Here is a 123,603-nt window from a genome sequence, read left to right on the forward strand (position 1 = left end):
ATTTGTAAATTGATATTAGGGAGAACTCTGACCATCTCCCAATTGGATTGGCTATAGGCTAGACCATGGCAATTTTAAGTTGGGTGGACTTCAAGTCCCAGCATGCTGGCTGAGGAATTTTGGAAGTTGAAGTCCACACACAGCTTAAGTTTGCTAAGTTTGGGAAACCCTGGACCAAACTGAACAGCAGGTTCATAAGACTGCTGAGAAATTGTAGAGATGCAGTCATCTGAAGTTCAGGTAGTCTTGAGGACCTCTTGACTTTAAGCTGTCTTGGATTTTATGATAGCTGAATCAAATAAAAACCCTTTTAGATATTCCCACCACAATTTTCAAACAGAAATGAACCTCTATGCTCTTTCCTTATTATCTATAACATCCACAAAAAGAAAAGAATGCTAACATCAGGCATATGTTACTTCTGTCCCAAGGTCTTTGGAGAAACCAAGACAGGATGACCTGCCATCAACTAGGACAATGTTCAAAATAACTATTTGATAGACAGCTGTACTGCATTAAATCAGAGAGTGCTGTAGTGGTGAGTGTGCAACTGGAACTTCAAGAGATCATAGATCTTGCTTCCATAATGGGTCCACTGATCTCTTATTTTGAAAGTCAACACCCTCCTTCTCACCACCTTCATTTGACACTCATCTTTTTTAGGGAGCTCTGCCCTCTCCCACTATCTTCATGCCAAATTCAACATTGTTAATATCTGAAATACACACCAACCAACATTTTCATCTCAAATACAGCAATAACTAGGATGGCCAACTGACCAAGAAAAAGGTAACCTAGCTTATTCTACTACTTGAAAACAGAGTGATGTGTAGAAACGATCAAGAAATGCTTACAATGCTTTGGAGAGAAACATAGGGTAGTTAAGATAGCTGGCAAACCACATCAACTTATTTTTTAATGGCTCATGTTTAGGGAAGAGAAAAAAAGAACCAGATATGTCCTACTCAGATTGGAAGAAACATCAACACAAATTTGTTTAATCAAAGCTATTTGCTTCATCAACAGATATTCACAGTAATTGCTAGATTTCAGCAATACAGGGAGTTCAGAAATTCCAGATTCAATGCTTTGTAGGTTAGGTCACAGTTCAAACAGGCTTGGGGGAAGTAAAATAACCCCATCAGATTATGTATTGCTGCATTTTTCATGCTCTCTGTGACTGAACCGTTTCTCTGGCAATGCTCCTCTTCAAACCTTTCTTCTTCTGAGCTCCTTAAGCATGGGCAGGGAGCTCAGTAAATCCCATCTCACATCAGTTCTCTCAAAAGTTGGGCATATGCCTCAGCACGTATCCCCTTCCCAAATCCTGTTTTACTGGAAAACTTAGATTTACAACTGTAGAGTTGATTTCTTTTCCTTTTTAAAAATTCAGATTGTGATGGGGGGAAAAAGAGAAATTCAATCCACATATCAAAATAAGTGCAGAGTTTGAAGTTAGCTTTCACCTGGATTCAGGCTGATGCCCTAGGAGACTTTCTTTCCTGCAAGATAGGCTCTTCATCCGGGTGGGATGACTGATCAGGTTTCATATTAAGAAGTTCTCCAATTTGAAAGGAAATTTCTTCCAGTGCATTTGAATTTAAGCATGGGGCAATTAAGACAATAAATAGGGAGTGGGTCTGACCCTCCAGAATGTGGAATGGAGCAGCCCTGGAGAAATGAGCCTCAGGAGCTACTCTGGAGAAGTGCTCAGGATTCTGGAGAAGAGGATAGGCACCTTTGCAGGATCGATCCTATTGTCAGATATGAAAGCAGTTCTGACATTCCATCCAAGTTCAGCTCACATGGTTCCTTTCTCTACTTCAACATCTTTTCTTTTTAATTTGGGGGAGGAAAAAAAAAAAACCTCATCGACACAAAAGCACCAATATGCATCGTGACATCATCACCATGACATCAAGGTGACATCATCAACATAACGACATTTTTCTCTTTTAGGCTCTCAGGACTGCAATGCTCTCTGTCTCATCTATTCCAAAGGATAACCCCCCACAAGAAGATGCTGTGATCGATCAACTTCTGGGTTTATTGTCATCATCATCATCACTGTTACTATGATTTTCTTTTCCTTTTTTTTTTTTGGTGGGGGGTGGGGGTTAAATAAAGCAAGCCTTCCTTTGTGATTCTCTTCTTCTTAGAACCAAAGCCAGCTGACCAGGAGCTAGTGAACAGTTTGGATTCTTCTTGGTAAGCTGAAGCAGAAAGTCAAACAAAAAAGAAAGGAGAACTATTTGGAGGGGGGGTCACCACTCCTGTCCCAGTGAGTTGAGTCATGCAGTGCTGTGGTCCCCTGGAAGCACCGCACAGAGCAAAAGAAACGTCCAGTCTAGCTCCTGCTCCAAAAGCTTCCATTCACCTCAGAAATAAATTAAGGGATTCTCAAGAGTGGAAAGAAGAGATGTGATCAGTGATGTCTCCTCTAGGGCAGTGGGACAGGTCATTCCTGCTTCCCTTCCCCCCGTTAACAATGACAATGTCGCTCATTGCCTGCCCGTCTGGCCACAAGAGAGTCCAAGGTGTGACAGAGTTGTTGGTCTGGTGTTCAGTCCTGCCACAAAAAGAACGGGCCTGTGCTATTCGAGAGGCTAGCGGCTACTGTTCTTTATAGCTTCTTTTGCAGCAATAATCAAGGGGGTCAGGCTGGACAGCGGCTTGGCCAGTTTTAAAAACGGGTGCTGGAAGGAAAAAGAAAAGAATGTATCCATTTACGAACTGTGACAGTGAGACAAGTAGGTAAATTATTTATTTATGTAGTATATGGCATTGTTACATTAGCCAAAAGATTACAACGCTAATGCAGAATACAGGTAGTCCTTGACTTACGACCACAATTGAGCCCAAAATTTCTCTTGTTAAGTGAGACATTTGTTAACTGAGTTTTGTACCATTTTACGACCTTTCTCGACACAGTGGTTAACTGAATCACTGCAACTGATAAATTAGTAACCTAGTTGTTAAGTGAATCTGGCTTCCCCACAGACTTCACTTGTCAGAGGGTTGCAAAAGTGGATCACATGCCCTTGGGACAGGGGTGAAATGCTCCTGGTTTGGACCGGATCGCCCGATCCGGTAGCGATGGCGGCGGGTGGTTCGGAGAACCGGTAGCAAAAATCCCTGCCCCACCCCTCATGCCCAACTGAGCAGCATGATCATCAGAGGCTTTTTTTTTTTTTTACTTTTAAAAGCATTTTTTCTACAACTTCTTCTGCCGAAAAAATGCTTTTAAAAAATGCTTTAAAAAAAAAAAAGCCTCTGATGATCAAGCGGCTCAGCTGGGATCGTCAGAGCCTTTTCTTTCTTTTTTTTTTATAAAGTTTTTTATTATAAACGTAAGTTAAAAAGACATAGACATACAACATATACAAAAATCTTAGTTTCTTTTTCAGCTACTTAACAGTGATCCATTTCTTACTATATATTAATATTTACAGATATTATAATATTAACTATTTCATTTCTACTAATCTGTTAATTGATCTATCACATTTTTCTCTTTCCCTTTTTCATTCCCTTAATTTATTTTCTTATTTTTCAACCATTCATACCAATTATTCCACACTTTATATAATATTTGGTTTCCTCTTTCCCCTGAATTTCTTTAGTTAGTTTATCCAGTTCTGTGCATTCTAAAATCTTTTTAATTATATCCTTATCTGGTGGTAATTCTTCTTCCTTCCAGTATTGCGCATATATAATACGCACTGCTGTCAATATATGTAGTACGAGATACTGTGTTTCTTTAGTATAGTTTTCTATTGACATCCCTAATAGAAACTGTTCAGGTTTTCCCTCTATTGAATTCTGGATTATTTCTTCAATCCAATTTTTAATTTTCTTCCAGAATTTTTTCGCCACCGGGCATGTCCACCATTGATGATAGAATGTTCCGTAACTGATATTACACTTCCAGCATTTCGGAGAATTGCTGGGGAACATTTTTGCTATTCTCACTGGTGGGAGATGCCATCTGTGAAACATTTTCATCTGGTTTTCCTTGTATGCAGTTGAGATTGTTCATTTCATATTGGTTTTCCACATCTTTTCCCACTTCTCCAACTCTATCGGGTAATTAAAATTTTGGGTCCATTTGATCATTGTTTCTTTCACAGTTTCCTCTTCCATTTTATACCGTAATAGAAATTTGTATATTTTACTAATTAGTTTTTGTTCATTCTTTAACAAAATTTTATCAAGGTCGGTGTATTCTACTCTGATTTGATCCATTTTCTTTTCCTCCATATATTTTGATCTTATTTGTAGGTATGACCACCATTGTATTTCCCTACATAAATACTGTTCCAGTTCGTATTTTGCTTTTAGGGTTCCCCCCTCATTAACGATATCTCTATATCTAATAATTTTGGACCAATCTAGTAAATTTGGGTGTGTTAACGTTTCTTCTGGGGAGATCCAGGATGGTACTCCTATATAGTGATATTTCTTAATTTTATTCCAAATTTTTAAGAGTGAGTTCCTAATTACATGTCTTTTGAAATATTCAAAGCATTTTTTAACCACCTCTTCCCTGGAAGAGGTTGCAGAAAAAAATGCTTTAAAAGTCTCTCTGACGATCCCAGCTGAGTTGCCTGATCGTCAGAGAAACTTTTCAAAGCATTTTTTTCTGCAACCAGTTCAGTGGAAGAGGTGGTTAAAAAAATGCTTTGAAAAGACTCTGACGATCCCAGCGGTATTCCTGATCGGCAGAGGCTTTTCAAAGCATTTTTTTGCATTTGCAGAAAAAATGCTTTGAAAAGTTAAAAAAAAAAAAAAAGTTGGCCACGCCTACCCAGTCACATTACCCCCCCAAGCCACGCCCACAGAACTGGTAGTAACAAATTTTACATTTCACCCCTGCCTTGGGACACAGCAAATCAAATCAAATCAAATCAAACCTTTATTGTCAATGCACAACATGTGTACAATGAAATTGAATGAGGCTCCCTTGGTGCAGCCCCCGCCAAAACAAAACATACATCTCAATTAACTCAATAAATGAAAGAAATAGAACGGAAACATGAACCCATTGCCAAGCATCTGAATTTTGATCACATGACCATGGGGATGCTGCAAAGTCATAACTGTGAAACGCTATCGTAAGTCACATTTTTAAGTGCCGTTGTAAGTTTGAATGGCCACTAAACAAACTATTGCCAGTCAAGGACTATTTGTAGTAGTTTGGCTGCCAATTTACTAGCTCTGTTTTTGTACAAGCTAGTGCACTTCCCAACAAACAAAGACTCTTTCTCACTATGAAGTGGTATCTAAATCTATTGGTATTGCTAACAGTTGGGAAACCAACCAAGAAAAATGAATCTAAGCCAGTGGTGGGATTCAAAAATGTTTACTATCAGTTGTGTGGGCATGGCTTGGTGGGTGTGGCAGGGGAAGGATACTGTAAAATCTCCACTCCCTCCCCACTCCAGGGGAAGGTTACTGCAAAAGCCCCATTTCCTCCCGATCAGCTGGGACTCAGGAGGCAGATGATAGATGGGGGCAGGGCCACTCAGAGGTGGTATTTACTGGTTCTCCAAACTACTCAAAATTTCTGCTACTGGTTCTCCAGAACTGGTCAGAACCTGCTGAATTCAGGTTCTTGGCGCATTCAGTTTTATGCTTCTTCTCAAGAGTAATTTTGGAGGAAACTGGTCATCTGATGCTGTGCAGGAAGCAAATCTAACCCAGATTGGAAATCAGAGAAGGCAGCAGGAAGCTAGGATTCGATGGGGGGAGAAACTTTGGAGATTGTGAAAGGTAGGAGGCAGCTAGGGTTTGATGGGGGAGAAACTGCAAAGATCAGAGAAGGCAGGGAAGCCAGGAGGCAGCTAGGACTCGGTGAGGGAGAAACTGTACAGATCGCGTCCTAGCTTTCTCCTACCTTCCTGCCTTCTCCAATCTTTGCAGTTTCTCCCCCCATCAAATTCTAGCTGCCTCCTGCCTTCTCCAATCTCCAAAGTTTCTCCCCCATCGAATCCTAGCTTCCTCCTGCCTTTCCCCCATCAAATCCTAGCTTCCTTCTGCCTTCTCCGATCTCCAGTTTCTCTCCCATCGAATCCTAGCTTCCTCCTACCTTCTCTGATCTCCACAGTTTCTCCCCCATTGAATCCTAGCTTCCTCCTACCTTCTCTGATCTCCAAAGTTTCTCCCCCATTGAATCCTAGCTGCCTCCTGCCTTCTCTGATCTCCAAAGTTTCTCCCCCATTGAATCCTAGCTTCCTCCTACCTTCTCTGATCTCCACAGTTTCTCCCCCATTGAATCCTAGCTTCCTCCTGCCTTCTCTGATCTCCAAAGTTTCTCCCCCATTGAATCTTAGCTTCCTCCTGCCTTCTCTGATCTCCAAAGTTTCTCCCCCATTGAATCCTAGCTTCCTCCTACCTTCTCTGATCTCCACAGTTTCTCCCCCATTGAATCCTAGCTTCCTCCTACCTTCTCTGATCTCCAAAGTTTCTCCCCCATTGAATCCTAGCTTCCTCCTACCTTCTCTGATCTCCACAGTTTCTCCCCCATTGAATCCTAGCTTCCTCCTACCTTCTCTGATCTCCAAAGTTTCTCCCCCATTGAATCCTAGCTGCCTCCTGCCTTCTCTGATCTCCAAAGTTTCTCCCCCATTGAATCCTAGCTTCCTCCTACCTTCTCTGATCTCCACAGTTTCTCCCCCATTGAATCCTAGCTTCCTCCTACCTTCTCTGATCTCCACAGTTTCTCCCCCATTGAATCCTAGCTTCCTCCTGCCTTCTCTGATCTCCAGTTTCTCCCCCATTGAATCCTAGCTTCCTCCTGCCTTCTCTGATCTCCACTCTATTTTGAGCTGAAAAGCCTCCTGCACCAACCTGGAAGCCAAAATGGGGGCGCATGCACAGCGCACGTGCATGCATGCGCAGGGCGCATGCGTGGGGGGCACTCACATTGCATTTTGTGGGGTGGTGGCACATGCACGTGCATTCATGCGTGTGCGTGTGTGCTTTGGGCACTCGGCACCAAAAAGGTTAACCATCACTGCCCTAATGTATGAAATATGAGTAACCATACAAAGGGGCAAAATTTATAAGCAGCTTAACCTGTCAGGCTGCCCTGTCAGAGAGAATCTCCGTAAGAGCTATACTTCGTCAAAAGATTAAGCTTTTCCTTCATTTACCTGCAAGAGTTCTTTCGCAGACCCTCGCCTGTCAACATCCATCTCAAGGCAGCGGTTCAAAAAGTCCCGGAAAACCACGGAAAGTCTTTCAGGATTCTGGAGTTCTGGTGTCCCGTTGGTAGCTATCAAATATAAGGCCTGAGAGATAAAATAACAAATTGAATCAATCCCGTTATTTAGGTAGATGGTCAGATATGCCTCGTCACACCCATATTCCTCTCGGCTGGACTATTGCAACGCTCTCTACATGGGGCTCCCCTTGAGATGCACTCGGAGGCTCCAACTGGCGCAGAGTGTGGCCGCGCGGGTGGTTATGGGAGCGACGTGGAGTTCCCATGTAACACCTCTCCTGCGCGAGCTGCACTGGCTCCCGGTGGTCTTCCGGGTGCGCTTCAAGGTTCTAGTTATCACCTTTAAAGTGCTCCATGGCTTAAGACCTGGTTATTTACGGGACCGCCTGCTACCACCAATAGCCTCCCACCGGCCAGTATGCTCCCATAGAGAGGGGCTCCTCCAGGTGCCGTCGGCCAAACAATGTCGGCTGTCGGCCCCCCAGGGGGAGAGCCTTCTCTGTGGGGACACCTACGATCTGGAACGAGCTCCCCCCAGAGATACGGAGGATCCCGGATCTGCGCACCTTCCGCCGTGCGCTTAAGACTTTTCTATTTCATCAAGCCGGCTTGGCCTAAATCTTCCCCCTTTTAAATGTGGAAATTTTAAATTTGTTTTAATAATAGGTTATGGGTAAGACGTTTTAAATTGGGGAGCCATTTTGGATTTAATTTTTTAAAATGTATTTTAATGTTTATATTATATGTTTTTTAATCTTGGCTGTTCACCGCCCCGAGTTCTTCGGGAGAGGAGGCGGTATAAAAATTTAATAAATAAATAAATAAATAAATATTCTTCTCTTATAAACACATAAAAGCAAAATGCGACTTACGGCCACAATTGGGACCAGAATTTCTGTGGCTAAGCAAGGAGTGAGTTGCACCTGATTTTATTACCTTCTTTGGCACCGTTGTTAAGTGAACCCCTGCAGCTGTTAAGTCAATTATGTGCTTGTTAAGCAAATCTGGCTTTACCCATTGACTTTGTTTGTTGGAAGCCAGCTGGTCGGGTCACAAATGGTGATCACGTGACCCTGGGATGCTGCAACTATTGTAAACACAGACCAGTTGCCAAGCACCAACTTCTGATCATGGAACTGTGAGGATGCTGCAATGGTTTTTAATGCAAGGACTGGTCATAAGTCACCTTTTTCAACACTGTTGTAACTTTGAATGGGTATTAAACAAATGGTTGTAAGCTGAGGACTACCTGTACAGTCAGTGTAATTTTGAGAAGGGCTCAAACGGGTGAGCTTTACTTATCAGAGCAAACCAAGTTTTTCTGTGCAGAGCTTCAAAAGGGGGAAGGGGTTGTTTTGTCAGAGTTTTGACCAAAATATCTCTGTTTTGATCAATTGATCAAAGGACTTCTATCTTCTGCAACAATAAAGGAGAGTTCCAGTGGTCTTGTAGAGGCAATTTCATGACATGGCTTATCTGAAAGAGTTGACATCAATTTTGAAAGTCTAACAGAGTTCTCTCTCCCTGCGCCCTTTGTAGCCAAGAGAATCAAGGTGGGACAATCCTGAGTTACTTTCTCACCAACTTCTCTCTTTCTGAGCTAAGCTGGTATTTACTATAACCCTGAAGAAGGAATGCATGGGCTGTTATCTCAGTACCCTTCTACAGTAGGGAAAAGCTGCAGGAGAATTTTTTTTCCCCACTGCCTTTTCTAGGATAGACAGCTAGAAATGTCTGTCCTACTTAGTCCATGAGTTGGCTGTGGTGGACTGGTCTCCATCCAAATGTACACTCCAGTGAATTCCACTACACACTCAAGCTTTGGAAGGACTCAAACATAACAGTGTAGAATGTTGATCTTACCCTGAGAGGATTCTCATTGAGATACGGAGGTTCTCCTTCTACCATTTCTATTGCCATGATTCCTAAAGACCAAATGTCCACTTTGGGGCCATATGCTTTCCTTGTGACCACTTCAGGAGCCATCCAGTAAGGTGTCCCCACCATTGTACTCCGCTTGCTCTGTTCAGGAGTTATCTGAGCACAGAAGCCAAAATCAGCTGCAGGTAACAGAAAATAAAAATTATTACTGTAGAAACCATACTGATAATAGAACATAAAATAACCGAGTTAGAAGGGACCTTGGAGGTCTTCTAGTCCAACCCTCTGCTCAAGCAGGAGACTTTATACCATTTCTGCAATTGAACAGAACAGCTCATCTTATTGTCTATGGAGATTTTCAATCATCCAGGTCATTATTGTCCCCAAAATGCTTTTTTCAAAAGGCAACTGGACTTCCTTGGTTTATTTGCTTTGAAAAAGCTTCTTGGAATGAGAACAAAATGTTTTTAAAGAAAATAAACCAAGAAAATCCAGCTGGCTTTTGGAAAAAGCACCTTCAGCCTATTGGTTCAGCCCTCCACAAAAGTCCATTTCTCATATGGCCCCTTGGGAAAATTAATTGCCCAACCCTGCCTTAAGGTGTTGCCTGATGCCTAGAAGAGCTGACGGTACCAAAGTCTTTGATTTTATAATTTCTTATCCATTTAATTCCTTTAAGTATGCATGGTTGTTTTATTTTTTAATGCTTCATAAATGAACAACTGAAAGTATTGTAAGTGTGGCTGTATTACATTTAGTAAAATAAATAAGTATCCTTTTGGCACTAATCCCTATCGATACAGATACACTCATGTATGTATCATTTTACATATTGCCCAGCCTTTATAATGGAGTTTAACTGCACCCTTTGTTGTCTTAAATTTCTTGGGTTGATTCCAGTATTCCAACTGTTCATTTCTGCCATGTTTATTGATCCATTAAGCCTTGGAAATCAGTGCCAACAGGCCTTAATTAATTCTTTTATAGCTATATGATCTAGTGTAATCATTGATGGATAAAATAGTGCAAAACAATGATTAAACTAAATAAGGGATACAACAGCAAACATCAAGCAATATTAAATCAAGCTACTCAATGAAATCCAAATGATTGAGTGAATCATCAGGTCTTCAAATCTATAGTAATAATATCCAGATGACTGAAAGCAGGAAATGCCACCCCATAATTCAGAGTGCCAGGCTATAATGGGCAGAAGGAATAACCTTGAGGAGAGGAAAAAGAGCCACAAGCTCTGAGTCCAGAACAGAAACATAATTTGAAAAAGCATCTCAGATACAATCACCCTTAGTTCTCTTGAAGATAAAGTGTGTATCAGGCACAAGCAACCAGAACAGCTCTGAGAATGGGTCAAATAGGTTTCTTCATTGTTCGGCCATTTACAAGAATCTTGCCAAACTCTCTGAATTCCCATGGGAATGGCAGATCTAGACCTAAGGGTTTGACTTCAAATGTTTCCTCCTCTGAATTGACTCTTAGCTTCTTTTGACCTTCTCTACTAGGGCCTCCTCTACTTCAGTCAGTGGTTCCACCACAGGGGAGGGAGGAAGCATATTCAAACTTGCAAGACTCATGTCAGCCCTTCAAGGTAGACCAGACCATGAACACTAAAAATATTTTTATTATATGGTTATAATGAACGAGCCTTTCAAGCCTGAGTGCTTCCAGCCTCTCTCTCTCTTTATCTTCACGAGAACTAATGAGGATCTTGTCTGAGACACTTTCTCAGGTTACTACTCTGTCCCAGACTCCAATTTCTTTCATCTGACAATTGAAACTCTTCCTCTTCTTCCTCAAGATTTTTCCTTTTGCTCATTACATAGAGTCACAATATACACAGTGATAGACAATCTCTTAAGCGATTGATGATATTCCTACAAAGATGACGAAACAAATCCAACCAAATTTCTGTTTCATGCTGTAATTTAATCTTAGAAGAAAAAATTATTTGTGGAAGGAGATTTTTACCTTCTTCTCAGAGAAAGCAATAGCTGTCAAGGTAGGACAGATAGGACAACAAGCAGAGAGGGTACTTACTGAGTTTCACAGATCCGTCCATCCCAAGAAGTATGTTGTCACTCTTGATGTCTCTATGGATCACTTGGTTTGAATGTAAGAAGTCTAATGCTTGCAGGCACTAACAACAGCAATAGTAACACAAGAACATATTTTAAAGAGAGAAATGTAGAAATAAAGAGCAATCTTCTGACACAGGAGAGGCAGGAAGGGCCACTATTTTCAAAATAATGGTGATTTGTGGATTACAAGGAAGAGTGAACAGCTTCTTCCTAAGAATATACTTCTTAGTATATTAGGACCATTAACTTTCTTTTTCCTACCAGATGGAAAGTTACCGTATTTTTCGGAGTATAAGACGCACCTTTTTCCCCTTTAAAAGGGGGTGAAAATTTAGGTGCGTCTTATACACCTACAATCTGGAACGAGCTCCCCCCCAAGATACGGAGGATTCCGGATCTGCGTACCTTCCGCCGCACGCTTAAGACATTCCTATTCCATCAAGCTGGCCTGACCTAAACTTTTCCTCTTTTTAAATGGGAATTTTAAATTTGGTTTTAAATTGGGGTTTTAAAATGGTTCAGCCAAATTTATTTAATTTGTTTTATCTCTATTTTAAATTTTGTATTTATATGTTTTATTTTATGGCTGTTCACCGCCCTGAGTCCTTCGGGAGTAGGGCGGTATACAAATTTAATAAAATGAAAAATGAAAAAAAAAATACACCCAATGTAGCCCTGCCCACCCACTGGCCCCCACCCTTTGGCCTGTGCCTCGCAGCAGTTACCTCCTTGCAAGCAAACAGCAAGAAAAAACAGCTGCTTTCAGCTTCAGCACAAGTTGATTAGATCAGCCTCCCGACTCTGATTTGCTCTCAGCTGTTTTGCGCAGGGCTCTTCTGCTTGCTGCAAAGAGTGCTGGAGCAGATTTTTTTTTCCCTCGTGCTAATCAAGCTATGCTGAAAATGAAACTGAAAATAAAGCAGGCTGTTTGCTGTTTGCTACAATGAGGCAAAATTAGGCAGAGACAGAAGGAGATTTCTTTTTCTTCTTTTTCCTCACCAAAAAAGGTGGGTGCAAACAATGGGAAATTTAGGGCAAAAGAGAAGAGTTCAAAATTTTAAACACAAAAGAAAAAAAGGAGAAAGAAAAAGGCAAAAATAAAAATGGAAAGGGAGAAAAAGAAATGAAAGAGAAAAATGTTATACATATTTAGAATTGAAATATGAATAGTAGTAAGAAATAAATGGGAAATCATGATTGTAAAAATGAAATGAATAATAATTGGAATATTTGTCTTTGTATTTTTGAAATCTAGACAATGATAAGTTTTTATTTTTTTATTTTTTTTAGAAATATGAATAAGTAAACTGTAACAATTGAAATACCTTTAATGGTATATGGTGATGAAAGTAAAAAGGATTAAGTTGTAGCTTGGATAATAGCTAGAACATTTTTAAATTTAATTAGGGAAATTGTAATGATTGAAATATTTTTAATTATATATTGTGATGAAAGTAGAAATGATTAAGTTGTGATTTGGAGGATTATATGGGCAAAACTATGTGGGTTATTGGGAGAATTTAAGATGTGAAAATGAGTAACATAAGAGAGGGAAATTATTTGGTTTATTATTATTGGTAAATATAATTAATTGATTTGTAAGAAATTGGATTGCATGGAAATAATTGGAATATTCATGTTCATATTGATTAATATACAAAAAAGATAGTTATATAACTAATTGATTTATATTAAAATGTTGAATTTGTATTAAACAATTGTAATATTACATAATTAACCAATGTGAGGATGGATATAAAAATAGATGACAATGGGAAGGGGTATAATATAGAATACAAAGGGAAAAATTGAATTTGATTAAGATTAGAGATGAGGATGAAGGGTAATATTGGTTTTTTAAAAAAAATAGATGAGGAATAAATATGGCAAAAAGAAAATATAGAAATTGTAAATTTAATTGAAATGACTAAACACTGTTTAAATTTGTGAACCAGCCAAATACTCTGTTCAAAGAAAATACATTGTATGTTTGTATGTGTATTTGTCAAAAAAAAAAAACTTTTTTAAAAAAAACAACCAAAAAAGATAGGTGCGTCTTATACTCCAGTGCGTCTTATATTCTGAAAAATACGGTACTTTCAAAATTCTGGTCAACCACCACACAATTCCTCAATTTTATCCAATCATAAGTCCAAGCAGTTGCTAGAAGTCAACATGGGCTTGAAAACATAAATAAAAGGGAGAAAGCCATGTATTCATTAATTACATAGTTTCCTTGCCATAAAGTAGTCTTAATGAGTATCTAGACTGGATACAATCACATATCAAAAAAAATGCATGTCAAGACTGATTAAAACTTGCACGTCAAGACTGATTAAAACTTTCACCTATATTCCACTTTGCTCAAACCTTGACAAAAGAAGGGGGTGGGTTGATTGGAATGTAAGGGTGGGGCATCCAAGCATCATTGATTCCAGTGAGACATAACTCCCCTCCTCAAGGACACCCATAGCAAAAGGCCACAGCAGTGGTCAGCGGGTTCTCAAAACAAAATGAACAGAAGTGATTGGTAGGTGTAATGGAGCGTGGGGTAGCCCGTGGGGAAAGGGGGAATGAACTATGCGTGCTTTTGTGTGGGAAGCCCAGAGCCGGTTTTGCTTCTTCTGTGCTAATGTGGATTTATTCAGTAAAGTTTGTACTCTTGGTAAAATAATGTCCCAGGAGTTTCTTTTTCTGGATTCCCAACTGGACAGTTGACAGTACAACTGTGAGAAACTATGATTATAAATTGACCAGATTAATTGCAATGCCTTGACAGTGATAGCACACTGGAACAGAAACAGTTTCAGCAGAATACTACTTTAGTAAGTCGTGGAATTATTATTTAAAAAGGGAAGATTTACTTTATCATAAAGATATCAACTATTATATTTTCTCAGCACAGTATTTCTTACCTCCCTGCAGACAGCAGCAATTTGTCCTTCATCCATGCACGTTTCTGTAACCACATCTGTCAAGGAACCCCCAGCCAAATACTCCATTACAACCCAGAGTTCATCTCCAACAAGGTAACTGGAAAAAAAAATATATAGGATGCATTCACACAGTTACAGGTCAGTATTTTGCAGCAAACCATTCCAAAATTAAAACATTTCAGGATAAGATTCTCTTGAAAGAGATTTACAATAATGTTGCAATAAAGATGCTTCCATGTCAACAAGCATCTCACTGAAAGCTAGTGTAAACTTTCTGACAATAAACCTTAGAAGGAATCGGGTACGACTTTTCCTGATTAACGCATTTTAGGGAAAAGGGTGAGTTTTGAAGTCATGAAAGTTTATGTCTTTTCGTAGAATTTGTTAAAATTTCCTTGGAATGTTTGCTATTACAGACCAACACCGCCCTCTTTCTATAGTATTTCTAACAATAACAGAAATCAGTAAAAAGTGATGAAAGAAAGCAATGCTTGGGGTTACTTACCTATCTAAATAGTTCACAATGTTGGAATTCTTATTTTCCCTCATGACCAGAATTTCATTGATGATTAATTCCTTTTTGGGTTGTTGCTGCAGATTCATCTGCTTTATTGCCACCTGGAATCATATTATCCCCAAAACAAGAGGGAGGGGGACAAGAAAAATCATACAATTATTGTGTAATAAACCCTCCATAGTAAGGGCTGGCAGATTAAGGCAATGGCAACATTAAAAATTTTACTTAAGCAACTTTGCATACAATATCTATCTGTCAAGTAACTGGGGGCTCCTCTCTCTTCTTCTCTGATTGTTTTCTCGGTACCTCCTTTCCCCAAATTTCTCACATTCCATCACAGACATTGAAATTAATGTATGAGAGAATAATTCTCACATACAGAAGTTAATCTATAACACCCTTTCTTTTCAACTTGGGTCATTCTGACCCAATTGTGAGAAGAGCACAAATACAGATAGTCCTTGACTTACAGCAGTTCATTTAGTGAGCATTCAAAGTTACAACAGTACTGAAAAAAGTGAATTATGACCATTTTTTAAAAAATTACGACCTTTGCAGCATCCCCATGATCATGTGATCAAAATTCAGATGCTTGGCAACTGGTTCATATTTATGACCATTGCAGTGTCCCAGGGCCATGTGATCACTTTTTGCGACCTTCTGACAAGCAAAGTCAATGATGTAGCTAGATTCACTTAACAAGCAGGTTAGTAACTTATTAACTGCAGTGATTCACTTAACAACTGTAGCAAGAAAGGTCATAAAATGGGGCAAAATTCACTTAACAAATGTCTCATTTAACAACAAAAATTTGGGCCTCAATTGTGGTTGTAAGTCAAGGACTCCTGTATTGAGATGATAACTCAATCTAAACCAAACTAGAGATACTTCAAAGTCATTTTCTGCTTTGATCAATCAATGTGGATTGCCCTTCAGTCAATATAAATAATGGCACATCATCTCAAACACATTACATGTCATTGGGAAGCTTTAAAATAATCTTTGACCCACCATTGATTTTTTTCTTTGTTCTAATTAATAGGGTATTTACATAGAAAATCTTAGGTCTTTACAGAGATCTTTCTTTAATTGGCATCTACAGACATCTTTGGAAATCAAAGGTTTTATCCAACTGTTAAGAATTAATGATAGGACCCTTAAGTAGGAAATGTTTCAGCAAGGCATCCCAATACCTGGTTAGAAAGTTGAGTGTTTTATTAATTAATAAAGCAGCTAGATTTTAACACCTGCTTCTCCAGCCATTTAATGTAGAAGCTGGACTGTATCACCCACTGAAAGTACATGAGATCACACACTAAATTATAGAAGCCACACAATGCAGCAAAATTGCCTCCCCTGTGCTTTTTGATACAACTAACCCACAATATTCAACAAATCTTTATGTAGTTCTTTTGGCTTTTTAACTTTTTCTTAAGTCTACCAGAATGAGTTCAAGAGTTGCTGGAACTTGGCTCTGGGCACTTAATGTATATGTATGTAGCAGATAATATTTTATTCTCTTCTCTTTCCAGTTCTTCTTCTCCTGTGACTTGATATATTTTTTTTCATTAAAGAGAATGCTGTTTTTTAAAGGTTGCACTAAATAAAGTATGATATTCCTTCTCATCCTTGAAGTTGCAAGACAGAACTATAGGTATTCCTAACCTGAATTGGCTTGGATGGATTTTAACAATCTACCAGGTGTTTATATACTTATATAGATTGGCATGGCACCTGAGGAAGGAAGGGAAGGAGAGAGGGAAGGATTTATTCTTTGTCCCCATAAGACTTCATTTCATTTAGGACATAAGCAGAACCATATGCAAGCCATGAACTGCATCATCAGGTTAGTGCATTAAACAGTGAGAATCTTTGGGTGGTCAGATTTCCACCCAGAAAAGAAACGAGTCCTCAATGTTTAAAAGCAAAATAACCCTGAAACAAATGACATCACACTCACCTCCTGCCCTGTAGCAATGTCTATTGCTGTATAAACAGTACCCGAAGCCCTGGGGAAAAATAAAAAGGGGAATCAAGATGTGACACATCAGCAAGAGAACAAAAATAACTTAATAATAACATGAGAAAGATCAACAAGCTTCCCATCCTAATGTGATTATGAGGGTCACATCTATCCTAGCATCTCTACATTGAATGGAGATGTTTGAAGAATCTGAATCCTCTCCTGTGGGGTCCTTAGTGATTTCCGAGTGTGATGATTTTCTTGCAGATGTTTCATTGGCAAACTAGGTAATGAGGCTAGAAGCTCTGAATTCTCTTCCCTTCAGCCTGTTCTCTCCCAGTTAAATTTTTTAGCCTCCAAGTATCAAGATAGGAAAATGTTTCCCAAGCTTTTGCTGGATAGAGAATTCTGGGAGTTGAAGTCCCCACACTTTAAAATTGCCAAGGTTGAGAAACACTGAGATAGGATGTCAACCACTTCTTCTCTACAGGCTGGGATGGCTGTGTAAAGTTGGAAATTAACAGCAGACTGATAATTTCCAAACAGTCTGACCAAACAGTCACATGACCTTCCCCAGGGATTTCATGGAGTTGTTGAGTACAGGAAAGAGAGAAATGACCCGTGGCGTACCGCATGTTAGAAGTCTCTAAACCACCACAGACTCAAAGCATCCACTGAAGAAGGAATGGAGCCATTCCTTGGAGGCATTGGAGGCATTGTGGAGGCCCACAATGCCTCCAATCCCCAAGCCTTGTAGATGATCCAGTAAGATAACATGATTTGGGGTATCAAAGAGCTTCTACAGGATCAGGAGGAGGCACTATCTGCCAGAAGCCAGCTGGGAAGCTTGCAAATAGCAATCACAAGACCCCAGAATGCTGCATTGTAAATACATGCTGGTTGCCAAGAGCCTGAATTTGGATCACGTGACTGGGAATGCTATGATGGTTATAGCAACAGCAATAGCACTTAGACTTATATACCACTTCATAGTGCTTTACTAAGTGCCCTCTCTAAGCGGTTTACAGAATCAGCATATTGTCCCCAAAAGTCTGGGTCCTCATTTTACCAACCTTGGAAGGATGGATGCTGAGTCAACCTTGGGACGGTGAGAATCGAACTGCCAAACTGTTGGCAGCGAAACTGGTCATACGTCAGTTTTTTCAGTGCCATTGTAACTTGGAATGGTCGCCGAATGAATGGTTATTAATTGAGCACTATATTCTCTCTCTCTGTGTGTGTGTGTGTGTGAACCTCCTATATATAAAGAATGTATTACAAAACAGTAATAAACTATACATCTTAGGGTGATTAAAATAAACAACACACACAGAAAGAAAGAAAAATATGAAAATACTCTGAGCCTGAGGAAAAAAATGTAAGCACTTTTTAATACCAATACAATATAAATACAATATGACCCCAATGTAATATCTGTATGTACATATGTACCAGGGGTGAAATGCTCCCGGTTCGGACCAGCTCGGGCAAGTAGGTAGCGATGGCGGCGGGCAGTTCGGAGAACCGGTAGCAAAAATCCCTTCCCCCCCAGCCTCCAGCTTGCTTACCTTCGCACGCTTGCCTTGCTTCACTTGCTGTAACCCCTGCAATCCATTGCATCAGCAAGCAACTGAATCTCCCTGCCTGCAATCAAGCTCATCGGTGAGCAGCTCTATCTGCCTGCCTGCCTGCCTTTTTCCCTTCAATTGGGTAAGTTTTTTTCCCCTTTGGGAGCTTTAAAAAAAATAGTTAATTGGGGTTTTTTTTAGTTGTTCTTTTTTTAGATCTAACCATTTAAAGTTTAGGAAGTTTTAAATTTAGCTGCTTTTATATAAAAATAAAAATAAAATAAAATAAAATAATATTTGTGCAGCTTTCTGAGATTTTGTGTGTTTCTGCAGTGTTTCACTCTAACTACACAAACACACAAAATCTCACAAAGCTGTACATGGAATTTTGTGTGTATAAAGTGTGAAAGTTGTTTTTTTGGGCTTTTTGTGACTGTGTGAGGTTCCTGCTTGTTGCAGGGGCCATTTTGCCCCTGCTTTTACATTGTGGGTGAGCCAGTTCTGTTGTGTTGTGTTGTGTGTGTGTGTAAAGTGTGAAAGTTGGTTTTTTGGGCTTTTTGTGGCCATGTGAGGTTCCTGCTTGTTTCAAGGGCCATTTTGGGTCTAGCACAGCTGCTTTTACATTGTGGGTGAGCCAGTTGTGTTGTGTTGTATTTTTTAGGTTAAAAAAGGGCAAAGAAGTGATGTCAACTTGGCCACGCCCACCTGATCACCAAGCCCTGCCCACCCAGTCACCTGACCACCAAGCCCTGCCCACTAATTAAGCCACACCCACAGAACCGGTAGCAAAAATTGTTAGATTTCAACCCTGATATGTACGTTATTGCCTTTTTTTTTCTTGTTTAATTAAGGAAATAAAGCCTCTGAGATGGAGCCCATTGCAAATTTCACCCATCAACAGCGAGAAGGAAGACATATGGTGAATGTATTTATTTTTTTATTTTATTTTATTTAATTTATATACCGCCCTTCTCCCGAAGGACTCAGGGCAGTGAACAGCCATAATAAAAACAATGTACAAAATAGAATTTAAAAGCAGATTAAAATAATTAAATCATAGGCCAAATTTAAAACTCTCATTTTAAAACCAATTTTAAAACCCCATTAAAACCAAATTAAAATCATTTATCCCATCAGAGCGGCTTGCTGGAATAACAGGGTCTTCACTGCATGACAGAAGGCATGGAGGTCGGGGATCCTTCGTATGTCCGGGGGTAATTCATTCCAGAGGGCAGGGGCCCCCACAGAGAAGGCTCTCCCCCTGGGGGTCGCCAGTCTACATTGTTTGGCTGACGGCACCCTGAGGAGGCCCTCTCTGTGTGAGTGTACCGGTCGGTGGGAGGCAATCGGTGGCAGACGGCGGTCTTGGAGCCATGGAGCGCTTTAAAGATGGTAACCAACACCTTGAAGCGCACCCGGAAGACCACCGGGAGGCAGTGCAGCTCGCGCAAGAGGGGTGTTACATGGGAGCGACAGGTTGCCCCCATTATTACTCGCGCGGCCGCATTCTGGACCACTTGGAGCCTCCAGGTGCACCTCAAGGGGAGGCCCATGTAGAGAGTGTTACAATAGTCCAGACGGGAAGTGACGAGGGCATGAGTGACTGTGCGCAAGGCGTCCAGATCCAGAAAGGGGCTCAACTGGGAAATCAGGCGAACCTGATAAAAAGCCCCCCTGGCCACGGCCGTCATATGATCATCCAAAGACAGCCGTGAGTCCAGGAGGATGCCCAAGTTGCGAGCCCTCTCTGAGCGGGGTAAGATCTCATCCCCAATAGTCAGCGATGGTGTGAGCTGGCTATATCAGGACGCCGGAAACCATAGCCACTCAGTCTTGGAGGGGTTGAGTCTGAGCCTGTTCCTCCCCATCCAGATCCGCACGGCCTCCAGGCAATGGGACATCACATCAAGGGCATCATTGGGGTGGCCTGGGGTTGAAATGTACAACTGTGTGTCATCGGCATACAGTTGACACTTCACCCCAAAGCCATGGATAATTTCGCCCAGCAGCTTCACATAAATGTTAAACAGGAGGGGCGAGAGAACCGATCCCTGCGGCACCCCACAAATGAGGAACCTCGAGGTCAACCTCTGCCCTCCCATCAACACAGACTGCGTACGGTCAGAGAGGAAGGAGGAGAACCACTGTAAACGGTGCCCCCCACTCCCAACCCCTCTAGCCGATGTATACATTTCTAGTCTTCTGATTTGTATTATTCATGTTAACAAATCCCACTGAGGGGCAATTTCAGATTAGGGTTGTGCTCCAGTATTTATTTAAAGAACCATATGCTGCTTCAGAAATCCCAAAGCTGTTTTCCAAGGAAATTCTGTGCAATCCATGGGTGATCTTATCCCCAATTCTTTTGCCTGATCTCATTCCATAGAAGTAAAAGTACAATAGTAGTAGTAGTGGCTTCCATTGCATTTTAATCATTCTGCACTGAACTCAGTCTTTCGGTCAAATACAATGTTTTCACTGGTAGGGAATGTTTCATTTTAATATAAATGCAAATGGAAATGGGATTTTTGGTGACTAATAGGGGTGTTTAATCCAATTTGTTTACATAAAAAAAATAATTCAGTGTATTCAAGGCTGTCAGGGCAGAACGATGGCTCCTGAGCTTAGAGGAGTCTGATTTGTATATTTTATTTAGAAAAGCCTGTTTACATCCAAGCTGAGCCTCTTGGGGGACTAGGGAAAAAAAAGATTTACTGGCAAAAAAAAGTGCCTTTCAAGATTGATTCGCACCTGCTCCCCCAGTTAGAATTTATTGCAACGCAGTCCATGGGAAAAGCTAAAGCAAGAAATTCTCTATGCATATTTTCAAGGGCACGCAAGCTAAACACATTTATATTTTTATCCCATAAAGAAGGTGATGTCTTGCAGACACGTTCTAGGATCAATGGAGTGTAGCTCTCCAGGCCAAAGTTAAGAACAGCCATCTAGTTAGCACCATTCTTTTTTTTATGCGGCGTGTTCCATGCAGGGTGGGTGAGGGTGTCAAAATCTGGAACATGGTGGGCAGAAAGTAGTGATCCAGGTTCCCAGGACATGGAATAGGACAATTCTCTGTGGCCAACTCGCTGCCAAGTCACCATGGGATAACTCGCCATGGATAATTCCATGTGAGATAACTAACATGATAAATGTTATCCTCCACTGCTTCTTTCAATATTATTTCCATTTTGTCAATGGAAATAATGTCAATTAGATAATGGTGGATAACATTTGTCATGTTACCTCATGTGGAATCATCTGAGGCGAGTTATACTGCGGTGAGTTGGCCACAGCAAGTTGTCCTTGACCAACCCCAGCTTCTTTATGGTCATAAATTGAGGATTACCTGTATCCCATGGGTATATTGTTTTAATAATGAACTTATTATGAAATCTCCTTTTAAAATATTTCCTGATTTTGTAAACCGTTTTGGAAGAGGGTTTAAGTCTATCTATGTCATACTAAATACTTAGTAGTAGTTTGGTTCTGGGCCCATGCTAATTTTTTGGTGGTACATACAGCCTTCAGGTTATAAATTGTAATCTCTATACCAGGTAATACATGATGGTCCGTGTTGAAAAAAACCTGATGATAAAAAGGAAACAGGAAGAAAGGAGTACTAACCCTTGGCCAATTTTTTCAAACCGTGTATATTTCTTCTTCGGGTCTCCAACACTCACAATACTTCCTAAAAGAAACAGGAAAAATAGACCTTGGTTAAAACACGCATTAAAAGGCCAAGACAAAAGATAGTAGACAATTCCCAAATAATTTTGGAAAAAAGAAAAATTGGATATTGTCAGAAATTCTTAGTCTGGAGAACAGTAAGAATTAAATATTAAGGTGAGATTCAGGAAGCAAAAGAAAACAGATCAGTTGTTTTAAAAAAGGCTACAATGTCACCCAACAGTTTAAAATGCCGAAATATTTATTTGGGTACCACCACTCATCTTTTGAAAAAATAAATAAATAAAACCACACAGTGCTTCAGTTTCAAAAACTATACCTTTGGAATCAAAAACAGAAAACTAGTACAGTCTTAGATAAATAACACTTCCTGTAAGCTTTCTTTAAAAAACATAAATTGTATAATTGATACGGATCGTTCATTCTTCTCTGGCTAGTAGATTAATATAACAAAAACATTTTACACAAAGTGCAAATCAAATTCCAAATTGCTATTCCAAATTCTTTCTATACTGAGTATTTCCCCTATCAATCTGTTATATAAATAGTTTCAGATGTAATTCATAACTTACTTCTCCCTAAATTTCTAAAGACCCACTGCTTCTCCTTCAAATTAAAAAAAAAACCCTATAAAATCTAATGAATTCAAAAATCTCTTGAAATTTGTGCAATCCTACAATCTGGCAAGTTGAACCTACATTTTCCATTTTTGTTTGAGAGCTTATGTGTTTTGCTTATGTGAACAATTCCTGTATTTTCACAGAACAACTCGTGAAATATTGAAGAATAAGCGTTATATATAGGTGTTTAGGAAAATTTTGGGTTTGAGCAGAGCACTCTTGGCAGAAAGTTGCAGGCTTAGAAAAAACTAAAATACTTAAAATTAATTGAGAAACAACAGTAGATTATGATGGCATTATGATAAGCATCAACACATTAGTCCTATAATAAATTCAATTGAGAATTGGAAAAAGCTACTTCCTGGTTATACTAAAGACTGAAATAAAGGAAGATTTTGTAATGGACTGGGGTCTATTTCAAAAAACTGATGTCTGACCTAATCTTTCAATGATTTATTTGAAGGATAATGGCCACCATGTCTTGTACTGCATATCTGTCTGTCTGTCTATCATCCATCCATCCATCCATCCATCCATCCATCCATCCATCCATCCATCCATCCTATCTACCGTATTTTCCGGCGTATAAGACGACTGGGCGTATAAGACGACCCCCTACTTTTCCTGTTAAAATATAGGGTTTGGGCTATACTCGCCGTATAAGACTATCCCTCTTCCAACGCACACCAAATAAAAATTAAAAAAACATCAACTGGCTCACCCACAATGTAAAAGCAGCTGTGCTAGACCCAAAATGGCCCCTGAAACAAGCAGGAACCTCACACAGCCCCAAAAAGCCCCAAAAAACAACTTTCACGCTTTACACACACACAACACAACACAACACAACACAACTGGCTCATCCACAATGTAAAAGTAGCTGTGCTAGACCCAAAATGGCCCCTGCAACAAGCAGGAACTTCACACAGCCACAAAAAGCCCCAAAACCCAACTTTCACACTTTACACACACAAAATTCCACATACAGCTGTGTGAGATTTTGTGTGTTTGTGTAGTTAGAGTGAAACACTACAGAAACACACTAAATCTCAGAAAGCTGCACAAATATTATTTTATTTTATTTTATTTTATTTTTATATGAAAGCTAAATTTAAAACTTCCTAAACTTTAAATGGCTAGGTCTAAAAAAGAACTTAAAAAAAACCCAATTAACTATTTTTTTTTAAAGATCCCAAAGGGGAAAAAAACTTACGTACCCAATAGAACAGGGGTCTCCCACCTTGGCAACTTTAAGACTTGTAGACTTCAACTCCCACAATTCCTCAGCCAGCTTTGTTTTGCTGGCTGAGGAATTCTGGGAGTTGAAGTCCACAACTCCCTGCCTGCTTGGTTGTAGGCAGGGAGTTGCTTGCTGATGGAATGGATTCAGGCAAGCGAAGCAAGGCAAGCAGCTAAGGCAGTGGTTCTCAACCTTCCTAATGCCGCGACCCTTTAATACAGTTCCTCATGTTGTGGTGACCCCCAACGATAAAGTTATTCCTAAAACCATCAAAAATATTTGTTTTCCGATGGTCTTAGGCCAGGGGTCCCCAACCTTTTGGACCTCAGGGACCACCAACTTCATAATTTTAAATTTCGCAGACCACTAATACGAATCCAGTGCCCCGCTTGCTGAAGCACCTGGACTCCCAGTACGGGATGGGGTCCTTCAGGCACTCTCCATCCTCTCTGTCTCTCTCTCTCTCTGTCTCCCACTCTTTCTCTCTCATTCTCTCTTTCTCTCTCTCTCATTTTCGCTTTCTCTCTCTCTCCCTCTCTTTCTTTCTCTCCCACTCTTTCTCATTCTCTCTTTCTCTCTCCCCCTCTCTCATTCTCTTTCTCTCTCCCCCTCTCTTTCTCATTCTTTCTTTCCCCCACTCTTTCCCTTTCTCTCCCCTCTTTCTCATTCTTTCTCTCTCTCTCCCACTCTTTCTCTCTCATTCTCTTTCTCCCCCCTTTCTCTCTCTCTTTCTCCCACTCTCTTTCTCTCCCCCCCACTCTCTCTCATTCTCTCTTTCTCTCTGTCCCCCTTTCTCTTTCTCCCTCCCGCTCTTTCTCTTTCTCTCTCATTCTCTTTCTCTCTCCCCCTCTTTCTCTCTCTCCCCACTCTCTCCCTCTCATTCTGATTCTCTCACTCTGATTCTCTTTCATTTTCTCTCCCTCTCTCTCATTCTCTCTCTGATTCTTTGGTTCTCTTTGATTCTGTCTCTTTCTCTGTCTCTCATTCTCTCTCTCTCACTCTCTCTCTCTGATTCTCTCTGTCTCTTTCTCTCATTCTCTTTCATTCTGTCTTTCTCTCTCTTTCATTCTTTGTCTCTTTCTCTTTCTCTCTCTGTCTTATTCTGATTCTCTTTCTCTCTCATTCTCTCTCTCTCTCATCTCATGGGCCAGCCAGTGTCTTGGGGCTGAGAGGAAGTCAAGCATCTCCCTGAGAGACTGAGGGCCGGAAGAAGTGTGGGAGCGAAGCACTACTTGAACTTGTGCGGCATGAGCATTCGCCTTGGTATATTTGCGCCAGCCGATGGCCAAGGCAGCCCTCATCTGTCTGCTGAAAGTGCAGCATCAGGATTCTGCCTTGCTATATTTGCGGCGCAAGGCAGCCTTTGTTTCCTGCTGCTTGGGACTCAGAGCGGTAAATAGCGTCTGATCCGGAGAGCTGCTGGATTTTGCTCTCTAATCCGGATGCCAAATCGGCCCCCTGCAAACTCTCGTCTCTCAAGGAGCGCTCCCTGAAGCGGGGCTGGAAACTTTGGTTGGACTGCTTGAGAGGAGAGCTTGCAGGGGGGCGATCTGGTGTCTGCAATGGAGAACGGCATCCGGCTTTTTCTCTCCGCTGTAAGAGCGCTGTAAGAACGGCAGCCCTCATCTCCTAATGTTTGGGACTCGGAGCGATAAATGGTGACTGGTCCAGGGAGCAGCTGGATTTTGCAGTCCCAAGCATTAGGAGATGAGGGCTGCCACTCTTACAGCGCTCTTACAGCGGAGAGAAAAAGCCGGATGCCGCTCTCCATTGCAGACATCAGATCGCCCCCCTGCAAGCTCTCCTCTCAAGCAGTCCAACCAAAGTTTCCAGCCCCGCTTCAGGGAGCGCTCCTTGAGAGACGAGAGTTTGCAGGGGGCCGATTTGGCATCCGGATTAGAGAGCAAAATCCAGCAGCTCTCCGGATCAGACGCTATTTACCACTCTGAGTCCCAGGCAGCAGGAAACAAAGGCTGCCTTGCGCCACTCCTGACACAAATATACCAAGGCGGAATGCTGCTGCCATACAAATGAAAGTTGTGCTTCACTCCCACAGCTTCCAGCCATCGCAAACGCCGCTTCTTCCCGCTTCTGCCGCCCCCTCCCCCACCGCCACAACAGCACCATTCATTCCGGATGGCGAGGGCTGCGCTCGTTTTTCTGTATTGCACCACCATCAAAACCCCTGTGAAAGGGTTGTTTGACCCCCCCAACCACTGAGCTAAGGTAAGCAAGCCAGGAAAATGCGCTGCGCACTCCCACCCTTTGCCTGCGAGCCCGGACGCTGATCCGGACGGCTGCAGAACGAACTGGGCACCGGCTGTCATGTCTTTTCTGCTGTGCGGGGTTCGGCACCTGGGCTCCCGGGGTTTAAGCCTCTGGGCCAGCCCGTGCTGCTCCAGGATGTTCACTTCGGGCTCCTTGGAATCGCTGCCGGGCAGTTCTTCCTGTTGGGGCGATGGTGGGTGGCAGCGATCGGCGTCGCTTGGACTGCGGGAGCCACGGCGGACTCCTTCCCCACGAGGTATTGCTCTGCATTTCACCACCTCTTCCAGGCTCGCAGCCACCCACCATCGCCCCAACGGGAAGAACCACCCAGCAGCGATTCCAAGGAGCCTGAAGCGAACATCCTGGAGCAGCACGGGCTGGCCCGGAGGCTTAAACCCTGGGAGCATAGGTGCCGAACCCCGCACAGCAGAAAAGACATGACAGCCGGTGCCCAGTTCGTTCTGCAGCCGTCCGGATCAGCGCCAAGCCAGGAAAATGCGCTGCGCACTCCCACCCTTTGCCTGCGAGCCCGGACGCTGATCCGGATGGCTGCAGAAGGAACTGGGCACCGGCTGTCATGTCTTTTCTGCTGTGCGGGGTTCGGCATCTGGGCTCCCAGGGTTTAAGCCTCTGGGCCAGCCCGTGCTGCTCCAGGATGTTCGCTTCGGGCTCCTTGGAATCGCTGCCGGGCGGTTCTTCCCGTTGGGGCGATGGTGGGTGGCTGCGATCAGCGTCGATCGCTGCGCACTCCCACCCTTCGCCTGCGAGCCCAGGTGCCGATCTTCTTGGACTGCGGGAGCCACGGCGGTGCTGGCCGGGCTGGGTCTGGTGCGGTGGGCGGAGATGAAGGAGCAGCCTCGGCGGCAGCAGCAGCAGCAATTACAACGGGAAAAGCCGTGGGGAAAGGAGGACGAGGAAGATCTGGCAAGGCGGTGCGAGCACTTCATGGCTCCTCCGGTGAGCGGATTGCGAGAGCTGCGCGACTGGGGCGGAGACATGCGAAGTCGCATGGAGCTTCTCATAATGGAGACGCAGAGCCAGGTGTGCAAGGCGCTGGCCCAGGTCGACCGCGCCGCCGCTTTCACCGTGGACTGCTGGGAAAGGAAGGAAGGTGACCCGAATTCCGGGGTAGAGTGGGGACGCGTTCCTTTCTCGTGGGCCGCGCACTGCCTGGCACCTCTTGTAGGTTGGAACTAATTCAGAGTACAGCTTCCCCTCAATGTTGCCGGCGCTCCCAAAGTGTCATCAGTCAGCGCCAGCAACTCAGATTCGGGTACCCGGCGTATAAGACGACCCCCGACTTTTGAGATGATTTTCCTGGGTTAAAAAGTCGTCTTATACGCCGGAAAATACGGTATCTATCTATCTATCTATCTATCTATCTATCTATCTATCTAATCAGAGTTCCCCAACCTTTCCAGCTTTGCGGACCGGCAAAGGGGGGAGGAGAGGAGATTGTTCTGCATGAGTGGCTGACAGCTCCATTTCCATGAGTGGCGGGCACACATGCTCACCACTTATAGAAATGAAGCATGTATGCCACTCATGCAATTGGAGATGTGTGCACATGGACCGTCGTTTCCACAGCAGGTTCCAAATGGCTCACACCCCAGTAATGGACCGTGGCCTGGGGATTGGGGACCCCTGATCTAAATGAACCTTGTTTTGATGTCTGTATTTATTGTTTCTTTAAGGATTATTAATGGTTTAAAATCTTATTGTCCTTCTGCAAAACTGGGCTCCTTCAGGAAAAAGAGACATCTAAAAATAATCATTACCATTATTATTATTTATTGGTTAATCTTTAGTGAGATTCACAGCCTTTGAGGCTGGTTAATAGCTCAGCAGCTCGAGTCCTAACCAAGGACCTAGGAACTGTTAAGGTATCGTCGGAGGATGTAAGCTGTTCCGAGTAAGGTGGTTTTTTGTAGAGTCAAAATGTTCAAGTCCGGCAAATTTAGGATTTCTAAATAGCGGGGTAGCCCTTTGGGTATTGCTCCGAGGGCTCCAATTACAATCGGGACAACACACAATTTCTTTTTCCACAGTCGCTCAACTTCAATTTGTAAGTCCCGGTACTTTGTGATTTTTTCTTGCTGCTTATCTTCAATTCGTGCATCACCAGGTATTGCAATGTCAATGAACCATACTTTTTTCTTTTCAACTATTGTTATGTCAGGTGTGTTGTGGACCAAGTGTCTGTCAGTCTGAATCCTAAAGTCCCACAAGATCTTGAGTTTCTCATTCTCTAAAACTTTCTCAACCTGATGTTCCCAGTGGTTTTTGCTGTACTCAAATCCAAACTTCTGGCACAATTTCCAGTGAATGATCTTAGCAACACGGTCATGGCGTTGTAGGTAGTCAGTATTTTTATTATTATTATTATTATTATTATTATTATTATTATTATTATTATTACTACTACTACTACTACTACTACTACTATTACTACTACTAGAATCATCAATAATTCCATTTTGATTGTTTTTCAATCCAAGGACATCCAACATAATTAAGACATAAGAAGACTAAGCACTTAGTCTTATATACCCCTTCACAGTACTTTACAGCTCTCTCTAAGCGGTTTACAGAGTCAGCATATTTCCCCCAACAATCTGGGTCCTCATTTTACCCACCTCGGAAGGATGGAAGGCTCACCAACCTTGAGCCTGGTGAGAATCAAACTGCCGAACGGCTGGCAGACGGCGGGCAGCACAATTAGCCTGCAATACTGCATTCTAACCACTGCGCCACCACAGGTCTTAGGCATCAACCCAAACCAGTTTAGGTGCCAGTATTATTATTAATAAATAATAATAATAATAATAATAATAATAATAATAATAATAATAATAATAATATTTGTATACTGCCCTACTCCCGAAGGACTCAGGGCGGTGAACAGCCAAAAGATATAATACATATAATACAAATGTTAAAAAACCATTAAAATACAATTAAATAATTTGGCCCAGAAAACAAAATTTAAAACACCCCAAATTTATAAGACAAATTTAAAATTTAAAAAATTTAAAAACAGTTTAAAAAAGAGGTTAGGCCAGGCCGGCCTGCTGGAATAGGAATGTTTTGAGGGCACGGCGGAAAACGCGCAGGTCTATAATCCTCCGTATCTCCGGGGGGAGCTCGTTCCAGATGGCAAGTGCTCCCACAGAGAAGGCTCTTTCTCTGGGGGCCACCAGTTGACACTGTTTGACTGAGGGCACCCTAAGAAGCCCCTGTCTATGGGAGTGTACTGGTCGGTGAGTGGCTACTGGTGGCAGAAGGCGGTCTCGTAGATACCCCGGTCCTAGGCCATGGAGCTCTCTAAAGGTAATAATCAAAACCTTGAAGCGCACCTAGAAGACCACCGGGAGCCAGTGCAGCTCGCGCAGGAGGGGGGTCACATGGGAGCACCATGTCGCTCCCATAACCACCCGCGCAGCCGCATTCTGGACCAGCTGGAGCCTCCGGGTGCTCCTCAAGGGGAGCCCCATGTAGAGAGCATTGCAGTAGTCCAGGTGGGAAGTGACGAGGGCATGAGTGACCATATTTAACGAGTCCTGATCCAGAAAGGGACACAACTGGCGAATCAGGCGAACCTGATAAAATGCCCTCCCGGCCACAGCCGTCAAATGCCCTTCTAAAGACAGCTGTGAGTCCAGGAGGACACCCAAGTTGCAAACCCTCTCTGTGGGGGCCAACGACTCGCCCCCAATAGTCAGTAATAGCACCAGCTGACTATATCGGGACATCAGAAACCACAGCCACTCGGTCTTGGATGGGTTGAGCCTGAATCTGTTTCTCCCCATCCAGATCCGCACAGCCTCCAGACACCGGGACATCACTTCAAGGGCATCATTGGGGTGGTCTGGGGTGGACATGTACAGCTAAGTGTCATCAGCGTACTGGTGGTACTTCACCCTGAAACCACGGATGATCTCACCCAGCGGCTTCACATAAATGTTGAACAGAAGGGGCGAGAGGATTGACCCTTGTGGCACCCCACATACAAGGGGCCTCGGGGTCGACCTCTGCCCCCCTGCCAACACAGACTGCGACCAGTCGGAGAGAAAGGAGGAGAACCACCGCAACACGGTGCCCCCCACCCCTAACTTTTCCAGCCGGTGCAGCATGGTCAATGGTATCAAAAGCCACTGAGAGGTCTAATAGGACCAGGACAGAGGAACAACCCCTGTCCCGAGCCCTCCAGAGATCATCCACCAATGCGACCAATGCCGTTTCCATGCTGTACCCAGGCCTGAAGCCCGACTGGAACGGATCCATATAAGCCGATTCATCCAGATACTGAGGGAGCTGTCGTGCTACCACACTCTCAACAACCTTCGCAAGAAAGCGAAGGTTGGAGACTGGACGATAATTAGCCAACACTGCCGGGTCCAGGGAAGGCTTCTTGAGGATAGGTCTCACCACCGCCTCTTTCAAGGCAGCGGGAAAGACACCCTCATTCAAAGAAGCATTTATAATCCCCTGGAGCCAGCCTCATGTAACCTCCTGGGAGGCCAGCACCAACCAGGAGGGACACGGATCCAATAAACATGTGGCCGCACTCAGTCTACCCAGTATCCTACCACGTCTTCGGGAGTCACAGAGTCAAACTCTTCCCAGATAATATTCTCAAGACCTGCCTCCATCATCCCCCCTGAATCTACCCAGTCAGAGTCCAGGTGTTCCCGAATCTGAGCAATTTTGTCATACAGATACTGTGCAAAGTCCTTGGCTCTACCCTCCTAGGGGTCCTCCCGCACTTCCTGGTGGAGCAGGGAATGGGTCACCCTAAACAGGGCGGCCGGGTGATTATCTGATGATGCAATAAGAGTGGAAAAATAATTACATTTTGCCACTTTTATCGCCACCAGGTAGGTCTTAATATAAGACCTTACCAGTGTTCGGTCGGATTCAGAGCGACTGGCCCTCCAACTGCTCTCCAGGTATCTTTTCTGGTGCTTCATCTCCCTCAGCTCCTCGGTGAACCAAGGAGCCAGGTGAGACTGGCGCCGGGTCAGAGGCTGCACAGGCACGACCCAGTCCAAAGCTCCAGTGGCCACCCTATCCCAGGCGGCCATTAGGTCTTCAGTCGAGCCCTGAGCCAGAGCCTCAGGAAATGGCCCAAGCTCCGTCTGGAACCTATCCAGGTCCATCAGGCGCCTGGGGTAGAACCACCTCATCGGTTCCGCCTCCCTGTGGCAGGGTGTGGCGGTTCGAAGGTCAAAGCGAAGGAGGGAGTGATCTGACCATGACAAGGGCTCGATCACTATATCCCCTATCTCAAGATCACTCAACCACTGACCAGAGACAAAAACCAGGTCCAGTGTGTTTCCCCCCATGTGAGTAGGGCCATGAACTAACTGGGTCAGGTCCATGGCCATCATGGAAGCCATGAACTCCCGAGCCATCTCAGACACCTCACCGATGGATGGCAGGTTAAAATCCCCCATGACCATAAACCTGGGGGTATCAATCGCCACCGCGGCTATAACGTTAAGCAGCTCAGGCAGGGCCGCCGCCACGTGGCAGGGAGCCAGGTACATAACTAGCAAGGCCATCTGCGCCCCATGACCCCACTTATTTATTTATTTATTGGTTCAATTTATATGCCGCCCTTCTCTGGAGACTCAGGGCGGCTTACAATGTGTTAAGCAATAGCCTTCATACTTTTGTATATACCTGCTTAGTAGGGCTTTCGCCCCCCCCAGCGGTGTTCTTTTTTATACAAAGTCAGTTTATTGCCCCCACAAACCGGGTCCTCATTTTACCCACCTTAGAAAGGATGGAAGGCTGAGTCAACCTTGAGCCTGATGAGATTTGAACTTGCAGTAATTGCAGACAGCTGGTGCTACTTAACTGCACTTTAGTCTGCTGCGCCACCAAGGCTCTTTTACTTCACAAGGAGGGACTCACATCCGGCCGTCTGAGGAACAGTGGCCTCCCTCGGACCAAGACCCTTTTTAATAACAACCGCCACCCCCCCCTCCCCTCCCCTGTGACCTCGGCTGATGAAATGCACGAAAACCGCATACAACAAAAGAGACTGAGAATTGATTCCAGACAAATCAGCAAATGCGAATTTAGAACCTTGGCATCACATCCAAAGTTCCAACCCACCAGATCTTCTAAAAAGTATTTTCTGTCTTCCCTACGGCAGCTGAAATACTGAACCGTCTTTTTTAGGAAAGTTAGAAGGGTCAGCTTCTCAACATTGTGCCATCTGGTTAATTGCATGTCCAGTGCATACACCATATGCAGCAGTGCTTTGAGTAGACAATGCAATTCAACAAGGTAGGATTTGTTCAAACTTGTTTTGTCCATCTATTTTTCCTTCTATAAGCACACAGATATGCACACACATACAGAGGGAGAGAGAGAGAGAGAGAGAGAGAGAGAAAGAAAGAGAAAGAGAAAGAGAAATAGCTAAGTAAGATTATATCAAAATTTCAGAATCAAAATTTCAATAGCAAGTAATTTAATCGAAGACCAAAAGGTTTATTATATACTGTATACCTTGGTATATCATTTTCCTTCAGCCCTTTCAGTAACTAATAATGATAGAATATCCTCCTTCTCGTCCCCCCTTTTTTATATCCAGTACTCTGAGGTATTAAATAATAATCCAATTATCTTAAATTATATAAACATTAGGGTATTGAAATAACACAATGTATCTATTAACACAATAAAAAAAAGGGGAGGTGCATGATGGGTCCCTTTTCTTTTATGGGTTATTACCAGCCATGATCATTTGTGAGTCATTATCTGTCATGATTTCAGAAAAGAATTAACAGTGAATTTGAGGAGAAATAGACTCCCATGGGTAGAAGAAAACATCACTAACAAAGGAAGGAAGTGTAGCCTAGATTTTTTTTAAAAAAAAACTTAATTCATCCTTAATTCTTTTCATAATTAACCAGAGAGACATGTGTACTTATCCAGGCTTCAGAAACATGACAGAAATTTCAAGCAAGTTTTCCATCTCCAATTCAAAGTTGGCTCAAACGAAAACCTTTGAGCATGGTAATCAAGTGCCTATTACATTATTAAAGGAAAAGAAATGAAAGTTGACAATAATCAAGGAAGCAAAATGAGTTTAAAGATTCAGGGCATGGAATCAGATCAAACTGGGCTTCATTAATAATGCTGCTAAGCCATAAATGTTTTGCTTCACAATATGGCAGCAAAATTTTTACTATCTAGCATATGGGTTGTTTTTATTTTCTAGATTTCTTATTTTTCTATTTACTGGCATATGACTTTAATTTTCTATTTATATCATACACCACACAGAGTTGGCTGGAATGGACTAAGGAAGGAAGGAAGGAGTGAGTTCTGGCCAATCAAACTGAAGTTATAAATTGCAACTGAATGGTTGCATTGTATACAGCATTTTTCACTTGGCTATTGAATTAAATCATTTCCTGAATCCATGCAATAGTTTGAGCCACAAACTTTCTGAATTATAAATTATTTAACCAAAAGTAAAAAAGAGTCCCTCCAGATTTTACTCTGCTAGTTGTTACTGGCATTAGGGGGTGGTGCTCATCTCTGTTTCGGGGCCATTGAGCCAGTGTTGTCCATAGACATTTTCACAGTCATGTGGCCAGTATGTTGTCAGGGAGCAGTGTTAACTTCCCACCAAAGTGGTACCTATTTATCTACTTGCATTTGTATGCTTTCAAACTGCTAGGTTAGCAATAGCTGGGGTGAGGATGGGAGCTCACCCATTGTGTGGTGCTTGGGTCTCAAACCTGCAGTGTCTTAACTGCTGAGCCACTGTGCCACCCACAACAAAAGTCAGCCTGATCCTTATTATGTTATGTGAGAAATGCAGCTGGTAGACCCTAGTCTGATGCAATGTACCATGTCATGACAATCTAACTTCTCACTGTAATTAGAAGACCTTAAAAGTACTCATGGTTGTTCTTCTCAAGGTTTGCATTCTTTCTGTCATTTTCCTAACTCCTACGTGATTTTGTCAGCAAATGATTACAACAAGAGAAAAAGAAATGCTCACTTAATTTCTCTAGAATCTCTTCATCGGTCATCTTGGATTTCTTCCGTTGCCGATCTGTGTTTCTATACAAAGTGCTTGTGTTTGAATTTTCAGGCTGGGGGACTGTTGACTCTTTCACTGAGGCTGGTGAAGCAACAGGCTCTATCACTGAACGTGTGTAAATCTGAAACAAAGAAACAAAGAGCTGAGATTGGTGGACCCCCAAACAAATCCTCAGTGAATTGTCTTGCAGATGACAAGTGATCTTCTGCCCTTCCACAAACACTCCATTCCTTTCCAAACATTTAATTTAACCATTGGGCGAGCAGGGAATGGATTTCAAGACTTCTAAGATGCCTTTCCATTTATGACCAAATGCCAGAGCAAGAGGTCCTCTCCATCTTTTCATGCACTGACAAAATGTTGGCATTGTCAAATCAAAGATTGCAAAGTCTTAGGTCAACAGATTAATTTCAGGGGATGGATACAAACCATTCTTTATCCAAAAAAATATTATGATATCATAAACAAGTTTCTTTGCTGTATTAGGGATTGTCTCCCTCTGAACTGGGCCTTGTGAAAGGAAGGGAAATTCTGCATTTAGTTGCCTCAAATCTATTTGCTTGTATAAAGTAATCCTAGTTCTCAGAAACACTCTTAAGAATGAAATCTGTGCTTAAAAAGGTAACTCAAGTAAGTCAAGAACCTGGAGAACAAGACAGTACCCTTCCTCTCGAACTATATAGGCTAAAAACCTGGAGAAAGCAAAGATTGTGATTTTTAAAAAAAACTAAATTCTGCATCTGCCGCTTTTTTCTTCCTGACCTCCTTCAGCATTCAGCAGTCCGGCTTTGATGGCAACCAAAAGAGCTTACTGATTTAGTATGTTCTGGGCGTGGGGCAATCACAGGGGGTGGTTCATTGTCATCCTCCTCCTCTTCATCTTCTTCATCCTCTTCTTCAGAAACTGGGGGAGCCAGTGGTGGCTCCGAAGCTGTTTTCGTGCTCTGAAGGTAAGAGTTGCAGAAACTGATGAAGCTCCAGCCCAGTTACAAGACTAAGCACCCTACCTCTTTAACTTATCCTATTTTGATGTTTCCACCACCCATCAAGTCCATGCCTCTGCTGTTGAGATTACATGAAATGATTCTCAACTATGGCAACTTGAAGATGCGTGGACTTCAACTTCCAGAATTCCGCAGCCAGCATACTAGCTGGGGAATTCTGGGAGAGGAACTCCAGCATCTTCAAGTTGCTATGGTTGAGAAACACATATATTTTAAAACAAACTTCGTGGGCCAATTGATTGTTAGATATTATGTGCCATCTTCCTTGACAGGAAAACAGGCATCACACTCTTCTCTGGCAAAGATTTACAAGAGCAACCTTGACCTAAGTCTTCTATCTTGCTAAGCCATAAAGTTGTATAATGCTATCTACTTGGTATGGCACAAAGTACAGATGAGTTTGTTTTAACATGTAATTCTTTTGAACCCTGTCTTATAACACTGTAAAACTACAGCCTGTAGAAATGTTGAGAAATGGGGATCCCAAATGATAAGATTATTACTGCAGTGAAAGTTGATAGCATGTGCAGATTGGCAGGGATGGGAGAGGTGTTTAGAGGTACCGCTTTACATTGTTCTCCATATGATATTTTTATTCACAGTTTTCCTAATCTGAGAATTTTTAGATGTATAGAAGATGTTCAGGAAAAGATTGGACAACCATGTGTTTTACTTAATGATGTAAGATCTGCTGCTCGAACAGAAGGTTGAATTAAAAGACCTCCAGGATTCCTTCCAACTCTGTTATTCTATATTATTTTATAGCAATAGCTAAACTGGCTGGGGAATTCTGGGATTTGAAGTCCATATATAGAATATAGAATAACAGGATTGGAAGGGATATTTAGAGGTCAAGTCCCTTACACACAAGCAAGAATCATGCAAATTTTAATCACAATTTAAACACAAGAATTAAAGTAAGCTACCAAATCTTGGAAATTGTGGTCGGAACTTTCAGCTCCATTTTATTAGAGTTTATTAAGGCCGAAAGTTTCTTAGAATGTATTGAATTTGTTCATGGCGCTCCATGGCATAGGGCCTAGCTATCTTCGAGACCGCCTGCTGCTACCGACGACCTCCCAGCGACCCGTGCGCTCCCACAGAGAGGGCCTCCTCGGGGTGCCATCAGCCAAACAATGTAGGCTGGTGACTCCCAGGGGGAGGGCCTTCTCTGTGGGGGCACCTACCCTCTGGAATCAGTTGCCCCCAGAGATAAGGAGAATCCAAGACCTCAGTGCCTTCCGCCGTGCCCTTAAAACCCACTTTTTCCAGCAAGCCGGGCTGGCTTAAGAAGAAATTTTTAAATGTTTTAATTGGCTTGTGATTTTTAATTTTTGGGCCAAATTTATATATATTTTAACTGTTTCTTAATATTTGTATTTCATGTTCTTAATTCTGGCTGTACACCGCCCTGAGTCCTCAGGGAGAAGGGCGGTATATAAATTGGAAATAAAATAAAATAAAATAAAATAAAATAAAATAAAATAAAATAAAATAAAATAATAAAATAAAATAAAATAAAATAAAATAAATAAAATAAAATAAAATAAATAAAATAAAATAAAATAAAATAAAATAAAATAAAATAAAATAATAAAATAAAATAAAATAAAATAAAATAAAATAAAATAAAATCCCATTTGCCACTAACAAATTCATCTCCCATCTGTTGACTTTATAACTTGAGTTTTGTTTCTTGCTCAGCCTCTCTCATTCTGGAACACACCTGGTTTGGGGAAATCTACATTTCGTTGTACCTATCAATTTTTAAAATGTAGTCAAGTTTGCAAAAATTTCCTATCTATGGAAACATTTGTGCTTTGTAGACGTGACTATTTCATAGAAGCTTTGCAATATGCCTCTCTTATCTGCTGCCACAGTATAACCTTTGTTGTCTAGCTGGCAGGGCAAAATGAAGTCATGCAACATGAAAAATGTCCCTGATCAGTCATTTAGCATTAAAAGCAGAACCACTTACATGTAATGCAAAATTAGTATGGACTACGCTCAATATATTGGTAGATTCTCTTGCTAATGTGCATTCTAATCATTTAAACAAACGTTTTCATGAAATAGTTCGTTTTTACCCTGGTATACAGCAAATTAAGCCAGAAAACAGGGAATTCCAGAACATAGAAATTCATTAGCAACCAAGAGAGGGTACTTACCGAGGGATGGGCTGCAATATAGCCATGGGCACTTTTATCTGCAATGGGCAAAAGAAAATCTATGATAGTTTGGTAGATTATAAATGGTTATTAGAAATGAAGAGGGAAGAGCATTTCAGGTTTCAGGGTCTACCTAGATGGTGAAGGTTGATTCTGCCACAAAATGATGTAGCATGGAAAGCTTTCGTTCAGTGGACCAGCTTGTCAATTAAATCTTCTTTCACCACATTTTATTTCATTGGCTATCCCAATTATAATCTTCCTTGTTTCCATCAAGATAGTACTATCTATCCCAAAGGGTGTCCAACAGTGGCAACTTTAAGACTTGTGGATTTCAACTCCCAAAATTCCTCAACCAGGTCTTAAAGTTGTCAAGGTTGGACACCCCTGGTTTGTCCTCTCAGCTTCTCCAATCTTCCTTATTCTCCATATTTGCTATTTTTATTTCCTCCACTCAGATATAAATAGCAAATATGGAGAATCATATGTGGGTGGGGGAGATATGTCTATTTTTATCCCCCCTCCCCCAGATTATATTTTTTATCCCACTTGTAATCAACAAATCCTGGATTTGAACTTCTCCCATTGCTCCCATTGCTAGGGACAAGATTGTGCAATCTATAGTTCCCAACTACATGCCATCTTCATCCCCATATTCCAGAGCCTCCCATTACAAAACTATCTTCTTGAGGTTGGCCTGATGTCTACTCTCCACCCCTTCCCCTCTATTTATTTGATCATGCTTTTTGTCTATCATCTTTTCTCTAACTGTTTCTTCTGCAGCCCTGTCCATACTGGTGACATTGCTGTGTTCAATCCTAGTAAATTACAAGCTATCTTTATTTTAAAGCAACCACTGGAGATTCAGAGCTATTTCACCAGGGGAAAAAGATAGCAAAACACTAAATATGATGCAACCATAACCTATGGGTCTGTTTGGACTTTATACTGCAATTGAAGAGAAGAGGAAGAACATAGTTCAAGGTGTTAAAGGAAATCCTTTAACATGTCCAGCATGGACATTGTTGAGTCACATTTATGCAGGGATATGAGGGCCTCATGGTGGACAAGACTGAAAAAAGTGGGCTTGATCAGAGTCCAATGTAGGCAAGTCTACCAGTTTTGTCTCCTTCTGACAACTTGTTCTGGTTTTTCTCTTTCCCTGGTAGCAAGTTGTCAAGGATGGAAGAAATAACTTCAGAGGTGGTATTCAGCAGGTTCTGACCAGTTCTGGAGAACCAGTAGCAGAAATTTTGAGTAGTTCAGAGAACCAGTAGTAAAAATCCCGCTCCCAACTATTCTCTGCCTCCCAAGTCCCAACTGATCAGGAGGAAATGGGGATTATCAGTAACCTTCCCCTGGACTGGGGAGGGAATGGAGATTTTCAGTCTTCAGTCCTGCCCACACTGCTTGAAGTCTTAGCCGAACTGACGGTTGAGCTCCCCAACCTGATGGTTGTGGGAGATTTTAATCTCCCGTCAGCCAGTGAGACATCTGAGTTGGTCTGGGAGTTCATGGCCTCCATGATGGCCATGGACCTGACTCAGGTTGTACAGGGCCCAACTCACAGTGGTGGACACACACTCGACCTGATTTTTATCTCTGGGCAGTGGATACTCGGGGTAGGAGTGAACTTTCTGTTCAACCCCTGTCATGGACTGACCATTCCCTCCTTAAACTAGACTTTCCATCCACCAACCCCCACTGCTGGGAGGCGGAACCGATTCGTTGGTTCTGCCCCAGGCGCCTGATGGACCCTGATAGGTTCCTGACGGAGCTTGGGACATTTTCCACTGACCTATCCCATGATTTGCCAGAGGCCCTGGTGGAGGCCTGGGAACAGGCTGCCACCAGGACACTGGATCGAATCCCCCCTTTGCGGCCTCTCCCCTGACAGGGATCCCGGGTAGCTCCATGGTTTTCTGTGGAGCTTAGGGAGATGAAGCGTCGAAAGAGATGCCTAGAGGGCCATTGGAGATCTTCCCGTTCTGAATCTGATCGAACACAGTTAAGAACCCATATTAGGTCTTACCTTGTGGTGATGGAAGCGGCGAAACGTGACTATTTCGCTGCTCTCATCGCGTCTGCAGAAAATCACCCAGCAGCCTTGTTCCATGTGACCCGCTCTCTTCTCCATCAGGGAGCGAGGGAGGACCCCTTGCAAGGCAGTGCTGAGGATTTTGCTCAATTTCTGCAAGACAAAATAGCTCAGATCCAGACGGGTTTAGACTCTGACTGGGCAGGATCCGACGAGGAGGTGAGAGCTAGTCTTGAAGCTAACATCTGGGTTGACTTTGACCCTGTTCCTATAGATGAAGTGGACAGGATTGTGGGTAGATTGGGGGCCTCCACATGTTTGTTGGACTCTTGTCCCTCCTGGCTTGTTGCGGCAACCAGAGAGGTGACTGGAGACTGGATCCAGGCGATTGTCAACGCTTCATTGAGGGATGGGGTCTTCCCCGCCGTACTTAAGGAGGCAGTGGTTCGCCCCCTTCTCAAGAAGCCTGCCCTGGATCCGGCTTCCTTGAACAACTTTTGTCCCGTCTCCAACCTTTGCTTTATGGTGAAGGTTGTTGAGTCTGTGGTGGCACACCAACTTCCACAATTCCTGGAGGAAACGGATTATCTAGACCCATACCAATCGGGTTTCAGGCGCAGACACAGCACGGAAACGGCATTGGTTGCCCTGGTGAATGACTCTGGCGGGGCCGGGATGGAGGTTATTCCTCCATCCTGGTGCTACTTGACCTCTCAGCGGCCTTCGATACCATCGACCATGGTATCCTACTGCGACGACTCCGGGGGTTGGGGGTGGGAGGCACTGTTCTACAGTGGTTCTCCTCCTACCTCTCGGGCCGTACACAGTTTGTTTGGGCGGGGGGTCAGAGATCCTCCCCGAGGCCCCGAGGCCCCTCAACCCTGTAGGGTGCCGCAGGGGTCGGTTCTCTCCCCCCTGCTCTTTAACATCTACATGAAGCCACTGGGTGAGATTATTCGCAGTTTTGTGGTGAGGTATCATCAGTATGCTGATGATACCCAACTTTACATCTCCACCCCGGACTAACCCAGGGATGCACTTTCTAAGAGCCTGGAGGTGGTACGGATCTGGATGGGTAGGAACAGGCTCAGACTCAACCCCTCCAAGACTGAGTGGCTGTGGATGCCGGCTTCTCATGATGTAGTGTCCCCATCACTTCGGATGGGAGGGGAGTTACTTATTCCCTCTGAAAGGGTTCACAATCTTGGCATCCTCCTTGACTCATGGCTGTCCTTAGTGGACCATCTGACGGCCGTGACAAGGGGGGCCTTTGCACAGGTTCACCTGGTGCACCAATTGTGCCCTTTCCTAGACAGGGATGCCCTCCGTACAGTCACTCATGCTCTCATTATCTCTCGGTTGGATTACTGCAATGCCCTCTACATAGGGCTGCCCTTGAGGTGTACCTGGAGGTTCCAGCTGGTCCAGAATGCGGCCGCGTGGGTTGTTACGGGAGCTTCCCATTACTCCCGTGTAACACCACTCCTGCGCAAGCTGCACTAGTTGCCGGTGGTCCTTCAGATCTGTTTCAAGGTGCTGGTGCTTACTTATAAAGCCCTTCATGGCATGGGCCCGGGGTACTTGCAGGACCACTTCCTACCGGCCTCCCACCGCCCAGTGCGCTCACATAGGATTGCCCTCCTCCGGGTGCCATCGGCCAGACAATGTCGGCTGGTGGCGCCCAAGATGAGGGCATTCTCTGTGGTCGCACTGACCCTCTGGAATGAGTTACCCACTGGGCTCCGGACGGCCCCCGACCTCCACACTTTCTGCGGCGACCTGAAGACATGGCTTTTTCAGCAAATTCCCTGATCTGCCGGGAGTTTTAATTGCTTGGGGATTTTAAATTGGATTATTTTAATATCATTTTATTGTCATGTTGTTTTATCATGTGAGCCGCCCTGAGTCCTACGGGAGAAGGGCGGCATATAAATACGATAAATAAATAAATAAATAAATAAATAAATAAATAAATAAATAAATAAATAAATTTTACGGTATCCTTCCCCTGCTACACCCACCAAGCCATACCCACAGAACCGGTAGTAAAAAAAATTTGAAACCCACCACTGAATAACTCTTACTAAAAGGTAGAGTAGATCATTTGCAGGAAATGTGCAACATTCAGCTCAGGTCTATAAGACCCAGGGTCCTGAAGGTTGAAGGTTTGTTTCCAACAACTCTCAGGTTAATAATCTCCTTAGTTTAACATTATTATGTCTGAATCCAGAGAATCTATGGTTAGTTTTAATTACATTTTACGAAAACAGTCCACCTTAAATCCAGGGTTTTATGAAAGTGACTTTACAGGTCATCCTAGACTTACACCCTTGTTTAGTAACTGTTCAAACCATTCAAAGTTACAATGAAAGAAGTGACTTGTAACTGGTCCTCACAGATCGTTGTAGAATCCCTATGTGATCAAAATTCAGGTGCCTGGCAATCAGCTTGTATTTACAACAGTTGCAGCATCACAGGTTCACGTGATTCAACAACATGAATTTCAATGTGGAGAAAAGCAAGGTTTTACACCTGGGCAGGAAAAAACCAAATACAGGTTAGGCAAAACCTGGCTCAAAAACAGTAACTGTGAGAGGGACCTTGGACTCCTAGTAAAAGCTAATACAATCCTTGGTTGTATAAACAGAGGCACAAAATCAAAATCATGTGAAGTATTAATAGCACTTTATAAAGCCTTAGTAAGGCCACATCTGGAATACTGCATCCAATTTTGGTCACCACATTATAAAAAAAGATGTTGAGACTTTGGGAAAAAGTGCAAAGAAGAGCAACTAAGGTGATTAAAGGCCTGGAAACTAAAAGATATGAAGAACTGTTGCAGGATTTGGGTTTAGCTAGGGAAAAGAAGGACTAGGGGTGACATGACAGCAGTATTCCAGTATTTGAGAGGTTGCCACAAAGAGGAGGGGGTCAACTTATTTTCCAAAGTACCAGAGGGTGGGACAAGAAACAATGGATGGAAACTAATCAAGGAGAGAAGCAACCTGCAATTAAGGAGAAACTTCCTAACAGTGAGGACAATTAACCAGAGGAACAGCTTGCCTTCAGAAGTTGTGGGTACTTCATAACTGGAGGTTTTTAAGAACAGACAGGGCACTCACTTTTCAGAAATGGTATAGGGTCTCATGCTTGAGCAGGGGGCTGGACTAGAAGACCTCCAAGGTCCCTTTCAGCTCTATTCTCATTGATTGATTGATTGATTGTTGATTCATTCATTCAATCATTCATTCATTCATTCATTCATTCATTCATTCATTCATTCCCATTTGTGACCTTCTCAGCTGGCTTGCGACAAGTAAAGTCAATGGAGGAAGCCAGATTTGCTTAACTACAGAGTAGTGACTTAACATCTACAGGGATTCTCTTAACAACCATGGCAGAAAAGGTCATAAAAGTGATTCACTTAACAAGCACCCTGCTTAGCAATGGAAATTCTGGCCCCAATTGTGGTCATAATCAAAGGGCTACTGGTAAAATAAATCCTAACTAAAAGTTTTGGCCACATAGGTCTTCTGAAGTTCTGAAATATGACACATATGCGTGGAAACTAAAATTATCACTCATCTGGCCAAAAGGTAGTTGTACTCCTAGACAGGGACTGCACACACTGGGTTTAGCCATTTGGGGGGTGGGGGGTTTCGTAGCATAATATGTGAACGCAGCTAGACCATCTCTAAACTATGCTTGTTATCTGCCCTCAAGTCAGTGTTGACTCCTAGTGACTAGATAGATATTCCTCATGACAAAGTTTTCATACCAATGTGGACATCCAGCTGCAACCTTTTCTTCTCACTCGCGATGGCACATGACCTTTGCTTACCTCCTGATGTAAAACTCATATATTTCTGATTGTTGACCGTCTCTTTGGAATCGTAGAATTTGAGAACGTCCAGAACAGCTTGTGGGTTTTTCTTCTGTTCCAGTTTGGTAATGTTGGAAGTCTGTAATAGCCTGGCCCACTGCTCAGGAATGCCCTGCAAAAGCCCAACAAGACAGATGAGGCCTCAGAGAATTCTGCCCAAGCTCAGGGAGATGTTCTGCTAAAACAGTTCCTTAACCAGAAGCCCAGGTTTCCTGTAAGCCTGTAAGCCATTAAAGCTAGACAGTTTACAGCAGCTGCAATCATTGTCTCATCCTCTCTTAAAACAAAGAGCTAATACCTGGATCCAATTTAAAAAACAAAACAAAGAAATTTATGATTGTGGCAAGAAAAGAAAAGTGCATGAAATTCATCCTGAAATCAATTATTGCAGGAAAATGGAACTAACTCCCTGCGATTCAGAGTTGATATGTGCCCCCTCTCGACTAATTTAGAAGTAAACTTGGTGGGCTTTAGGAACCTTACACTGGATATTTGATGTAGAGCTTTAAAAATGTGCTTTCTTCAAACAATAAGAGCAGATCCAATTTGTGTAGGAGATACCTCCTGGCTGGAGGAATAGGAGATACAGGTGAAACTCGAAAAATTAGAATATCGTGCAAAAGTTCATTTATTTCAGTAATGCAACTTAAAAGGTGAAACTAATATATGAGACAGACTCATTACATGCAAAGCGAGATAGTTCAAGCCTTGATTTGTCATAATTTTGATGATTATGGCTTACAGCTCAGGAAAACCCCAAATTCACAATCTCAGAAAATTAGAATATTACATGAAATCAATAAAACAAGGATTGTACATAGAATAATATTGGACCTCTGAAAAGTATAAGCATGCACATGTACTCAGTACTTGGTTTGGGCCCCTTTTGCATCAATTACTACCTTAATGCGGCGTGGCATGGATGATATCAGCCTGTGGCACTGCTGAGGTGTTATGGAAGATCAGGATGCTTCAATAGCGGCCTTCAACTCTTCTGCATTGTTCGGTCTCATGTCTCTCATCTTTCTCTTGGCAATGCCCCATAGATTCTCTATGGGGTTCAGGTCAGGTGAGTTTGCTGGCCAATCAAGCACAGTAATCCCATGGTCATTGAATCAGGTTTTGGTACTTTTGGCAGTGTGGGCAGGTGCCAAGTCCTGCTGGAAAATGAAGTCAGCATCCCCATAAAGCTCGTCTGCAGAAGGAAGCATGAAGTGCTCCAAAATCTCCTGGTAGACAACTGCATTGACCCTGGACTTAATGAAGCACAGTGGACAACACCAGCAGATGACATGGCTCCCCAAATCAACACAGACTGTGGAAACTTCACACTGGACTTCAAGCATCTTGCAGTGTATGCCTCTCCATTCTTCCTCCAGATTCTGGGTCCTTGGTTTCCAAATGAGATGCAAAAGTTGCTCTCATCAGAAAAGAGGACTTTAGACCACTGAGCAACAGACCAGTTCTTCTTTTCTTTAGCCCAGGTAAGACGCTTCTGATGTTGTTTGTTGTTCAGGAGTGGCTTGACAAGAGGAATACGACATTTGAAGCCCATGTCCAGGATCCATCTGTGTGTTGTGGCTCTTGATGTACTGACTCCAGCCTCAGTCCTCTCCTTGTGACAGTCCCCAACATTTTTGAATGGCGTTTTCCTGACAATCCTCTCCAGGCTGCGGTCATCCCTGCTGCTTGTGCACCTTTTTCTTCCACACTTTCCCCTTCCACATAACTTTCTATTAATGTGCTTTGATACAGCACTTTGGGAACATCCAGCTTCTTTTGCAATTACCTTTTAAGGCTTTCCCTCCTTATGGAGGGTGTCAATGATGGTTTTCTGCACAACTGTCAGGTCAGCAGTCTTTCCCATGATTGTGATTCCTACTGAACCAGACTGAGAGACCATTTAAAGGCTCAGGAACCCTTTGCAGGTGTTATGGCTTAATTAGCTGATTAGAGTGGGACACTTTGAGCCTAGAATATTGAACCTTTTCACAATATTCTGAGATTGTGAATTTGGGGTTTTCATGAGCTGTAAGCCATAATCATCAAAAGTATGACAAATCAAGGCTTGAACTATCTCGCTTTGCATGTAATGAGTCTATCTCATATATTAGTTTCACCTTTTAAGTTGCATTACTGAAATAAATGAACTTTTGCACGATATTCTAATTTTTCGAGTTTCACCTGTACATGCTGGGGTAGGAAGCACCTCCTGGCTTGGACTTCGGGGACCATATCCTAGATGTGAAAGGGGACACATCACATCTTACTTGTTCATTGCACGCTGCAGCTCATGCTGTGCCCACCAACATTAGAGGCTCCCCCGCCCCCCCCCAAAAGCAGTCTATCATAGAATCATTGGGCTACTCAAAATAAGAGACCTTAGACCATACTGTGCAAATGGTTGTTCCATCTATTTTTGAAAACCTTCAGTGATCCACAACCCCAGGAGGCAAGCTATTCCACCAATTAATCGTTTTCACTGTCAGGAAATTTCTCCTTACTTCTAGGTTGGATTTCTCTTTGATGAGCTTCTTTCAGGGGGTTTAAGAAGTGTTTAAAAACATCCAGTATAATTTCCTCCCCTCTGACAACAACCATTTCTTTCTGCTTTCTATGTCAGTGATGAAGACACCAGCAGTAGGTTGTTGTAACTGCCATTCTCTTGTTTCTGCCACTGCCACCCCCTTGGTTTGTCTCACTAGCCCTCAATGACATTTTGCAACCCACAGCCCCATTTTCTTCATTGCCGGATTCAGTTTAGGGTTCGATTATTTCTGTTCTAAGAGGTTTTTCTGCAAAAATGAGAGATGAGATGGTGCTTGGTGGGAAGGGCAGTCCGTGATGGGAGAGTGAGGAGGAAAGCAAACAACAAACTCTACTGCACACACATGAAGCCTGCGATTGCAGCACTAAAACATCTCAAAGAAGCCACTTATTTTGGGCCTGTGACGCACCTCAGAGAGTTTCCCTGTATACATCTGTGAGCCACAGAGAGCTGGCTGCAATGGATGTAAATAAAGAAAGAAAAGAAAGTTAAAACAGAAGGTGGGGGGGAAATCAGAAGGTGGGAAAGAGATGGAACCCAGTGGATCAATATGTTTCCTATCTAATTGAGGGAAGTAACAAACACAAGGGGTCATTCACAAGTTACTGGGGATGGGAGAACATTTTGAAAAAAAAATAGAGAAAAAATATCACAGCCCAAAGTTGGAAGCATAATTTTCTCGCTTGGAAAGAACTGTGGGGCTCTGGCTAATTTCATTTCTGGTTTGAGGCTGACTAAAGGGTCATTCATTTAAGTAGCCCTATGGATGGCTTGATTTACAAAAACAGGAGGGATTGGGGTTGAACGGATGAGACTCTTTCTTTTTACTCCTTCAATCAGAATTAATTTAAATTTACATTAAATAAAGTATATAATTTGATGCCAACGTGTCACTTCCCCTAGTGCTTAAAATCAGCACTGCCTGGTTTTTAAAAATTCATTTAGTACTTTTTAAAAAAGAGAACCTGGCATTCTTAGCCCCTCTTTGAGGGAGATGGGCAGTTTAGAAATATGAAATATGAATTAATTAATTCCGAAAGGAAAGGAACCAGCCTGTAAAAGCATCTTTATTTAGAATGCTTATGAGCCTTATTTGGGCATTCTTAGTAAGCAAAAAATAGGGGGCAGCAGGAGAAATTGAGGAAAGAATCAGCCATGAAATTCCCAAAGGTGACTTTCTTGGTTTTTTTCCTTGAAAATGTCTCACTTCTCATCCAAGAAGCTTCTTCACTTCTGCAAGCAAACTTCAGTTCAGTTCTGTTCCAAACTTCAGTTCTTCAAGGAAAAAAAACAAGAAAGTCCAGTTACCTTTTGGAAAAGCATGACCTGGATGATGGATATATTAAGCCATGCAAGTGTCTTCTCATGGTGCCCATGAAGTCCATTTAGCAAGAGCCCCGTGTGTTCTAAACTTTCAGAAAGTGCCCACCAGCACTAAATTTTTGCCTTCCATAGTCCAGGAAGCTATGACATCATTGCTTTAGTTCAAGATTGCTGTTTTCCACTTCAGTACTGAATCTGGGTTCTTCTACATATAAGACAGATGTTTGAATACTTCAAGGCTACCAAAGCTGGACCATCACTATGAATACAGAAAACTCTTATCTGCTCATTGTGGTCATTCAGAATACCAAATCCAGTCACAAAGAATCAGGACTACACATTAAATTCCAATTAAGCTGATTTATTGCTCACACTTATACTCAAGAATCTAGTCAACTGACAGTCAGCACTAAATTGAGTTAAATAAGAGTTAGATAAGACAGATAAGAGTAAATGGAATTCAAGAGGGGTTGGACTTGGAGCGTTTATGGACATGTAACGATTCCAGGCTTAGTTCTCTCTTGACTCTGTCCCCAGGATATGCCTCTTCTCTTACAATGCTTGCCCATATTAACACCAAATTATACTGTTTCATTCTCTGATCTTTTATTCTAGACATAACTTCTTCTTAAAATCCAGGTTCTCCCTTTTATGTCAAGGCAACAATATTATGGCAACAATATAGAGCTCAACACTGGAGAAAGTTGTTTCCCCTATTCATCTTTCATCAATTTGTTCAGTGTTTTGTGTCCTGATTTTTGTTGTTCACAGTGGTGCCAAGCAACAATGAAATGGCAATGGGACATGCACAATCACAAGCAACCTCATGCCACCTGATGTTCATGATTGAAAGCCAAACTTCAGAGCAAGTGTCCTCAGTTATGATTTTTGAATGTAGCTATGAACAATGCAAGCAATTCAGCCAGGACAGTGATTGGGCCTGAGTGTCAAAAAGAAAGAAAGAAAGAAAGAAAAGAAACAAAAAATCCCTGAGCACATTGCACACAACTCATGATGCTTAACACAGACAGAATGATGGCTATCCTCTGAAATGAAGGAGAAGCATTTGCACAGATTTAGAATATCCCCCACTCCCATCCACCTCCACTTAAGAGAAAGAATATGAAATGCAGGAAAAATATTTTTTGCCAAAAGTCCTTAGCAGAAGAATCCTTGCTGCAATAAACTTATCATTAGTTTTTTAAAAAATCAGATCAGTCCTACAGAAAAACTCATTTAGCACAATGATCACAGTGCCTTGGTCAGACCCACAAAAATGTTTTAATTTTAAAAAAGAATCAGAAGGAATAAAAATGAAGTTATTTATTTATTTTCATGCCTTTTAATAAAAGCAGACAAGACACATACAATATGGAAACATCATCAAATATATGTAATGTATCGTCCATTGTGAATGCTAAAATTTAGTGACTTTGGAGATATGCAACAGGCATCCAAGCCAATTGATAGGAACTAATTATTATTACAAAATTATATATATATATATATATAGTCAAGTTTCCGAAAGATGCCCTAATTAATTAAAGCAAAGCTTTCAAGTTGCTATATATATATATATTGTCTTCAATGAAAATATTGAAAAGCATACGAAGTAATTTTAATAGTACTATTTTTAATAGTAGTGTTAATCTCTTTTAATATTATATCAGCCTGCTCCATCGGATCTTGCAAGGGGAGTCTGCTGTGGCTACCATTGGCCATGAGCTACTTTGGTGGGTCACAGGAGATGTGCTTTCTCAGCTATGATGCCAGTTTTATAGAATATCCTTCCCCCCAAAAGTATTAGAGATATATTTGAAAGGTCTCTAAATTAAATCCACTAATTTGTTGACCAGCTGTGCTCCAAAGATGATAAAAAATCCTCTCAAATTACTTTTGAGATGCAAACATGTGGAGAATGTTACCAAACTACTGAGGCAACTTCATAAGTAGCTGAAAATGTAGAGGAGTTTTGGAAGAACCTGATATTAACTTTCACTAATATGGTTTAAATATATACCTCTCAACACAATTGAAAGAAGAGCGTTGAGAAAAAAGACAAATTTGGGACTTTTTCTTTAAGAACATTAACAAGGTTGAGGATTTTGTGATAAAAAGAAAGGCCTATAACCCAATGGTAAAACTTCCAAAGGAGAATTTTTTTTTTACTCCATTAAGATAAGCTGTGACTTAAACTCAATGAGTTAACTGGAATTAAGATGGATTTTTCTTTGTTTGATATGTGTAACTGAAAGAAAAGTTTAATCCAAAATTTGAAAATGTAATATTTATATATATTATTGAAAATGTATTTGAGAGTACCTATATTAAGAGAAAGTTAAAGAAAATGATGTTCCAGTTTAAAGAAAAATGTGTGTTAAAAAGGTTGTTTATAAAAGAAAAAAAATTCTATAAGGGTAGTTTGGAAGGAAGGATCTAAATGTAATACTGAAGTTTAAAATTTGTATGGTAAGAAAAGGATGCATTAGAAAATTTTGACTTAAAAAGAAGTGTTTTTAAAAAGTTTAGTACTTTAAAAAAAGGTGAAAAGTGTTTTTTTTCTTCAGTAAGGTCAAAGAATTTGAAAGAATACAATGAATCTTGTTAATAAAAATGGTGACAGTTCACAAAGATTATTAGGTACAAACAGAAATACATACTATTTCCACAGCAAGGAAGATAAAGCAGGAATGGTTAAATTGTTTATTTTATTTAAAGAGGAAAATATATTCTCATTTGGATATCACTTCTGGATTTTGTGCTTGTGATGAAAAAAAAAATGTAACTTTGACTTCAGTTTTGTTGATCAGAAAAATTTGTCATTATAGAAAAGGCTAGTTATGAATATATAATGTATAAACATACAGTATACAGACACACATACACACACACACACACACACACACACTAATGTGTAAAAGCAAAAAGTTGAGGTTGGAATGTTTTTATCTTGTACTGTGCTAAGAAGAGTCAGAAGTCAATGCCTTTTTTTCCCCTTGTATCTCACACCCTCTTTTCCCCACTCTTTTACCTTCCCTTATAATTCCCTATTTTTATCTTTTTTTTTTCTTTGTATTTTATATAATAAAACAAATTTTAAAAAATTGTGACCAGAATATTCTTTCCCCCCAAAATTAGATTGATTTTGATATTCCAAAAGGCCTTCAAGAAGTGGTTGTGTGACCAGGCCTGAGTCTCCCATGGATTCAGAGACTTGGTTATATGCCGTTCAGAAGATTTATTGCTCCAGCCTATACACAGGAATCCAAACAACTAAAGTTCACTACTAAATTGGCACCAGAAAAGATTCAATAAAACTCAAGAGTGGTTGGACATGGACCATTTATGGCAACGTAATGATTCTAAGCTGATGACACACTTCACTCTGCCTCCCAGCTCCTCCTACTCTTCTCCTACACCTTCACTTTGATTGTATTTTGGGTTTACAGGGTAATTTTCATTACAGTCTTTTATATTTGTATTTGCTGTTTTAAAAATCTATTGTTATGCGCTGAACCATGGTTGCCTTCAGTGTTATAAATGTCTATATAAATTTGATTAATATTTTTTTAATGGAGAGAGGTTCCCATCAAAAGAAATGTGCTAAAGTCATAACGTGGTCTTGATTTAAAATACTCAACACTGAATTTGGAACTTGCTTAATCAATAAACTTGCAAGGTAATCCAGCAATATCTAATTTCTAGAAACAATTATGGGATTATGGAAGTAGGAGCTCTGGGCTCATAAAAGAATAAATTATCTGGTGATTTTAAGGATACCCCAGTAATCCCTTCCTTGCTGTAGAAATTGGCCCCTATAAACAATAATCTTAGAATCATAGACTCCTAGGGCTGGAAGGGATCTCAGAGGTCATCTAGTTCAACCCCCTGCTCAAGACAGGAGACCTTATACCATCTCAGAAAAATGGCTTCCTATCTTCTTCAAAACCTCCACTGATAAGAGCATGCGCAACCTTCTAGAGACAAGCCATTCCACTGATTAATCGTTCTCACTGTCAGGAATGTTTTTCTTAATTCTAGATTGGCTCTCTTTTTAATGATCTTAATGATTTACAGGCAATTCTGTTAATCAACAGTTCCTGATAGAACAACCAGTTCTTTTCAGAATTATTCTCTCCAAAATTGAATTTTTCACTGAAACCCCCTTTTAAATATCTCCCTTCCAGGGCATTGTAAAAGGCTCCCGCCTCCTGTTTCTTAAACTCTTTTGTCTTGAGAAATCATTTAATTTGTTTCCCAGTCGTGCAAGGAAGGATAATGTGTGGTATTCCAGATGTGCATGGAATCCCTGATCTGTCCGTCATCAGACATTAAGACTTCTGTCACTTAATGTAGAAGAGGCTGCTTCAAAATGGATTTCTCGAGTCTTCAATGGAGAAAAAAATTGCAAACCAACAAGACGATATGGCTGATTTATTTTCTGTGACACATTCTTCCACCGACTCTTCCCAGCTTGAACAGCCTAATGTCTTTCCTTGGGAATGAATCAAATAAGGGAAGTCAAAGAGACAGTCTGGCCTAGCGATTAAGGAACCAGGCTAAAAATTGGGAGACCTTGAGTTCTAGTCTCTCTTTAACCATGAAAGCTGGTTGGGTGACTTTGGGCCAATTCCTCCCTCTCAGCCCAATTTACCTCACAGAGTTATTGTTGTGGGGAAAATAGGAGGAGGAAGGGGTGGTGGATATGTTTGCTGTCTTGAGTTACTTGAACAAATAATAAAGGCAGGATGCAAATAACTATGCCCCACAGTAAGGGGAAACATGATTGGTTAAGCCAGCAGCAAGAAAGTAACTCAGGATGTACAAAATTCTGTGTGTGAACAGAGAACGTTCTGTACAAGAACAGCTGGTTGTGATAATCTCTACCTAAGTCTAAAGATGTGTACTTCAGATTTGGGCCATATCAGTGGTGGGATTCAAAAAATTTTACTACCAGTTCTGTGGGCGTGGCATGGCTTGGTGGACATGGCAGGGGAAGGATACAGTAAAATCTCCATTCCCACCCCACTCCAGGGGAAGGTTACTGCAAAATCCCCATTTCCTCCTGATCAGCTGGGACTCAGGAGGCAGAGAATAGATGGGGACAGGGCCAGTCAGAGGTGGTATTTACCGGTTCTCCGAACTACTGTATTTTTCAGAGTATAAGACGCACCGGAGTATAAGACACACCTACCTTTTTTGGTGAGAAAAAGAAGAAAAAGAAATCTCCCTCTGCCTCTGAGCAATTTTGCTTCATTGCAGCAAACAGCAAACAGCCTGCTTTACTTTCATTTTCTTTTTCAGCATAGCTTGATTAGCACAAGGAAAAAAAAAATCTGCTCTAGCCATTTACCTCTTTGCAGCAAGCAGCAGAGCCCTGCGCAAAACAGCTGAGAGCAAATCAGCTGAGAGTCAGGAGGCTGATCCAATCAACTGGTGCTAATTAGGCTGTGCTGAAGCTGAAAGGAGCTGTTTTTTTCTTGCTGTTTGCTTGCAAGGAGGTAACTGCTGTGAGGCAGAGGCCAAAGGGTGGGGGCCAGTGGGTGGGCAGGGCTACATTCGGTGTATAAGATGCACCTAAATTTTCACCCCCTTTTGGGGGGAGAAGATGCGTCTTATACTCCGAAAAATACGGTACTCAAAATTTCTGCTACCGTTTCTCCAGAACTGGTCAGAACCTGCTGAATGCCACCTTTGGCCACATATACAGGTAGCCCTCTACTTATGATCATTTGCTTTAATATTAGCAGCTTCAGGCTTGGATGGGATGCAGATGGGAGACATCAGGAGTTCCTTAGATATCCAGGAGTACTGAAAAAAACCCACACTAAAAGAAAACAGTGTGGCTGGTGGGGAATCCTGGGAGTTGAAGTCCACCCATCTTAAAATAGCCAAGGTTGAAACACTGGCCTAAACAATAACAAATTCAGCAATGGCTATATGTTATGACCACATGCCAGAAAACCATAACTCCCAGTCTCTCTCTTCATTTGGACTTGTTCCCTTGTCAATATTTGACATGTAGGTCAAGTGATATCTGGATGGGCACGGTTTGATGTTCAATATAAAGTGTAAGTTCCTCAGGTATCCTATGAGCTGGATCATATTCATAGCTCATAATCTTCCCTCCTTTGGGGAGGGAAACACCTTATAAAGTCTTCAGATCCATATGCCTAGATAGGTTTTGACATTTTTTTAAAAAAAATTGATTTATATGCCGCCCTTCTCCGGAGACTCAGGGCGGCTTACAATGCGTTAAGCAATAGCCTTCATACTTTTGTATATTTATACAAAGTCAGCTTATTGCCCCCACAAACTGGGTCCTCATTTTATCTACCTTAGAAAGGATGGAAGGCTGGTCAACCTTGAGCCTGGTGAAATTCGAATTTACAGTAATTGCAGACAGCTGGTCACAATGCTTTTAGTCTGCTGAGCCACCAGGCTCTTGCTACATTGTTCTCCATTATGGTTCATGATGAAGTCATGTGTAGCTGTTATCTGAAAGGCAGACTCAGTGTGCATTGAACATATCTATGGCATATGACCCCATGTGTGTACCTGTTCTAATTAATACCAAGCAGGTGGTTAGCACTACCTCTATTCTCACATCCATTTCTGCATTCAAGAAATACAGGTAGTCTTTGACTTATGGCCACAATTGAGCCCAACGTTTCTGTTGCTAAGTGAAACACTTGTTAAGTGAGTTTTCCCCCATTGTATGACCTTTCTTGCCATATTTGTTAAGTGAATCACTGCAGTTGTTAAGTTAGTAACATGGTTGTTAACTGAATCTGGCTTCCTCCATTGACTTTGCTTGTCAGAAGGTCACAAAAGGGGATCACATGATCCCGGGACACTGCAACCATCATTAATACATGCCAATTGCCAAGCGGCTGACTTTTGATTATGTGACCATAGGGATGCTGCAATGGTCATAAGTGTGAAAAACGGTCATGTCCTTTTTTCAGTGTCATGATAACTTTGAATGGTCACTAAATGAAGTGTTGTAAGTCAATGACTACCTGTACCGGTACAGGACTAATGACTGGGAAAGGAAAGGGTGTAGAAAGTAGGCAGACAAGGAAGAGAAGACTTACTGTGAATTCCCCAGTGACGGCATCAAAGCCAACATGGATTGTGTGCTCGAAGTCTGAAGGGAGAGAAATTTCAGGACGTTCCTTTTCTTTCTTCTTATTGGCTAGGGGCAAAATGTTAACAGCCATTTATTTCTGTGTAGTCATTTGTTCATCGATTTTCCTGTCTGGTTTATTCAAAGCAAGAAATAGAAGGGCAGGAAGAATAAAATAAAATTGGATTCGAAAGGATCCTCGGCAATATAACCTAAAGAGCTTTATGCATTTATCAGATTCTGAAGCATTTTCTGCTTTCCTGCTTAACTGAATGGAAATACCAATAAATATTTGTAGCTGAGGCTTGAAATCAGGGGTCCTTGGTGCTCTCTGAGCTTGGTTGTTTTCTTGCAGATGTTTCATTACCCAAACAAGGTAACATCATCAGTGCTAGAAGGGAATGAGGTTTGCTCTCCTTGTAGCACTGATGATGTTATCTAGTTTAGGTAATGAAACATCTTCAAGAAAATAACTAAGCTCAGAGAACACCAAGGATCCCTGAATGGAAATACCACCCTAACAGCACCATCTCAATGAGTTTTCTCAGAACCTGGATCACACATGACATTAAACCATAGTTTGCTTATAATCCTGATATGAAAACCATCAATTATGGCATTGTGTGTGAAGCCAGGTGCTATAATTTAATCTTCAAAGATTATGCATAAAATATTGGCTTAATCCCAAGTGACTGGAGCTGTCTTTACAAGAGATTTGGTTCCTCTTTACGAGCCCCATGTTCTGTGCAGGAGCATCCACAGGGAAATCAAAATAGCACTTAAACATGGTGACAGAAATTATGTTTTGGAGTTTCATATGACCCTATGAAAAAAATATGGAGAAATTTTTATTTTAAAATATCTCAGAAGAAACTGGCTATTGTTTCTCTTTATAGATATCCCAAGGTCCCACAAAGGTTGAGATGCCAGCAAGGAAAGTCAGCATAGATCAATTTAAAAGTCTCATCTTAATAGGGCTGCATAAGTAATGTCTTCATTGAAAAATTCATTTAACCCAAGAATTAAAGATGGAAAGTCTATATTTAACCTCTCTGTCTAAGGAATGGCAATTTTTTAAATTATTTTTTTAGCCAACATCACATCCTGCACTTAAGAGGAAAGGAATTATAATGGGAAGACATAGCAAGATCAGACTGCTTAAACACCAAAACGTCACTCAATTAAACTGCCTACCAAGACAGAGAGAGAGATTATTTTGGGATTCCATATGACATGTACCTCATCCTGGAGTTCAAAATAAGTAACTGAAAAGTGCTGATGCTCCAACTGATGCACTTTTAAGGAACTTTCCAAATGCTGAGAATGTGGATGCACATCCTCTGCCAAGTTGTGACATGGGGAAGGAGGAAGGAGGAGGAAGAAGAGGAGAAAGAGGAAGATGAGGAGAAAGATGAAGAGAAGGAGAAGGAGAAGCCTACATTCACTGGAAGAAGCAGGTGATTGAGAGATCCAGCTCCAGAAAAACTTGTGCCAATCAAAATAGATAATTCTGGCATGAACTGATAGTCCAATTAAATTTCTTGATTCATAAGCAACTCACTCAGTTATATAGTTTGAGCAGTTTCTCAGCATTGGTTCATGGCCCAGAAGGGGTCTCAACTTATCAAACTGTGGCTTATTCCATAAAGGTTGGTTCAGCAAAAAATAGCTAAGTATGATTTATGAAGCTGTTTGCCCTTGGCCTGTCCCTGTCTGATTTGCTTGAGGTCAACCGGAATAGTCCCAGTTCCTGTGGCCCCTGAGGAAAAATAATTGCCCACCCCTGCTTCAAATGGTTTGCTATATACTAAATTGTATTTATTATATATTCAAAGCAATTAAAATAAGCAGAGCATGGTTAAAGTAATTTTTATGAGTCTAGCCAGATGTTGGGGGGAGTCACAAAAATGAAGATGGCCATTGCATCTACAGAATCAAACTCCTGTCCCTTTTAACATGCAACACATGAATGGCACAGGTAAAAATGAGGCACAGTTTCAAAGACACAGTGGCAGCTGCTATCTTGACCATTTTGCCCTCCCCGGACCACCCTGCAGAAAAACAAGCATGAGGAAAGAAGAGGCCAGGAGTCTTTTGCTAGGCTGATACGTTACTTTTATCTCCTCCAGGGAAGATGGAGCGCAGGCGAGCTTTCCGGTTCTTCTCTTCAGGTGCCATGGGAAGCGGTTTGGAACTGTGGTTCAGGGCCGAAGAATCACGATTGTTACTGTTCATTCTCAAAGGAGGCGCAGGAGGTTTTTCTTCAGTATCCAGGCTTTCAGACATCTTCAGCAATTCTCACAGCTTCCTGGCAAGCAAAGAAAGGGAGGAAAGGAGAAGAGAGAAGTGAATGAGGGTTGGTTAGGAAAAACAAGAAAGCTGAAACAAACCAGAAATGTTAGAGTAATGATTGGGTATGTCTTGTGAAAAGGACTAGGGGTGACATAATAGCAATGTTTCAATATTTGAGGGTCTGCTACAAGGAAGAGAGGGGGGGGTCAACCTATTTCCCAAAGCATCTGAAGGCAAGGCAAGAAGCAATGGATTGAGATTAATCAAGGAGAAAACCAACCCAGAACTAAGGAGAAATTGTTATTATTAACCAATAGAATTTTATTTATTTTATTTTATTTTATTTTATTACATTTCTATACCGCCCTTCTCCCGAAGGACTCGGGGCGGTGAACAGCCAGAAGATAAAACACAGAGATACAAAATTTAAAATAGATTAAAACGAATTAAATAATTTGGCTGAATTTTAAAATACCCCATAATTAAACAGATTAAAATTTGTATTTAAAATTTAAATTTAAAAGAGGAGAAGATTTAGGCCAGGCCAGCTTGATGAAATGGTTTGCCTTCAGAAGTTGTGACTGCTCCATCACTGGATGCTTTTAAAAAGAGATTGGATAGCCATTTGTCTGAAATGGTATAGGGCAGTGATGGTTAACCTTTTCCGGACCGAGTGCCCAAAGTACGCGCACATGTGCACAAATGCGCATGTGTGCATGCCCAAATCCCCAAAATGCAATGTGTGTGCGGCCCCCGCACATACGCCCCGCCCCCCCATGCCTCCACGTGCAGCCCCTGCACATGCCCTGACCCCTGCGCATGTGTGCATCTCCTGCATGCGCCCCAACTGCCACGCATGCACACTCAGACTCTCCACACTCGTCCTGCATATGCACGGCAGAGACCCAAAGACTAGCTGGCCAGTGGGAGGCATGTGCTGCATGCCACTTTGCCATCACGGGTATAGGTTCTTCTGCTTGAGTAGGGGGCTGGACTAGGAGAACTCCAAGGTCCTTCCATCTTTTGTTGTTCTGATATTCTGTTATGTCCTTCCAGATAGGCTTATGGTTGTGTTACTAACAATCCAACTATTGTAGTAGCTATTACAAACTCTTAGTTAGATATCTTGGACTACAAGTAGCTTAAAGCAAGGGACAAAAGTTCTAAGGTACCACAAAGCTGCATCAGCTGCCATCCTAATTTCTCAAACTGCCCCACAGCAGCATGGGGGCATTATGGGAAATTCAACTGTTTGGCATTGGCCAGAGAACACCTCACAGAAGCTGGATCTTCAGAGTATTTTCCCTGGTTGAAGTAACCCTGGTTGGGTTACTACATAACAATCTTGCTGGATTCCTATCCTCAGTCTTTTTTTCCTCCACAACATAAGGTTCCTACTTCTTTGCAGTGTGCCACTGACCCAGACATCACAACTGCTGGCTTGCAGCGAAGCCCTTTCACAAATAAGTTAAATGAATCTCAACTGGATTTTAATTAAACCAAGGGCTGAGGTAATTTGAAAGTCTGGAGCTAATCAACCAACAGGTGGGAATAAAGAGACAAGGGAGTTTATTGAAGCAAAGTGCCCAAATCAAGACTACTAATAAGAACTAGTCATTTATATTCATGCAATTCTTTGAGGTGAATTCATATAGGTGTAGGCACGCAACTCAACAACTCCATTCAGAACTTTCTGCAGTTTGGAGAAATGTTTCAAATGAGTGTTGAATCCTTCTTCCCCATATGGTGTATAACAAAGTAGATCTGAATGAACAAAGAAGTCACTTAAACCAAAAGAGGTAGGAGATGGGGATTCAAAGAACAGCAGTTGTAGTTAAGAAATGTGCTTGTCTCCATAATGGTCTCAGATTCACGTATGAAGTAAATAGCAAGCTTTTTATCTGGAGGAGAATCTGGATAATTAAAGAGAAGACCTCCCTTCCACAAGGAGCATCTTTTGGGGATGCTGTCTGATAAGTTGATGGACTAAATTCATGGGGCTACCAAGCATGGAAGGGAAATACTTCAGATGAAACTTGCTAATGATATTCCTGATGTTGTGGATTGTAGATAGATCAGATGGAAGCACAACCATTTGACCAGTTTGTGATATTTGCCACTATTCATTTTGGATAACTGATATGCAGAAAAATCATGCTTTGAAGGCCAGGAATAAAACACAGAATAACAGGGTTGGAATCTGTTGTGTTTATCTGTTCTATTGCCTGTTTCCCACAAAGAAACGGGAGGGGAATCCATCAGTGATACTAGATATTAGATGACCAGATGTTAAGACATGGACTGGGGCAACCATTTCCTCTCAGATGCTTCTGAACTTCAATTCTCTGAATTCTTTTCCCATGAAAGCTCTTCAAGCACTATGGGCCATATCTTTCACAAAACTGCTTCAAGACTTCCAGATTATGTGAGGTCTTCTTGCAGGATCAGGTATATTTCAATGGTCCCAATCTGGGTTGATGAGTAATCCTGAAATGTTAAGATCAACCTATAAGTGCTCTCACAAAATTGCTGCTCGGTTAGGTGAAGTCAGATACAACAGAGCTGTGATCCAGGAAGTAAACTGGAGAGAATATTTCCCACCAGCCTCTAATCTATTCAGATGTTCTTGGGCAGATGGGTATGCCTCCAAAGATATAGATCACAGGTGTCCAACTTCAGCAACTTTAATACCTGTGGCCTTCAACTCTTTTTACTCTTCAATATCTTCATAAATGACTTAGATGAGTGAATAGAAGGGGAACTCAACAAATTTGCAGATGACACTAAACTGGCAGAATAGCCAACACCCCTGAAGACAAACTCAGGATCCAAAAAAATCTTGACAAACTTGAACAATGGGCCCTATCCAACAAAATGAATTTCAAAGTGGAGAAAAGCGAAGTTTTACATTTAGGCAGGAAAAATCAAAGGTATAAGTACAGATTAGGCAAGACCTGGCTCAAAAACAGTAACTGTGAGAGGGACCTTGGAGTCCTAGTGGACGATCACTTGAATATGAGCCAGCAGTGTGCGGCGGCGGCCAAAAAAGTGAATGCAAACCTGGGTTGTATAAACAGAGGCATAGAATCAAGATCATGTGAAGTATTAGTAGCGTTTTATAAAACCCTAGTAAGACCACACCTGGAATACTGCAACCGATTTTGGTCACCATACTACAAAAACGATGTTGAGACCTTAGAAAAAGTTCAAAGAGGAGCAACTAAGATGATCATAGGCCTGGAGATTAAAACATATGAAGAATGGCTCCAGGATTTGGGTTTGGCTAGTCTAAAGAAAAGAAGAGTTAGGGGCAACATGATAGCAGTATTCCAATATTCCAGGGGCTGCCAGAAAGAAAAGGGGGGGTCAAATTATTCTCCAAAGCACCAGAGGGCAGGACAAGAAAGAATGGTTGAAAACTATTTCCTGGAATCAAGGAGAAACTTCTTAACAGTGAGGACAACTAACCAATGGAATAGCTTGCCTTCAGAAATCATGGGTGCTTCATCATTGGATGTTTTTAAGAGACTGGATAGTCACTTATCTGAAATGGTATTGGTTCTCCTGCTTGAATAGGGGCTGGACTAGAAGACCTCCAAGGTCCCTTCAAGTTCTATTCTATTCTAACTCCCAGAATTCCCCAGCCAGCCTTGGTCCTCTGATCTAGGCTATGGGTCTCATTTCTTTCTTTCTTTCTTTCTTTCTTTCTTTCTTTCTTTCTTTCTTTCTTTCTATCTCTATCTCTATCTATCTCTATCTCTCTATCTCTCTATCTCTCTATCTCTCTAATCTATCTATCTATCTATCTATCTATCTATCTATCTATCTATCTATCATGTGTATATAATTTTATTCAAAAGACTAAAATACAAATACCAAGGGGATTTTTTTTCCTCTGACAAAAGACAAAAAACAAAAACACATATGCCCTCAATTTTTTTCTTTTTAATTCACATTTTTTAATGTTCTTATCTGGTTTTTTTATTGTCTTTATTAAATTAATTTCCTTTGGTCTCTATCATTTTTTTCTCTTCTAACAAGACCTCTTCATTCATGGGGGCCCAGGAGCAATATTGGAAATAAAACCTGATGCTTTGCTTTGCAGGACAGTAACTTCCAACTTCCAAATGTCTTTTACTGGAATGAATGCTAAAAGATAGATAGATAGATAGATAGATAGATAGATAGATAGATAGATAGATAGAATGAATTTAAAAAACCATAGGTAGATAGATGATAGATAGATAGATAGATAGATAGATAGATAGATAGATAGATAGATAGATAGATAGATAGATATAGATATAATTAGATTGATTGATTTATGATATATTTGAAGGATAATGGACACCATGTCTTGTACTGCCTGCCTGTCTGTTATCTATCTACCTATCTATCTACCTATCTATCTATTGATATCTATCAATATCTACCTAGCTAGCTAGTATCTTTTGGTACAGCAACCAAACAAGACAGATACTGATTCAAACAGATAGTCTGGACTGCAAAAAGAACAATTGCACGGATTAGGGGGAGGGCTGAGAAAATATCTGCAGACCTCTCACATCCTCATAAACTGTTTCAACCCCTCCCCTCAGGACACCACTACAGGGCATTGCATGCCAAAATAACTAGGCACAAAGACAGTTTTTTCCTCCGTGCCATCACTCTGCTGAACATTTAATTCCACAGTACTGTCTTATATCTAAGACCATTAACCTTCTCATCTTTTCTACCACCTTCGCCTATTGTTATATGATCACTTTACTTTGTTGTTTGTATGTACCCTGAGAGTTTATGCATCAAAGACAAATTCCTTGTGTGTCCAATCACACTTGGCCAATAAAGTATTCTATTCTATCCTAAATAAAACCCAGCCTGCCACTCAGCCTGAGGGCATCAAAAGAAGCCTCTGCAGCCTCTTTGAAATTGACAGGTGCGGGCAGACAAACTCAGGGGCAAAGGGACCTCAATTCCAGTGCACACCTGATGTGACTTGAGACCCATCACAATTTGAATCATTTGTGCCATGACATCACACTGCACAGCATGGCATTGTGGCTTGGACTAGAAGTCTCTCTTTGCTTAAGGGAGCTGCCAGGAGCTTTAAAAATAAACCAAATGTTGAGGATGGCAGTTTTTTCCTTGGCTTGAAAGCAACTGTATGTTCTCCAGTACAGATCGCGTTCCTGCCTGCAAATCTTGGCCCATCAAGGGAATAAGGATGGACTTTTGATGATGCAATCAAATGTTTGGCTGGCTGGCAACGAAATGCTTTAGCGGCTTCCAGGGAGCAAAGCAAAGATATGGGTTACTCACACACCATCCATTTGTAAACAAAAGTCAGTTTGCTAAACTATCCCTCCCAGAAGACTTTTGTAATAGGAGCCTTTACAAAGATTTCTATTAATGGGTCTTGACCCAAATAGCTGATGGTGTCATTGTTTCCTAGAGCCTGAATTCAGCACTAGATTTTTATTTGAGATCTCAGCTGTGTTTCAGGCACCCAATATGACACAAAGCACCATTCTTTGTACCAAAGGCAGGCAGAAAGATCTATGATCATAATATGTTGATGGGGGCAAAACTAACAAGGAAAGCCATGAGCTAATGCATATGGGTTACTCCAACAAGCTACACCAGGCTAAAATGTGGTAGTTTGCTGAGTGTGTGAAGTTGAGCATCACACTGCATGATAATACATTAGTTTGACGAGTGCATACTATGTAAACATGGCATTTCTGTTTTGTTGGTACAAATTTTTCATTTAATTTTTCATTTTAATTTTATTTGACAAACAAAAGTTATGAATTCAAAAAAAGAAAAATAACAAAGTCAAAATGTGACAGGGACAATAGGCAGTTTAGAATTAAGTCACTCTGTGAGTCTGGCCATAAAAGCTAAATTGAATATTCATTGTTAGGAGGAAGAATTTAGATGATACAGAGGTGACTGGAAAGCACAGGTAGTTCTCAACTTAAAACAGTTTGTTTAGTGACCATTCAAAGTTATAACAGCACTGAAAAAAATGAGATTGCCATTTTTTACACTTATAACTGCAATTGCATCCCCATCCCTTGAAGGTCTTTTAGTCCAAACCCTTACTGAAGAAGGGCAAATGGCTGTCTCTTTTTAAGAGCCTCCCATGATGGAGCACCCACAACTTCTGAAGGCAAATGGTTTCACTGGTTAATTATTCTCATTGTCAGGAAATTTCTTCTTAGTTCTAGATTGCTTCTCTCCTTGATTAATTTGCATCCATTGTTTCTTGTCTTGCCTTCTGGTGCTTTGGAAAAACCCCTCTTCTTTGTGGCAGCCCCTCAGATATTGGAAGACTGCTATCATGTCTCCCCTAGTCCTTCTCTTCATTAGACTAAACATAGCCAGTTCCTGCAACCATTCTTTATATGTTTTAGCCTCCAGCCCCCTAATCAATCCTACCTTTCAGAATTTGCTAAAACATCACACTCAACTTCTAGACTGCAAAATTTCAGGTGTTCCCTAAATAGGGGCAAAGAATTAGCCTTCTACAGAATACTTTGCCTCTAGACATCATCTGGAATTTTGCAGTTCAAAGCTGCTAGACCAAGTGAAAATCCACCCCAAATAAATTTGGCATTCCTATTACCTCAAGATATATTTAGCAAGGCAGTAAAACCTTCAATGCTTAATCTTTCCCAATTTACTCAGTCAGATGTTTGTCACATTAACAATTCACTCAAGCTTGGCTTGGAGTCAGAGACTATTGTTTTTCCTTACAGCCACATATCTACCGGTAAGCATGCAAAGTCTACACTGTACCCATGACAACAACCTGAAAGACAAAAATGGTTTACTAATCATAAGAGCTAAAATCAAATATAAAATATGACAGCTGATCCCTCTGCAGCTAGAGCAGCACTCCTATCTAGATCATAAGAAATACAGTAAGTAGCACCAAGTTAAAAAATAGGAGGAAATATTGGCAAGAAAACAAAGGCAATTCCACTGCAAAACATTCAACCAGTAGACTAATAAAAATTCCAAAGATGCTTTTTCAAGAGGCAACTGGACTTTCTTTGTTTTTCCGTGAAGACATTTCGCTTCTCATCAGTGGTGAAATGTAAAATCTGTTACTACCGGTTCTGTGGGCATGGCTTGGTGGGCGGGTAATGTGACTGGGTGGGCGTGGCCAACTTTTTTTTTTTTTACTTTTTTTAAAGCATTTTTTTACAACCTATTTGGGCGAATAGGTTGTAAAAATGCTTTTAAAAGGTAAAAAAGGCTCTGACGATCACAACTGTGGCACGCGATTGTCAGAGCCTTTTTTTTACCTTTTAAAAGCAGGAAGTAACGACACCCAGGCGGAGCCTCGTGCAACCATCGCTATCGGTTCTCTGAATCACCTGCCACAATCGCTACCGGATCACCTGATCCGGTCCGAACCGGGAGCATTTCACCCCTGCTTCTCATCCAAGAAGCTTCTTCAGAACTGAAGAAACTTCTTGGATGAGAAGCGAAACATCTTCAAGGAAAAACAAAGAAGTTCAGTTGCCTTTTGAAAAAGCACCTTTGGGATAACCGTGACCTGGATGACTGAGAATCTCCATAAACTAGTGAAAAATATGTTGGTTGCAGGATGGATAAAAATTGATTTTAAAAAAATATATTAAAAATTGGAATTTTTTGATTTTTATCAAATGTATTTTAATAAAATGCTTATGGAATAAAAATCTATCTAAAGATAGTTTTCTATTTAAGATACATTAATAATTTAGTTTATTCAGCATGAAAAGGAGCTGTTATGTAGCATGAGGCTGTATATTCTGCAATATTGGGAGTGTCGGTGAGTCAACAGAGGGCCAGAGGAGGAGCTGCTGTGGGACAGAAATGACAGTTGCTCTTTAAAAATTATGATTTAAATCAAGCCTTTTTACTAGTGATTTAAATCATGATTTAAATTGACTTGATTTAAATCAAATGTGGTTGGTTGGCCCATGTTTTAAAATGTTCCATGTATTTGTTCATAGAATATAAAATAATAGGATCAGAAGACCTTAGACCTTAGAGGTCTTCTAGTCCAACCTTTGCTCAAGCAGGAGACTCTACACTATGCTGGACAAATAGCTGTCCAGTCTCTTCTTGGAAACCTCCCTTGATAGAGCATCTACAACTTCTGGAGACAAGCTGTTCCCTTGATTAATTGTTCCCACTGTCAGGAAATTTCTCCCTAGTTCTAGGTTGATCTCTCTTTAACAATCTTCCATCCATTATATCTTGTCTTGCCTTCAGATGCTTTGAAGAATAGGTCAAACTCCTCTTCTCTGTGACAGTTCTTCAAATATTGGAAGACTGCTGTCATGTCACTCCTAGTTCTTCTCTTTGTTAGGCTAGACATGCCCAGTTCTTTCAACCATTCATCATATGGTTTAGCTTCCAGTCCTCTAATATTTTTGTGGCTCTGGATTAGTTTTATTCTCCACCAAGATTTCAGAGTAGCATACATTCTCCAATTATTTTCCATGAGCAAACTCTAGTGAGGTAAACCATGATGGGAGTTGCTTTATGATGGAGATGAGCAGTAAATAAATTAATTAATCACTTTCCTAGCTTCCGTGTTTTGTTTAATCAGAATATAGAATTATAGGAGGTATGACCACTGAACTTGGAGATGACCCATGTTGAGGAGCATTTTCTTAACCAATAGAAGAGAATATGTGTAGCTCAGGATTGAATTTAGGGATCCTTGGTGCTCTCAGAGCTTAGTTATTTTCTTGAAGATGTTTCATTGCCCAATTAAATAATATTAATAGTGCCAGTCCTAATGATGTTACCTAGTTTGATAATGAAATATCTGTAAAAGCAACAACTGAGCTCAAAGAACACTAAGATCTCCACAGTTCCCTAACCATAACCCCACACACCCACTTTAACTAGGACATAGGAACATAGGAACATGATCTTCCAGACTAATACTCTACCACCGTTACTATTTCGGTTTGCACAGTACCTTCATAGCATTTAAAGAACGGCCAAACTACAGAATTTTATCATCTAAAACTCATTTTTCTTCATGGGGGAGTTATTAAGAGGGTGGGGTGAAAGACAAAATCAAGGGGGAAAGATGTGCTCCACGTATTCAGGCTTAAAAAGGCTGATTGTAATCAGTACTGATAAGGCTATCTGCAGTTCTCTTTTGTCAAGAAAGACCAGGATGATTCAGTTGGGCAGCTGCAGTTAAATTTAGTGTTAGCAAAAAAGAGGTCCTTAATTTCTTCTACACTGGTGGTTTAACTGCTATCAGAAGAAAGGCTGAATAGACAATCCTCAACAAATCTATCGACCTTGCAACAATGGCATAATCTGTTTTCCCTTCTCATTTTAAATCTTATAATGAAGTAATACTGTCTGAAATACAAATAGAGTGTTATTCACCTTCTCTGAAAAAAGTATGCAACAAAGGGGTTTAGAGTTTTCAGTCATCCTAATATTCCAAAATGGGGCTTCATGAGCATTATATTATGAGCATCTACAAGGCTGACAACATAGAACATAGAAGAATAGGATTGGAAGGAACGTTGTAAGTTTTCTGGTCCAACATGCTGTTCAAGCAGAGATCCTATAGTATTTCCAGACAAATGGCTGTCCAATATCTTATTGAAAACCTCCAGTGATGGAGCACCCACAACTTCTGGAGGCAAGTTGTTCCACTGATTAATTGTTCGTCAGGAAATTTCTCCTTAGTTCTAGGCTGCTTCTCTCCTTGATTAGTTTCCATCCATTGCTTGTTGTCCTGCCCTCTAGTGTCTTGGAGAATAGGTCAACTCCCTCTTCTCTGTGACAGCCCCTTAAATATTGGAAGACTGCTATAAAATTACCCTTAGTCCTCACTGTGTTCCTCTATGTTCTCCATGCCATATGAAGTGGATGGGCAATTCATGCAGGGATCATTTTTATGCCTTGCATGATCCATGGACAAGAAATTATCAGAGAGAAAAAATCCTTCAGCAACCAAGCTTAACATAACATGTCAAGTTAGGCTGTATAATATTTCCTGCTTGGCTTCTCCTGCTAGTGAAAATAGCTAAAGAACCTGACATCCTCCATTTGTATTTTTTTCACAATACAGCCAAACAAGAATCATAAGTTTTAGAGTTTATTCTTAGCTTCACATTTAGGCTTGATCAGAAAAAAGCAATGCAAGGTTCCTGAGTCGAGCTGAGTTCTTAAGGTTCAAAGGATCTTTGGAAGTTCTCCACCAAATGTGATAGTAAGTTATTGTATGGATAGTTTTCCCCAATATTGTATATATGGGATAAAGTTAGATTTTTCCAAAAGGTCTAAATGTAGATATTCCTCTTAGTTGTAATAATAGCAGTGCTGCTGAAAATTCCATCTAGATAAGTGTGAGAAAACAGATGATAAAGACAAATGTATTATGAAAAACAAGACCTTTATACACATCCTTCCATTGCTGCAAGGATACCACACTATACTTGTATCCCAAAGGTGCTTTTTGAAGAGGCAACTTACTGGTTTTTCTTTGAGACATTTCGCTTCTCATCCAAGAAGCTTCTTCAGAGCTGGGGGACAACCATGACCTGGATGACTGAGAATCTCCATAAATATTTAACTATATTCATGTGATTTCCATGCAATTCTCTTCCCCTTTGGAGAAAAATAAAAAACAAAGACAAATTCTCCTCAGTGAATGAGAACTTGTATAAAAAAACACTTAAGAATATTGCATCCAATTTTGGTCACCGCAATATAAAAAAAGGTGTTGAGACTTTAGTCTAGAAAAGGTGCAGAAAAGAGTAACAGGGATGTTTAGGGGCCTAGAAGCTAAAACATATGAAGAACTGTTGCAGGAATTGGGTATGTCTAGTCTAGTGAAAAGAAGGACTAGGGGAGGCATGATTGTAGTGTTCCAATATTTGAGGGACTGCCACAGAGAAGAGGGAGTCAACTTATTGTCCAAAGCACCTGAAGGTGGGACAAAAAGCAATGGGTGGAAACTAATCAAAGAGAAAAGCAACCTAGAACTAAGGAGAAACTACCTGACAGTGAGAACAATTAACCAGTGAAAGGGTTGCCTTCAGAAGTTGTGGGTGCTTCATCACTGGAGGATTTTAAGAAGAAACTGGACAGCCACTTGTCTGGAATGGTATAGGTCTCCTGTTTAAGCAAGGGGTTGGACTAGAAGACCTCCAAGGTCCATTCCAACTCTTGTTATTCTGTAAAAAATATCTTGCTTATGTCTGAAACCCACCTCTTTAATAAGACTTGGAATTTTTTTAAAAAATGCTGGAGAATTTCTCTGCCTAGTACTAAATAATACCAACAAACAGGATTTATGGATTGTTTAGGTGCTCCTGTTGCCAAGGGTGACCAAGTAGGGATGCTTCTCTACTTCCTCACTTGTGACAAGTTTTGCTCAATTTCCTGTCACAAGTCTTTGGAGACTATCTTTGTGTGACTGCACCACGCAAGACACTTGCTGGGATTTATTTGCTCAAAACTACAGGTCATCGCCAAACAAGCCACAGACATTTAATCATGGACCTAACTGCTCAGAGAATGACACACTCTGTGAAGGCCAGACAGTTAAGAGCCGGCACATAACTTGAAACATGCAATCATCAGATAATTATAGAGTCTCACAGGCCAAATTGACTCAGAATATTGCAAATTCATGGGCATTACTTAAAGCAAATAATCACCAAGGTAGGATATGGCAATTGTTTGGCCTTTGCTGCATCATCTCCTCTAGAGATATCCTCAAAAGGAGGCAGTTTGGTATTATTCATCCCCACAAACCAGAAAGAAGTAAACATGCTACAAGAGGGAAGTGGAATAAACCTGGAAATCTGATCAGGGAACAAGATTCAAATGGATTTAGGGAATCTGAGGAGAGGTTCCCAACATTTTCCCATATCTGCCTATCACCTCCAGGATTTGTTTTCTCTTGTGCATATGTCTTTGACCTCATTCTCAGGACATGTTCCCCATTTTTTATCCTTTTACAAGTTCTCTGGCAGCTTCACCTGATCTTCAGAAGTCCTGCGGGAGATGTTCCCTTCCTCATATCTTCCCTTGGGAATGTATGGAAGGGAGGTGCTGTGGATCACAGGTGGGCAGGGAACAGTATAAGATCTGGGGATCTTCTACTGGGATTCTCAGAAGGAGAGGCATCAGAAACAACTTGAATCTTCTTTGCTATCTTCCCCATTGTCTTTGCTTGTGAGAAGATGGTATAGAAAGTTGCAAATGGCGAGCAGGTGGCTATGTGTCACCATGATACTGCAATCATGAGGTGAGCATCCGAGTGTCCGGACTTCAGTCAGGTGACATCTGATCATGCAATGACAACTATGACTTCACAGACCAGTCCTAAGTCCCCCTCCTTCAGTACCTTTGTAATTCTGAACATTCACCGAATCAGTAACCATAGCTTGACTACTATATGGCACTGAAGTCTTGACATGGCAAACTGAGTTAATGCTGGTGGCAAAGAAACAGTTAAGCCTGTGGGTGCATCAAGGAAGGGAGCCACCTAGTTTCCCCCATATTATTCAACATTTATTTGAAGACATTGAGCAAGCTCATCCAATTAGTTTGAGTTAAGGTATCAACAGCAGGCTCGATGATACTCAACTGTATGGAGGGGAGAGGAGCCACTGGTGTAATGTATATAGTTTTGGCGGGAAAGTTTGAATGTAATTGCTCTCAGCTGATTGGTTAACTGCCAGGACTGTAAAGTATATAAAGGGAGCTGTTTCCCTGAGTCAGTTACTGGATTCACACTATGAAGTAAAGAGCTGTTGTTACTCACGACTTGGCTTCTGGGTCCTCATTCACCCTACTTAACATTGGCAATGAGGATGGGATTTTGAGGCAAGAAGCTAAGGAAAGAGCTGAAGCCACGAAGCAACAGAGAGAGCTGAATCCGAGAATCCAGCCAGGCGGACGAGCGGAGCGCCCAGAGAGACAAACACGATGTCTGCTTATGTGCCGCCAATGCCTTTCGACCCTGCCAGAGAGAAATGGGGGTCATACATGGCTCGATTCGAGTGCTTCCTGGAAGCCAGCGACCTACAGGTTCTCTCAGACAACTGGAAAAGAGCCCTGTTTTTAAGCCATTGTGGACTGAAGGTGTTCGACATGGCCGAGTCACTATCTGAACTGACCTCGGTTCAGACTGTCTCGTGGCAAGCTCTACAGGCTGCGCTGAAGGCACACTATGCCCCGGCACCTTCCAAATTTGTACAGAGGTACGAGTTTCGCCAGCAGCTGCGAGAGGGAGAACCGATCAGCGCATACATGGCTGCCCTGCACAAGGCTGCGACGCACTGTGAGTACCGAGACCTCGATGATGCGCTCCAGAGCAACTAATCTGTGGCGTTAGAGATATTCGCCTACAGAGAAGACTGCTCGCCCAAGCAAACCTAGCACTCCACATCATGCTAGACAAGGCGAGGGCTCACGAATCCTCCACAAAGGCTGCAGAGACACTACAGAGACCAGCTCAAGCAAGGGCAACGCAACGGTCAATCCCGGTACACCGCGAGACGGTCCAAACCAAAAGTGAGGAGGAGTCTGACGAAGATGTCTTCTGGACCGAGAAATACCAACGGGACCAGAGAGACCACCGGGAAGCCTGTGCGAGCTGCGGAGGGTCCCACCATCGCCAGACCTGCAAGTTCAAAGACGCCATTTGCAGGCGCTGCGATAAGAAGGGCCACCTGGCAAGGGTCTGCAGAGCTACTCAACCAGCCAGCCACAAGTCACAAGGTGCCCCTAGCCAAGCAGAACCAGCACCACAGAGAAGGACAAACAAGCATGGTGACTACAGGAAGGGTGTGAAATTCAAAAGCTACGAGACCTGCATCATCAGCATTGGCCAGGCAAACACAGCACCGGCAAAAAAGGTGTACACCATGGTCAAGATTGAAGGGAGCGAGTGCAAGATGGAGATCGATACCGGCTCACCACTAACCATCATGTCCTGGTTCAAGTATCTAAATAGCTAAATAGATATAAACAGAAAAAGAAACAAATTCTCACACTTGCTTTACTTCCATCACCTACACTTCTCATGGTAGCAACATATTCTCTTTCAAATCTACAAAAATATGTCCTAATTTAACCCTAGTGACTCCCCCACATGCGTTTTCTACATTGAGAATGGTACAATAAGTTTCTTTTCTTACATTCACAGCATTTTGAATGAAAAGAACCAGGTAGCAAATGAAGAGAAAAACTTCCTGTATAATAGACCTTGTATAGTAGAATATTTAGTAGTATAGTAGTATAGAATATAGTAGTATAATAGAATATGTATAGTAGACATATTTATGGAATGGAATGGAGAAGCAGTTTGTCTTAATAGAAGACTCCTTCCTCTGTTTTTGTAGACCAGGGTGTCAAACTCGCAGCCTGTGGGCAGGATGTGCCACACGTCAGCCACACCCACACTTGGTGTAGCGAGGGAGAAACAAGTCATGATATGTCACGTGACGATGTGATGCTGCGAGTTTGACATCCCTGTTGTAGACCAATTTTCTCAACCTTGACAAGTTTAAGATGTATGGACTTCAACTCCCAACTCTCAGGCAGGCTGAGGAATTCCAGGAGTTGAAGTCCACAGATCTTTGCCAAAGTGGAGAAAAAGTGTTGTAGTGCATCATAAATAATACATAATGTTAGTGGGCAATATTTTCACAGATTTACCAAAAGTGGTGTTTCAGCTGCTTCTCTACAATACCGCTCCTCCTCTGCAACTGTTAAGTTCTTCAGAAAACATTTTTTTTCCTTTCCTCTCCTCTTAACAGCAAATTATCAGAATAAGTAATTTACCCAGATTCTAGAACTTGCTGCCACAGCAACAATAAATCAGGTGCAAAGCCACATTTCCCAAAAGATTGTATTTGTTCCTCTCTTGATTTTCATATCAGATTCTCATGCTACGGTTACTAAATTAGTAGACCAGCAAAATACTGTGTACATAATATACTTAGACTTCAGCAAGGCATTTGACAAAGTAGACCACAACCTACTTCTTGGTAAGTTAGAAAAAAGTGGGATAGATAGCATCACACCAGATGGATTCGCAACTGGCTGACAAACCGTACTCAACGAGTAGTCCTTAATGGGTCTAAGTTTACATGGAGGAAAGTAAGCAGTCGGGTGCCGCAATGTTCCGTCTTAGGCTTTGTACTCTTCAATATCTTCATAAACGACTTAGATGAGGGAATAGAAGGGGAACTTACCAAATTTGCAGATGATACTAAGCTGGCAGGAATAGCTAACACCCTAGAAGATAGGCTCAAGATCCAGATGGATCTTGACAAACTTGAACACTGGGCCCTATCTAACAAAATGAAATTCAATGTAGAGAAAAGTAAAGTCCTACACTTAGGCAAGAAAAACCAAAAGTACACATATAGACTGGGTGAAACCAGGATGAATAGCAGTAACTGTGAGAGGGATCTTGGGATCTTAGTGGACAACCAGTTAAAAATGAGCCAGCAGTGTGCAGCGGCAGCCAAAAAAGCCAATGCAATTCTAAAATGCATTAACAGAGGGCTACAATCAAGATGAAGTGATGTACTAATACCACTCTATAAAATCTTAATAAGACCACACCTAGAGTACTGCATCCAGTTTTGGTCACCACACTATAAAAAAGATGTTGAGACTCTAGAAAAAGTGCAGAAAAGAGCAACCAGGATGATTAGGGGCCTGGAGAATAAAACATATGAAGACTGGAACTGGGCATGGCTAGTCTAGGGAAGGCCAGGGGAGACATGATAGCAGTCTTCCAATATTTGAGGGGCTGCCACAGAGAGGAAGGGGTCAAGCTATTTTCTAAAGCATGTGTAGGCCAGACAAGGAATAATGGATGGAAACTGAACAAGGAAAGATTTAATCTGGAAATAATAATAATAATAATAATAATAATAATAATAATAATAATAATAATAATAATAATAATAATTTTATTTCTATACCGCCCTTCTCCCAAAGGACTCAGGGCGGTGTACAGCCTATTAAAAGCACAAAGACAGACATCAATTTAAAAGTAATTAAAATTATTAAATAATTTCGGCTCAGATTTAAAACCCCAAATTTAAAACACCCAATTTAAAATCATTACATTGATAGCCAGGGGTCTTGAGGGCACAGCGGAATACACGGAGGTCGGAGATCTTACGCATTTCCGGGGGCAGTTCATTCCACAGGGCAGGGGCTCCCACAGAGAAGGCCCTCCCCCTGGGTGTCGCCAGCCGACATAACTTGGCCGATGGCACCCTGAGGAGACCCTCTCTGTGGGATCGGACTGGCCGGTGGGAGGCTATTGGTGGCAGAAGTCGGTCTCGAAGGTACCCGGGTCCTATACCATGGAACGCTTTAAAGGTGGTGACCAGCACCTTGAATCGGAAATCGGAATCGGAAATAAAGAGAAATTTTCTGACAGTGAAAACAATCAACTAGTGGAACAGCTTGCCTTCAGAAGTTGTGGGAGCTTCATCCCTTGATACTTTCAAGAAGAGATTGGATTGCCATTTGTCAGAAATGGTGTAGGGTCTCCTGCTTGGGTGGGTGGTTGGACTAGATGACCTACAAGGTCCCTTCCAACTCTGGTAATCTTTAATAAGGACATGATGAAAATACACTTGTCTCTTAACTCAACTTCTGCCTCCCATATGAACATGAGCTATTATAGGCCATATGCAGCTGCTAAGACTGATATTGCTACTTTTATTTTGTTTTTTAAAAAACCCCAAAAGATGCTGGTGGCATTGGTGGTACTAAGGATGACGATTTCGAAAGATGATTTATTTAGTTATATGTACTTAATTGCTTGAGATTTCAACATTGCCTCAATCAGCTCTGAGCAGCTGAAGAAGAAGAAAGAAAAAGAGAGAAGAAAGAAGAGTCAGTAGTATAACCCAACAGGGCAAGATCCCCAAACTAATGTTCTCTTCCAGTTTTTCAGCTCTCTATAGAAGTTCATCACAAAATCATGATGCTTTAGATGATTTCTTGATAATATTTCTAGATAAAATGTATTTGGGGTGACTCTGTGACTATCTGTGACAGAGATGTCACTGCGTTATTTTATTTACCAGCTGAGTTCTCATTTCTGAACTGTCAGACTTTCCGTAGCTTGCCAACTTCTTATCAGTAAGCTACGTGTATCCGCATTCCTTCACTTGCTTCCTTCTCACCCTTTTTTTTTTCTTCTCTTGCCACGGAGGTGTCGGTTGCTGAGAAAGCAGCTGGCATGAACTATTTCAAAATGTAACAATTACTTTTCTTAGTTAGTGAGGTGTTTTATTTTCTTTATAACAAATAAATGAGTTTTATTAGAAAATATTTTCTTCGGGTTTTATTTCAGAATATTGCAACTTGGAGAAGCCACGATCCATCCTCTAATTAAATCAGGGTGATCGTCCCAGAGCCAAAAATGGGATTGATCAATGCCCTAACAAGAGAAGCATCCTAGAACGTCTAATAAATAATAATTGATAGTAAAATCTGCCTGAGACTTATTATGCACAGACCTGTGTGATGGCCTTCATATACATTGACTTCTTCCAAAGAACCTAGGACACTGAAATGTTATACAGTACAATGTACAGAACCCAACAGCCTTTTGCAATTGACAGATGGAAATTTTGTTAATGTACAGATTTTTCTAAGCGCCATCAGTGGTGGGTTGCTACCAGTTCACCAAGGTTTGGGTGAACCGGTAGCAGTGGCGGCAGGAGGCTCCGCCCATCCACCTGGACATCATTAAATACAATCTGCGCAAGTGCAGAAGTGAGTGCGTACCAGTGGTGAAATCCAAATTTTTTTACTACTGGTCCTGTGGGTGTGGCTTGGGCATGGTGTGGCTTGGTGGGCATGGCAGGGGAAGGATACTGCAAAATCTCCATTCCCTACCCACTCCTGGGGGAAGGATATTGCAAAATCTCCATTCCCACCCCATTCTGGGGCCAGCCAGAGGTGGTATTTGCCGGTTCTCCAAACTACTCAAAATTTCCGGTACCGGTTCTCCGAACTGCTCAAAATTTCTGTTACCGGTTCTCCAGAACCTGTCAGAACCTGCTGGATTTCACCCCTGGTGCACGTGTGGGAAGCTAGTGCACGTGCGTGAGTGAACTGGTAGCAAAGGTAAGTGAAATCCATCCCTGAGCATCATCCAAGGTTTTTTGGTATGGCACCCAGTATGCCAATAACCACTGGGACCACTACAGCCAGTTTATGCCAGTTCTTTGATTATCAGATCTTGATACTTTGGGATCTTCTCCAATTCTTTGTCTTCTGTTCAACTATCTCCTGATATTGCCATACTTTCTTCTTTTCCAGCACAGTTCTGACACAATATTTTAATCTGATGATTTCTTTATTTTATCATCATCAATCATCATCACCTATCACACATTTACTAAGGTGTGGTACAAAGCAAACCACCAAAAAATGATAGTTCCAGATCAATCCAAAAACATTAGCTCAAAACTCAGTAAACAAATATTAGTACTAAAACAACAAATATTTAAACGATACAGTCCCAGGGATAGGACTGAGTAGATGCACACATCCATTATAATTTCAAATAGATAATATCCTGCAAGAAGAGGAATTGAAACAGCCTTTAAATCCCTTTTAAAGATCATCAATATTGCAAGATCAAATTTGGGTCGGTCACTGGGACCAGAGATTTACTCTTCCGAGCTTTTGGACTCACGCTGGAAACCATCTTCAGGAACTTTCTCTACTGGAATTCGAACTTTGGGCTGTTCTGTGAGTCGTGTTTATGTGGTGTCTTCAATAACAGTATGGCTGATTGGTGTATTGAAGACTGGTGACTGGGTGTCATTTCCTTGTGCTGGCAAGCCTTCGACTCCTAAGTATTTGATAGGCTGCTGGTAATTCAGCACTCCTGTTAACTGACAAGGGGCCCATTTCCCAGGCTTCAATCATTTCCCTGGCTATCTTTGTACCTGCATGGCCAATGATCTTAGTTGCTGAGAAATTAAATGTATGTCCTTGTTCATTCAGTTATCATTAGCCAGGGAAATGATTGAAGCACGTAGAGAGAAATTCCCTGAAGATGGGCTCCAGCATGAGTCCGGAAGCTTGGAAAACTAAATCTCTGGTCCTGGTGACCGGGATCTCACATCATTATCCTGGGACATATATATTTGCCTTCATCATCAATATTCCACAGAAATAAAGATAGGTAGGCACTGAGTCATGGGAATATGTCCTTAAAGGCTTGAACTTGAAGACCACAGTCCTGAAATGAGAAACTAAAAAAGCCCCCTTCTCAGGGGACGTAAGGAGTGGGCAAGATAGACCAGATAACCTAGGTCCTAGGAAGTTTGCAACTGGAGAGCTCTAAACACAAATGCCAATAATTTAAACTGGCTCAAATAGGGCAGTGAAACTTGAGAACAATACGGAATGTGTTAGAAGAGGCTGGCCCTGTGCTCTAAAATTAGGAATCTTTTATATAGCACTAGAGGATAATCAATGAACACCGCCCAGGTGACTATCAGTAGATTGCAGAAGCTTTATTGTAGCAATATAGTGTCACATTCTCATTCAGATCAAACATTCTGCAAAAGACTCTTTTTGGTGTTGGCCAACTGACAAAGGATATGGGGAAGTCCCCAGATGAACTCCAATGCAATGGAAGATGGGGTTTCAAACTTCTCTTTCATTTATGTCAGCCCCTTGATGTAGACAAGGCCAGCAAACCAACCCCACAAAAAATTCTATAAGACCATTGATGTAGGCCCATGATGGCGAACCTATGGCACACGTGCCACAGGTGGCACTCAGCACCCTCTCTATAGGCACACAAGCCATTGCCCCAGTTCAGCTCCGCTGAGCATGTGCCGTGTCTCCTGCCAGTCAGCTGGTCTTCGGGTCTCTGCTGCACATGTGCAGGGGTGGGGGGCATGGGGGGGCGTGTGCACATGCATGGGGATGGGGCACATGCGCAGAGGCCATACACACATTGCATTTTGGGAGTTCGGGCACACTTTGGGCACTCAGTCCAGAAAAGGTTAGCCATCACTGATGTAAGCTATAATAATAGAATCTTGACGAAGAAACAATAACAGGAAGAAAAAAGAACCATCTGACAAAGCATGGCCACTTACTTTTGACCAGATGGGCCTTGACCATACTTGGGGAGGCCTCCATGAAGCATCACAGTAACAAAATTCCCTCAGGCAAAACTTAACACTATAAATCTTAAATTTTAACTTTGGTTGTTGATTTTGGAGTTCCGTTTCAGGAAACATTTCTTTTCCTGTTGATCTCCTCCTGCATTTTAACTCTGAATCTTCTGAACAAGATGTCTTTGCTGGCCTTAAAACCCTGTTCGGTTGTGTGTACTATAACGAGAAACACAGATGCATCGTCTGGGCTGTCACAAGTAGATGGTGCACACCCAATAGAAAACAAAACGGAGGTGTGAGAAGCATGCTGATGGAGCCTTAAATGGCCCCACATTTAGATAATCATTAGTGGAATGATACCCTGATGCCTTCCACAGATCTTCCCTGCACTATTTAGGTCACCAACAAACCAGATCTCTGCCTTGCTTGCCTAGTTTTTACCTCTCCTTTGTCCAACCCAAAAGCTGAACTGACCGGGCAGTTTGTAATTACATCACCAGCATTTTCTTGATAGGTTTCAGACAGCCTTGTTTTGAATTTCAGCATGATCCAGGCCTTTTCAAGAAGTTCATTGTATACCCATTCTAAATGATCCATCATAATGTAACCTGACCATCAGCGAATGAACACAGGGAAATAGGTCTAAGAAAAAAGAAAGCAGTATTTCTAGAGTATTTGCAACCCATTTCCTTATGTTCCCATGAGAAAAAAAATTAAATTCCCAAAAGTTAATCACCCCCTCTCTTTTGGCACTCTGCCTTCTCTGTCCTCTGTCTATATAGGTGTGTCTCTTTCTAGAGTGAGGCTTCACAATTGAGTAGAGAGAGAGGATAATTTACCTTTGCATTTTGACAAAGGTTAGGGCGCTCTGTTTGGGAGAGATGTAATTTCACCTGTGATATCCCATGAAACTCTCTTTGGATAGAAAGTAGCAATGTGACATCCAAGCGAGTTCTTTTGACTTTCATTTCCTAAGCAGGTGTATCTCAAAAAAGATACCATAAACAACAACTCTTAAAGATATGGGGAATGAGGAAGAGAAGGGGTGAAGGAGAAGAAGGAAAAGGGGTGATGGAGAAGGAAAAAGTGGTGGAAAAGGAGAATTGATAGAAAAGGAGAAATGATGGAAAAGGAGAAGGAGATGGTGGAGAAGAACGATGGAAAAGGAGGAGGAGGAGAAGCTGGGACGGTGGAGAAGAAGAAACAGAAGGAAGAGAAGAATGAAAAGAAGGAATGTGGAGAAGGAGATACATATCTCACTTCATGATGTGTATAACTTGTTCATCAGACAATAAAATGAAAAAAAAAACATTGTTTACATGACAGCTGAAACATCCTTACCTTTTCAGAACAGGTCAAAAGAGTATCTATGTACAAGGGGGTGGAGGCAAAATACTTGTCTAGCAAGTTGGCAAAAGCAGCAGCAGACGTCCACTATAATTACCTCACACACAGTATTTTTCCAGCATGCCACAAACAGCAGCATCTGAACAGGCTCTTTAGCATAAGATCAAAAGATCAGAACTATGATTGGGACAGAGCATCTTTTTACACAAAGGTGTGTGTTTTGCTGTAAAAATAGTCCATCATGAACCAATCTCAGAAGTAGCCTCGAGTAACATCTCCTTTATAAGGAGCACTAATAGCCATGGCACAACAGAAGACAGGTCAGCTTGAGACATGAGATCAGTAAAGTTTGATGCTGACACATTATTCTGCTTTTATTTTAAAACAAAACAAAAAAGGTTTCATTCATGCTGAATGAAAAAGAATCAGCTTGATTGCAAAAGAATTCAGATAAATTGTTATGGCTGGCTGGTGTGTGCTGCTTTTACATTTATTTAGTGATGAGGGGATCATGGTGTAGATGTGGATGAGGGCATAAAGGTTAACTTTTGTGGTTGTTTTTAATTCTCCATCATCTCCAGTATTCTACAGCCTCCATGGCTTCTGACAGTAATGGTAAATCACAGAGGAGGCTGTCAAGCGGAACTGTTGGGCAAGCAGGGAGAATCTGAACAGTGAAAAGGGTGCACTTTCCACACCATCAACAATTAAGCAAATTGTAAAACCAGCAGGGTGGTGCCCTGCCTCAGCAATTAAGATGCTGGGCTTGTTGGCTGGAAAGCCGGCAGCCCGGGTTCAAGACCTGAGCGCCATGTCACAGAATGAGCTCCTGTCCTCACCCCAGCTCCTGCCAACCTAGTACTTCAAAAGCATGCAAATGCAAACAGTGATGGTTTTCAGCTGGTTAGCACCAGTTCGGCCGAACCCATTGTTAATTTTTTGCATAGTTTAGCAAACCGGTTGTTTCCACCACTGGCTGGACCCACCCACAGGGGTAGCCATTCAGGGTGGGGAGGCTGAAGTGGCATGACTGGGAATCGCACTGATCAACTGGGAGGTGGCAATGGACTGGTTGCCCCAATCAGCTGTGAGGCTGATCAGTCAGTTCAGTCAGACCTTCCAACTTCGCGAGATATTTTTTTCCCCCAAGAAGTTGGAAGGTCTGATTGAATTTTTTTAAAACTGGTAATCACATGGTCTTCTTTTTTTGCCCTAAACGCAGGAGAAAGGAGCTGGAAAGCAGATTAGTGAGGGAATGGTGGTTGCTCTGGGATGGATTGGAAGTGAGGATTTTGCATTATCATTGTTTTGGGATGGGGTGGAAGTGAGGATACTGCATTATGATTGCTCATAAGTAAGTAAGAACCAGTAAAAAAGGATTGGAAAAATCCCCATCTATATATCAGCGTTTTTCAGTCTTGGCAAGTTTAAGATGGGCGAACTTCATGCTGCCTTGGGAATACTGGGAATTGAAGTCCATGCACCTTAAAGTTGCCAAAGTTGAGAAGCATGGGACTACACTACAGCTTAGAATTTTCCATTCCTGTTTTATTTAGAGTTTGGTTCAATTAAATAAATCAGTTGTGGTTTCCTTAACAAGTAGTGATTAAAGTGATATGAACCATTACTGGACTTTTTGTGAGAAACTGAAATTAAAAGTTGATCTGGGCTTTGATGATTAGTTATGGGATTATGGAAATAATGTAGTCAAATGTTAATCTTAGAGTAAGAGTTTGATATATTTTTTACTTACATCTGTACCAAAGAAAGTTGGAAGTCATTCTTTTTCGGTTTTCCTTCTTTTCCTCTTTCTTACACTTTCACTCTTTTTCTTTCCTGAGCCATTTCTTTTTTCAAATCTTTTTTTATTTGTTTATCCCTTAGCTTTGTATTTTTTTGATGTGTGAAGGATCAAATACTCAGCCATTATAATTCTGCGTTCCTTATTTACAGAAATCATATCAAAATTTAGAATGAAATGCACTGGGAGCCATCTCATATAAGGCAGGGTCTGAGTCCCTCTAACCAAAAAGTGTTTATTGATAGAAGAGAATATTTCTGGTTCAGGGTTGAACTGTGGGGTCCTTGGTGCTCTCTGAGCTTGATGGTTTTCTTGCAGATGTTTCATTACCAAACTAGGTAATATCATCAGTACTAGAAGGGAGTGGAGTTTGCTCTTATTTTCATATACTAATGATTTACCCTGTCAGTGTTGATCAATTGTTTCACAAATAATGTTTTGATTGGTGCCAGGTCTCTACCGCCTCAGGCAGAGAAGGGCTATTCTGCACCGCTCCCTCAAATATTCTTTAAAATGCAGAGTTTCCCAGCATTCCTTTAGGAACCTCCAACATGCAAACTGTGGTTACTCATCCTAAAATGAATCCTCTTTACCTGGAGCTTCAAAATTTGCTGTTTGCTGGGAAGATGTGTAGCTAAAAGTCTACATTTAGTGTACATCTGACTTTGGGGATATTTCTTCAATAACCAAACAAAAGTGTATTTTCTGTGCAGTTCACCCCTTGCTTGCTGGATCTGGATGTCTCAAAGCAAAGCCCATATTTTGTAATTAACCCCCCCCCCATCCCATCCCATTTTGACTGGAAGAGTGCTGCAGGAGGCTGACTGCTGTCATGCCCCTTGGTCATGCCCACCCAGCCGGTCATTAGGGCAGAGAACCAGTTGTTAAATTATTTGAATCCCACCACTGAATGCAAGTATATAAATAGATATCACGTGGGAAGCTCCATTTAATGAGCACCCCTCAGTTTCCAGAGCAGGAATTTTCAGAAGGACACATCCACTTGGTACTTCTGCCTCATGGTTTAAAACCCAGCTGATTTATGGAGACTGTGACCTCAACCTGAGAGTCTCCAAGGGACCACTGTAGGAGCTGTCGTTCCCTGCATTTAATGGTTCCTACACGTTATGGAGATGTCAGCCTTGGAGTTACCATGACTGCCAGCAGCCCTTGGAGAATCATGCAACACAGCAGTTCAGCCATAATTTAAGCCATGAAAACTGTGGGAATCAATCATCTGCAGAGACTCTTGTAACTCCCAAAGGAGTTCCTCTGTAAGCAGAATAACAGAATTGGAATGGACCTTCGAGTCTTCTAGTCCAATCCTCAGGCTGGAAACTCTATACCACTTCAGTCCAATAGTCATCCAATCTCTTCTTAAAAACCTCCAGTGTTTGAACACCCACAACTCCTGAAGGCAAGCCATTCCACTGGTTAATTGTTCTGTCAGGAAATTTCTCCATAGTGCTAGGTTGGTTCTCTCCTTGATTAGTTTCTATCCATTGCTTCCTGTTTTGTCTCCAGGGTTCAGCAGAGAATAGATCTTGGAATTTCACATCTCTCCAATCCATTTTAGCACCAAGAAAGAATTACTTGCGAAATTCAGGTAGACCTTGTTCAGAATCAATGCAAAAAAGCTTACCCGCCACAGACTGTTTTTAGAGGGCTTTCTTTGACCTCTAATTGAAAAGTCAGCATTCTGGTGTAAAATGTTCATGATTTGACTAAGTTGTTTCCTGGATTCATCTCCCGGTCAAGATCTGAATTAAGTAAGAATTGTTTGGGGGAATTTGAGTTGGGATAGGAATCTATTGTTCCCTTGGAGATGGCATGGTAGGGACCACATATTGGAAGTGGGCAACATTTGGCTTTCTAAGAAGAGAAGAATATAAGTCTAGTTATGTTGAATCAGATCAAAGATCAGTCTAGTCCAGTCCTCTGTTGTCACCACCCAGTCCCTCTGAGATGCCTACACAAAGGCCCAAGATCAAGTCCATCTTGGTGAATCTTCTTTGGGCCCTTCTACAGAACTCCACTCTGACTTCCATTTTCTTTTCTTTTCTTTTGGGGTTCTAGTGGTAGCAGAAGACCCCTTGCTTCTTCTCTGTACCATTCTTTTCTCTTTTGTTTTCAACCCCAAAAATGCAAGATTTAGTACAAGAAGCCATAGCCTCATTCTGGCTTGGCTTCAGACCACATAACCTGGTTTGGACAAATGGATTGGACAGCCATTTATCCAGAATGCTATAGGGTCTCCTGCTTGAATAGCGGGTTGGACTAGAAAACCTTCAAGATCCCCTCCAACTCTTGTTATTCTGTTATTGTGTTAATCTAATCAACTCCTACAGACTGTATAACAAAGTGAATTCAGACTGAGGATAATTTTTCCAGCCTTTATTCTATTACTGTGTTTCTCAACTTTGGCAACTTTATGGGTGAACTTCAAAACCCAGAATGCAGGGAATTCTGGGAGTTGAAGTTCACCCATCTTAAAGTTGGCAAGGCTGAGAAACACTGGTCTAGTATCTTCTGATTAGAGAGCAAGGAAAAGGAGGATGAAGAATTTTAATTATTAACCATCACCTGGGGGGGGGGTTAAAATCACTAGAACATAAGCCTCTTGCCTATAATCGCAAAAACACAATTTAAAAATACACATAGTCTATGTTCGCTTCATATTGCTGTTTTAAAGCTAAGTGGGAAATTGTAAAATGTGATCCATGAATCAGTTGTTCAGCCAGAGAGTAAAAGCTGCTAGCCTTTTTGCTTTTAGATAAATATTGCTTGGATTTATCTTGAGAATAAAGTGACAAATAAAGATAAGTTTCTTCAGTCAATTGGCACAGATTAAACATTTTCTATACAGGTAGTTCTTGACTTAGAACCATTTGAAGTCACAATGGGACTTATGACTTATGACCATTTTTCACACAACCATTGCAGCATCCCCTTGATCATGTGATCAAAATTCAGATGCTTGGCAGCAAACTCGTATTTATATCATTTGCACTGTCCCGAAGTCATCCAATCCCCTAACAAGTAAAGTCAATGGGGAAGCCAGATTCACTTAACAATCATGTTACTAATTTAACAACTGCAGTGATTCACTTAACAAGTATGGCATGAAAGGTCATAAAATCCTCTTAACAACTGCCTTGCTTAGAAACAAAAATGTTGAGTTCAATTGTGGTTGTAAGTTGGACGACCTGAACTACCTGTTCTACATTCCTTTGCAAGTAGTTTATTTATTTATTTCTTATTTATTAGAACCGCTCAACTCCTAAACTCTAGGCAGTGAACAAAACCCAAAGAACCCATAAAAGTCTGTAAAACCACACTAATACTTCAGCCTCTGCTTTCATTACACATAGAGCCCAAGATGAGGTTTTATGAAGTCCTGGAAAGAATTAAAATGCCCCCATTAGGGCTTGGCAACCTTCGCTGTGTCTCAAAAAAAAAGGTTATTTCAAAAGTGTTATGGGATATTTAAATGGCCCTTTTTCCTATTGTTCTGTAAGCCCAGAAGAGACTGCAGTGATCAAGGAAGGGTCCCTAAGATGATAATTTCCACAGAACATCATCCAACTTTCTGTCCTTGACATTGATTGCCTCAATGTTTAAAACCAAACATAAATAATTTCCTCATTTTAAGTATCAACCATCTTTTTCCAGTCATAGCTTAGGAAAAAAATTAAAATGTGGTCATGCTTTGGGGGCTACTGACAGCTGTTACCCAAGAGCTTGTATAATTGTGGGTGAAACCTTCACACTCTTGTACAAAACCCAGCATAGAATAGAATAGATAGAATAGAATTATTTATTGGCCAAGTGTGATTGTACACACAAGGAGTTTGTCTTGGTGCATACGCTCAGTGTACATAAAAGAAAAGATACATTCGTCAAGAATCATACGGTACAACACTTAATGATAGTCATAGGGAAACAGTCAACATAAGTCTTAAGGATACCATGAATGAGAACAGACAAAATCTTGTGTGTGGTGTGGCAAGAATTATCTTGCAAGCTCACACCAAAGGCTGCCAAAAGCCAATGAAGAGATTGAAAAAACACCTATGTTATTTTATTTATGATTGAGGTCCCTTGGGGAGGAGATGGGTCTCCAGAGATGCATCTCCAATGTCTCCAAACCAACCTCACATCTCACAGAATTCTTCGTAGGTTCCAGTAATCCAATTACAAAATAATAGAGTTGGAAGGGACTTTGGAGGTCTTCTAGTCCAACCTCTTGCTCAAGCAGGAGACCGTATACAATTCTGGACTAATGCTTGTCCAGCCTCTTTTTAAAAACCTCCAGTAAATGGAGCATCCACAATTTCAAGAGGTAAGCCCTTCTACTGACTAATTGTTCTCAGGAAATTTATCCTTAGTTCTAGTTGGATCTCTCCTTAATAAGTTTCCTTCTATTACTTCTTGTCCTGCCCTCAGGTGTTTTGGAGAATAGGTCAACCCCCTTTTCTCTGAGACTGTCCCTCAAATACTGGAAGACTGCTATCATGTCATTCCTAGTCCCTCTGTTTGTTGGACTAGAATTATCCAGTTCCTACAACCGTTCATCTTATATTTTAGCCTCCATTCCCCTAATCAACTTTGTTTCCCTAAATTATCTTTGTTACAATGAGTTTACAGATTCAAGATCAGTGAGTCTTCTCACTTAATTCCTTCAGCAGCATTTCTGTTTAAAAGCAGACATTGTCCTGTTTTCTCCCAAATAGAAGAGCTGGGGAAGGAATTAGGTTGTAATTAGAAGACATTGTCCTGGCTTCTCTTGGTTGCAAAAGTTGATGGAGTTAGCAGAGATGACTAAATTGACTAAAAAATCCCACACAATTATATATGTTTCTACTTGGAAACCACTTCTGGACTTTGTGCTTAAGGTAGAAAAAAATGAAACTTTTGATTTTGGGTTTTACTGATTAGATACAGTATGTTTGAATTATAGAAATATCTAGTTTATATATTGTTATGTAAAAATAAAAAGTTGAGGTTTGATGTTGTTATCTTATTCTACTGCACCAGAGGGAGTCGGAAGTCAACACCTTTACTTCGTTTTTTCCATTTTCCTTACACTTTCCCTTTCCCTTCACCCTCCCTTATTTTCCTACTATTTTCTTTTGTATTTTTGTATTTTATACAAAATACTATACAAAATACTAAACTAATAAAAGAAATCTATATTGAATGTGTCCTAAAGTTGATGTAGAAATAAAAAATAAGTGTGTGTGAGTGATTGTGTGTGTGTGTGTGTGTATCCATCCTGTTAAGACAGCGAGGGAAGACATGCGGTTTCAGAAAGCACCCTGCTAGTGTGCATCTTTTTCTCTACTCATCTTCATCGCCATAGCAACAGACAGTTTGAGCACCTGATCAGGTCACAGTAACCAAGCCTCTTTTGCTGCATCTCTCAAGGATGAGCTGAGTTTTCTGTTCATCTGCAGCTCCTTTGTACCTTTTTTCCAGACTGAAAACCTTTCCTCCCCTGTTAGCCCCCCTCCCCCAGTTTGCTGCATACAGAATTATGGCTCACCCCATCTTAGGCAAGCACAGATTGTCTGGATCTTTGCCATGAGCCCCTTACTCATGGAAAGGAGAAAAGGCTGCACTGAAAGCACCAGCAGGCACTTCGAAGCTCCTTTTACTTCTCAAGCGCCTTTTAACTACAGAGAGAAATATTCATTTCCACCATAGGGGGCTGGGGAGAGCGATTGAAAGCAGGGTGTAAATCATAAATCTGTTGGATTCAGTGAAATAGAAACTCTCCCACTCCCCAAATGAATAGAAATAGGAGACATCCAAGCCCAGTCGTCAGAGTAATCCAGACCACGAAACTACGGTAAATATAAAAAGATGCTGAGATTACAGAAAGTGTGCAGAGAAGAGCAACAAATATGATAAGGGATCTGGAGGATAAATTGTATGATGAACGGTTGAGGGAGCTAGGTATATCTTGAAGAGAATGATGGGAGGGGGGAGGATATGGTAACTAAAGAGATATTTTTCGAGAGTGAGAACAATTAATCAATGAAACACCTTGCCTCCCAGACTCATAGGTACTTCATTATTGGAGGTTTTCAAAAATAGACTGGACAACCATTTGACTGGGATGTTATAAGATCTCCTACCTTGAGCAGGGAGCTGGACTAGATGACCTCCAAGGTTTCTTATGCCCTAGGACCGTGATGGAGAACCTATGGCACGTGTACCACAGGTGGCACACGGAGCCATATCTGTGGGCACACAAGCGTTGCCCTAGCTCAGCTCCAGCGCACATGCGCGTGCCGGCCAGCTGATTTTCGGGACTTCCAGGCCCACCGGAAGTCAGGAAATGGGCCATTTCCAGCCTCTGGAGGGCCTCCAGGGGGGTGAGGAAGGCCGTTTTTGCCCTCCCCAGGCTCCTAGAAAGCCTTTGGAACTTCGGGAGAGCGAAAAACGGACCTTCTGGTCCCACCAAAAGTTGAGAAATGGGCCATTTCTGGCCTCTGGAGGGTCTCCGGGGGGGGAGGAGGCCATTTTCACCCTCCCCAGGCTTTTAGAAAGGCTCTGGAGCCTGGGGAGGGTGAAAAACGGGACTTCTGGTTCCACCATGCCATCACGTGCCAATTGCGTGGGGAGCATGGGGGGGGTCGCACGCACATGCACGGGAGAGCGGGGCGCATTAAATTATGGGTGTTGGCACACACACGCACAACACCCCCCCCCCCCGCGTTCCCTTTGCTTTTGGCACGCGATGACAAAAAGATTAGCCATCACTGCCCTAGGATTTATGTTCTAAAACCAAGAATACTAATATTACATTATTGTTAGAAATATGAAATAAAAAATAAAATAAAATAATAAAGTAACGTAACATAACGTAATGTAACAACATAACATAACATAACATAACATAACATAACATAACATAACATAACATAACATAACATAACATAACATAACATAACATAACATAACATTCCACAGGATTCTGAGATGCTTTCCACAGCTACATTCCTCAGATTTCTCTTATCACCCTGTTATCTAGGCTGGTCACTTCTTCTCATCTCTGGGATTATTTTCAGAGCCAATTACAGTCTACAGGTAGTTCTCAAGGTACGTCATTTAGCCCAGAATTACTGTCATAAAACTTGCTGGTCATTCAGTGGGTCACGTGACCAATTTTATGACATTTTTGTGGTGGTCATTAAATGAATCACTCTGGTCATTAAGTGAATCTACAGTCATTCAGTTCCTATTACTGAACTATTCACTGTAGTCCTTAACTTCAAATACCTCAAACGCCAATTAAGGATACCCCCAATCGCACCAAAGTTGCTCCTAAGTTAGAGGTGGGCAACTATGCCCCTTTATGATCTTCGGATTTCAACTCCTAGAATCCCTCAGCCACCTGGAATTCTGGGAGTTGAAGTCCACAGACTGCAATCTTGTTGCCATCGTTGCCCACTCCTGTTCTAAGTCCTTCAAATATAATTCTGACTGTGAGAGTAACATAGCCTGCTGGAGAACATTTTAGGCCCTCTTTTTTAAGCATGCCACCATGGTCTCACCAGTGAAGGGAGATGAATATGGGATATTATTCCACTCAACTCTCTTCAGTGAACCACGAGAAGTTTTAGAGCCTTGGTAGTACAGTGGTTTAATGCACCCTGTTATTAACACAGCTGCCTGCAATTTCTGCAGGTTCGAATCTTACCAGGTTCAAGGTTGACTCAGCCTTCCATCCTTTCTAAGGTGGGTAAAATGAGGACCCAGTTTGTGGGGGCAATAAGCTGACTTTGTATAAATATACAAAAGTATGAAGGCTATTGCTTAACGCATTGTAAGCCGCCCTGAGTCTCCGGAGAAGGGCGGCATATAAATCCAAAAAAAAAAAAAAAAATCACTCAATTGTAACCAGATAAGGATTTCTTGACATTTGAGTGCACTTACAAACATACTAGCTAAGCAGAAGATATGAAAATGCAACTCAGCATTCTGCATAACTAAAGACCACCGTGGGTTTTTTTTTTAATATAGAAACAATTAGGATTTTCCCTTGGAGTATAGATTGAGGAGGATTTGTATCATCATCATCATACAGCCTTCATAGCATAATAGCCAAAATATCTTGTCTGCCTATTAACGCTCCAAGTCCTGGCATTAGCTGTTTGATTGACAATTCTTCTGGAAAAAACAATCATCATATCATGCCAGGGGACAAAGCCACTGGTCCAGTCCCAATGTCTATACAAATATGGCATCTTCTTCCCTGTAATCAAATGTGTGGATGACCTTGGGGAATCAGGGGAAGAGATACTGCCCAGAAAACAGTCAGAGAAGAGATTCACAAGCACCCAGTTGCTTAATAATTGGAGGAAGGAATTTAGGAAGGATCCACCCTAATGGATCAAGTAGTTAAAAGTGGCAGTGAGAAGTTTGAACTTTCAAATTTGCAAAATTCTGTTAATGTAGCCTTACAATAAATTAGAATTCGCTCATTTAGTTGTGTTTCCTATCTAGTTTATCTAGGAAGGCTGATATTCCTACAAGTGCATAGTTAACGTGAAGAATTCATTCCCATGTTAGGATTGATGGCCACTAATGTAGACAGCATGGAAAAGGGAATTGGAGGAATTCATGGAACAGAGGTCTATCAAGAGCTTCCAAACACTCAGTTACCTCCAATTGAGATTAGCCTGCCTCCAAGTACCAGTTAATAAGGAACAATGGGGGAAGAAGGCAAATATGTCTCCGTCGGAGAAAGTGATTCTGTTAGGAAGAGTTAGAGGTAAAAGGAAACCTGGCTGCCAAAGAACACGGTGGCTGAACACCATCAACGCTGACACCAGCCAGAGCACAGAAAAACTCAAAAGTAGTGCAAGATTGGAAGATGTGCAGGGACTTGGCTCATGACACGACTGAATGGATAACATCGCCATCATCAAATCTCCATTTCTCCATCTTTCAAAGCAACCCACAGGTATCTATTAGTCCACTGAGAGAAGATGGCACTCGGCCTGATAAAGGAGGGCTGTCCTTATGTCCTGATGCCTTTTGGAGGTGTTGGTATCACAAGGCCCCGGTTCCTAGCCAATTTTAGGAGGTGCAATCTTAGCACATCTGGAAAACATTGAGTTGCAGAAGGTTTCCTTATTGTAATTAAGCTGCAGCTTTATGTAACAGATACGTGTCCTATGTTCTTCCTTGTTTATCCCTGCCTCCACATTTCTCTCTTTTCTTGTTTCTATTTCTAGATTGTTCTCATGATCAGTGCATTGTAATGCAATGCTTGTTTATTTTTCATTGGAGGTTGAGTGATGGACTGATGGATTTAATGGTGTTTTCCCTCTACAGTTATTGCCAACTCTAAGCAACTTAATTCCAAATATTCTTAAAGAGGGCTAAAAGAAATATATATATATATAATAAAGCATAATGAAAATAAAGTCAACTCCAGCGCAATGACGCAATCATAACAACATCTCCCCGCAGCAAAGAATTCTAAAAATGTAATTAGAGCAACACTCCCTGCAGGAGGGACCAAATTCTGATGTACTGGCTTTCCCAAACCCTAAGAGAGCCAGAACCAACGAGATCACATGGGAAATGATTCTCCAAAGAAGGAGGAAGAGATTGAAAAGGTTTAACTCTCTAAGGGCTTTGCTGGTGGCATTCCATGAGAGAAAAGACACACAGGAACCACTTTCTCCAAACAGTCTCAACCCAACCCATGGATACAGCCCAGGAGAACTAGTAAGTGATTCCCTAAGGCTCACAGTCACTTTTCTCGGTTGCTGTGCCTGCATTTTTGAACACCAGTAATTCTACGTATTTGCTTCTACACCACTTAAGCTACTTTTCTTTGCTTTTTTGATGCCTTCAAGGCAATGTTAACCCCTGACAACTATCTGGACGAGTCCCTGCAGTTTTCTTGGTAAAATTTCCAATTTCCATTGTGTACACATCTGAGTCACACCATTGTCATGGTTACAAGAAGATTCATAGATTTTGGTTTGCCTGCCCAGAAACCCAGGAAGACCACCACAAATGGTGCTGTCAACAAGAAGAATATTGCTTCTTAATGGAACAGTGCCAAATGGATATCTGGACTTATAGCCATGCTTAAACAGTTGCTGCAGTCTAGAAAATATTTGCAAATTAATTTCTAGATGATGGGTGGAAGGCCACATATTATTGGCTCAAAAGATACTGTCTAAATTAGACATTCTAGCTTACATTGAATACTGTACTGGGAGTTAAAACCAGGTTAATTGTCTTCATGATATACTGGTTAAAATATGCTCAAATCAGACAGTATTTTTTTGCACTTTCTTTTACTTTATTATTCAGTAAAGAATAATTCCCTTAATTTAGTATGGAATACTGAGTTTGATGACAGCTCTTATCTTACAAGAGGTCAAAATAAGCATGGGGATTTTTTTCCCTACCAATTCTCATTTATTTGGATAAAGAAGAATATACTTTTATATAATATATATATATATTAAAAATAGACAGGATAAGACAATATTTTTAAAAGATAAGAGAGGAAAAATATACCAAAATAGGCATCCCAAAATATCTGGAGCACCTCTTGAACACCATCAACATTGACAAAATCACCATCAGTCAATTGCAAAAGGCAACTTTACTTGGAATAACTTACATTCTGCAATGATACCTTTAATATTATTAAACAATAACATCTACCTGTCCCAGGTCCTTCAGAAGGACTTGATAGGTAGATACAAATACCAAATCCAGCCTAAACATCTGGCGGGTTGTGCAACTAACCATGAAAAAATCTTCTTTAAAAGGGAAAGAGTTTTAGTGAAATTTCTAGGGGAAAAGTATGATGTCCTTACACTTATTAAGGGATGTACCTGAAGGGCTTGTCTCTTACCTTAGTTACTTGGATTCTCATGCTTATATTAAGCCTTAAGGGAAAACATCAAGAAGAAACATCTCTCTATCAAACGTATCAAAAGCACCGTTAGAACACTGCTTAGGGAAAAACCTTTCCTAGAAGCATTCTCCCTGGGAGAAATTCAGATACGTTATTGGTTCAGTTCCCTGTCCACACTTTGTAGTATAATAGTCCATGAACTCACTAAAGTTGAGTTTACTTTCACTCCTCAATATACTATTACTCTTTTTAGATAAAAGCTCATAATCCTTCTTGACCTTTTAGAATTCTTTCTTCTTTCCTATGCTGGGTGATGACTGATGTCCTCTGGAAATTCCAGAATACTTCCCATTATTCCTAGCAATTTGGCCATGCTATCAAGTGCTTCTGGATGTTGAAGACTCAAATGCTGAAGGGTACTAGATTCCTTCTTTCTATGTAATGATACTACTTAACGGCTTGATGATGCAGTGGTTAGAATACAGTAGTGCAGGCTAACTCTGCCGACTGACAGCAGTTTGTTTCTCACTGGCTCAGGATTGACTCAGCCTTCCATCCTTCCAAGGTCGGTAAACTGAGGACCCAGGTTCTTGGGGGCAATATGCTGACTCTATAAACCACTTAAAGAGAGCTGTAAAGCATTATGAAGTGGTATATAAGTCTAAGTGCTATTGCTATTGGTGCTAATGGATCACCAGGGCCCAGTTTCCAGTTAATCTTGTCAGAGCACTCAGTGGGATACGGGTGTCAGGGAGAGCATTAGCAGACCATGGAGCAATGTGAAGGGAGGGAGAAGGAAGGAGATGCAATACAATAATGTAGATATGTAATATTTGAAGGGAGGGAGCAGATAGTATGGAAAAGTCATCAAGTAGAAAGACCTCTAGGTTAAGTCACCATGGAAAAAGCAGCACATATAGTCTCCATGTCTTTGCCAAACCCTGTTACCTCCATCTGTTGCTTAGATCAATGTCTGAACACTGTTGGCCACTTGTTAACAGAGGGATGGCAGGAGTCACTAATAATAAAATCAAACACTGTTAACAACAGTCGTGTTTTAATCTTTTGAAACAGCATCAAATAAATCCGCACACATTATCTGCTAATGTTTTATTTTCTCCTCAGCAATTTGGAGGCATGATTAATATAGTTAATCAAGAGTGGGCTCTAATCCAGCATCAATTGTCTCCTTGCATGCCACCTCAAATTTCTAATTCTGCCAGAATTTGTGGGCTCTTCTGTCCATCCATTTAATGAAAAGAAGAACTAGGGATGACATGATAGCAGTGTTCCAATATCTAAGGAACTGCCACAAAGAAGAGGGGATCAACTTATTCTCCAAAGCATCTGAAGGTAGGACACAAAGCAATGAATGGAAACTAATCAAGGAGAGAAGCAGCCTAGAAGTAAGAAATTCCCTGATAGTAAGAACAATTAACCAATGGAACAGTTATCTCCAGAAATTGTGGATGCTCCAACACTGAGTGTTCAAAAGAAGAGATTGGACAGCCATTTGTGTGAAATGGTAGGGTCTCTACTTAAGCAGGGGGTTGGATTAGAAGACCTTCTAGGTTCCTGCCAATTCTGTTGTTTGGCTATCCATCCATTCCTATGTACAGGAACCATCTTATGTTGCTGAGGGGAAAGTGGCACCTGCAAAGGCTGGCATACCAAAAGATGCCAATTTTAATGAGCTATGGATGCTATACAGGTGAAAAAAGGAGGGAAACATATTTTATCTGAAATGCAAGAAAGGAGAAATGTCTTCAGGGTGCAAAGAGGATGAGGAAAGGCAGGAAAACTCTATTTTCATGAATGTAGAATGAATCCATGGGGAAGAAGAAGACTCTGACACATCCATTAGAACAGAAGCGGGTGATTTCATGACCATCATCATTGACTGTTGTCCATGATGGTTGGGACTTGTGGGATTTATTGTTCAAAAGTATCCAGAAGAAGCCCAGTTTCTTACCTATATAGGAAAAGATGCATGAAGAATTCACACACAACTAGCCAGTGGGACAAAAATAAGTTCTAAATTTTGGAACATGGTCACCAAAAAAACCCTTAAAGAACAACAGTGTGATCCATCCTTTCCACAAAATGCAGTTAGGACATTTCAAATCCAAGCAAGCAAACATGGGCAGCTGCTTTCCTTCACATTCCTCTCCATTGTAAATGGAAGCTTAATACCACTGGGTATGTATCCACAACGGGATACATTTGAAGCCACCAGAGCTTTTAGTACTTCATCCCACTCCTTGCAGCTCCTCACACTGCTGCCTGATGCAACTGCTTAATGACTGGACCAACTTTGCTTTGCAAGGTTTATTAAAGATATAAATGGCAGAAAGATGAACATAATTGTCATACAGAATAACAGAGTTGGAAGGGACCTTGGAGGCCTTCTTGTCCAACTCTGTGTTTGAGCAGGAGACCTTATACCATTCTGGATAAATGACCTTCCAATCTCTTCTTCAAAACCTCCAGTAATGGAGCACCACAACTTCTGAAGGCAAGCTGTTCCACTAATTAATTGTTCTCCCGGTCAGGAAATTTCTCCCTAGTTCTAGGTTGGTTCTCTCCATGATTAGTTTCCATACATTGCTTTTTGTCCCGCCTTCTGGTGCTTTGGAGAACAAAGACAGGGTAAGACAAATGGATGGGAGAATAAAGGAAGTATCAAAAGCTAAGACCAACAAAGATCATTTATTTTAATTTTATAATACAAATTAGCTTGAAGATGAGGTTTTAACATCTTAGCAACTATTAACAAAATTACCTGTTACACCCTAGGCTACTGGATAGAATGAACAATGGAAATTATCACCTTGCACTTAGATGGAGAGGTACCTGAGGCTCAATCTTTGTCATCCATCTTTGGTCACCACTTTGGATTGCCAGAAACCAGAATCTGCAACCCAAACCTGTGATGATGTTGATGTTGATGATGATATCCATTCAGTCATGTCCACTCTTGTCAATTCTATGGGCCAGGTCTCTCTACATGTTTTGATCTTGTACTACTTCTTTGAGTTTTTTATGCCCTGGCTTGTGCCAGATGGTGTCCAGACACAAACTTGCATCAGATTTCAATTTTGGCTTCTGGAAATTCAAAATGGTGGATGTTCCAAGTTCAGATGAGAGACTAAGTCCCAGAAAACTCCTTTTCATTGGTTGATTGCACCAAGATAAAACTGCAAGACTTGCCTCCTCCTGAATTCTTTTTGGTGGCTTATAACGACAATACAACACAATAAAACAGCATAGAAGCAAATGTTTTGGGAGACCTGCCTTGCTTGGTTCATCTACTATTTAAAACCACTGGGCAAATCACAACTCAAGACAAATCTGCTGCCTGCTCTCTATAAAGCCACCTACAGACCATTCTGCCTATCGTAACAAATGTCTGGCATAACTTTATAATTACAAACACATTTGCCTTAAACTGAATTGGCTGTTTTAGCCAAATATGATCTCCAGCTGGCATGAGCCATGTACCGTACTGCTAAGCTATATCTTAGCTCATCAAATGGAGCACAATGCTAGAGGATTGCTCTGGTCTTGGCACATGAGTGGGCAAGCATTTTCAGGATCCTCTCAGAAAGATGTCAAATGGAAGACGATAAGATTCAGGAATCAAACACCTGGAAGTTCCTTCTCAGACCACATAATTGCAATAAAAGGTATTAGCTCCCATGGCTTGGGACTGGGTTACCTAAGGGACATCTTTATCCAAGAATTTCTACCCATCCAATCAGATCCAACAGATTAAGCATGGTGCAGATCTCATCAGCCAAAGAATGCCAACTGACGAGAACTAAAAAATGGGCCTTTTCTGCTATAGCCTCTGTTTCATGGAATATTCTCCCCCCCACAGGTTAGAATGCCCCCAATCCTGTTAGACCTCTGCAAGGCTTTTAAAAAATGGCTATATATCTGAGCATGGGGATGGGGATGTTTGAAGGGTCCTGTTTCTTGGCATTATTTGATTAACTATCTCGGCTGCTGTATTTATTTTTTGGATGTTTTAATTATTTTTAATAGTTTCATTGTTTATAGTTTTAAATGCCCAGAGTCACTTGGTTAAATGGGCAGTTATAAAAAATGGATAAATGGATGGATAGAATGTAAGCAATAGCTCACAATAATTGATGCTATTTAATGAAAATAGTTATTCTGGAAGGGTTTGGGACTACTATAGACCAAAATGACTATCCTAGATAAAAGAAATGTTTGTAGCTCAGAGTTGAAATGTGGGGTCCTTGGTGCTCTCTGAGCTTGCTGGTTTTCTTGCAGCTGTTTCATTACACAAACTCAGAAACATCATCAGTGCTAAAAGGGAGAGGAGTTTGTGGAGAGGAGGAGGAAGAGGAAGAGATGGAGGATGACGACTGTGAGGGTCCTTGGTGCTCTTTGAGCTTGGTTGTTTTCTAACAGACCTTTCATTACCCAACTAGGTAATAACATCAGTGCTAGAAGGGAGTGGGGATTGAGGAGGAGGGAGGAGGAGGAAGAGGAGAACAACTGTGGGAGCCCTTGGTGCTCTCTGAGCTTGGTTGGTTTTTTTTTGCAGTTGTTTCATTACCCAAACTCAGAAACATCATCAGTGCTAGTGCTAATAGTGTTAGCTGGTCTGGATAATGAAACTTCTGCAAGAAAACAACCAAGCTCAGAGAGCACCAAGGATGCATCATGATTGTTTTCCTACAACATAGACTCTGTTGTAGCAAAAAGGTCTACTTAGCTCCTAGCCAACTTTGTCTGGGAAGAGAAGCAAAAAATGGTGTGGCCTGATTCATAGCTGATACTATATCTGAAGCCAATAAATTTCTTGAAAAAAAAAACAATAAATCATATAGATCCTTTGCCAAGTATACTGCATGGATGTACCTGTATAATGTAATAATGTTCATCTATCTGGACATGGAGTTCCAAGAAGAACTAAATAGGTTGCCTCTCCATAGTAGGGACAGAATCAAACAGGGTGTGTGGGAATCGGCAAGATATCTAAATGACCTGATCTTCCCCCCCCCCCAAAAAAAAGAATAGCTTTCTTCAGAGCCAGATTTAACATTCTCCCCTCAGCATTCCTCCAGGACAGGTATAAGAGAACACCAATAGCAGAACAGGTATGTATATGTGGTAAAGGAGAAGTTGAAGATATCTCACATGTTTTATTGTACTGTGAGTTATATAGAGTTGATAGATCAGTGTATATTCTCCCCTTATTAGAGAGATTGCCAGGGAGGGCAGGCGACTTTTATGTTGGCTTTCTCCTCCAGGACTCAAACCCGGCTACCATGCATGCAGTGGCAAAATCCTGTGTTGCTGCAGTGTCCACAAGAAAAAAATTGGTTACAGAATTATAGCTCTCAATTTGTGCCAATTTTTTGGAGATATCTCTAACAATTTTGGGGAAATTATATTTACTCACAGTCACGTAAACTATGGAGTGACCCTAACTGTTTGAGAACATGTATTCGCTTAATAGGGATGTTGTTATTCGCTATTAATGTCAATACTAATTTTTAATATATTGTAAACAGTTACTGTATGTCTATTGCTGGTCTATGACTGTAATAAGTTCTATTCTATTCTATTCTGATGTACCTGTATATGATTCCCAGCAAGCAAGTTTGGTTTAAGGAATTTTTTCCAGTTATCAGAATGATGTTTTACTCCCTTCTGAAGAACACATCAACTTCTCCAACATGTTAAAATTAAACAGTAGACTGAAGGGGATTTCTGGACAAAGCAGTGTTTTTGAAAGTCGGCAAATTTAAGATGTGTGGACTGCATCTTGCAGAACTCCCTAGCATGAGAATGCCTTTTAGTAGAGAAGTCTAGACAATTTTGGGGGTTTAGCCTCGATTACAGCACTAATTCATGAGGAATGTATCTAGGAGGAATATAACCTGGTAGATCCACCTGTAATATTCAAAAGGATGCAAGAACTGATGCACCAGAGCAAAATGTCTCTGTCAGCATCATAGCCATTGAGCCACCTTTGAGTTTTGAAATCCTTCCATTCCAATTCAGACAGACCCTTGTGAATCTATCTGCAATCACTTCTTGATTTATCACTCTAAATCAATATTTCTCAACCTTGTCAACTCTATGATGCATGGAATTCAACTTCCAGAATTCCCCAGTCAGCATTTGACAAGAAGTCCCAGATGCTCTGTTGCTAGGAAAACTCTGTGGATTCAGTTTTTGAATGTACATGGTTCCCAGCAAGCAAATTTGATTCAAGGAACTTTTTCTAATTACCAGAATGATATGTTACCTGCTTCTGAAGAACATACCGACTTCTGCAAAGTGTTCCCCATGGTGTAGAAGAGCAGGCAGAATTGGGGGTGGAGTTAAGTGCATCATCATCTTAGACGCATTACATCCCCACAAATGGTCCAAGTCCAACTCCTCTTGAATTTGTTGACCCTTATCTGGGGCCAATCTTAACCTTAGTTGACTAGATTCTTATATATAGACTTGAGCAAAAAATCTTAACTGCAACTTAATGTATGGTCCTGATTCTTTGCATCTGATACATTCTGGCTGAGGAGTTCTGGGAGTTGAAGTCCAAACACCTGAAAATTACCAAAGATGATAGGATATATAGTAAGGAGATAGTTCCCCAGAAGAGAGGAGTTATTCCATTTGCGAACCAGTAGTGAAGGTAAGTGAATACCACCCCTATATTACATATCATTATTGGGTTTGAAGTTTGAAAAAATAAAATCTGTCATGGAATTTTTAGATAAACTAATGCTATCTACTGAGTGAATAATCTTATTTTAATTTTTATTCATTAGGTCAAATAATAAAATAAAATAAAATCATAGACTGATCATTAAAGTGACAGGAGAGCTGCATGTGAACTAGAGAACTCATAAGATTTTCACCTGGGTGTGATTTAGCTGTGTCTCTTCACAGGTTTTGTTCCTTGTTTCCACAAATGGTCACGTACCAAGCTGAAGTCTATCCTTGCGTAAAATTGTTCCAGCTCTAGCAACTGTTACATCATTCTTTTAGAGAAGTGGAAGGGAAAGCTTTATTCAGAATTTAAAAATTGGTAATTGAGATAAGAAGCTAATTTAAGGAAGGCAATGGCAAAAAAAAAAAAAATCAAAAATCCTCCTTTGTTGTTACAAATGTATTGACAATCTGTATAATCTAAATTACAGGTGTCCAAACTTGACCACTTGAAGACTTGTGGACTTCAACTCCATAAGTTGAAGTCCAGACATTCTAAAAAACTGGTCTAGAAGAAGACCAAGTAGAATTCCTTAATATGTTGGTTTTTATTAATTTTAGGGTCAGGCTGGGGAATTCTGGGAGTTGAAATCCACAGGTTTTAAAGTTGCAAGGGTGGACACCCCTCATCTACATGATGTTTTCCTATACAATTTGGAAAGATAAGGAAATGTCTTTCAGACAAAACCTTGGAAAACTTTACTAGATTCCTGTCCTTTGTCCCACTGTCAGGAAAAAAAAAAAATCCTCAAACTAATTTGCATGTTTAGAAACCTCAAATAGCCATTCTCTGCTGCAAATCAGCATGGATATTTATGGTACAACAAAGTCAAGACTGTGGATTTTAAAAATCATGCTAGACATCCCATTTTGGGAATATGGAATGGATAAAAAAGCAGCACATCTTTTGGTGGACAGAGAGATCCTGTTGAATTTCACACACATACCCCTCCTATCAGTGTTTATCTAATTTGATGTAAGAAAATTGCCTTCTAAAGTGTTCTTCCAAGGAAGAAGAGAATTTTGGAGAAATTCTGCAAGCAGGGCAAAATGGAGGTTCTCCTAGCCAGACTTAGGAAGGAATGAGAATGAATCTTCTCTGAAGTCTCCCTTGCCTTTTCTGCTTCCATTCACTTGCAGAGGCAGAAATCTTCCATGGGATTTCTGTTGTGTTTTTTTCCAAAGAGATGCTATCACCACCACTAATGGGGAGACCTGTCTTGCAGAAACTGATGGAGACCCTGTTCTTCCCTTGGATAAATTCTCCTCTCAGTTTCACCAAATTTGGAAAGGCTAGCGGTACCTGAACATAATATTTATCTAGTGGTACAGGCAGTCCTCAATTTACAAAATTTGGTTAGTGGCCATTCAAAGTTACAATGGCACCGAAAAAAGTCACTTATGACCATTTTTCAAATTTATGACTTTTGCATCATCCCTAGGGTCAGGTGATGAAAATTTAAATGCTTGGCAACTGGTTCAACTGGTTCAGTTCTGGCTGAAATCAGAACTGAAGAAGCTTCTTGGATGAGAAGTGAAATGTCTTAAAGGAAAAATAAAGAAAGTCCAGCTGCCTTTTGAAAAAGCACCTTTGGGACTTCCGATCTGCAGTTGTTCTACCGGTACCATTTTCAGCAACCTACCTATGACTCACCTGTTTTTAGCTCTATTTTCTTAGCTTCTCTTCACTCCACTCCCTTCATCTTGCAAGAAAACATACACAGAGACAGACACCCACGCACTATGGCTCTTGATGTCTCTTATTTATTTATTTATTTATTTATTTATTTATTTATTTATTTATTTATTTATTTATTTATTTATTATATTTCTATACCGCCTTTCTCCCGTAGGACTCAAGGCGGTGTACAGTCAAGAAAAATATAGACACACAAACATCATAAAATTGCTAATTAAAATTATTACTTAGCTTAGTCAATTTAAATAAAACCCAGAATTAGATAACATTAAAAAAAAAAAAGTCATTCACATGTTCGTATGTTTAGCCCCGCCTGTTGGAACATCAGGGTCTTGAGGGCACAGCGGAAAGCACGGAGATCAGGGATATTCCGTATCTCCGGGGGCAGTTCATTTCAAAGGGTTGGAGCCCTCAAAGAGAAGGCCCTCCCCCTGGGAGTCGCCAGTCGACATAATTTGACTGACGGTACCCTGAGTAGTCCCTCCCTGTGAGAACGAACTGGTCGGTGGGAGGCTATTGGTGGCAAAAGATGGTATCGTAGGTACCCAGGTCCTAAGCCATTGAGCGCTTTAAAGGTGATAACTAACACCTTGAATCGCACCCGGAAGACCACCGGGAGCCAGTGCAGCTCGCGTAGGAGAGGTGTTACATGGGCGTAACGAGCTGCGCCCATAATCACCCGCGCGGCTACGTTCTGGACCAGTTGGAGCCTCCAGGTGCTTTTCAAGGGGAGCCCCATGTAGAGAGCATTACAGTAGTCCATACAGGAGGTAACTAGGGCATGAGTGACCGTGTGCAAGGCGTCCCGATCTTATATCAGAGTGCATACACAAATACACACACACACACACACACACACACGCACACACACCCTTTACTTTCCTTCCTCAGTAATGTATTCCAGATGCTAAAGTGAATAGTATGGCATGGTCTCTTTGCAAGCCTTTAGCATGGCATGCATCATTCTGCCACTTCCAAAATGGCAGCTTGGGACCGATCCACCACAGACTTTCTTTCTTGCAAGCCTTCTTCAACCGGGGGGGGGGGGGTGAGCTGCTCAAGCCTATAAATATTATCTATTTTCTTCCCTATTCTATTCATTGGTCTTTCTATACCTGACAGTTAACAACCCAAATCAATATAAATTCCATGAAACATCCACAAGTTGTTCCTGTTGGCAGTGACCCAATATTCTTTTAGAACTCAACCATTATGCTGAGGGTTTTGTAAGAGTTGCAGTATTGTCTCCATCTTAGACTGTGGTCAAAGTCCAGCTGTGCCATCTTAGATGTGTAGGCATAGCCAGACATGGCTGCGTGGAGCGCCTGTGTGTGATTGGTAGATAAATAGAAAGGTAGACTGATGTGCACATAGAAAGACAAAAAACTTGCATTTATTTCTGCAAACTTGCAAGTTCTGAAAACTTGCAAAGAAAAATAGCAGCCTCACTGACTCTGAGATACAGCTCCCTGATTATTACAATTTTCACACACAGTGCTGCCTTCTTTTGCTTGGGACCTTTAAGTACCATAGATCAAACATAAGTACAAATAGTCCTCAACTTACAAGAGTTTGTTTAGTGACTGCTTCAAGTTACAACGGCACTGAAAAAAAATGACTTATGACTGTTTTTAACACTTATGACCATTGCAGCATCCCAGTATTATGTGATAGAAATTTACACCCTTGGCAACTGGTTCATATATATGACAGTCGCAGTGTTCCAAGGTCATGTGAGCCCCTTTTGCAATAAACAAGGTCAATGGGGAAGCCAAATTTACTTAACAACCATCTTACTAATCTAACAATGCAGTGATTCACTTAACAACGGTGGCAAGAAAGGGCATAAAATGAGACAAAACTGAACAACTGTTTTGCTTAGCAACAGAAATTTTGGGCTCAGTTGTGGTCTACCTGGATCTCTTTCTCACAAGCCTATTTAATTGCACCTTATTCATGCCTTAAGAATGATCTGATTAAGGAATTCAGATTGTTGCTGCTTCGCTTTAAGTGCTGTTTCTTACTGATCTAAATGTATGTCATAAAACATGGAGAGTACAAGCGTAGATGCAGGGAATCATATTTCCATAAATATCCTCAAGTATGATCTATAATTTATTCAGCATCCACTTTTTCTTTCATCAAAAGCAGATAGCAAACTGGACCAATTCTTGGACCTTCAAGCCAAGTAACCATGTTTCATCAATCCATAGATCAAATCAATGTTTCTTTCTTAAACTCTGATCTGCAAAACATAGGTGGTCTGCAAAGAAACCACAGATAGTCCCTGATGGAAAAAGATAATGTGCTAGCTTTATAATTGTATGCATTTCCTATGTAATGGCTTATTTTTATTACCATATTTGCAGTGAACTGCTTCACAATTTTTTTTTCTATAATAGAACTATTTCTTTTTCGTGCCTTTGAGTCGGTCTTTTTCTTTAAGGTTCAAATTTTGTATTAGTTTATCAAAATACAATATAAATACAAAATACAAAAGAAAATAATGGGAAAATAAGGAAGGAAAAAGAGAAGAGGAAAGTGTAGGGCAAGAAGGAAAAATAAAGTAAGTGCTGGCTTCCAACTGTTAGTGCAGTAGAATAAGATAATAGCATCATACCTCATCTTTTTACTTTTAAATAATAATATAAACTAGCCATTTCTATAACAGTAAATCTAATCAGCAAAATCCGAAATCAAAGTTTCATGTTTTCCACCTCCAGCACAAAGTCCAGAAGCAGTTTCCAAGTAGAATCAAAAGTAATTGTGTTCCTTTCTCCTTTAAGTCAGTCTTGACTCCTGGTGGCTGCTTGGATGTGTCCCTTAAGTTTTCTTTGCAAGATTTGAAGGACTATTTTTTTTTTTAATTTGATTTATATGCCGCCCTTCTCCGAAGACTCAGGAGACTCATTTGAAGGACTATCTTTTCCAAGATATATCTATCTGACCCACCAGAGTGGGAAGCAGGGTATGTTATGGGTGTCCTCTCTTGATAAGATCTGTACAGGGCTTCTCCATGGTGGCTTCCTTTCTGTGGAACATCATCCCCCCAAGATTAGCCCCCAATTTGACACTTTTTCGATAGGCCCTGAAGATGTGGTTTGGCCAACAGGGCTGGGGACCAGAGGGTGATATGACATCACATGTTTGTGTGTTTATTGGATGTGAGTTTATTGGCTTTTGAATTGGGATTTTATTTCTGTAAGCCGCCTGGAATTACTGTGAGTTGGGTGGCCATATAAATTTTTCTTAGTACATAAACAATAATAAATATTTTCATTAGTGGTTTGCCCTTGCCTTCGTCTTCCTGGGACTGAGAAAGAGTGACTGGCCCAGCTGACTTTGTCCCTAAAGCAGGACTAGAACCCATATAATATTTAACTATTATACCAAACTAGCTGTCATAACTTTGCCTGAATTTAAATAGGGCATGATGACAGTAGGATAAGTATGATAATGTAAATGTCAATATATTGCACATCTTAGTGATTCAAACGTGGGATGTAAACCTGGATCAGGCTCTTTCATTTTGGCCCTGTCAAAAGAAAATGATTTCTTTATGATTTATGATCTATGACCTATCACTTTGTTGTTGTACATGTATACACTGAGACCTTTTGCACTGGAGACAAATTCCTTGTGTGTCCAGTCACATTTGACCAATAAAGAATTGCTGCCAGCTTTCAATAAGCAAAGTGAATGGGATAAGCCAGATTCACTTACCAGTAACAACCACATAATTCATTTAACAGCTGCAATGGTTCACTTAAGAGCTATAGCAAAAAAAGGTCATAAAATGGGGCAAAACTCACTTAACTCCCTTGCTTAGCAACAGACATTTTGGGCTCCATTGTGGTCGTAAGTCGAGTACTACCTGTATTTCTTTTCATAACTATGTAGTGGTTTGCATAATGCCACAACTGAGGATGGTTGGTGTCCACCATTAACCCTGAAGGAAGGAAAAGATAAAGTAAAGAAAAATGGAATTATCTGAAACCAAGGAGAATGCAACAGAATGTGAACCAAACGTCCTGCAGTTATGGATGAGCTGAGGACCTTTCAACCCTAAATTACTTAGATTGATTTGGTAATGAAATGGATGGATATTCCAGCATGTTGTCCTTAATGTACAGCAGATTCTAGTTCCAAAATTTCTAAGGCTTTCTTCTTTATCTGCCCACTACTTTGCTGTTTGCTGCCCTTCACACACAATGTTTCTGCTTCACTGACTCACTGATTTGGGGCAAGGAGAAAATATTGGATGAAGAACAAGGGAAAGAAAAGGAGTCCTGGGGAAAAAAAGTAGGACGGATGTTCACAACAGTGCTCAGATCAAAGTATTTGCAAACAAATTGTTTAGCAGAGCAAGAATCAGATTTGCCAGTGAACCATGACTGTACCCAGGAACGGCAAAGAAAATAAAATTTCTATCATTCATTTGCTGTGAATTTTTGGACATCCAACCCTAAGCACTTGTGTCAGAGAGTCTTTTGCTGCTGCAAAATAACAGATGGAGACACCGAGAGATCCCTGCAGAACCCAGCAGGGATCAGAAAGGGGAAAGGCAGGGAGAGAGCATGAGTGTCAGCAACCAGACACAACAAAGATCTTGTGACTAGGAAAAGCAGCCGGGCCAGAAGTCCAATTGGTTCCCGTCTCTCTCTAGCTGCATGACCAGACAAAAGATGCTTTGAGGTAGTACACATGCAGTATTACTGAGCAACATGTGAGAATCAGAAGAGGAGATGGGAAGAGGGCAGAGCCCAGCAATAGAGTACTGGCTCCCCACACTGAAGGTCCTCATTTCAATCCCTATGAATCGAGGTCATGTCCACCCTGGATCCCCCAGAGAAGTTGGTGGAGTCCATAGCTAGGATGTTAGCATGGAGATGGAGATTTTTGCTCTGACTGAAAACTCGGGTGGAGATGTGGCCGATGTGACATATTTGCTCTGACTGAAAGATCAGAAGGTTTGCACTCATGTAGACTCAGAATGAAAGAGTTGGAAGGGACCTTAGAGGTCTCCAACTGCCTTCTCAAACAGGAGACTCTATCCCAGTCTCTTCTTAAAAACCTCCAGTGTTGGAGCACCTACAACCTCTGAAGACAAGCTGTTCCACTAATTGATTATTCTCACAGTCAGGAAATTTCTCCTTAGTTCTAGGCTGCTTGTCTCCTTGATTAGCTTTCATCCATTGCTTCTTGTCCTGCCTTCAGGTGCTTTGGGAATAAGTCACTCCCCTCTTCTATACTAACCAGTTGGCATTTGAAACAGAATAACAGAATAGCAGATTAACAGAATGGGAAGGGACAGAGTGGAAGTCTTCTAATCCAGCCCCCTGCTCAAGCAGGAGAACTATCCCATTCCAGACAAATGGCTGTCCAGTGATGAAGCAGCACCCACAACTTCTGCTCCATACTCCAGTCTCTGATTCTGATTCACAGACTCACAGCTCTTGAACCTTCCAGGGAACAGAGCATAGAACAGAGATGTGCAGAGGAGCAACTGATTGCAAAGACTCTTTAGCAGAAATAGCCTCCTTATGAGCACTAGCTGAGTTTGGGTGGGAACCAGCTATTGAGGACTTCATGGTGCCCTCAAGATGAGTTGGGGCTCAACCCTACAAGGTAGACCAGCTCCATAGGATGATTGGAACTATATTTAATTGAGATAGACTAAAGTGTCCAATCTTGCAACTTTAAGACTTGTGAATTTCAACTCCTAGAATTCCCTATCCAGCGATGCTGGCAAGGAATTCTGGGAGTTTAAAGTCCACAAGTCCCTTGTCCATCACCAAGTTCAGGAGGAACCAGCCTTTCCTAACACTACCTCCTTTCCCAGAGCTTTCTGGGAAACAGAAACAGCTTTCTGCTGTTGTTTCTGTAACCGCATCTCCATAACTTTCTACACCAGGAGCTGCAATTCCCAAATTCCTGCCCAGTGTGCCATTTAGCTCTCCATGCTTTTTACCTGCTATAAAGAACCATTTAAATTATAAAGGCAGCCCTCAATTTACGACCACAGTTGGGACGGAATTTCAAGTGCTAAACAAGGCAGTTGTTCAGTGACTCATGTCCAATATTATGGCCCTTTTTGCCATGATTGTTAAGTGAATCACTGCAGTTTTTAAATGAATCAAGCAGTCGCTAAGCAAATCTGGCTTTCCCCATTGACTTTGTTGGTCAGAAACGAGCTGGGAAGGTTGCACATGACCCCGGGATGCTGCGACCATTGTAAATACATGCCCATTGCCAAGCAACAGAATTTTGATCACGTATCTGTGGGGATACTGTAAAGGATGCCAGTCATTTTTTTCAATGCTATTGCCACTTTGAATGGTCGCTAAGCAAATGGTTGTAAGTCAAGGACTACCTCTATGTATTTGTACATCTGACCCTTTGCTATGACATATTTGCTACAGTAGTATTCACTTGAATCCTTCAAGAACCATGTCTTTTTCCCTAGGTCATATTTGGCTACTATCTCAGTGTTTTTATGAGAAGATGATGGCACCATCATGGCATTGTTTTCTTTCCTTGACATCATCCCCCCACCGCCCCACAAGTGATGGTAAAATTGTATGTTTATTCTAAAATATACAATTATAGTGATCTTCCCTCTCTTGTCATGTCTGATTATGTGCCCCAAGGACAATTGCAACCTGGAGAAAAATAGGCTGCTTCTTGGTAGCTATGGTAGACATTATTACTCTACTTAAAATGCTGGCCATCATTTTGTCATGATCTCCTATTAACCACAGATATGGAAGTTGCCCCTACGAATGGTGGTTCTTTCTTCACCTCCTGCATTCTTCTCCAACTTAATGGCCTTCTGATGGTGATGATGGAATTGACCAGGGATTCTGGAATGGGTAGACCAGGGGTCTCCAACCTTGGCCACTTTAAGTTTTGTGGATTTCAACTTCCAGAATTCCTCAGCCAGCATGGATGAGAAGCAAAACATTAAAAAAAAGAAATAACCAAGAAAGTCCAGTTGCCTTTTGAAAAAAAAGAACCTTCGGGAAAACCATGACCCAGAGAATCTCCATAAATGACATCCCTGGTTCTTTCAATTTCCTGTCATAGGATTTGGTTGGTTCTTAATCTTCAGCTCATTAACACTGCTGCTTTGAAAGTGGTCCAGCCTCTCTTTCAGATGTGGTCCAAAGGGCTCTCAGACTTAGTTTGCCCTCTGGAAATAAGCTGTATGAAACGGCCTAGGTCTTATGCAGCTACAAAGGAGCATCCGTTGAATCAATAGCTCCTAATATATTCTGAAAATAACTCTCATCCCATCAATAACAATTCTCTAGAAAAAGATTGGCCATCACTTCTAATTCTTGCAGAAGCTGGATAGAACACTAGATAATGGGCAAAATGTCTTGGTTATGATCCCAAACTGCTCTCCTCCAAATGGAGATATCTAACATTAGGAATTCATCCACGTTACATTAACCCCATCAGAAACAACAACAACAGATCTTTGGATATTGGTCTTTTGTTGGCACTGATGTTGTCATAATCTCTAGACTATTTTTCCTAGGGCTGTTTGAGGCTGTATCTCAGAGGGAATGGCTCGAGAGATTATTTTTATCATTTAATGGTCAAAAAGTACAGTTTACACCCATTCATTTAGTGACCGTTCGAAGTTACAACAGTTAGAACTGAAAAAAGTGATTTATGAATGTTTTTCACACTTATAATAGTTGCAGCATCCTCATGGTAATGTGATCAAAATGGCAACTGACTCGTATTTATGACAGTTGCGGTGTCCCAGAGTCATGTGATCATCTTTTGTCATCTTCTAACAAGCAAAGTCAACAGGGAAGCTAGATTCACTTAACATCCTTATTACTAACTTAACAACTACAGTGATTCATTTAACAACTGTGACAAGAAAGGTCATGAAAACCTAGTAACAGTCTCGCTTAGCAACAGAAATTTTGGACTCAATTGTGGTCGTAAGTTGAGGGCTACCTGTAAGTGATCCTATGTTGTCTCGGCTTCCTTGTTAAGATGCTAATTAACTCAGACTTCCTTCCATCTCTGCAGCAGAGCCTGGTCCTTTCCTAACGGCTTTGTTTCAAAGTCTTTGTAAAAGTCCAGTTCTGGTCTATCTCCAAGATGCTTCTTTCCTGAACGGCTGTATTTCTTCCTCCACGACCTCAACAAATGGCTGAATGGTTTTTCCTGGCTTCTGAACTTTTTGGGCCCATGCCCAAAATGTAGTCCCATTTGGTAAACCAGTCCAGAAAATCAAGTCCAAGGAGAGACTAGAGCCACACACTATCAAGGTAAGTTATAATAAAAGCCAGTTTGATCTAAGAGGGCTTGGCACAGTGGTGAAGATGCTGGTCTAGAAACCGTGAATTTGAGTTTCATCATAGGCATGAAAATCTGCTGGGTAACTTTGGGCCAATCAATAGGAGACTGTGAGTTCTAGTCCCATTTTAGGCATGAAAGTCTGCTGGGTGGGTTTGGGCCAATTACCAGGAGACTAGGAGTTCTAGTCCTGAGTTAGGTATGAAAGCTGGCTGGGTGACTTTAGGCTACTCCCTCCTTCTCTCAGCCTAACCCACCTCATAGGGTAGCTGTTGGGGGGGGGAGAAAAGCCTATTAGGTAAGTCTCTGATCATGACTTCATCATCAAGTAATTTATCATCATTAGGGTGACCACTAGGGTGAGGGCAAGGCCCACAGCTGAGAGAAGGGTTCTCAACCTGTGGTCCGCAGACCTTTGGGGGCTGCAATGTCATCACAGGGCATCCAAAAAGGCATAAAGAAATGTTATGACTTAAATCTTAAGTCTTGGGGGTCCATGGCCATGGTCCATGGCCATGAAAGGTATTTAAAGGGGGTCCATTTTTACCACCTTTTTCTCTTATTTAAAAAAAAGGGGAGGGTTTTTTTAATTGCTTCACCCTCAGATTGCTGATAGATCAGCTGACGCTTCCTGGTTTGCTTAGATTTCGTTCTTCTCCTTTAAAAGGGGGAAAGAGAAACATAACTAAGTAATGTCATCATTTCCCTTAGACTCCCTGGTTTCTCCTTCTTCAGCTGGATCCAGATGCTAGTCTGATTGGATTCTGACAAGTAATGGGGAGGAAACGCTATCCTGACATGATCCTGAGATCCTAGGCTAGATAGGGTGTTAAAAGCTCCAGAAGGTAGGAAAGAACTTGGAAAACAAGGACCAAACAAATACTAAAAGACACCCTGCATTCCATCCCAGAAAGTTAAAAGAAATATCCTCTCTACTTTACTTCCCATATAGAGGGGAAGAATGCCAGCTTGCCATTTTGTTTCTAGAGAAAGTTCTGTAGTTATGAACATTAGTAAGATGTGGGGTCTTTTGACCTAATCTGCTCATTTGATTGTTTACATGCCATCAAATTGGTGCTGGCACTGAACAAGCACACAGGTAGATTTTTCTTCAATCAGAACAGAGCTGGAAGGGACCTTGGAGGTCTTCTAGTCCAACATCCTGCTCAAGCAGAAAACCCTATATCCGTGATGGCGAACCTATGGCACGGGTGCCAGAGATGGCACACAGAGCCATACTGGTGGACACGCGAGTGTTGCCCTAGCTCAGCTCCAGCGCGCATGTGCGCACCGGCCAACTGACTTTCAGGCCTTCCGGTCCCACTGGAAGTCGGGAAACTGGCTGTTTCCGGCCTCCGGGGGAATGGGGAAGGCTGTTTTTGCCCTCCCCAGGCTCCTAGAAAGCCTCTGGAGCCTGGAGAGGTGGAAAAACGGGCCTACCTGGCCCACCATGCCATCACGTGCCAAAAGCAGGGGGAAGTGGGGGGGGTCACGTGCGCATGCACGGGAGGGCGGGGCGCATTGAATTATGGATGTGGGCACACGCACCCGTGACCCCCCATGCTTCCCCCGCTTTTGGCACGCGACGGCAAAAAGGTTAGCCATCACTGCCCTATATCATTGATATACCATTCTCCATGACAGTCTCCAATCTGGTCTTCTAATGACCCATGTACCAATAAAGAATATTTGTAGCTCAGGGTTGAAATGAGAGGTCCTTGGTACTCTCTGAGCTTGGTGGTTTTCTTGCAGATGTTTCATTATCCAACTAGGTAACAAAAGACTACACTGATGATGTTACCTAATTTGGATAATGAAACGTCTGCAAGAAAACTCAGAGAGCACCAAGTACTCCCCATCACTATTATAACTGAGTCCACCCACTCTGCTCTTGCTTGTCTTCGCCTTATCCTTCCTTCCACCTATTCTAGCACTAGACACAACATAAACTGGGCATCGTGTTATGAGTCACTCTGCTTTTCCTTTTGGGTATATAAATATTCCCGATGCAGACTTGTGTAAATAACTTAATAACATCACGGCTCTTGGTAAGGAGTGTTCAATGGTGCACTCCCTTTCCAGACATGTTCTGCTGAAAATTTTTGCCCAAGCAAAGACAAATGCCAGCCAGAAGGAATCAGATGATAACGTCTCTGCTGCTCACTGGTGTTGTAGGGCAGAACAGTCCAATTCTATCCTATTGGAATCCAGAGAGTCATTCTTTTGCAGCAGAGGCTGGTAAACTACAGCTCCTAGCAGACCCTGCCCGAACAAACAGTGAGAATAGAGACTGGGAAGTGTTGTTCCATAACTTCTGCATGGTCACTGAACCAACTGCAGTGCAGATGGACCCACTGCAAAGCATTCTGGGGGGAAGATGCCCTTTCATACTGTCTTAGTGTGGGTGTCAAAAGCAGGTTTTCTGAGGCTGATGTGGGAGGGAGGAACAGTGAGGAAAGAAAGAAGAGAGAGGGAGGGAGGGAGGGAGGGACGGAGGGAAGGAAGGAAGGAAGGAGAGGGAGGAGAGGGAGGGAAGGAGGGAGAGAGGAACAGTGAGAAAAGAAAAAAGGGAGGAAGGGAGGGAGGGAGGCAAGTTTGCAACATTGCCAAAATCCTTTAAGTTCTCATCAAGAATGCCAAAATCATATCCTATGTAGAGTTTCATGAGATTGTAAAAGATTTTGGCTTGTTTTTCTTTTTTTGAACTGGTATATAATAGAAGATTGTTTGGTAGCACCCAAGGTATCACCATTTATTAATTTAAAACATAAATCATCCACCCAAACCTAAATTATTATATCAAGCCAAAACCCAAACTTCTACTATATTGAATCCAATTCAGACAAGTAAATCTTATAAATAATGTTGGTGAATTAAAACAATTCAGTCCACCAGATCAGTCACATCTGTGAACACTACAAATGTTGGGAATTTCCATATGTAAAACATTACGATCTCCTTCTTCCACTAAAAAGGTTTAAAGGACAATTTAAACACAGTTAATTTGGGGAGGGGGGTCAATGCCTATCTGCAGTTTCCAATGTAGAAGACATAACAGAAAAGGAAAGAAGATGGAGAGGGAAGAGGAAAAAGGCAGACCCGGACACAAACTTTTCAAGCTAAAGGGAAAGTCTGATGAATACAGTTGATGGTGATGGGCTTCTTTTGGGAAGGATAAACTCCCTAAGGCATCCAAGATGGAACAGTAACTTGCCCCAAATGGAAGCAACTCAAATTTCCCAAACCAAGTATTCCCCTGGAACAGATACCTTCCAGGGACATGCAAATTTCACCCATTCTGATTGTGAATACACAGCAAATGTTATTTCAATTATTCTCATTGGTACTTTAAAAAATGAGACCATCAGCCATGCCCACCGGTAAAATTATAACCTAATACGTTAACTCTTTAAGGGGATGCTTCCAAGCCTACTCTCTGAATACTGCACAATAGTATTTTTGTGTCCACCTAACAACATGTGCCAATGTGTGTTTGTTTGAGTTGGAGATTAATTTGTGTGGTTTCTGTTTTGTTTCTTTACTTCCATTTTCCTAGCCCTAACCATTTGCCTTCGCTGTTTGCCTGCAGTTCAAAAAACACACATCATTTTACACGTCAGCTTAAAAGGTTCCTTTGTGCACAGCTTCTCACATCCTTACACGTCAGGTTTAGAGAACAAGTTTTTCCCCCCTGCACAAAATCACCAGCAACTGCCCCATGGAAAACCCTGCACAAAAAGATGGGAAAGACAACAGCCCTCAGCCAGATAAACCTTCCCTGTCTTCAAAGGGAAGAATCCTATACATTTCTTTGCATTTAAATACAATCTATTGCATTTTGCTTACAATGATTGTAAAAACAATTAACAAGTAGAATGACTTGCCTTCAGAAGTTGTGGGTGCTCTAGCACTGGAGGTTTTTAGAATAGAATAGAATAGAATAGAATAGAATAGAATAGAATAGAATAGAATAGAATAGAATAGAATAGAATTCTTTATTGGCCAAGTGTGATTGGACACACAAGGAATTTGTCTTGGTGCATACGCTCTTGGTGTACATAAAAGAAAAGAAGAGATTTCAACCATTTGTCTGAAATAGTACAGGTAGTCCTTGACTTATGACCACAATTGAGCTTGTTAAATTAGTTACACAGTTGTTAAGTCAATCTGGTTTAACATTGCATTGAAATTGCTTGTCAAAAGATCTCAAAAAGTGATTACATGGCCTTGGGACAGAGCAACAGTCATAAGTATGAACCAGTTGCCAAGCATCTGAATTTTGATCACATGATCATGGGGATGCTACAAAGGTTGTAAGTGTGCAAAATGATCATAAGTCACTTTTTTCAGTGCCGTTGTAACTTTGAATGGTCACTAAATGAACTGTTGTAAATTGAGGACTACCTGTATAGAGTTTCCAACCTAAGCAGACGGTTGGGCTAGAAAGACCTCCAAGGTCCCTTCCCACTGTTATTCTGTTATTCTGCTATCTCTTTATTAGGCTCACCATCTGACCAATTGTGTTCAAGCTCAGGAGCTAAGCAGGGACAAGCTTGGTAACTACTTGGATGGATGACCACTAGGGGATCCTCAGGCTGTGGGTTAGCCTGGGAAAGAAATGGCTCTTTTAAGGAGTGGAACAGCCCGGCCAAGGCCTCTGGCCTTTGATCATTGTGATCTTGTCTACCTGAAAAAGAAGTTGAATCCAGAACAAAGAAAGGATAAAAATTCAGTCTGAGTTAATGAAAACTATTTTTAGGTTGCATTCCCATCTATTACCTAGGCTTTGTACGTTCCTTTATGTCTGTATTTGCATCACACCCTCACCCTGGCTAATGAATTAATGATTTCCTGAGTTCACACAATATACTGAATTCTATACTAACCAGTTGACATTTGAGACAGAATAACAGAATAACAGTGTTGGAAGGGGCCTTGGAGGTCTTTTAGTCCAACTCCCTGCTCAAACAAGAGACGTATACCATTTCAGAAACATGGCTGTCTACTCTCTTTTGAAAAGCCTCCTGTGTTGGAGCACCCACAACTTCTGAAGGCAACTCATCCCACTGATTTATTGTTCTCACTGTCAGGAAACAGTTCCTCCGTAGTTCCAGGTCGCCTCTCTCCTTGGTTAGTTGAGCTGAGTTCCTGCAGTACATTAAACCACCCCCAGACCGATCAACATTAAAAGAAGCCAGTTTCGGCATGTTGGGCAAATACAACCACAAGGCTTGTCACAGAATGGGACAGCAATGCCTATGCATTTAATCCATTTTATTTCTGGTACATTAACAATTTCAATTTTGTGGTTGGTTGTGGGATGATTTTACATGAAACCCTAATATAAAACAAGGAAATCCCATTCTCTTCTTTTGTGGCTGAGCTAAATCAGCTGTTACTCTTGCAAATCAACACTCAGTGTCTATTGACTAATATCTCAGATATTACAATGAGCCATTGTTATTGTTTTGCTTTATCTCGTAAATTAAGGATAGGGACTAAAATCTTGTAGTTGCCTCAGTTGATAGAATCAGTCCAACAGCAATTTCTCCAAAATGGCTGCATGTAACAGATGGCTTGGTGCAAGTGGAAGGAAGGAAGGAAGGAAGGAAGGAAGGAAGGAAGGAAGGAAGGAAGGAAGGAAAGAAGGAAGGAAGGATAAAGAATACTAGAGTTGGAAGGGACTTTGAGGGTCTTCTACTCCAACTCCCTGCTCAAGCTATACCATTTCAGAGAAGCGATTGTCCAATCTGTTCTTAAAAACCTCCAGTGATTGAGCATCCATAACTTCTGAAGGCAAGTCATTCCACTGATTGATTGGTCTAACTGACAAGGAAGGGTTTAAACTCCCAGAATCCTGGGAATTTCTGAGTGTTGAAGCTCACCCATTTGCAAATTTGCTAAGATTGAAAAGTACCGGCCTAAAGTTAGCAATGATTAATACAGAATTTGATGTTCCTCAACATTAAATCACATGCTGGCTTAATCGGTGCCCTGTTTGATCCAACATGCTAAGTCAGTAACGAGGCTATCACATCAAGCTGAATCACAAGTTACCCATCTCTACTTTTACCATCTTTACTAGGTTGTGCAAGTCCAGAGAAAAATGATGCTCTAGCCCAAGCAAAGGATTCCACCAAAGTTCATTTTCTTCCTGAAGCAAATTGCCTCAATGCCCAAGTTCTGCACTGCCCAAAGATGCACACTCTAATGATACCAGGAAGTTGTAAAGGAGGGATGTCCAACCTTAGCAACTTTAAGATTTATGGACCTCAACTCCCAGAATTCTTCAGCCAGCCATAGGGAAGTCCACGGTTTTTAAAGTTGCCAAAGTTGGACATTCCTGATGGAAAGATTGCTATGGTCCCCAGCCCAATTCAGCCTTTGAAATAATGGTGTGGATCACTTTTATTCAAGGCCCCTTTATTTGAGAAAACCTCTCACTTGAAAGAGAATATTTAGAGTTCTTCCACTATTTGGGAGCTCCCTTGTTCATTCCATTTATCAGATCATTGACTACAATGAGCAAAATTAAGGAGGAGACAAAGATTGCGATAAAACACAGTAGGAAGAAAGCAGGAACTTAAAGAAACATTTTACTCCTGGGCGTCTCAGTTTTGAAGGAGAAAGTATTGCATCAAAAGAGATGGGGAAGACCCACCACCCATACTAGAGGTCTGCAGGGTCAACATATTCTCTACTTCCTTTCAGGGAAGAGAACAACTAAGAGCAATCAAGTTGGATCTACACCCCCCAGAGATCTTACCACCCAAGCACAGTTGATAATCGGTGAACCGAAGACTGTCCAGGCTTCATGGCTGACCCCTTTCTACAGAAGCCCTTTCAAATCTCAGCCACACTCTGCAGATCCCCCCACCTCCTCCTTTCCTACAGTGTCCATCATCCATAGCCCAATCTTCTTCTTTCTCTTTTCCAAATTTTCTGTTTCCTCATCTCATGCATCCCCGGTCCATATTTCCCATCCGGCTGCTTCCTTTGCATCCTTCAGCTACCAATTCCCTTTTCCTTCCTCTCTGCTGTCACCAGCTGTGCATCTGGCCATCCAGAACTAAATTCAGTGTGATCATGTCTGAATGAAGGAGGTGCCACTGAGGGCCACTTGAGGCCAGTCCTCACAAGGGCCCAATGTTTGCTATTATCCTTCCCTGATCCTCCTCCCAATACGACAATAGGTAGTCTGTTTGGAATCTCCCAACACACACACACACACACACATACACACAGGGCTCCTATCCCTACCAGACCATCCCTCAGTGCACTGCAGAGACAGCATAATCAGGGCCGTTCCCAGACCAGAAGCAAGCAAGGGCCGAACCTGCCAGAGAATCACAAGCAAAGACAGAAGCCACCATGTTCTTTCTTAGCATTTATCAAGAGGGCGAGAAGCAAAGCACACACATCCATGGTTGTTAGAACAAACCAACCACATCCAAGTCCCCTGTGCAAGTGATATTAACCACCTCACTTTTAGAGAGACCAGACGGGGAACGAAAGAGCCGCCCTTTTGTGAAACATCAGGAATAAACCACTGGGAATCACAGGCCCCTTTCCATAGAGCTTCAGGTCCAGGGATTGGGGAGACATTCCCAACCCAATGCTGCGTTTAGCCCAGGCTTTCCTCTCTGTCGACTACCAGATTTGCTTCTCTTTCCAGCCATCGACCCTGCGGTCGGTCCCACCTCAAGAAGAAAAAGCCCTGCCTCTGGATGCTCAAGGAAGACATGGAAGGGAAGAGGCTGCTTATGCAGAACGATCAGCAGAGGCAGCTTCCTCGCTCGGATAATAGAATGGCACACAGCTCGGGGACAAAGGGGCAGCTAGAAAAACAATTCCCCCTTCTTTGGGGAGCAGGAATGAGTCACACACCTGGGAGCAGAACCAAGAACTCCCCTCTCTCCCCATTGGGGGCTGGGGGGACCTTCCCTTCCAGGAGCAAGCTGGAGGCAGGTGCAATTTGAAGGCATGTTGGGCAGACATCTGGGCAAAAGACTGCCAGGCATCCACCCACCCGCCTCCAATCAAAGCCTGGTATTGTTAGCATTTGACATGCAGCCACCAAGGCTACTTCAGCTATGACATCTGTGATTACAAGCCAGGTAGTAGCAAGGGAGATGTTGAGAAAGGAAGGAAGGAAGGAAGGAAGGAAGGAAGGAAGGAAGGAAGGAAGGAAGGAAGGGGGAGGGAGGGAGGGAGGGAGGGAGGGAGGACCCTCCCTTCGCTCAAGGAATGAAATGCCAAGCCTAGCATTGAAAGGAAAACCCCAGGCTGTACAACGCAGAAGAAAGGCCCCCTTGCCAGAGGTGTGTTTACCAGTCTCCCCTCCCATCCATGTTGAACATTGTCTGCCTTCTCAGCTCTCCTCTTTTGTCAAGCACACAGGCCACCCCAGCAAAAACACTTGGGGCCTTGGACAGCAGGTGCGGGGGGGGAGGGGAGGAGGGTGAACCGGGTGGGGGGGGAATAGGGTGGAAAGGGTGGAGAGGAGACATTACCTGCAGTGTGTCCTGTCATACTGCTTCCAAACCATCCACCTCTCGGCAGGAAAGAAAAAGACCCCAAGGAACAGATGCCCTGCCTAGGCTTGCACGAGAGAGGAGGTGGGGGGACACCAGAGGAAGGCACGTTCCTGGCTTAGTCCATCCAAGGGTCTTCGTTCCCCCAAAAGCCACTCCTGACCTCCAAACCAGCATTAATAGCTGGGATGCTTCAGTGCCTCCTTGCTGTTCCCTAGCTCATGCTGTCATCAGGTTTCCACAGCCCGGATTGGCTGCAGGGAAGCAGATAATAATACTTCTAATAGCACTGGCAGAGCTGGAGTCGACAAATCTTATGTTTCAAAGACCGGCAGCTTCCAGAACTGCAAGGAGGGAGACCCAGGGCGGAAACTTGAATTCAGCCGCACACCCAACTTAGCTGGTTGCGGGCTGCTGTCGGATGGTCAGAAACTGAGCCTTACATAAAGCACAAGGCTTCCCCGCCCTCAGTAAGCAAAGAAAGCCCCAGTAGCAAGAAGAGAAAAGAGGGGATGCTGCCAAGTTCAGAAGAGAATTGGGAGGGAGCCTTCAAGTTAGCCAGGAAAGAAAAATCCCATGGAGGGAGGGAGGGAGGGACAGATGCAAAAACCAGATCATGTGGGACTAGCGTTTACTGCTTTGTGCTCAAGAGGACTATAACATTTTTCCCTCTCAAAAAGAGTAATTTCAGAAGGCAAAAGACATAGGCAACTCAATTCACCAGAACATTTAAGGAAAATTGAAGCTGGCCTGTCCAAATTTAAAACAAGGTTTTGAAAGTCTTGCCTAGTGGTTTGGAATTCTGTTTGTCAAGTTTACCTCCCTCTGCAAGAGGGAATATGAGACTATCTCCAGAATCCAGCCAAACCTGGTTGCCTGCAGGATTCTTCCCTTCTACCCAATGACAGAACAGCCAATATCTCCTTGTTCAATCGGACAGGGGCATTTTATGGGCATTTTAAAACCATTTTTTTAAAAAAAATCAACAAGGAGGAAAGAAAAGCAGAATCACGAGCATCTGTATAAGTTGTTGTTTTTTTCCTGCCAACTTGTTTTGTTCTTCACCAGACATAAACAAATAAAAATGGGGCCTCTTCTGGTACAGAACTGATAGCCCAAGTTGGAGCATTAATTCCAGAGCAACCTGAAGAAGTATTAACTTTCTCCATGGAGAACATTTCTGATGATGCTGAAACTTTCACATTAAGGGATTTAATTTGCTATGATGAAACATCTTGAGACCATGGAGATGACGGTGTTGCCTTGCCATACTTCAAAAATTTAATATTATATAAAATGCTGGAAATGAGAAGTTCCAGACTAGGAAGATTTATGGTCTTGATCCAAAGCAGTTCTTCTGATGTTTTTCAGGAGATAGAGTTATACTAGATATAGAAACCAAGATGTCCATGAATGCCAGCGTCTCTCTGGAACTTCCTTTGGTGCTTCCTGGGCTCATGTTCATATCAGTTAAGTCAGGCACACAACAAAGCAGAGTAAGACTATCTTTTGTTCATATTAATATGAACAACATAAAATGGGTAACACAATCATTACTGTCAAAGATAGGTGGCTGTTATCTAATGCTTTGCTCAGAAATGTGTCCCCTTGCCAGGTTAAAAGACAAAGAATTGAAGTTGGGAGAAGGCCTGAGAAGGCGAATGAGAAGAGGCCTCAGCACTTGGTCTTCTGGGAAAAGAAGTACTTGTGACCAAGAAAGAGTGCAGAGAAGAGCAACAAAGTTGATTAGGGGACTGAAGGCTAAAACATATAAAAGTTGCAAATGTCTGTGTAATAAAAATAAGGACTAGGGGTGACCTGATAACAGTGTTCTAATATCTAAGGGGCTGCCACAAAGAAAAGAAGGTCAACCTATTCTCCAAAAGCACCTGAAGGCAGAACAAGAAGCAATGGATGGAAACTAATCGAGAATCATCCTAGGACTAAGGAGAAATTTCCTAACAGTGAAAGCAATCAAGCAATGGAATAGCTTGCCTTCAGAAGTTGTGGGTGCTCCATCACTGGAGGCTTTCCGAAAGAGACTGGACAATCATTTATCTGAAATGGCATAGGGTCTCCTATGAGCAGATGGTTGGACTAGAAGACCTCCAAGGTCTCTTCCAACTCTGTTATTCTGTTGATAATTCTGTTGACCAAATCCATCAGAATCCACCATCGATATCCAACTTCTTGTGGGCACCCATTACATGCTCTCCAAACTCCAAGAAGCTCCACTGGGCAGATTTTGGCTCCATCTCTTTCTTAGGTTGGCAGTGAAAAAGATTTTTTAAAGGAGACTGATATGTTTAGTGTTTGGAGACATTGGAAATAAATGACAATGGTGAGGAAGTGTTACAAAAAAACCTACCATTTCTCAGAATGCGTGACATGCCTTACTATTCCAGTTTATTTTTGTTTGTTTTCTGTATGTGGGGATAATCATCCAGATACTGCTGTGATCCCCATGTCCTTTTCTCAGGAAGACCCCTGTAATCTTGGGGTTGGGAGGGGAAGGTAGGGGAGACGCAGAAGCATTCTCATCAACCATTTGGGGCATCATGCAGCCCTGAGAAACCTTGAAAGCTACTTCAATAGTTGCCACCAAAATGCTCTTATTTTGGTATAAGGAATATAAAAGGGATAGGAACATTCCTAACAGTGAGAACAATTAACTGAACGGCTTGCCTTCAGAAGCAGTGGTTACTCCATCACTGGAGGTTTTCAAGAAGAGACTGGAAAGCCATTTGTCTGAAATGGTTATAGGGTCTCCTGCTTGAGAAGGCAGTTGGACTTGAAGACCTCTAAGGTCACCTCCAGTTCTGACAAATACTTCATACGTTGCATTAGCACCGCATGCTTTATTCATCTATTTTCTGGGTTTCAACATATAGCATACAAAACCTAATCAAGATGCATATTAACCAGTCTTAGCATGTGTCACTGGGTTTACATTAAACCGATTGGTCCCTGTCCTAATATTCCTTTTTACTCTTACTCTTTTCATGTATTCAAATTATGTTTATACTTCTACCTCTTATCTTATATATGCTTGACAAATAAATAAATAAATAAATAACTATACAAACTGGGACAGGATTACATTATATATCAACTACCAAGAGCCTTGGTAGTACAGGGGTTTAAGGCACCCTGTTATTAAGCTGGTTATTAAGACCAGCTGCCTGCAATTACTGCAGGGTTCGAATCTCGCCAAGGCTCAAGGTTGACTCAGCCTTCCATCCTTTCTAAGGTAGGTGAAATGAGGACCCAGTTTGTGGGGGCAATAAGCTGACTTTGTATAAAATATACAAAAGGATGAAGGCTATTGCTGAGCACATTGTAAGCCGTCCTGAGTCTTCGGAGAAGGGCGGCATATAAATCAAATTTTAAAAAAAATGAATTAACCTATTCTCCAAAGCACTTGAAGGCAGAATAAAAAGCAGTGGATGGAAATTAATCAAGGAGAGGAGCAACCTAGAGCTAAGGAAAAATTTCCTGACAGTGAGAACAATTAACCAGTGGGACGGCTTGCCTTCACAAGTTGTGGGTGCTCCATCACTGGAGGTTTTTAAGAAGAGATTGGACAGAATAGAGCAAGAGGTTGGACTAGAAGACCTCCAAGGTCCCTCCCAACTCTGTTATTCTGTTATTCTGATCCTGTCCTGCCCATTTCTTAGTTCCAATCTTGCTTTGGGGGAGGGAAGTAAACCCACTCATTCACTTACAGATCTGAGAAAATTGTGAATCCAAATGAGGTTAGAAGCTACCGTTACCGTTCTTATTTTGTGTGATGTCTAGCGCAACCAACCACATAAGCATATCGCAAGCCCCTTCAAGGCTAAATGGGGAGAATATTTCCGAGCACATAAAAAACAGCATTCATGTTCCTTTTTGCAACCCATCGGGGCTGCTGAAAAAACTTAGCAAGATCCAAGTTACTTCAGGAAAACAGATAAAGGTCCTCTTCCTAATTTCACTGTTCTTTCCCAGCATCTGTGATGATGACCACCCTTTCAACCTACCAGCCACACAAAGGATCAGACCAGCAATCCTGAGAGATTGTTATTTTGGGGCGGGGAGGGGGGGGGATTCTTTTTAAGTCTTTTTATTTTTTGCCTTTTTTTTGCCGTGCTTCACATAGATAAAGATGCTTTACGACAGAGGATGCATTAAAAAAAAAAAGGAGCAGGAATAGCACAGAAAACTCAACAATCAAGTTTTGGACTGGCTGTGGACTATGATGTCATGGTTTCCCAGCTCAGTTGTGATTGGCTGGATGGGAGCTGAGCATCTGCTGAGAGCTTAAGGGGCTGGTTAGACGCTGGAGGTTCAGACTTTTTCAGAACAGCTTTGCATCAGGGCTGGTTGTCGTGACAACCTGGCCACAGTCAGCAGCTCCTCCTGATAATGGAATAATAAAACTCTAGCCCACCTCTCCAAAAAAAATAAAAATAAAAAATGGTGCAATCTTCCATGTGAAGTGATCCTTGGTCTAGTTTGCATGTACAACCTTTGTCCACTGCAAATGACTTGAGAGATAAGGAAACCTGTAAGGACTAATAACCACAGATGGAACGCCCCAATTCTGCTCATTCCCAACAGCTGTTCATGCATAAGTAGAAATGTTTGGTAGTCCCAGGCCCAGAAGACAGAAATTGAGTTCTAAAAGGTTGATTCAAAAGCTTACAGTTCTCTTCGCTCCTTTTGTCAGCTCTCAGTCAGACCCTAAAATTAATAAAAATCAACATATATAGGAAGGCTGCTTGGTCTCCTTCTAGACAAGTGTGTCCTAATTTTAGCCATAAGATTTCCAGAATTCCCAGAATTCCCAGAATTCTGGGAATTGAAGTCCACAAGTCTTAAAGTTATGAATCATGCAATGATCAGAGTGTCCCACAGCTGCACGTGGTAAAGACTTTTTTGTGACTTTTCTTGCTTTTCAATCATTCTTGCTTTATTATTCATTTTATTGCTTCATTTGTGTTTCGTTATATGTTTTGACATACATTTTAATGCAGGACTTGGATGGTTGCATGAATAGCATGGTAAACAGTGCAGCAATTTTTTGAATAAGAAGCAATATATAGGTAGTCCACAACTTACAAGAGTTCATTTAGTGGCTGGTCAAAGTTACAAAGGCACTGAAAAAAGTGACATGACCCTTTCTCACACAACTATTGCATGCATCCCCATGGTCACATGATCAAAATTTGGATGCTTTGCAACTGACTCATATTTATGACGGTTGCAATGTCCTGGGATCATGTGATCACATTTTGCAACCTTCTGACAAAGTCAATAGGGAAGCCATTCACTTAACAACCATGTTGCTCACTTAACAACAGCAGTGATTCACTTAACTGTGGCAAGAAATATCATAAAATGGGGCAAAATTCCCTTAACTGTCTCACTTAACAACAGAAATTTTAGGCTCAATTGTGGTCATACGTCGAGGACTAGCTGCACAATTTTTTAAACAAATTAATGAAACAAAATGGTTGGTCTTTTTATAGCCTATCCATACAGTTTCAAATATATTTATTGAGAAATATGTCCCACTGAGTTCTCATATGCTTTTCTTTTTCCCGTTGTAATTTCAGTTGATCATTTTACTACAAACCATAATCTTGGCAGCTCAGCTATATTTTAACATAATGATATTTAAATATGAAAATTAGCACACTTCAATTAAGCACCATCAGACTATCAGATTGTCCTTAATGGTCATTGGACTATATTGCTATCATATTTCATTAGAGCTGCTTTTGAATGCTGGTTAATTTAATATTTTATCACAATGCAATAATATCTAAATATAGATTCCATATACAGATATGTATCTGGATAGGGATCCAGGTTGCAGAAGACTGATTTGAAGACTAAATGGATACATTTAAATTGAGGGATTATTTTCCATCATTTCATGAGATGAAGAGGATTTCCAAGGCAAGACATATGGGTAATCCTCGACTTACGATCATAATTGAGCCCAAAATTTCTGTTGCTAAGCGAGACATTTGTTAAGTGAGTTTTGCCCCATTTTACAACCTTCCTTGCCACAGTTGTTAAGTGTAGTCGTTAAGTTAGTAACAAGGTTGTTAAATGAATCTTACTTTCTCATAGGCTTTGCTTGTCAGGTCGCAAAAGGTGATCGCATAACCCCAGGACACTTCAGCCGTCATAAATACAACCCAGTTGCCAAGAGTGTGAATTCTGATCACATGATCATGGGGATGCTGCAATGTTCATAAGTGATGAAAAATGGTCACGTCACTTTTTCCATTGATGTTATAACTATGAACGGTCATAGACCGTGATGGCGAACCTACGGCACGCGTGCCACAGGTGGCACACAGAGCCATATCTGTGCTCTAGCACAGATTGCTCTAGCTCAGCTCCAGCGCACATGTGCATGCCGGCCAGCTGATTTTCGGGCCTTCTGGGCCCACTGGAAGTCGGTAAATGGGCCGTTTCCAGCCTCTGGAGGCCCTCTGGGGGAGGCCGTTTTTGCCCTCCCCAGGCTCCAGGGAAGCCTCTGGAGCCTGGGGAGGGTGAAAAATGGGCCTACCAGGCCCACCAGTAACCTTTTTGCTGTTGCGTGACAAAAGTGAGGGGAGTGGGGGGTCACACGTGCATGTGGGGGGGGTAGGATAGGGGGCATTGAACTATGGGTGTGGGCACGTGCGTGCGCGACCCCCCGGGCTCCCGCTTTTGGCACACAACAGCAAAAAGGTTAGCCATCACTGGTATAGGGTCTCCTGCTTGAGCAGGGGGTTGGACTAGAAGACCTCCAAGGTCCCTTCCAACTCTGTTATTCTATTCTATTCTCCCACCTGCTCCAACCTGCAAAGAACCTGTTTTAGTGCTCCCTTCTACATAGTTTCTAATTCCAATGGGCAGGAACCCCTACCAATCATTTTCAGTCATTGTACAAGTAGTCCTTGACTTATGACTCTAATTGAGACCAGAATTTCAGGTGGTTTTTAAGTGAGTTGCGCTCAATTTTATTTTTTCGTGCTGAGGGCGTGAATTTTGTGGGGATGCTATAATGGTTGTAAGTGTGAAGATCGGTTATCACATTTTTAGTGTGTTGTAACTTAAAATGGTCATTAAATGAATAGTTATAAGTCGAGGACTACCTGTATAGCTTACTGAAAGTGAACCAATAAATCCAGCCATGAAATTCATGAGGGGAAAAGGCCCCCCATAACCTTCAGTTTTTATGGATTATTAAAGATTTACAGCAGCAACACCGAAAAAAGGGGCTGGTATGCTTTTCACAAATTCGTTGCCGAATTTTAAACAGGACAAAAAGCCGGCTGCCTTTCAAATCCATTTCAAGGGAAGAATTTTCCTCTCGTTTTCCATTCAAAAACAGCTTTGTTTTGCAGCAGAGCCAGGAAGACAAACAGGTTCTGTAAGCAGATACCCAAAGATCGCTTTCCTGAGAAAGCCTCCCCGACAGCAAAGGGCCGAAGCAGGAGGGAGGCGAAGGATCCAGTTGCTGGTGTGGAGTTACAGCCTTTTCATCCCCTGCCATTTGATATGTGGAACTGCGGGGCCTCCCCGTTTGCAGCGATCAAATGTTGCGCTCTGTTAGTTAGCTGCTT

The 123,603-nt window shown here is 41.5% G+C and overlaps 1 protein-coding gene and 1 pseudogene across 3 annotated transcripts; one reads left to right on the forward strand and one right to left on the reverse strand.

Annotated features, from left to right (window-relative positions):
- Positions 1-970: 970 nt before the first annotated feature.
- On the reverse strand, positions 971-116,581 carry PAK3 (p21 (RAC1) activated kinase 3). Of its 3 annotated transcripts, XM_087877560.1 has the most exons (16): positions 115,973-116,581; positions 66,967-67,101; positions 56,277-56,470; positions 54,131-54,231; positions 43,121-43,274; positions 37,242-37,279; positions 34,882-35,013; positions 34,028-34,190; positions 21,811-21,874; positions 16,616-16,664; positions 14,644-14,756; positions 14,118-14,235; positions 11,162-11,261; positions 9,089-9,285; positions 7,155-7,292; positions 971-2,696 (listed from the first exon to the last, which is right to left on the reverse strand). In XM_087877560.1, exons 3-16 carry the CDS (start codon positions 56,446-56,448, stop codon positions 2,607-2,609), a joined length of 1,629 nt encoding a protein of 542 aa, XP_087733686.1. In that variant the 5' UTR covers positions 56,449-56,470; positions 66,967-67,101; positions 115,973-116,581; the 3' UTR covers positions 971-2,606. The 3 variants fall into 3 exon arrangements, with proteins under 3 accessions (XP_087733686.1, XP_034290947.1, XP_087733687.1); XM_034435056.3 differs by lacking the exon at positions 66,967-67,101 and having other exon boundaries at positions 115,973-116,424; XM_087877561.1 differs by lacking the exons at positions 54,131-54,231; positions 56,277-56,470; positions 66,967-67,101; positions 115,973-116,581 and adding an exon at positions 46,120-46,151.
- LOC148112211 (uncharacterized) lies at positions 69,433-70,466 on the forward strand (annotated as a pseudogene).
- Positions 116,582-123,603: the final 7,022 nt, after the last annotated feature.

Source organism: Pantherophis guttatus, chromosome 12 (assembly GCF_059756535.1).
Source record: "Pantherophis guttatus breed Tessera chromosome 12, ASM5975653v1, whole genome shotgun sequence".
Lineage (NCBI taxonomy): Eukaryota > Metazoa > Chordata > Lepidosauria > Squamata > Colubridae > Pantherophis > Pantherophis guttatus.

Excerpts from the sequence above, each read along its gene's own strand:
- PAK3 (XM_087877560.1), bottom strand. The coding sequence starts at position 56,448 with ATGTCTGAAAGCCTGGATACTGAAGAAAAACCTCCTGCGCCTCCTTTG. Across the intron at positions 34,191-34,881 it reads GCCCAGAACATACTAAATCA|ATTTACACACGTTCAGTGAT; the intron begins GTAAGCTCTTTT and ends TCTTTGTTTCAG. Across the intron at positions 21,875-34,027 it reads AGAGATTCTAGAGAAATTAA|GAAGTATTGTGAGTGTTGGA; the intron begins GTGAGCATTTCT and ends TGTTTCTTTTAG.